This window comes from Pipistrellus kuhlii, unplaced genomic scaffold, assembly GCF_014108245.1.
Source record: "Pipistrellus kuhlii isolate mPipKuh1 unplaced genomic scaffold, mPipKuh1.p scaffold_m20_p_7, whole genome shotgun sequence".
Taxonomy (NCBI): domain Eukaryota; kingdom Metazoa; phylum Chordata; class Mammalia; order Chiroptera; family Vespertilionidae; genus Pipistrellus; species Pipistrellus kuhlii.
In genome coordinates, this window is record NW_023425573.1 from 10,690,962 (window position 1) to 10,807,841 (window position 116,880).

At 41.7% G+C, this 116,880-nt stretch overlaps 3 protein-coding genes and 1 non-coding gene across 18 annotated transcripts; all 4 read left to right on the forward strand.

The window, feature by feature from the left end:
- Positions 1-13,636: 13,636 nt before the first annotated feature.
- Positions 13,637-66,281, forward strand: ALS2 (alsin Rho guanine nucleotide exchange factor ALS2). 10 transcript variants are annotated; one of them, XR_004984972.2, is made up of 34 exons: positions 13,638-13,723; positions 25,483-25,564; positions 26,243-26,397; positions 28,062-28,990; positions 30,996-31,353; positions 32,954-33,122; positions 34,043-34,139; positions 34,750-34,827; positions 35,089-35,271; positions 36,927-37,098; positions 38,841-39,021; positions 41,289-41,354; positions 43,511-43,673; positions 46,048-46,179; positions 46,589-46,717; positions 47,543-47,613; positions 48,014-48,080; positions 48,419-48,621; positions 48,736-48,801; positions 49,854-49,952; positions 50,425-50,589; positions 52,031-52,142; positions 52,340-52,417; positions 53,570-53,703; positions 54,626-54,793; positions 56,558-56,675; positions 56,822-56,979; positions 59,066-59,194; positions 59,652-59,828; positions 60,689-60,734; positions 60,941-61,002; positions 61,532-61,681; positions 61,864-62,015; positions 64,697-66,281. XR_004984972.2 is itself a non-coding variant. In XM_036421545.2 (34 exons), the coding sequence occupies exons 2-34, from the start codon at positions 25,545-25,547 to the stop codon at positions 64,733-64,735; spliced, it is 4,968 nt and encodes a 1,655-aa protein (XP_036277438.1). In that variant the 5' UTR covers positions 13,638-13,723; positions 25,483-25,544; the 3' UTR covers positions 64,736-66,281. The 10 variants fall into 10 exon arrangements, 9 of the variants coding, with proteins under 9 accessions (XP_036277440.1, XP_036277443.1, XP_036277444.1 ...); XM_036421545.2 differs by having other exon boundaries at positions 54,629-54,793; positions 61,919-62,015; XM_036421544.2 differs by having other exon boundaries at positions 13,640-13,723; positions 61,919-62,015.
- Positions 66,282-67,318: 1,037 nt separating this feature from the next.
- Positions 67,319-96,493, forward strand: MPP4 (MAGUK p55 scaffold protein 4). Of its 5 annotated transcripts, none has more exons than XM_036421554.2 (22): positions 67,319-68,092; positions 69,290-69,468; positions 70,289-70,410; positions 72,813-72,890; positions 73,106-73,186; positions 73,585-73,716; positions 74,448-74,547; positions 75,642-75,727; positions 76,071-76,142; positions 77,092-77,288; positions 78,984-79,048; positions 80,300-80,317; positions 82,431-82,469; positions 84,058-84,078; positions 85,406-85,420; positions 86,750-86,791; positions 88,371-88,517; positions 89,731-89,811; positions 91,262-91,355; positions 91,983-92,091; positions 93,707-93,841; positions 95,935-96,493. In XM_036421554.2, the coding sequence occupies exons 2-22, from the start codon at positions 69,390-69,392 to the stop codon at positions 96,124-96,126; spliced, it is 1,905 nt and encodes a 634-aa protein (XP_036277447.1). In that variant the 5' UTR covers positions 67,319-68,092; positions 69,290-69,389; the 3' UTR covers positions 96,127-96,493. The 5 variants fall into 5 exon arrangements, with proteins under 5 accessions (XP_036277447.1, XP_036277448.1, XP_036277449.1 ...); XM_036421555.2 differs by having other exon boundaries at positions 74,448-74,529; XM_036421556.2 differs by lacking the exon at positions 84,058-84,078.
- LOC118710057 lies at positions 94,110-94,209 on the forward strand. The gene has a single exon (XR_004985278.1). It is a non-coding gene; the product is annotated as a small nucleolar RNA U13 (small nucleolar RNA).
- Positions 96,494-97,595: 1,102 nt separating the features above from the next.
- On the forward strand, positions 97,596-111,866 carry TMEM237 (transmembrane protein 237). Of its 2 annotated transcripts, none has more exons than XM_036421577.2 (13): positions 97,596-97,976; positions 99,818-99,849; positions 100,476-100,486; positions 101,367-101,423; positions 102,187-102,309; positions 103,647-103,764; positions 104,830-104,987; positions 105,589-105,712; positions 105,923-106,111; positions 106,943-107,016; positions 107,664-107,757; positions 108,580-108,701; positions 111,244-111,866. In XM_036421577.2, exons 1-13 carry the CDS (start codon positions 97,938-97,940, stop codon positions 111,303-111,305), a joined length of 1,203 nt encoding a protein of 400 aa, XP_036277470.1. In that variant the 5' UTR covers positions 97,596-97,937; the 3' UTR covers positions 111,306-111,866. The 2 variants fall into 2 exon arrangements, with proteins under 2 accessions (XP_036277470.1, XP_045431385.1); XM_045575429.1 differs by lacking the exon at positions 97,596-97,976 and adding an exon at positions 98,665-98,718.
- Positions 111,867-116,880: the final 5,014 nt, after the last annotated feature.

A 116,880-nucleotide genomic window follows, 5' to 3' on the forward strand; every position in this document is an offset into this window, starting at 1 on the left:
AATGGGCTACTGAGAGAAATTGTAAAGGACCCTTCAATTTTTCAAAAATAAAATAATTCATGCTTTGTCTAAAGTCAGTTACTATTCTTTTAAAGTATATTTTTATTGATTTCAGAGAGGAAGAAGAGGGAGAGAGAGATGTAGAAACGTCAATGATGAGAGAGAATCATTGATTGGCTGTCCCCTGCACACCCCACACTTGGGATAGAACCCACAACCCAGGCATGTGCCCTGACTTGGAATCAAACTGTGACCTCCTGGTTGATAGGTTGGTGCTCAACTATTGAGTCATGCCAGCTGCGCAGGATATGTTTTTATTGAGAAAGAAAGGGCGAGAGCAAGAACTAGAGTGAGTAAGAGAGAGAGATCAATATGAGAGAGAAACATCGATTGGTTGCCTCCTGTAAGGGCGTAAGTGTCCTAACTGTAGATGAAACCCTAGTCTAGATACTAGTATGTGCCCTGGCTGGGAATTGAACCTACAACCTTTTGGTGCACAGGGTGGTGCTCCCAACTGAGCCATCCACCAGGACTGATGTAGTTTTGACTAAAGAAAAAAATTTTCATCTGAATCTAATGAAGTGCCTAGATCTCATACCAAATTACAAGAAATACAGAGGATAGAGAAGTTAAATAATACAAGAAAGCAAACATCGATATTAGAAAAAAATGAATAACCTGATTTATCTAACAGATCAATGACATAAAAAAAGAAGATAAATCAGAAATCTTAAGAGCTTCAACTAATGCAATATGTAGACCTTGTTTGAATCCTGATTAGAACAAATCAACTGTAAAACATCTCTCTCACCAATCAGCTTTAGTGAGGCATCATGGACAAATAATGTTGTATAGATTTAAGGCATACAAGATTATGTTTTGATATATATGATGTTCATTGTGAAATGTTTACCACAACCAAACTAATTAACATATCTGTCCCTGCACATAGTTAATTTTTTTTTTTGTTTGCAAGAACAATTAGGAGCAGTTATTTTAGCAAATTTCAAGTATGCAATACAGTATTGCTCATTATAATCACCCTGCTGAATATCTCCAGAATTGATTCAGCCTGCAAATCTGAATTTATATATAGATATCTTTGACCAATATTTCCCCATTTTCCCAATGCCCCAGCCCCTGGTAACCATGCCCTTTAAAATGACATTTCTGGGGCAAATATGAAAAATTAAATGTGGTATTAGATGATCTTAAGAATTATTTTTAATTTTGCATGGTAATTATGTTTTAAGACAATCGTACAGTTAAAAATACATGCTAAATAGCCAGGATCGTTTTGGCTCAGTGGATAGAGCTTCAGCCTGTGGACTGAAAGGTCCTGGGCTTGATTCCGGTCAAGGGCATGTACCTTGGTTGCAGGCACATCCCCCATAGGGGATGTGCAAGAGGCAGCTGGTCGATGTTTCTCTCTCATTGACGTTTCTAACTCTCTGTCCCTCTCAATTCCTCTCTGTGTAAAATCAATAAAATATATATATATTTTAAAAATGCATGCTAAATATTTATAGGCAGAATGATATAATTTCCTTGTTCCAGAAAAATAATGTTGGAAACAAAAATAACAAAATTGGTAAAAATGTTGATGAATGTTTAAGCTAGATGGTGGTTTAATGGTGATTCACTTTTGTGTATTTAAGAATTTTCTAAATAAGAAAGCGGAAAAAAATATTATTTTTTAAAAATATGTTTTTATTCATTTTTAGAGAGAGAAGAAGGGAGAGAGATAGAGTGATAGAAACATCACTGATCGGCTTCCTCCTATACACCCCTCCACCAGACACTGAGTCCAAAACCAGGGGTAATATGACCTGTCCAGGAATCCAACCTTGAACTCTTGGTTCTTGGGTCAACACACTGGCTGGGCAAAAGCAATATTCTTAAAAACCCATTTTCATGAAATCCATACATTTTGATTATTTATTTATCTCTTTATATTCATTTCTGCCTACTTCTAGTGTGTGTGTGTGTGTGTGTGTGTGTGTGTGTGTGTCTTCAGATAAAACTACAATAGTAGTTTGACCACCAAAGGGAGTCTTGCTCCCCTCTAGGTGGAAATCAGGAGATGAGGCAAAAAAAAAAAAAAAAAAAAAAAAAAAAAAAATCCAAAGGGTGGAGAGAAAGAAGAAAGGGAGTGAGCGTGGTGCACCGGGGAACATGGACTAACACCAGCGTGGCCCTCCACACTGCCGCTGGGTCAGGCTTATAAGCGCAGGGCTCTTCACGCAGGCGCAGAGGGAGCTCTTAGCTTTCCAGGTTCCCCCCATTGGCTGGTATCTACTGGAGCAGGTGCAGAGCGGAGCTCTGAAGAGAAACTTTAAACTTATCCAGGAGAGATTTGAAAACAAAACAAACAAACAAACACTAACCGAAGAACATTCCCATCTGCTTGGAGAGGCTCGGCCTATCTCAGTAGAACGATAGTAGTAGTGGTAATCACAGTAACAGCTTGCTCTGCGTCAGAGTCCTGCTGATCCTCCAGCTCCATGACAGTGAGTAAGCATCATTAGTATCCCCACTTCATCATGAGGCTCCTGAGTCGCAGAGAATTTATGTAACTTTCTCAAAGGCTACTAATCTAGCAAATAGTAATATATATATATATATATATATATATATATATATATATATATATATATATATCTGTAAAGACTACTGAATTTTCCAAATTTCATTTAATGAGGAGACACTGATCACTGAATTTGCACAAAAAGCAAAAATTCTCTGTTTGGTCTCATTTCTCATTAGGACTAGATTGAAATTAGTGATTCTATTTAAGGTGAACCAGTAACAGTCAAGTGACTCAAGTGACTCTCTTCACTAATCAAAACTCATGTGACATCATCTTTGGTTCAAATAACAGCTACAGAGTATGATTCTGAAATCTGTTACGTCTCTCGTCTTCCTGGAGTACTTTCAACTCTTGTTTCCCCTCAAAACGTTTGCAAGCGGGGAGTGCTGTCTGCTGACCGTAGCAGAACTGCAAGCACGTGGTGTCTGGGTCTCCTTTGTAACTACAGGCATCTGTGGTCCTTCTTTATGTCCGATTGTCACCGCGTGTCAGCGTGCTATTTGTGCACTTGTACTCAGTTTTCACGAGGAGGTCGATGGTAGAAGTTCCAGTGCTACCTTCCATCTCTGCTGCCTTGGAGAAAGACTAGGGTTCAAAACAAAGGAGTTAATGAGAAAGAAAAAAAAATATGTGGAGCAAGATGGCCATGTTTCCAAATGTCACAAGTTCTCACTGATTTAAGAAAACTCCTTACAGCCCTTGGAAATCTCTGCTCAGAAATGCCAAATGCCCCAGTTCCAGTTCTCGGGCCTTAAGCTGCGTGCTCCTGGCTGTAACACTAGATCCCGTCTCCCTCTCGGGCTCTCCCCACATCCTGGCCTTCACTTGGAAAGAGTAGTTAAACCTGCTGTGGATCAAAACTGTGAGCTACGGATGGAACGTTCACGCGTGCTGAGCGATTCCATATGTGGAGTCCACCCTCTGGAACTACTGGGAAGCAATGACAGGTTAAAAGAGACATTTCACAGGCAGGTACGGAAAGCTAATTGCAAGGTGTTCCTGTGACATTATGGGTTAGCTTGTGAAACAGCGCAATTAGACTGAGCACGACGACCAAAAAGGACCCTTTGTCTGAAACGACATGGGAATCTTCAGGAATCTGTGGATGCAGGGAAAGTGGGAGACTCCCTATTTGTAGGATAAAATAAAACTGTGCTTCTGCAGACCAGATGTTTTCTGTTGTTATTTGCATTTGTAGGATTGCTTTGTCCTCCTTTCTGGAGTCAAGCCATTGAGGGAAAATTCCAGACTTGAACTGAGGATCTGTGGCCCACGGAAACAGAGGACACCGATTTTATATTTCATCTCCCACTTTCAACATTCTGGCATGGTTTTTAAAAGAGAGGTTTAGCCAAAACTGGTTTGGCTCGGTGGATAGAGCGTCAGTCTGTGAACTGAAAGGTCCCAGGTTCGATTCCCGTCAAGGGCATGTACTTTGGTTGTGGGCACATCCCCAGTAGGGAGTGTGCAGGAGGCATCTGGTCGATGTTTCTAGCTCTCTATCCCTCTCCCTTCCTCTCTGTAAAAAAATCAATTATATATATATATATATATTTTTAAGAGTGATTTAATATTCCTTTAACAAAGAATAGATTTGTAAATGTAGGACAGTCAGGCGAGGCAACTCGCTACATATTTAGTGAAAGACTCCTGACTATCGGTAGGGGGGAAAGTGACTAATAATAAGGCAAACACATGGTTTACTTGTAATTTACTCATAACAATTCCGCCGTCAGACGCATTAAATAATTTGCCTAGGGCCACACAAGAAAGAAATGGTGAAACCAGGATTTGAGCTAAGGCAGAGCAGCTTCAAAGTCCATACTTTAAACCTACTTCACTTTCCTTCTTGAGACAAATTAAGAACTGGGAGATAATAAGTCACACCAGAGAGTTTCCACACCTGTTCTTGGTCCCCCCCTTCCTCTACTAGGCAGTTCCACCTGATGTGGCTACCATTTGATTTGATTTGTTCTAAGCAAGCACTTCATATACATCATCTCATTTAAATTCTGTGATATAGATATTTACCACCCCAATTTAATTTAATTTTTTATTTTAAAAAATATTTTTATTGATTTTTTTACAGAGAGGAAGGGAGAAGGGTAGAGAGTTAGAAACATCGATGCGAGAGAAACATCCATCAGCTGCCTTCTGCACTCACAACCAAGGTACATGCCCTTGACCAGAATCGAATCTGGGACCTTTCAGTCCAAGGCCGACGCTCTATCCACTGAGCCACACCAGTTAAGGCTACCATCCCAATTTTAGATGAAAAAAAAATGGGGATTGTCCAAAGTTTCTTAGAGTTTAAGTGTCAGGATTTAAACCCACTGGTATTGACTTTAGGATCTATGCTCTTCACCACACAGTGAGTACCCTTCTCCCTGAACCATAGCACCCAGGGTTTCTGTTTCTTGCTTCTCAGAATGGGATCCTAAACCCCATGGAAGAACTTCCTTTCGGCAGGAAACACGCCTCCATGACAGCAGAAGCTGAGGTACATGCCCTCCCTCTGCAGTTTTCACTCGGCGCCTCTCTTCCCACAGCCCCCGGGACAATGTACACTGGGACAGGCAGTTCACGGTAGAAGTGCTCTGACTAAAGAATAAGGACACCTGTGTACAATCTGTCATTGTGCGTTTCTATGAAATACATTAAATGCTTCCAGAACTTTCTTTAACATTGCCCTGAGGTTTCTTGCATCTTGCTGAAGAGTAGCACATTCCACAGTACTAGGCACAGTAGAACTTTAGTACTGATTGTTACTGTACTTTAAAATGTACATGTATTGTGGGTACATAAACACAAATAAACACAACTTACAGAAACCTAACTTGTAAATTTCTGATTCTCAAAGACTGTTACGGAGGACCCTCTGTGACCCTCTCCCCTTCTCCATCCCAGGATGCCTGGCGCCTGCTATCCCAGTTCCAGAAAGCAGCCAGCCTGTGCCAACAGCACCACTCGGTGGCCAGGATGGAGAACTGAACAAATCCACTTTCTTTTCCTCCAAACCCCAAATCTCTCCTCCCACCACAATTCACCTCAGTTGTTGTTGTTAATCCTCAGCTAAGGATACTCTGTCTGTCATCTATCTATCTATCTATCTATCTATCTATCTATCTATCTATCTATCTATCTATCTCCAGAGAGAGCGGAAGGCAGTGGGGGGCGGGGAAGGGGAGAGAGAAACCTTGATGTGAGAGAGACATATCAATCAGTTGCCTCCTGAAAGTAGGATTGAACCTGCAACCCAGGAACATGCCCCTGGCCAAGAATCAAACCCTTGACCCTTCAGTATGTGGGGCTGATGCTCTAACTACTGACTATACCACCCCACCCATGACTTCAGTTTTCTCTGTGCTTTGCCACTCACAGCCAAGGTGACTCCACCTCGGGCAAACGCGCAAAATTACACCTGTCCTTTTACAAGAATTTTTTTTCCTAACCCCACCCCGTTACTTCATAGGTTTATTCCTCCACCTGCCTTTATCGCACACTTAAACCTAGCAGTTACTAGGGCTGGACAAACCAGACATGGCCCCAAGTCTCTAAAGCTTAAAGGGTTTAACCAACTTTTTAAAAATCTGTGCAAACCGATTAGGCCTCTTCCCCCCAGGACTCCTGTGCCCGCCCCAGCCCCCAGCCCCCAGGATCCCCTACCAGGGGAGGGCCTTCAGTGACAGCCAGGGAAAGTGATGGACCCCGAGTAAGAAAGTCCATTAAAAAATTAACTAAGAGATAGGAAGCGGGGAGGGGAGGAGGAGCAAGAGGCAGAGAGAGGGAGAAGGGGGGAAGTGAAGAAAAAAGCAGGGGAAAAAGTTTAACCTGGGGCTTCCCACCAGTGCCTGGATTGGAATAAGGCAGAAAGGAATACACACACACACACACACACACACACACACACACACACACCTCGGTAATGAAGACAAAAATAATCTTAATGCAATATTTTTAAATGAAAATGAAAATGAAAGTAAAAAATCCATGGTGAACCAAGTACAGTAGCAGCATTTTAAATGAAAATGAGCTACTCCTGCTTGTTTTATGATCTTGCAAAGGGAACAGTCAGGGCTTTCCAATCAGCCATCGGTTCCACCCAGTGGCTGCAGGGGTTCCCCCACTTCCCACCTCTGACCCTGGCTGGGGGGGGGGGGGGGGGGGGCGCGGGGGGGGTTTGTGAGGGTTGACAATGGTGTGTGAGTAGATTGGCAACACGGGGTTTTACTTATAGATGTTTTTCCAAACTGTTAGGCTTTTATTAACTTTTCCCCATTGATTCCAAATATGAGAAGCTATTTTGATCCACGTATGCATAGGGCGCACATTTTTCTTGTTGCCTCAGGCTCCAGTGTGGCTGGATCAGCTGTTTCCCACTAACTACCCCTTCCCCTCTGCCTGCCAGAGCTCCACAACTTCCATCGAACGCTTCTTCCTTGTCCCTTAAAACCTGCTTTTCTTTAAGTGCCAGCATCTATGAAAAAGTACTTAGTACCAAGGGCTTCTCCTCTTTTTTAAATTGTAAAAATTGCAAAAGCATTGCTTCCTTTTTTTTTTTTCATTGCAAATGATCACTATGGAAATTCATGCACTGGAGGTGGGGGGTCCCTCAGCCTGGCCTGACCCCTCTCACAGTCCTGGAGCCCTCAGAAGTGGGAGGCAACCCAGCAATCAGGGGAAGGCAACACCCCCATCACACCTCTGCTGCTGCCACTGCTGTTAGCACAAGCCTCAGTCAACCCTGGTTACCTGAGCCTCGGGTGGCCCTGGGTGGCTGGGCAGCCGTCATCCAAGGCTTGCCTGTGCCTCGGGCCGGCCCTGGGCGGGTAGGAGGCTGAGGGGACTGAGGGGCCAGACCTGCCTGTGCGCCTGCCACCCAGGCAGGGCTGAGGGAACTGGGCACCACCATCTTGTGGCTGTGGGTGCTGCCATCTTTGAGGGTGTGGCATCATTAGCATATTCCCTCCTTATTGGCTGGGGCACCACCATCTTTGTGAGGGCATGATGGTCAATTAGCATATCTCCTCTTTATTAGATAGGATCATAAATCACATAACATTTGTAGATTAGTCCAGGAACAAATACAGTATTTACTTCACTGTTTCTATAGGAAAACATGTTCTAAGTTTCAAACTCACTTGCAAATAAATACTTGGGATGCTATTTTTTGAGGTTGGGCCTAAATGCCTTCTTTAAATGTTTACTACACTTTATATGTTATACACTGTAATACACACACACAAAAAGAGGCCCTTGGGCCTGAACTGTGTTCTTTATTTTTAGCACAGCACACACACACACACACACACACACACACACACACACAAAAAAAAAAAAGACTGTAATGCCCAGCTTGAGAAGTGTAACATTAAGCATATGTTACATTTGGGAGCCCCTTTCACGTCCCGCGTGGTTCAGGGTTCAGGTTCAGGGTTCGGGTTCTGGAGAAGGCTGCACACAAATGAAAGAGACTAGAGAAATATTAATTTGGGAATATTGGGGGCCACGTGGGAGCTCACCTCTAGTGGGAGGACTACCGTCTTGCTATCCCTTTTGTTGAGACTGGGATACACCCCTAGCCCTTAGGCAGGCAATTCCAGTAACAGGCAGAATACCTTATCAGTAAGGATTGACATGATTATTTGATGGGGAAGTTGCCTCAGTTACCATCGCCTCAATTAGATAGGGAGTGGTTGGCTCTGACCTTTCAGAGCTTCAAGGTTGACAAGCCTTCCACATCTTTCTATTAGTGAGACAATGATCGGTTTCCAGCAGTTACATAAAAGTAACTCAGATATAGAAGAATATGTAGATATTTACATTGTATTAAAATATACTTGCTTTAGTGGTTACTTATAAGTCATAATTCAAGATTTATGAACATGTGCCTCAACAATGCTCATACAGCTTCATGCTTCCATTCTAAAAATAAGTCATCATTTGCTTACCTACATCTGGTGATTAGTCATTCAATCCACTAATTACATTTGGTATGAGCTGAGTAGAAGCATCTCTATTTAAATCATTCCCCACCATTACAATATGCCACCAGCAGGTCTTTGCTCCTCATTTGGTTCATTATTTTCTTGCATGAAGTTCAGCCACATAGGAAAGTGCTCCCAGATGGCAGAGAGTTGGGCGCCCCTGTTCTAAAACCCCAACCACTCGGAATCTCAGCATCCAGTTTTGAAAACAAAGGTCTAAATTGCTTAAACTCCCCTTTTTAAGGTGGGATAGAGAAATGTAATCGAACTCAGTAAGAATAAAAAGTGTAACACACACATACACACAATCTCTATTTCAATGGTTAGATAGAATACAATAACAGGCTACAACTACACTTTAAAAGCCCAAAATATTTTCCTTTAAAACACCTTTTTGATAATTTCTGTTTAAATATCCTCAAAGGACACCCCCACCCCCACCCCCAACTCCCAATGGAATCCGTCTACATTCCTGGGCTTGGCTCTGACACCCTGACTATACCTTTCCCTGCCCATCACAATTCCCTAATCATCCACCTACCATCATGGCAGCGCGCCAGTAGCCTCACTGTCCAACGACCTTCCTTGCCGTTCTATTTCTCATCTGACACGCTCTTCCCTTGGCGGTCTCTGCCCCTCCTTCAAGGCCTAGCTGAGGTTCCATCTTTTCTCTGAACCTTTCCTTACCTCTCTGGTTCTCCCCTCCTCTACCCCATCTCCTGAGAGGCTGAGCTCCTGGATCTGATTGTCTGAACTGTGCTCCCTCAGGACTAATTTCACGGTTCTCCTTGCAAGTTAATAAATGCATTCTCTGAGAGTATGAAGTTTATCTATGCTCCTTTCAGACTCCTAACACATGGCTGTTAAAGTAAATAGTAGCATTTATATGTGTGTGAAGCAACCCCCATCCCACACATATACACACACACGGAGGATGGGGGCCTAGAACCAGTGTTTACTTCTTGTTTTTGTGACCCCACTTTGAGCACATCCCTGTCCACTGCCCTCCACAAGTCTTAGTTTCTAATACCAGCCTTTACTGAGCCTATTACTTCTGTTACTCTCTATCATCTCTTTTTTGAAGCCAACTTTTTAAAAAATATATATTTTATTGATTTTTTACAGATAGGAAGGGAGAGAGATAGTTAGAAACATCGATGAGAGTCATTGACCAGCTGCCTCTTGCACACCCCCTACTGGGGATATGCCCGCAACCAGGGTACATGCCCTTGACCAGAATCGAATCCGGGACCCTTCAGTCCCCAAGCTGACGCTCTATCCATTGAGCCAAACCGGTTTCAGCTGAACCTAACTTTTTATCTTAGCCCTAAATCCTCTATTCACCACCTTGATCCCGTGGGAGTACAAGTGTGTGTGTGTGTGTGTGTGTGTGTGTGTGTGTGTGGAGGGGGGTGTGGTGGAATGAGAATTTGGAGTTTGGAGATCTAGATTTGGAGACCTGGGTGTGGGTCCCTCTGCCACTTGTAGTTGGGTTAACCTGGAAAAGTCAGTGGGCTTCAGTTTGTTCGTGTGTATTTTAGGAATAATTATACTCATCATGAGTTGTTTTAAGGATAACATGCACATGTGAAGAATTTTGCAAATAATATATTGTATTGCAATATTATCTAAATTAGGCTATCATTGCCTTCCATAGGCTGCATGCCCCCCTCCACTCACACTCACTCAGACACACACACACACACACACACACACACACACACTCTCACACACTCACGCCTGGATTGTTCCAGGGCATCCAATCCTTTTGACCTTTGAGTCTAGGAGGATCCTTGTTATCTGACTTTTAAGAACAAAAAAGTGGGAGAATCACTTTTTAGTTCCTGCAGTGAGAAGACTGGAGCTAGCACCAGCATCAGGCAGGAATTCAGGCAGGTCCTGGTGAAGCTGTTCTGCACCACTTGGCATTCGCTGGTGCCAATCCTTCAGCTGCACTTGGCCAGGAACTGGGCTGACCTGGAAGGAACTTGAGGGCTTCACTTACATTCTGGCACCTGAATGCACTTCCAGGTGGCTTATCTCTACACGTTCTCTTACCAATCTGGGGTATTGCTGAAGCTTCTTTAGGGCGGCAGCTGGCTTCTCAGAGGGAGATCTCGAAGCTGCCAGTTTATTTAAGGAATTAATTCATTAGCCCCAGAACTTCATTTCTGCCACATTCCATTAGTTAAAAAACAACAATGACAAAAACCACAAGCCTAGGCCACGTTCAGGGGAAGAAGAAATAGATTCCATCACTGGCTGCCAAGAGTGGCGTTTGCATACATGAATGGAGGAACCGATGGCGCCATCTCTGGAGACTGTCGTCCACACCAGCAGAGTGCACATTCCATGAGAACAGGGACTCTTGCCTGTTCCTTTTCGTTATCATGTCTCCCTAGTGCCTAGAACAGTGCCCCGCACAGTGTAAGTGTGGATTAAATACTTATTTAATCTGAGAATTTTAGGGACAAGTGAAAGAGTCTAAAAGTGTAGGAGGAAAACCCAGGAGTGTGTCCCAGAAGTCTAGAACAATAAGAGAGAAAGGAAGATTAGACTACATAGTTTTTTCATGTTTCAAAAAATAAGTAAAAAGTATATTCAAACCATATTTGTAAAGTTACAAGTTCAAGCAGTGCAATATTGCATAGAATAAAAAGTGAGTTTTTCTTCCACTTTTGTTTCCAATTCTCCTTGGCATTAGTCACTTGGCATTAAAAGTGTGTGTTTTTAATGTTTTTAGAGAGAGAAACAGAAACATCAATTTTTAAAAATATATTTTTTATTGACTTCAGAGAGGAAGAAGGAGGGAGAGAGAGATAGAAACATCAATGATGAGAGATAATCATTGATTAATGCCTCCTGCACGCCCCTTACTGGGGATCGAGCCTACCACCTGGGCAGGTGCCCTTGACCAGAATATATCTTGGGACCCTTCAGTCTGCAGGCCGGTGCTTTATCCACTGAACCAAACTGGCTTGAGCGAGCAGAAAAGAACATCAATTTGTTATTCTATTTATTAATGCATTCATTGGTTGCCTCTTATATGTGCCCTGACCAGGGATCAAACTTACAATCCTGGTGTATCAGGAGCATGCTCTAACCAACTGAGCTGCCCAGCCATGGCTAGTCATGTTTTAATGTGTCCTTTCAGAGGACACATGTCTCTCTCTCTCTCTGTCTCTGTCTCTCTGTCTAAAAGTCACACATACACAATTACTGGAATACAATACACATGACTCAGTATCTCGTATTTTTTTCTCTTAACAATTTTAACTTCTAGATCATTCCATATCAATACAGATAGATTCATTCATCCATTTAAATAGCTGCATAAAATGTTTTGATTCTTAGACTGATTCATTAGATTCCAAAAGTAGGAGGTGACTACTGGTGACGGTAGACAAGAAAGTAAAGATTATAGAAAGGGATAGGAAAGAGTGGGAAAGAAAAGGAGGTTGCTAAAGAAATGAGGACAGAGCCCTAAGCGGTTTGGCTCAATGGATAGAGCCTCGACCTGTGGACTGAAAGATCCCAGGTTTGATTCAAGTACCTTGGTTGCAGGTACATTCCCAGTAGGGGGTGTGCAAGAGGAAGCCGATCAATGTTTCTAACTCTCTATCTCTTTCCCTTCCTCTTTGTAAAAAATCAATAAAATATATATTTTTTTAAAAAAGAAATGAGGTCAGAGGAAAAATATATTAAAAGATGGGTTAGGCAGGAACAGGCTCATATAGTGAAGAATAAGAGTAAGAGAGGTGGAGATTGAAATGCACAAAAGGAAGGGATAATATCAAAGTCTCTAAAGGGATTGGAAGGGATTTGGGGTTCAAGTGGCCAGATTCACCTTGAGAGGACAGAACACCTCTTCTCAGAAGGAAAGGAAGGGCTTCAGGTAGGTTTTGTAATAGTGGCTGGTGGGAGCTAAGGAAATTCTTTCACAGTGGTCTCATTTTCTTCAGAAACGTAGGAGACAGAGTGTTTCATTTTTACCAAAGGGCTGGGGTGGATAGAATTCAGTGAGAAGTTAGAAGAGTGAGGGTTGGGAATAGTCGGGGGCCGGGAATAGAAGAATATCTGAGTAGCAATTTGGAAAAGACTGTTTTAGGCTTAACAAGATTGCCCGGTCCCATGGAAGACCCGACTGAAGTTGGACACGCTGGTGTGCACGGATGCCAGTTTACTGGTTATGTGATTTCCAGCACTGGTGTAGAGTAGGCGAGGTCGGTTTAATTGCTACAGGTTCATGGGTTTGCAGGCGGGCGGAGGCTCAAGACCCCTGAGCTGAGGGTATCAGTGAACGTGACAGACCATTTCGGCCAGGAGCTCCGGACCCTGACTGCCCACCTGCCATCGGTGGCTCGGGTACAAGTTTGCAGCAGGTGCAGCCAAGGCACGCAGCCTCGCAGCAGAGGGAGCTTCCGCACGGCTCCCGGAAATCTTCATGCGGGGTCTCGGGTGCGATTTGAGTCCCAATGGGGCCGTGGCTGCGGAAAGCAAACAGGTTTTACTCTTATTGAATAGCGGGGTACCTTGTGGGAATAGCAGGAGAGGCCAATTCATTCCCTCCCTCCCACCCGCCTCCGTCCTTTGGGGTTGCAGCGAAGTAGTGAAAACCGCGGACAGCGGGGCCAACCCGCGCCTCGGGCGATGACGTCACTCGCGGGAGCGGAAGAGACCACCGTTAGGGTACAGCCCGAGGAAGCGCTTTGCAGAGATGTTAGCCTTTTCGCTGTAAAGAGCAGCAAACTGACCCTTCTGATTCCTGCAGTGTGAGGCGGTCACACAATGAATGCAGGTCCCAATTGCTCTGCTCCCAGGAGTTAGTTTCCACAGCACCAGCAACGGGGTAGTGAGGCCCCCCAAGTTACGTCATCGACCTCAGAACCGGGGGCCCCCCCGCCCCACGGTAAGGGAGAGGCAAACCTACTGAAATTCTATTCCGCAGTGCGCAACGCCTCTTGGATAATTTTGATCGCTACCAGGCACCGTCGGCCTCTGACCCCGCCCACTTCCCACTCGCTCGTCGCCTACTGGCCCGCGGCCGCCGAAGGCCCCGCCCCCCGTGAATCAGCTGATCTCGCGGTGTTGTTGGGTTACAGGCTCGCGGAGGATGCAGACCACGGCGCTGCTGGTGGAGCGTCAGGTGAGCCGGAGCGCGCCGCGGGGCGGCCTCGGCGCCTGAGGGCGGGCTGGCCCGGGCCTCCGGTGTGCGGGAGGCGGGGGTCCGGGTGGGAGGCGGAGGCGCAGGGCCCGCGATCGCGCTGCGGGGACCCACAAAGACAGCGCTCGCGCTTTCCCAAGCCGGCACCCGACCGACGGCGCCCCTTCGCCCGGGCCCCAGGTTCTTCCAAGTCTCCACCTTCTCTTCCTCCCCGGACGGGGCGTCCCTGCGGTGGTCTCAGCCGCGTGAAATGCCTTCACAACCCCCCTCTTCCCGGCCGCACCCACGCTCCTTCCCCCCATTCATTCATGAGGACCTATTGAATGCTCACGCCTAGCGCTGAGCTGAAAGTCCCGGGTCTCCGGCCGCGAACCTGGGAGAGGGTACCCGGCAGCTGTGCCCCGGGAAGCAGATCGCCGTGGAGAGGGGCGATCGAGGGTTTTGGTGGTTTGAAAAGGCGGTTTCGGACAAAGAAAAGTGACTTGGATGTGAAGAATTAGTAGATTAGCCAAGTTCTGTCGTATGTAAAATGATCTTCCCGAGGGCGCTAAGTTCTTTGGAGAAGCGACGACGGGACGTAAACAGGGGCTGTCTGAGGAAATAGCCCTGGCGCTGGGGTGGGTGCCCTGGCACTGGGGTGGGTGCCCTGGCGCTGGGGTGGGTGCCCTGGCGCTGGGGTGGGTGCTCGTCGGTGACAGGGCTGCTTTGGAGGCAGACAACTATGTGCTGGCAGGAGAGTTGTCCCAACTCCCGCGCAGGAGGCCTTGGATGCTGAGGAAGAGGGAAAGGGCTCTCCTATTCCGGGAACTGTGTTCTCGTTCCGGTTCAGGGTGGGAAAGGCTCACAAGCTTACCCTTCTGCCTTTCAGATTTGTGGGAGGCTGTGACTGCCTCATTTTCTTTATCTTTAAGTTGGAGGTCAAAGTACCTTCCTTCCTCAGAGTTGTATCTTTACATTTGATAGTTCATGTATCAATTTATTATAGTACCTGGCACCTGGTAGATAATCAATACATACTAGCTATTTTTATAATTATTAATTTCTTCTTTCACTATGTCATGACCCAAAATGACATCTTTATTTATTTATTTATTTATTTATTTTACTAAATGATGGGAAAGAGAACTAAATGTTTTTAGAAAAGAACTATAATTCACTTTTAAAAATCAAGGGATAGTTTCCAGATAATTTTATGGTACAAAGACTTATAGTTAGAGAAGATATGATTTCAGGATTATCTGTAGTAACTTTGGAATCCATAAGGGCATTTAAAGATGCTAATGGAATCTATACCTCGTTTAAACTTAATACTTGATTCTCAAACTGTGATTACTATTGATAGATTCAAGGCTTATAACTATACCAAAAAAGTTCAAAAGCTGTTTCACAATATTAATATTTAAAAAGATATGACGAAGAAAGTAAAGTACTAAACAGACTTTTTTTTTGAGGGGGGGGGGATTTGAGTGGCATTATATAAGCCTCTTAAAAAAAAAAAAGATTTAAGCAATGTTAACTGGAATCCCTTTTCTCCAAAGCTCAGCCTTTCACAATTTAGATTGTGATTTGAAACACTTTGAACAGTTTGACTGTTAAAGAAGCAAAGGGCTTACTGCTAGTAAGAACACTCCTGACACCCGATTTTAGTTTTTGTGTGGTTAGTTGGAAAGATAAGTATTAATTGTTTGTCTTTTCATGAAAAGACACGGGTTTAATGTAATATTGCCGGGTCTGTTTTAAAATTATTTCCAAAGAATATGACTGGCTTGTAAACACCTTCTATAATCTGTATGAATGTGAGACTAAGGTATGAGTGGTGGTTTTTGAGCTGGTGTTAAAGGCCTGCTTTGATGTAGTAGTGTGCGGTTGTGTCCCTTTCTCAGACACTCAGGAATGCTGTGAGGATTTTAATGACTTCTAAATCATTTAGTGGTTTTTATAACTTTATGGAATTAAATCTGCCACGTATTCCAACTGTACTAGGGACACACATTTTTCTGGTAGAAATTTTTTTAAAACATTTTTTTTCTTTTAACTCTTCTTTATTGATGATCAAACAGTTCAGTCATCAGTAATAAGAGAGTAGTAGGTTTTATAGGGTTTCAGTCCTTAAGAAAATGAATGGTAACCACAAATAAATTACAGTAAACTATGATTTGGAGCTGCTTAGTATTGCATTTATTTTCCTGTCCTCATCACCTGTTTATATATGTAATGGTGATGTCTTTATATTGTTTTTTGTGTGTGTTTTAAATCCTCGCCCTAGGGTATATTTATTGATTTTTAGAGAGAGAGGAAGTGGGAGAGAGAGAGAGAGAGAGAGAAAGAAAAAGAAAGCTTCAATGCCCCCTGACTGGGAATTGAACCCGCCTGCAACCTTTTGGTGTGTGGGATGATGCTCCGACCAAATGAGCCATGCCAGCCAGGGCTAGAGTTCCTTTTTCATTGTAGAGTTCTTTTGTGGAAAAAAAAAAGATAATTCTCTCACCTCCTATGGGGCTCTTTGTGAATTATGTATAGAGAGAAGATCAGCTTTAGTCTCATTAATTACACAAATTGATCGTCTCATGTTTCCCTTAATGATCACATTATTTAATTTTTTTTTTCTGAGTCATCATATACTTCACATGACCTCTATATTAGGAAGGTAGTGGTTATGATACGGTTATAATACCCTGGTTATTATTTAACAGGAAAGGAGTAAAGGGAAGACCAGATAATACAGGCATGCCATTTATACAGCTTTGTTAATTTAACACTCTCTAAGTCTTGATTGATGAGGGAAGGGATTGAACAAAGGCAAATTAGATACGTGCCCAATAAGGTCTGAGTGACATGGGAAAGTGCCCACCCGTCTGTCAATCACACCTGGGAACTGGTAATTGGCCAGAATAGGCGTGGCCACTGCAAGGGGGGTGTGTGTGAAACTTCCGAGCAAAGGGAATTCTCTCTTGGCTCTTGGTTCTCTCTCTCCTAGGCTGGGCTTCTGGCTTTCCTGTTGTAGGGGGTGTGCTCTCCTGCATTCACCCACGTGACACATAGCCATGTGGGCTCCACACATGGATTAATGGACTTTAATTAGCCCGATGCTGAACTTGACCCGGCTGCAATTTGGAAAGGAAGCTCTGGCTCTACTGGAACCCCAGCTGCACCTCTTTCAGGACTGGGTTAAGGGACATGGGACTTTGCAGCCCGAGAAACATAATTTCAGGCCAACAAAAGCCATTTATCCCCCCAGGCGAGTCTTAGGAACTTCTTTTCTAAAGATATATTGCAAGAGCCATCCCACTCTCACCAGTGATGGGGAAATTGGAGCCACTAACTTCTCTGGTAATATTAGTTAGACCTAATATTGGCATCTGAGTGAGCTTCCTTCCTTTCTAAACGTTAACTAAACTTGGGGCAACTGCCCAAATAAACATGTAGCAAAGATGATTATAGCAGCTCTTAAAATGGCAATAAAGTAGAACAATTCAGCTGTACTTCAGTAGGGAAATGTATAAACTATGGTTTATTTATACAATGGAATACTATCCCCTAGTAAGAATGAATGAACTAGATCTGTGTTCATCAACATGGATACATCGCATGTACATAATATTGAGTGGAAAAAAGATATAGTGTGATGTACTTATATAGAGCTTTAAAGTAATACATGATACATTGCTTGTTGATATACATGTATCTAATGAAAGTACATAAAATATAAGAACAAACAGAAATAAGGAATATTAACTCTGGCCAAGAAAGTTTTGTATGAGGCTCCTTCAGATCTCTAGAAGTTTTTCTTCTATTTTGAAGAACTGAAGCAAATATGAAAATATGTTAATATCTGTTAAAACTGAGCGACAGGTCTGGTACATGGATTTTTTTCTCTTACAGATTTATGTATGATTAAGAGAGTTTGTGAGCCTAGCACTTTAACATTTTTATTTATAATCAGGGCTCTCGCCCAGTAAGCTTTCTTTATTTTACTTCCTCGTCGGCTCTGGAAAAAGTTATTTTTCTCCTGCAATGTGTGCCTGTGAAAGCTTTTCTAAGAAGAGGCAGACCAATTATTTAGTCAATTTTATTTTGCTATTTGACTTGTGCTCCTGGGAAAATGCTTTTCTTAGGATATGAGAAATGATCTTTCTTAAAAGGCTGCATGGGAATTTAAATTTTAAAGACTCTTGGGAAATACAGGCATATACAGATCATGAACTCTTTAAAGTATTGCAGAGCAGATTGGCAGAGTGACTCAGAGACAAAATTACTACCTGGTCATTAACACTTAAAGTTTGAGTTGATGACATTTTGTATAATGTGGTAAGCCCAAGTTTATACTGTGAATGCAGGTGTCTTTGTTATTGCTCTAAGAAAATAATTCTCTCTTTACATGTATTAATAAGTGAACATGATGACAATATGTTAAGTGGTTGAGTAATGAATAGTAAATTTAATAGCCGATCCCTAATGTAGCCTCAGAATTTAAACTTGTGAGTTAAGCAGTATTTCCATTTCTAATCAAGAACACTGTTACTAGCATTTTAAAAATTAGTGAAACTTATAACTCCAGAGCAGTATTTTTTTGTTATGTATTCTTTCTATTCAATTACCTATGTGGCCCCTTGATGATCTTAAATTAAGCATTTGGATGTTACTGATTGGTTAAAATAAGCCAATATACTTTGAACTGTATTTCTGTAATATTGCCTTTAAAAACATTGGCCATTTTAATAAAAGAATAATAGCAAAATATTAAAGGGATAAACAATTTGTGTCATAAATTATACTGCAACATGTAATAACAGGGATAAATTATTGCAGTACCTGGGAATTTGAAATTCAGTATTATAATATCAAAATGTTTCATGGGGAATTTAGTAGTCTGAAAAATTTCATTTTTAAAAGATGCAGTAAGTACAAAAAGGAGCTAATGGGCATTGCTGGGCCTTTATCCCCACACCCCACCCTACCCCATTAACCTCCCCTCTGTGGTAATATCCATTTTAAAGTGTGCAGTTTTAATAATTTTCAAGGTGAAATTTAGCAGGCCATATAAGAGAGCCTAACATCCCTGATTGCACCAAAAACTGTCTCATGTACTAAAGAGAAAGAGACTGTAATTTCCTGGGTTGTCTGACATTTGTGAAGTGATAGGAAATATAAGTGATTTTCTTGTTAGAAAATACATTAGCAAATTATGTATGTTTCTACTAGGAAATGTCACTTCCCTTTTGTGTCTGATACTGACTTATTACAAACTCCAGAAATCTTCTGTATCATTTGGAAGTCTGTGGATTTGAACTTAAAATCAAGGACTGTCTTCCACTGACTCAGCTTGTACCTGGTGGTTGCTGTGGGTACAAGAATATACTGATGAGTAAGTCATAGTTTCTATCCTTTAGGAGTTTATAATATATTTTGAATCAATGACTTAGTAAGTGCATTATCTCATTAATAACAGCATTGTAAATAACAAGTACTTTTAGGCCACCTTACTGAGTTTGTTGAAGGCATACATTTACTGAATCCCTGAACTCTGGGTCAGGATTTAAGGGATTGGTCGGCTCCTACGGTGGAATCAGGCAGTGTGGCCACTGCATTAATTAAGGCTGAGAGGGCTGGAATTCAGAGAGGCCTTGACCTTTGGTAGTCGTTGGTTTGTCAAGATGTCACTGCAAGCTGAGTGTTGCTTGACCTTAGGTAGTGTTGGAGATGGCTTCTGTGGCAGGATATTCAGGAAGTAGCAGTTGCTAGTGTTTAGATTAGCTGTAAGTCAGGCGTTTGAGTCCAAAGTTGCCTTAATCTATGTGTAAACATAAGCAAACATTTATTAAGCATGTGCCATGTGTAGAGTACCAGAGAGTCTTAAATTGTTGTTTACCAAACTCACAGTATAAACTCTACATTGCAATGAAATGTAGTCATATTTTAAAAATAGAGTGTAAGTGACTGCATGAAATCTGTAGTTGTTTTATATTGGGTTTACTCTATGTCCAAATTCCTTTCAGGGTATTCTGATACAGTTTGCTTCTCTATTATTTTTATTGTCTTTCTTAATGTCTTCTTATTCTAAACACTAATATCATTACATTTATAACTACAATTATTGCTTTATTTTACTATTTTAACCAATACACCTATTTTAAACCAGTAAGTGATAGGAGAAGACAAGAAGGGGCCAACTTTGCTAGTGTAAGTTAGCTTTCTGTATGTTGAGGGTACTGTCTGCTTTACATAGTCATTCTTCTAGTGAGAAAGACAGAACACACCAGTACGTCAACTCCTTAACGGCGGGAACTTGTTTGTTTATTGGCCTAGACTGTCTATAGTTATTTATTGAGTATCTGTTACATATCAGGACTGAGTTAAGCAGCAGGGATGAAATAAGAGAATAAGATATTATTGGCTCTCATGGCAGTTCTAATCAACAAACCTGGAACATAGTAAGTGCAAAAAATGCACATGGTTTTATTTATTATTTTTTAATTTCTTTATTAATGCACATGGTTTTAGTTGTTGAAATTTAAGCATTTGAAAGTTAGTATATCCATGACTTACAAGTTTACCTTTCACTGCATTATTAAGGCAAAAGGACTTTATCTGGAGAATAAAGACTCCTGCATGATTTGATTTTCACTGTGAATTTGGGATTATAATCTACTGACACATTTCTGTTCTCATTTAAAAATTATTTATATTCTGCCTTGTTCCTAAAAATATTAAGGCACTTTACAAAAATGTGTAAATATGGCAAGATAAAATAAACAATGAATGGAGCCAGGAGTGAGGTTAGGACACATATCACACATACTGTGAAGTCCTAGTCACATTATATGGATTGTATCCTCCCACTACAAAATCTGTGATCCTGCCTATATCTTTAGCTGTGGTTTCCTTTTTAAAATGTAGATCCTTCCTTTGGTGAAAGATCAACCCACCACACATGTTCCTATTTCACTTTGTCCAGGACTTGGTTCTGTCAAGTTCTGTACTTTTGGATTTCCCACTTCAGAATTGTCTCTCTTTACTCTTCCTATTTCAGTAAACGGCATCACCAACATACAATTGTTCAAGGCAGAACCTAAAGATAATTTTTGATACTTCCTTCTCTCCTATCCCCCCCCCCCATGTCTAAAACATAATCAAGTCTTAGTTGCCCTATTCCTCTTCCTCCTTCTTCTCTCCCTCCCCCACTACCCTCTTTTTCTTCTTCAATAGCGCCCTTCAGCATTTCATGTAATACTAGTTTGGTGGTGATGAACTCCTTTAGCTTTTTCTTGTCTGTGAAGCTCTTTTTCTGACTTTCAATTCTAAATGTTAGCTTTGCTGGGTAATTTTGGTTGTAGGTCCTTGCTATTCATCCCTTTGAATATTTCTAGCCACTCCCTTCTGGTCTGCAACGTTTCTGTTAAAAATCCACTGACAGTCATATGGGTGCTCCCTTGTAGGTAACTAATTACTTTTCTTTTGCTACTTTTAAGATTCTCTCTTTGTCTTTAACCTTTGCCATTTTAACTATATGACTTGTCTTGGTGTGGGCCTCTTTGGCTTTATCTTGTTTGGGGCTCTGCACTCTGGACTTGTAAGTCAGTTTCTTTCACCAGGTTGGGGAAGTTTTCTGTCAGTATTTCTTCAAATAGATTTTCACTATCTTGCTCTCTCTTCTCCTTTTGGCACCCCCATGATGCAAATGTTGGTACACTTGAAGTTGACCCAGAGGCTCTTTATACTGTCTTCATAGTTTTGGATTCTTTTTTCCTTTTGCTCTTCTGATTGGGTGTTTTTGCTTCCTCATATTCCAAATTGCTGATTTGATTCTCTCACATCCTTTACTCTACTGTTTATTCCCTGTAAATTATTCTTTATTTCAGTGTATTCTTTATTTCTGACTGGTCCTTTTCCATGTCTTTGATGTTGTCATTAAGATCCTTGAAATTCTCACTAACTCCCTTGAAGTTCTCAGTAAGATCCTTGAGCATTCATATAACCATTGTTTTGAACTCTGTGTGTGATAGTGTGCTTGCTTCCATTTCATTTTGTTCTTTTTCTGGAGATTTACCCTGTTCTTTCATTTGTGACATGTTTCTTTGTCTCCGCATTTTGACTGCTTCCCTGTGTTTGTTTCTATGTATTAGAGCTGCTATGTCTCCTGGAATTGGTCTTACGTAGTAAGTGTCCTGAAGAGCCCAGTTGCTTAGCATCCCCAGTGACCTGAGCTGGGCACTCGTAAGTGCACTCCTTTGTGGGCTGTGTGCCCTGTGTTGTAGTTGAGCCTTGATTGCTGTTGGTGTCACTGGGAGGAATTGACCCCCAGGCCAGTTGGCTGTGAGGACCAGCTGTGACTAACAGCAGAAGAGCTGCTGTGCAGAAGAGACCCCTATGGAGCAGGACTTGCATCAGTGGGGCTTTGGTGCTCACTGAGTCTGCCCCTTGGGTGTGTCACTCATGGATGTGTAAGTTGTAATCTGGCATGGTCTAAAGCTGTCCACTGGGTGCACTGGCTCTGGGGCCTCCTGTGAGGTGCAAAGTCAGCCACTGTCTATGCCCTGCCTGGGACCACTTTGTGATATAAGTTTCCCATCATATTTAGCTGCAATATTCCTTTTAGATGTTTCTTTTGCAATTTTTTCTCTTTTTCTCATTGCTGTATTTGAGTTTCAGGCAGACATTTCTTGGAAGTCAAACATTAAACACAATTAAGACAAAATGAGATAGACCTGTAAAAACTGATACAGAAAGATATCTATGAGTAGTATGTTAGGTAACTTTCTGTTGCTACTGTAGCAAATTGCTACACGCTTAGTGGCTTGAAATAACACAGTTATTATCTTACATCTCTTTAGGTTAAAGTTCAACAATTCTCTCAGGGCTGAAACCAAGCTGTCAGCAGGGCTGCATTCAGTTCCGGAGGCTCTGGGAGACGACCTCCTTCCTTGCCTTTTAGCTTCCAGAGGGCACTGTTTATGTCCCGCCCAGTCTTTTTTTTTTTCTTTTTCTTTAAATGAATCTTTATTGTTCATATTATTACAAATGTTCCTCATTCCCCCCCTTCCCACCCTCCATTGCTCTCCTCCACCAGGTTCCCACCCCACCCTCTGCCCTTTCCCCACCCCCATTGTCCTCATCCATAGGTGTACAGTTTATATTCAGTCTCTTCCCATGCCCCCCTATCCCTTTTTTCCCTGAGAATCGTTAGTCCACTCCCCTACCATACCTCTGATTCTATTATATTCACCAGTTAATATTGTTCATCAGATTTTTTTTTTAATTCCCTTGGTTTTTAGATTCACTTGTTGATAGTTACGTATTTGTTGTTCATAGTTTTTATCTTTATTTACTTTCTCTTCTGAAAGAACCCCCTTCAGCAATTTATATAATTCTGGTTTGGTGGTGATGAACTCCTTTAGCTTTTTTTTATTAGTGAAGCTCTTTATCTGGCCTTCAGCCAAAAATAATATACTCAGCAAGGCTACCGTCCAGTCTTGAAAACCATCTACATAGCATCTCTCTCACCCTGCTGCCATCATCACATCTTTCTCTCTCTGCTTCTCCCTCCCTCTTCCATTTTTAAGGACTCTTGTAATTACATCGGGTCTGCCTGGATAACCGGATAGGCTCCCTGTCTTAAAGTCAGCTGACTAGCAACCTTGATTTCCTTTTGTCAAGTAACCTAACATATTCACAAGTTGTGGGTAATAGGACAAGGGCATCTTTGGGACCATTGTGCCTACCATGTATAGTCAGTAACAAAAGAAAGTTGTAACACAGTTTGTAGCGTTTTAATTTCATTTGGATTTGAAAAAATGAGTGAGTGGTGGTGAGAAACCATATGGTGTAAGGTGAAAACCCCTTTTAAAAGGCTCTGTATTTAAAAATAGAGCACTGAAAGAGAGTTTGCTGTTTTATTCACTTTACCAAAACATTCTCAACATTTTGAATGTCAGGCATTAGGACAAAATTCAGTTACATACAGATAATTAGTTGTAAAGTGTGCTCCTGTGCTTCCACACCCTCCCAGCGGTTTCTGCTGGGTATGGTTTAACTTTAATCAAGGGAACATTACCTCTCTTTTTTTTTTATATATATATATCTTTATTGTTGAAATTATTGCATATGTCCCCTTTTTCTCCCCATTGACCTCTTTTAACCTGCCTCCACCTCCGACTCCAGGCCTTTACCACCCTATTGTCTGTGTCCATGGGTTTTTATGCATATATGCATACAAGTTATTTGGTTGATTTCTTCCCATTCACCCACCACCCACCTCCGCCTTTCCTCTGAGATTCCGCAGTTGAACAGTTATTTCTTGAGCTCTGATAAGTAAGCACAAGTTAGATCTGGCTTCAGAATTTCTCTGTACACCATGAACTGCACATTTTACTTAAAGTTAATTACTATCACACCTAAAACTGTCACATAATGATCATATTTATCAAATTAATAGCATTTATTAAAATTATTCAGATATATCTTTTGTTCACATAGTACCCTTCATCCAAATTTGAATGATTCAAACTCTTTCTAAAATAAGCATTAGGAAGAGGGTAACTTCCTCCAGATATACAGATGGGAAACCATAAGAATTCACAGGCAACCTGGAGTAAACAGATGGCTCTTACATCATTCCTGCTGGTAAGGGCTGTTTCAGCACACAGTGGCCAGGTTACGTCTTTCTGCAGAAAAATCATAAATTTGGCCCCAGTGTTTTTATGGTTCACACAAATAAAACCTCATTGCCTTTATTTTCATGAGTTTTGGTGTCCTTAAAAATGTGAATTTTTAGTTGAAACGCATTGAGTATTATTGTCTGTCTGTTTATATTTCTATCTAGTTCTTTAAAAAAAAAAAAATTTTATTGATTTTTTACAGAGAGGAAGGGAGAGAGATAGAGAGCTAGAAACGTCGATGAGAGAGAAACATTGACCAGCTGCCTCTTGCACACCCTCTACCGGGGATGTGCCCACAACCAATGTACATGCCCTTGACCGGAATCGAATCTGGGACCTTTTAGTCCGCAGACCGATGCTGTACCACTGAGCCAAACCGGTTTCGACTCTATCTAGTTCTTAAACAGTAAGTTTCTGAACTCATAGGTCATGATATTTGTACCTTAATTTTCATATAGCTCTTTTCTATTCAGTGGTTGATTTTAAAACATTTTACTTTTCCCTTTGGATTCTGGCTTTGAATTTAGGTTGATTTTAGGAAAACACTGCTAGTTCCAATAAATGAAAAACTTTCTATTTTCATAATTAACTTTTGTGTGCATTACTGAAAAATGTAAATTAAAACTACTTGATACATTCCTGAAGAGATTTTAAGAATTCTTATTTAATTGGTACTTAAATGTTCGTTTGTTCCAGAGGCACTTAAAAAGTAACCTTAATGTTTTTGAAATGAACTTTGAGCTTTCAGATTGAACTACTTTCTTTACAATAAAACACAAACCAAATAAGTCCGTTGCATTGACAAAATACAGCTTAATTGTAGCTAGTCTTCCTTTGATATTACATTTTAGTCAACAGGCATTTTATATGGGCAGGCTGCATCTAGATAGTCCTCTTTGGCAGGCAAGATGTGAAATAGTTTAAATAGTTTCACTGTGTATTTATTGCCAAGTGAATGTGCACTTGTTAGAAGGCTGGTTTTTTTGTTGTTGTTTGTTTTGTTTTTTAATCTTTGGGATAAAATAGCAAAGCATAGTAAAGCATTCTTTCACTGCTCTCTGTGCTTACCAGTGCTTTGACATTTAGGTCTAATTTAGATGCTTTTACAAAGAGGAAATGATTTGGTGATGGAGTGCTCCCACTGACCGATGGACTCAAAGAAGGGAAGGTAAGAATCCATTTCTTCTTTCTCCTCTATCCTTGTAGAAAAACACAGAAAGCATGTCCACATATGTGTAGCTTCTTTTCACTTTAATTTTCTTGTTGATAGTTATTAAGTAGGAATAGTGAGTGACATTTGTATTGATTGGTAGAGAAAGATATAGAATTAAAGCTGATTAGGGATAAACTTTGTTGCTAGTTCCTTTACATTTGGTTATTAAGTTTTTAATGGCAATTCTAGAACTTAAATGCAATGTGTAGTGAAATATGGATCCCTATTCCTTCTATCTTCCTCATCAAATACTTTGTTACCACACTGAAAACAAAAACTTAAAAGAAAACTCCAACTTGGGGCATGTTATAACTTTAATACCTAAATAAGAAATTAATATATTGAGATGTTAGGATCTTGACATTTTATGCTATGAAATCATAAACCTTCAAAAAATAACCCAGGTTTTGTTTGCTTCTTAGATAAAGTAATTTGTGGGTTTAGATTATTTTTCACACCTTTTATATAGCTAGTTTTATCTCCACTCTTGTGCTAAAGCATAAAATAGGTGCTAGTTAAATAATCTGACCCAGTCTCCTATGTGCTGGTAAAAGGTCCCAATCTCATGACATAGTAGTAAGATACAACTCTGAATTGCAGGAACATGTAAGTGATTTTTCTTCATGTTTGTAGCTCACCAAAGGCAGAAGGATCCAAAGAAAGAGGCCTGGTCCATGTCTGGCAGGCGGGATCCTGCTCTGTAACCCCAGAGAGATTGCCCGGCTGGGGAGAAAGGACTGTTCTTCAGGCGGCCCTGGGAGTGAAGCATGGAGTTCTTCTGACGGAAGGTACTGAAAAGAATGGCTTAGCAATAGTAACTGAGAGTCTAACCAATGTCTGAGGGTGGAAGAGCAGGAAGAGTTATTGGATGCCAGGTGTTTTTAACGAACTTTGCTGGAGCCTGTATTTTTTTTTGTTTTCAAAATATGTTTTTATTCCCTTTATTAGAAATTGGATTAATTATTAAATTTAAGATATATACTTTATCAGAAAACAGATTAATTCTTATATATTTTTTTAAAATATATTTTTATTGATTTCAGAGAGGAAGGGAGAGAGAGAGAGAGATAGAAACATCGATTAGCTGCCTCCTGCGAGCCCCACACTGGGGGATCGAGCCCACAACCCATGCATGTTCCCTGATCAGGAGTCCAACCATGACCTCCTGGTTCATGGGTTGATTTTCAACCACTGAGCCATACTGGCAGAGCTAGCTAGTTCTTATATTTAAGATATACCATAACTGGAATAAAAGGGAGAATGATAGTTTTTCTCTAATTAATCTGACTTTTATTACAAGGCTGTTTCAGCCTAGAACCCAGAAGGATAGAGGGAAAATTATTTTTCCTCCCCTATAGAACAGTAGACTGTACCCTTTGCCCTATAGTTTAGATGTATAGTAAGTATACACCACCTAGATTTGTACAAGTATACTCTGTGATGTTCGCACCATGACTGAATCACTAAACAACACATTTATCAGAATGTATTCCTGTTGTTAAGCAGCACACACTATATTATATATATACTAGAGGCCCGGTGCATGAAAATTCATACACTGGAAGGGGGGGCAGTCCTTCAGCCTGGCCTGCACCCTCTCGTGGTCCGGGACCCCTCAGGGGATGTCTGACTGATGGGAGGAGACCAAGTGGGCTGATCAGGGGATGGAGCTGGCTGGCAAGTGGCCGGCCTGGGCCCGCCCCCCTCCATTGCCCTTCTGCCGCTGCTGGTCGCTGATCACCATCCCCTCCCTCTGCCCGCTGGCTCGTGCCTTGGCTGTCCTGGCACTGCATCCTCGCCAGCCTACCCCTCCCCCCTGCAAACCAGTTGTTCCACCGTTTGGTCAATTTGCATATTATGCTTTCATTATATAGGATAACATTTAAAATTTACACATCATGTGGCACATAACCTAAAGACAGCCACATCTTGTTAACACTAGTGCTCTCTGTGCAACCTGGAGGTATAAAGTTAATTTCTTATTTGGCCAAAATGAATCTGATGTTTTATGCCTCCTAAATTTTCTGCTGTTCTGACTTATTCAGTAGCTGTAGATATTAACAAGTGTGTCTTCTGCTTAACAAACCTTATGTTCTGCTTACTTTATTTTGTCACGATCATTTTGTCTTTGAACAGTGGGACTCTGCTTTTGTAATAGTCTTCGATGGTAACTGTTGGTAGTGGATCAATGCTAGAGTTTGTAGGATGAGGCTGAAGGAAACTGCAATACCCATCTTTTGAAGAAATACCCTGCAATTTGGAGAAATTCTCACTATATTTCAGAATATTAGAAATTGTCATTCATTTAAAGATGAATATATTTGGAATATCATATGCTTGAACCAAATCTCTACACTGTATTTTAGGGGGGAAAAATCCTCTTTTGTTAGATGTGGAGGGGATTAAAACTTCGCTGATGTCTAGTTAATTCACTCCCCTTTTGGACTTTCAGATGGGGCAGTGTACAGCTTCGGCGCCCTCCCCTGGCGAAGTGCCCCGGCAGAGGCCTGTCCCAGCAGCCCCGTCCTCGAACATGCCCTGGCTGGACAGTGTGTCGTCGCTGTGGCAGCGGGCAGTTTCCACAGCGGCGCGGTGACAGAGGGCGGCGTGGCGTACATGTGGGGGGAGAACTCCGCTGGCCAGTGCGCCGTCGCCAACCAGCCGCGGGTTCCGGAGCCCAGCGCCGTCAGCATTGCTGACTCCGAGACCAGTCCTTCGTTGGCAGTCAGGATTGTGCAGTTGGCATGTGGCGAGGAGCACACGCTGGCATTGTCGATCAGCAGAGAGATTTGGGCATGGGGTACCGGTTGTCAGTTGGGTCTCATGACCACTACCTTCCCAGTGACAAAGCCACAGAAGGTGGAGCACCTTGCCGGGCGTGTAGTGCTCCAGGTGGCCTGTGGCGCGTTCCACAGCTTAGCGCTCGTGCAGTGCCCCCCTTCTCAGAAGCCAGTCCCGGAACGATGCAACCAGTGCAGCCAGCTCTTGATCACTATGACTGACAAAGAAGACCACGTGATTATATCGGACAGTCACTGTTGCCCACTCGGTGTGACCTTGGCGGAATCCCAGGCAGAAAACCAGGCGAGCACTGCCATCAGCCCCTCCACGGAAACCCGGGACAGCCTGGGAGAGGTATTTGAGAGCACGGGTGTACAGCATGACCTGGCTGTCGCTAACAAACTGAATGTTGGCCATGTCCATACCACGAGTGGCAATGCCATTCCCTCCCCACCGGACATCATAGGAACAACAGAAACATCTGCTGGAAGCATACCCTCAGACCCTGCTGCTCCGGCAGGGAGTGAACTCGCGCAGAAACTGTCAGACCCCTCAACGAGAGAGAACTCGGAGAACCATGAAAAGCCAGTGCCATCCCAGGTACCTGCTACATTTTATAATTGAAAGCTGCTACTGGAGTTCAACCATCTTGAGTTTTTCTTAGAAACTTGAACATGCCTAAAGCTTGGTAGCACTTTTTAGTTTTTGAATTTGACTATAAATCGGTTTCATAATTAAGCCTAGATAAGGAAATACCTGGATTAACTCAAAATTACTCTTTATGTTCAAATTCTGGCCTTTTATGATGTTGGAAAATGTCATGCTGGGCTTGTTTTTTAAGTAGCAAATCTCCCCCCAACCCTCCCCCCTTTTTTTTTTCTTTTCTTAGTACTTCTCTCTCCACGCCCCCTTGGCTAAGGTACTGCATTTTGGCAGGCCCCTGAATAATTCAACAAAGATTCTGTTATATTCACAAAGATTCTATTACAGAACTGAAAGAGTTAGACCACCCAGCTCTAACAGAGCCAAACACAACGTGGAGAATGGCAGTGGAGAATATCGGCTGTTTTATGATGAACGCTGCCATCCAGGAGAGCAGGAAGCTAATACTCAAAAGCCCACACTCCCCGATGACACGTAGGTTACAGATTATATAAGGCACAATGACAGGACACTGTGGGTTGGGGGTTCAAGGTCGTGCTGATTGGTCCGAAGTGCAGTAAGGGCAGTAAATCATTTCTTCAGATCTTGAGTCCGGGTCTGAGATCTTTTCTGTCTGGTCTCGTGGGAAAGCAGCCAGGGGGCCATTCTACATTAGGGCTCAGGGCCGAAGCATAACTTAGCTCAAGATGTTCTCTTTAGCCTGCCAGTGTGGGTTACGGTCTGCTGCCTTAGGGGCTGCTGATTATCCAGGGAAAGGTGAGGTCGAGAGAGAGAGAGAGAGAGAGAGAGAGAGAGAGAGAGAGAGAAATATGATTTCTAGAGCTAGGTTTTAAAAATAATCAAAGTAATAAAGACCCTTGGTTTCAATGCCTCTTACTAGCATTTAATTCAACAAATGCATTGAATACCTACTACTTGTCCAGCACTGTTCTAGTTAACAGAAGTTACTTCCTTTAAGAAACTCAAAAGCCAATGTTAAAAAAAAATTTTTGGTTTGGTTTTTAGTTCAGGATAAATTAAGGAGTGTATATTACTCTGACCTTAAGGTAGCACAGGAAGCAAATTTTTAATTGTGACCTATTTTGATATGTCAAAAGCTTTCTGTGTGAGGTTAGTAGGTACATTTAATGACTTTCCTGCTTAGTAAGTAATGGTGCTTGACAGCTCACAACAAATTTCAACTGATTTTTCACTAAGGTATTAGAGAACTTGAGTTTGACTTTCTAATACAGCAATGAGTAACATGAAGAACATTAGTTCCAAATGTTTAATTATTAACCTCCCACATTCTCTATGGTAGCGAGAGCAAAGGTAATTCTTCAGTTTACCTAGCTTCTGGGCCATGGAAAATAACTCATTGGTGAGAAACTAGAAGGACTTGAACTTAGAGTATATGTTAGGGCCAGAACTGTAACATTTCCTCTCTCTATAAATTGTATATAAATTTCTATTTATAAAACATTTTAAGAAAAGCTTTGTTAAAAACAATTAATTGGGGGTTTTTTATATTTCTTAGTAGCATTCTATGTAAATTTTCCTAAAACTGATTGCTAAATAAAGCTTTCACCTTTTCAACCTTCTATCCAGGGCTGCCACAGTATACTTCATATTAAAGATGATGTTCATATTTTTTTCTTCTTTCCCTTTTTACTGTGTTTAATTTTATGAATGCAGTTGTGGCTTATTTGTAAATACCTATAGAAAAATTCAACACTCAAAAGGAAGTACTTTTGATGAGGAACTGTATATTTTGTGTACTGATTTCCATATAATACTGTTAAATCGATGTTCAAGAGGGCATATCTTTAATTTGGAGATAAAGAGACCTTTGTTTTACACTCTTATATTTGCAAATAGTGATAGATGTTAAACTTTTTTTTCTTGATTGCTATTATATAAGGACTTATATTTTTATATACTTCTTTATATGTATATATTTTAGCCCCTTGTAGAAGAAGCAGTTCCTAATCTTCACAGCCCACCAACCACAAGCACCTCAGCCCTAAACAGCCTCGTGGTCTCATGTGCATCTGCTGTTGGTGTGAGAGTAGCTGCTACCTATGAAGCTGGGGCCTTGTCTCTTAAGAAAGTTATGAACTTTTATAGTACAGCCCCGTGTGAGCCTGGAGCTCAGGCAGGCGGCAGTTCCATAGGCCCAGAAGGTTTGAAGGACAGCAGAGAAGAGCAGGTTAAACAGGAATCCATGCAAGGAAAGAAGAGTTCAAGTCTCGTGGATATCAGAGAAGAAGAATCAGAGGGAGGCAGCCGCAGGCTCTCCCTCCCTGGATTGTTGTCACAAGGTAAGGATATTGCCAGGTTTCGTGAGCTGACTTTTGCTGAATCCAAGATGCTCCTGACATCACAAGCTATATGATAATCAATTGGCTTTCCTAATTGTTAAGGCTGACAATTGTTAAGTGTCAAAATTTATTTAATTTTGGTTACCATAGGTGATTTTAAAAGAAAGTTACATATCTTAGTACATTACTTAGTAAGTAATGGTGCTTTCTGCTCTAGAAATAACTTTAGAAGGTAACTTTTTCATGATGTTTACTTCTGCTTGTGAGTTTTTTTATGAATCTCATTCTGTTGTTCTGGAATGCAGCGATGGCCTTATTTCCAAGTTGGGGCCTGTACTACCGAAAGATGGAGTAACAGATATGACCATTCGGTGCATGCGGAGTTACTGTACTTTGACCTGAAAATAGAGATAATTTTAAGTTTCAAAAAGAGAAAACTTCATTTTCCAAAACCATTAGCAATAAATTCTTAGAATGTTAAGAATATGACACAGTTGGCCCTTCTACATTTCTCGATCAGTTTAGGCATCTCAGGCATCTAGACTTCTGCTTCTCAAAGTGTGTCCTGCAGCCCAGCCATCTCAGCAGCACCTGGAATTCTGCTAGAAACCCAGGGGCTCAGGCTCCACTCCAAACCTGGTGCATGAGATATTCATTCTAACAAGATCCCAGGTGACCACCCGGATGCGCTCTAAAGTTTGAGAATTATTGGATTTGACCAGGAGTTGGCAAACGTTTTCTGTAAGAGCTAAAGAGAAATATTTTATGATTTGTTGGCCATATAGTCTCTGTTACAGCTACTTAACTTTGTTGTTTTTTGAAAGCAGCCAGATACGTGAATGGTCAAAGCTGTATTCCAGTAAGATTTTACAAAAACAAGCAGTGGGCTGTATTTGACCCGCTGGCTATCATCCACCACCCTCTTCTTTGTACCATTTTGTGCAAAGCTCTAAAGTTAGGAATCCTAGAATATATTCGCCTTTCCTGCCCTCCTGCTGTTCCCTACGCTTGCTCTTCTTGTTCATTAACCTTTCTTGGGCCATTGAGCACTTCTGTTATCTTGCCTCCTAATGCTCACTGCCACTGAATTTTCATCTGTGCAAGTAAAACCCTCAGTCCTGGCTAATTTTAGCGTGCGTATAAAGAAAGCCCATGAATCAATTGTATTAGGACTGAAGGAGAATTTTGTGCCAAATTTTTCTTATTCTTAAATGTCCTTTAGCACTTTATATTTGAGATCTCTTTAAATCACAGATGTGGAATATTGATTTTTGTTTTACAGAAAAGGGTTCTATGGGCAAATGTTTGGAAGGGGGCCAGAGCTAGACTGATTTAAGCAGGGCTTTTAATCACAGGACTTGTCAGCCCCCTTTCATGCTAATGTATGCGTGATAGGGCAGCAGTAGGACAGAATGTAGTAGGCAGCATTTGCCAAACTCATTTAACTATTAAATCCCCATTTTTGCAGAGCTTAGTGAATATGCGTCACACAAAACCATGTTAGTGTATTTCTTTGAAAATCAGCAGTTTATCAAAATGATATCTCTACCTTTCCCCATCCCCCCATCTACTCCCTAACCCCGTCTCTGGTTGTGTTCAGTGTCCCCCAGGCTGCTAAGAAAGGCTGCACGCGTGAAAACACGGACAGTGGTTCTGACCCCGACATACAGCGGAGAAGCAGACGCGCTCCTGCCTTCCCTGAGAACAGAGGTGTGGACCTGGGGCAAAGGGAAGGAAGGGCAGCTGGGGCATGGTGACGTCCTGCCCAGGTGAGTGCTGCCAGGGCGCGCTGTCAGAAGGGACTCCTGCGGGGGCTTCTCAATCTTTATTTCCCCGTCAAGGAAATTCGGTCTCTTCTACCTCAGACCATTAACTCTGAGCTAAAAAACAACTGTGGTCTTAATCTTGAATTTTTTCCCAACAATAAATGACTTAAGTATTCATGGCATACGTCTTCATCCCATCTTTGATGTATAGGGTAGGGCAAAGCAGGTTAACAGTTATTCGTATGGAAAATAATACAGTAATTAATAAATACAAGAATAAACTCTGTCTCGCATACTCACACTATAAACCTATTTTTGCCCGTCCCTGTATATACATCTTGGAACACAAAGGGCACATTTGGGATAAAGTTGTATTTCATAGGAACCCTTGCATGGTTCAAATTTTTAACTTATATTAAAAAAACACCCAGCAATTTTTTTAACCTGAAAGATGTTTCTCAACTGCCAGAATAACTATAGCTGCAATATTAAGCCATGTCTATCTACGTGCCTCAAGGAAAAACTTGTTTTAAGAGGAACTCCTATGATATTAACAAGTTAGCCATTTGTGAAGGTGTGTAACTGGAATGATTATCTAAAACAGTTAATGTTAATGTCTATTCCCTCTATGGTTGCATTGTGTCCTAAGTATCTCTTTACTGTATGAATCATTTAATAGTTTGATGATTCTTAACAAGTTCTGAATTATGGTGGTTAATTTGTGATTGATAGATAAAAATTAAGTTGAAACCATCCAAAATTACATTTAGGAGTAATTGAACATATGTCCATCATTTTAATTGCAATGTTTTCTTTTGAAATGTGTATTATTACCTGAAAGTACTTACTCTATAATTTGAGAAAAGTCATGATTCATGCTGAGAATACTTTTTTGAGTTTGTGTGTTTATGTTTTTCTTTAAGGCTTCAACCATTGTGTGTAAAATGTCTGGATGGTAAAGAGATAATTCACCTAGAGGCAGGTGGCTACCATTCCCTTGCACTTACTGCGAAATCCCAGGTAGGAGGCAAACTATTACAAGCTGATTTTAATTTCATGGAAGGCCAACGTGACAAGATTGGACCATTATTTCTTGAGTATCTGCTATGTGTCAAGCAACAATCTCATATCTTATTTGATCTTTCCAGTGTTTTACATTGCATTGCATTATTTCCATTTTACAGATGGGGAAGGGGGGTTTAGAGAAATTACATAACTTGTCTAAAGTCACACAGGTGATAGTAGAGTTTGGATTTAAGGTATACCTGTAAGAGAATCTTTCTATAATGTGCACTCATCTAAAAACAGAACTTGAAATTTTCCAGGGTATTCTAGGAGAATAAGCATAGGCAATGAGCCACATAAATTCTGAAAATGAACAGAAATATTAGCCACATAAAATATTGTAAAACTGTGCTGTCTGCCCGTTATCTCTGGTCTTTTTAAAATGAATTTCCGAGTAGAAAGACTAGTATCGATATAAGTAATTTGTGGGAAGGCTAGTATAAGTAATTTATGTGTAACTATTGGTATATATACAATATAGTATATATGTTATTTTAAAGACTCAGAATTGACATGCAAAGTTAGATTCACTACTCTTACCTACTTTCCTGTGATTTTCTAATAGGTTTACTCATGGGGCAGCAATACCTTTGGCCAACTTGGGCATTCCGATTTTCCAACAACTGTTCCTCGTCTTGCAAAGGTACTTTTGTGAACTTGATAAACTTCTGTAGTAACTTATTCCCGAATTCTACGTTATAAAAAACAATCCATTTCTAAATTTAAAACTAACAGAGGATTTCTTCTTTCCCCTGTTTTTTCTGCGTTTGATTGGGTACATTGCTGGGAAAATTTACCCTTTGCACCACACTTGTTTAAGTAAGCTAATATTTCAGTTCCTGTGGACCTGAAGTTCTGCCTCATTCCCTCATCTTGGACCGACAATATCTTGCTGTCGTTACAGGTAAAGAGTGACAATGGAGTCTGGAGTGTAGCTGCAGGCCAGGATTATTCCCTGTTTTTAGTGGATACAGAAGACTTCCAGCCTGGGTTATATTACAGTGGCCGGCAGGACCATACAGAAGGTGACAACCTTCCAGAGAATCCCAGTGGTACTAAGGCTCCAGTACTTCTCTCCTGTAGTAAGGTGAACAGGACTTGGATCCTAAGGCCCACATTCTGTAACACACGAGAAATACTTTGTTTTTGTCATTTGTGCATATGCCTGTTACTAAGTATCTTTGACTACTGTGTTACACTACTGTGCAAGCCCTTCCCATCCTCTCCTTCACTCCTTATCCCCCTTCCCTGACTTATATCCACAGTGCATATCACTAACACATTACATAACTTATTTGTCTATTGTCTGTCCTTATCTGTAAGATTCATAAAAGTCGAGATTTTAGGATTTCGTATGTACTGCTATATCCTCATAGTAAATACTTTATTTGTTGAATTAACATCTTCTTGTAGGAATATTAAAAAGTACGTTTTGCAGTGACGTTTCTTGACTGCATTTGTGGATCTCTCAGAGGTGAATTAGAATAGAAATAGAGATAAATTTTTAACTAAGTGGCAGTAAAAATCCCAAGGGCCACAGGCCACCACAGTGACCTGTTTGCCATCACTTCCCTGTTTCTCCTAGCTTTTCACTTTATGTACTACTGTTCATCCCTTTTTCATTTGTTGATCTGAATTTCTTTGCTTTCCTACTTTCTCATTCTTTTTCATAAACTTAAATCATTGGCCAGTTTCTAGTGTGTTTTCCCCTCTCCCCCCACTAAGGTAACTCACATCCTCTAAGCTCTGTGCCTTCAAGGAAATTAACCCTCCAAGCTAGTTCATTCTGGATTTCTTATTCTTACTGAATAATATATCCTATGGACTGTTTTTTATCCTTGGTGTTTTTCTGGCTAAATATGTGAGCTGTGAATGTACCCGGACAAGCTCTTCCATGCTGAAGGCAACACTGGCTGAGACTTGGCTCTTAAACTATATATAGCCTGATACTCCACACACACTAATTGGCCATGCCATATGCCTGCCACCCCAGTGGGTCTGAGGAGACTGGGCGGTCTTTGAGGGCATGACAGTCAATTAGCATATTCTCTTCTTATTGGCTGTGGGTGCCACCATCTTTGTGAGAGCATGACAGTCAATTAGCATATTCTCTCTTTATTTGATAGGATTGGGTCTGCAGCATATTCACATATGCCTATTAAACAGGCATATGTGAATAAAGGCATTGAATGTTTTTATTCAGTGGTGTCATAAATAAGTGAAAAAAGTACATTTTTAGATAAAATCCCTTTATGTTGTAAAGTACTTTTAAAAGACAAGATAACTCCAAGACCTCTGTTATTTTGGTTTATAACACAGCATCCTCTTTGCTCTCATTTGTCCTATTTTATGCAAAAAGGAATCCTATCTACATCATTTGGATCGTTGTATATTCAGAGTGTGTGTCTGTGGTACTGAGCACATATAATATGAAATAAAAGGTTTTTTGGCAACAAATAAAAGTATAGTGTATATAGTTAGTTATAGTTACAGATATAAATATATAATTCTGATGTACTGGTAAACCATCTCTAAAATTAACATCAAAACAAAGCCAAAAGCCCTGATCTGTAGTCTTTGCCCATTTTGTTTATGATTTTATTATTGCCAACTTAAGCTACCAGTAATTCCTGAATATTTGCCAGTTGGCTTCTCCCCAGCTGATATAAACCAGCTGCAGTGTCCAAATTGCTGCTAGTAAAGTATATCTTATCTTTAATCTTTTCTTGTCCTGTGTTTTAGCTTGGATATATAAGCAGAGTGGCAGCTGGAAAAGACAGCTATCTAGCCTTGGTGGACAAGAACATTATGGGGTATATTGCCAGTCTCCATGAGTTGGCTGCTACAGAAAGAAGGTTTTATTCAAAACTAAGTGACATCAAATCTCAGATTCTCAGGCCTCTTCTCAGTTTAGGTAAGTAGAACACTCTTGTTTTACCTGTTCTTCCTATATTTGCATAATGGTTTGCTGCTTGCTTTCCATTCTCTTCTTTTTGTACACAGGCAGCCAACACCTTGCAAACCATTCCCGCGTTTTCAGTGGCCCAGCTGCCGCTCTCCTATCCTACCACTTCCGGAGCTCCTTCCGCTGTAGAAGTAGAAAATGGAGCTTTTGGAATATTCATGGCAGAGAAGCAGAAATAGCTTTGGGACAGTTGATCCTAGGAGCTAGACTTCCAAACAAAACTCTGGCCCCACCAGCCCTAAGATGTATTACACACTGTCTTTGTTATAGTTCCTAGAATTAAGTAGAGATTGATTTGAATTTGTTGATAACTGTAAGAGTGCTAGGGTCTTATCCCACATTAGCATAAATTGATGAAATTAGATTCTTCTTTTTTTTTTTTAAATATATTTTTTATTGATTTTAGAGAGGAGGGGAGAGAGAAAGAAACATCAATGATGAGAAAGAATCATTGAAAGGTTACCTTCTGTATGCCCCACACTGGGGATTGAGCCCACAACCTGGGCATGTGCCCTGACTGGGAATAGAACGGTGACCTCCTGGTTCATAGGTCAATATTCAACCACTAAGCCACACTGGGCCTTATTTAAAAAATTTTCTAGGTTTGGCCCTGCACTCAGAAAATGGAGAGGAAGTTTTATTTCTTTCTATCTCCCGTACTCAATGGGCCCCTCTGAGGACTCACAATTCAGGCCAATATTCTAGTACTAAATTCTACCTCTTTAGTGCACCAGCTTTTCCACAGTGAAGCGACATTGGCTTGTATGGATCATTGTTCATTGTTTTCAGTGGGAAAACATCTACTTTTCAAACAACTAACTTAGTGTTTTCTTTGTATGTTAGAAACTCTGAATTAAAAAAAAGAAAAAAGGAAAAGGTATTTTGCTTTTTTGAATGTAGTAGAGTCCCCTGCTCTATAAATTCCCCTTCAGTGGGTGGACCCAATACCCTAGGACTTTGGCAAGGGGAGGAAGCAGTCCAAGCTATAGGCTTCCAGGAGTGCTCTGACAGGAAAGAAAATGCTGCTAGGTGAGGCCAGTTTCTGTGTTTGTCTCCCCTGGTCTGCTCGTCAGCCTTATGGCCGGAGAGAAGTCCTAGAAACTAGGACCTCTGGATCGGAAAAGAGCACATAGGCTCCTGATGCCCTCTGTACAGTTTAGAGCAACCTGGGAAGTGTAGGGTTTGGATTGCCCTCTCTGTGCTGAAGTGGTGGGCTTGTCCAAAGAATAAGTTGAGTAGAAGTACAAAAAGTTGAAAATGTTAACCAAACTGTAACTATAGAAGTGAGTTTAATTCCTGGCTGTCCCTCACCAGTTGTGTGAAATTAGGTACTTCCGTTCTCTTGGCTTCAGATTACTTATCTTCAAAATGGGAGGAGAGTTGGGTTGGCTCAGTGGCTCTCACATTTGGTGAACCTGCAGAATTACCTCAAAAACTTTTCTTTTTAACTTATCCATCTAACCCTGGCCTCTTGAGTCAGAATCTGTGGGGCCCCTGTGAGGGTTTCTTTAGCAAGTTCCTCAGTGACTTGATTCTGTGGCCTCTGAAGTTGCTTTCTTTAACTATGTGATTATTGGGGTTCCACAGTTGAGAATTCTTAAAGAAAAGGGAAATTCATAATCCTAATTGTAAGGAAGTATTCAGGAAATAAATCTTTAGGTTATGTCATCATCATCATCATTTTGTTACAGAAAATTTGGGCACCGCAAGTACTGTCCAGCTGTTGCAAGAAGTGGCAAGCCGATTCAGTAAGCTGTGTTACTTAATTGGGCAGCATGGAGCCTCACTGAGCAGCTTCCTTCAAGGGGTCAAGGAAGCCAGGAGCCTGGTCATTCTGAAGCATGCCAGTCTCTTCTTGGATAGTTACACAGAGCAAGTATCCAGTCCCGTGTCATGTTCAACCTCTGCAGGGTTTTTCTGCTAAGAACAGCTCCTTAATCAGAGGAGACTAGATTAGGGAGAGTGATATAAGGTAATAGAAATTGCAAAGCAGTATTTTAATCTTAGGACAACTATAGTTCTACATTGCTAAAATTGTACTGTTTTTCTAAGGGGGAAAAAAGCTTTAAAAATAATTCTCATATTTTCTATATCCTAGCATAAAGTATACTGTAATAAATATGAATATATAAACATTCCGTTTAAAGAACAAAGTTGTATACTTAAGTAAATTATACTAAACTTTGAGGAAATAAGTTATTAAATAAATTATTTCAAGACCGATTACTGATTGCAAATGTGGAGCTGTTTCAAGGGAATGGAGGGTTTAAAGACCAATCTCTCTTTGAAAATAAAGATGCTCTCTAAATAAAACCAAGGATAGTTATTTAAGGCTCTTTTCATGTTTTTCAAGTAAACTATCCCAAGTCTATTTGAAAATTTAAATATTTCTCACTTTTTCTTAATTTATAGTTTGACATTGTGATGTGAGATATAATTTAAGTGTTATTTTAATGTCTATTAATGTTTATTGTTCATCTGAAGTGTAGGTTTTCTCCTTTGACTGAATAGCAACTAAGTGCCGGGCTCTGTACACAGCTCCAGGACCTCGGCAGCACAGGGCAGAGCCAGGGAAGAGCACAGCGCAGGAGTCATGTGCTGTTGGTGTTCTGTGTGGGTTATTTAGACTATAAACAATGTTGGGTACTGACAGCTGTACAAGGCAAGCTAGTCAGTTTAGGGCGTCCATAATCCTCCCACCCAGAAATAAGCATTGTTCATAATCTTAGTGTATTTCCTTTGGACTTATCATATATGTGCAAATGGAGGTATGTGATTTTAATTCTCAGCAAAGTTTAATATACTTGAAGCTATTGTGTGAGTGGAAAAGACTCTGGTTGTAGTCTTTTAACTCATCATCTTTCAGACATGAAAATAACATAATTTGAAACCAATTTGCTTTTTTGAGCTAAATTTTGTTTGTGTGAAGGTTTCAGTTTTTAGTAGCATAATTTTTCTTTTTTTACTTATATTCAGTGCAGTCTGTTTCAATTCTTTTTCTTCTCTGATACTTCAGAATTTATGCTTGAAATGCTTTTTATTTTGATATAATGGGTTCTTTTTTAACATAATTTATTCATACAGATGAAACAAGTAAATTTTTAACTTTTAAATATGTTTTTATTGATTTCAGAGAAAGGAACGAATAGGGAGAGAGATAGAAACATCAGTCGGCTACCTCCTGCATGCCCCTCTACAGGGGGGTTAAGCACTTAACCCGGGTGCATGCCTTGACTGGGAATCAAACGATGACCTCCTGGTATATGGGATGATGCTCAACCAACTGATTTATACTGGCTGGGCTATTTATGAATTTTAAAAATTATTTTTAATTATGGTATAAAATATATGTAACATAAACTTTACCATTGTAACCATTTTTTTAATATGCTCTTACTGATTTTTTAAAATTTATTTTATTATTTATGTTTGTTTTTCAACATCATTTTTTTTAAATCCTCACCCGAGGGTATTTTCCATTGACTTTTAGAGAGAGGGAAAGACAGAGAGAAATATCGATGTAGAGGAACATTGGTTGCCTCTTGCACTTACCCTGGACCCTGCAACTGAGGAACGTGCCCTTAACCAGAATCAAACCCAGGACCCTTCAGTCTGTAGGCTGACACTCTATCCATTAAGTCAAACTGGTAGGGCTGATTTTTTTTTTTTTTTTTTTTTTTTTTTTTTTTTTTTTAGAGAAAGGGAAAAAAGAGAGAGAGAGATCCCTACCAGGGATCAAGCCTGCAACCAGGAGCATGTGCCCTGACTATGGGTGAACATGGTTCCATGTACCAAGAGGTCATGGAATCATGTTCAACCATGTTAATCATATTTTCTCAGATTTGTTAAGTTACTAAGTAAAATCTACCAGATACATTCTAACATCTTCTGCATAGCTTTAGGTGAGTGTTTTTTAAAATTTTTTATCATGTTAGCATCTTTACTAAGATGGCTTTTTTCCTTCCCCCAGATTTTGTGATTATCACATAACCTGCCCTTCTCTTCAGTCCTTTATAGTTCATGAATGTTGATATCATAAAAATGCTGAAACTTATTGGAGAGATGCTGGATGCTTGTTCAGAAACTCAGAACTAATATGCACTTGAACACTAATGTACATGTTTTCTTTTTTGCTGAAGGTATTGTACATCTATTACACATTTCCTGGTTATGGGAGGATTCCAGCTGCTCGCTAAGCCTGCCATGTAAGCAGATACCTTCCAGTTATCATTCATATCAAGTCAATATTTGAAATTATTTTAAAGTATTCATTTTAAAAGAGAGCAGTTTGAGAACCTCTAGAGCCCAGAACATAACTAGCGAGCCTACGTGGAAGTGTGGATCTTGGATAATAAGGCGCAGGCTCTCATCACTTAGCTGGTTTATCACTTAGCTGCTTACTTCAGGCTAGTCTGTTGGGTTCATCATTATATAGGGTTTATAATAATAATTGTTATTATTATAAAATATACATAACATAATATTTATCATTTTACCATTCCTAATTGTACCCTTCTCTGATGTTATAGGTAACACCATTACCTATAAACAAGACTAATTTAAATTATCCCCAACAAAAACTCAGTACCCATTAAACAATAAGTTACCTTTTCTCCCTTCCCACAGCCCCTGGTAACTTATATTCTATTTCCTGTCTATGAATTGCCTATTCTATAAGAAATCATACAGTATTTGTGCTTCTGTATATGACTTATTTCCCGAAGCATCATGTTTTCAGAGTACTTCCATGTTGTATATACCAAAATTTTATTCCATTGTATGGTTGAATAATATTCCATTGTATATATACAACACATTTTGTTTATTCATTCATCTGTTGATGGACGTTTGGGTTGTTTCTCTCTTTAATATAATTATTTTTTTGAGTAACAAGTATAAACCTAGCCATGTAAGGGAAGAGCAGTATTGTCACTATTAGATCAACAACACCTAAGAAAGAGAAGCTACGCAGTTTCTGGTTCAGATTTCCTGAGAGCATACGAGGGCCCCTCTTGGGAAAGTCTATAGGCAAGGAAATAAATCCTGAAAATTAATGGGGTTCACAAAAGTTGGAACATTTCTGTCTAGTGCTGGGCTTTCAGGAGAAACATGGTCAGAGTATGTGTTTGCCATGTAATATGCCCTTCTCTCAGGAGCAGGTCAAAGCAGAACACTTGTAAAGGCGTAAGCTAGTGTCCTCAAGGTATCTCAGCAGCACAACACAGAGGTGGAAGCAGAAACAGTCACACAAGCCAAGTACAAATAAAACTCTGGGCCAGTTCCCCAGGTCATTCTCTCTTAATTGCATTATAAAAGAATCCAGTTTGTGCCATTGAACTTTGGGGTTCCTGGAAGTTATTACACATTTTTTTCCATCTTTCCACAATAACATTTCATAGCTTCTGACTTAGCATTTCTTTTTTATTTCATAGTTCCCTGAGGGATTATAAAATGATTCATTCTTGCCTTATAGTCTTGTGTGGCATTGTCTTATTTGAGGCCTTGTAGCTTAGAATTGTAGCATAATGCTCGTAAAGCACTCAGGCCTGGCACATAATTGCTCATTAAGTGGCAGATAATTATTATTCTGTCACATGAATTCTTTCTTTTTTATAAAAGTATTTGGTCTAGTGAGTATAGTCCCAGTGGACATTAAAGTTTACAGTAAAATGTTAATTAATGAGTTTATATATAAAATTGAGTATGAAAATTAAATGTTGGCTGAAATTTGAAATGCTTTTGAAGATCTCAGCATTGAAATATTTGAATATAATTTGCTTTATTATTTCCTGTTCATTATAGTACTGGTACCTACAGCTCTATTACTCTCCTGTAGTAAACTCTTATTAGGTGACCAACACTTAATAAAAAGAAGAAATTAGACGTATTTTAACATTTCATGCCAATTTTAGTGGAGCAAAGAGTTTTGTTTTTTTTTTCCCCTCCAGTATTTCTGTTTATCACAACTGATTAGAGCAATTTTTTTGCTGTGACTTTTGGCTTAGAAATTAATAGATAATGATGTTAGCTGGTCTTCAAGTATTCCCTGAAATGGTGAGTTGCATGAGTTATTTCCTAGAACATGAGGCACAAATCTGAGATTAATCATCTCTGTTATGGAGTTACTTATTCCTACCTACCATTTGCTACTTTTCATATTTAAAAAAACCCCATCTTGTAGGCAGAGAAACTCTTTTAATTATATCTGGCTTATTTTATTTTATTGATTGTCTACTATTCCATAACACCTAGAGATGTGCATTCTGGGAAAGGTAGGATCTAGTGAAATATTTTTATTCAGTATCATGCATGTTGTCATTACCAAAATGATTAACTTAATCTCTTTTTGTTCCACCTCCAGTGATTTCCTAAATAAAAACCAAGAGCTGTTGCAAGATTTATCAGAAGTGACTGATGAAAACATGCAGTTGATAGAAATACTGAATACTTTGTTTTTCTTGCCAACTAGACGACTTCATAATTATGCAGAAGTTTTGCTAAAGCTTGCTACTTGTTTTGAAGTGGTAAGCCCCGTATGTATTTTCTTTGGACACTTGGGAAGCCAAGGGTCATAGTTAATTTGCTTGCTTGTTTGTTTGTTAGGATTATGCCACTCTACAACCTGGAATTCTACTAATTTAATATTTATATATATTTAATTAACTTTATTTTTCTTCAGGGAAGTTAAAGAAAAATGTATAGCTATAGGTAAATCTAGTTTTCTTGGCGGTGGATTCAGTTTCCTCTCAGAATATTATTGAGATAAGTTGTACTCATGTTATGAAACCGTGTATAAAGTTGAGAGCCAAGTATGAGTGCTAGTCATTCAATAAATGTTAAAGTTTACCAAGTGCACACTGAGTACAAGTTACACAGAGCTTTCAAACACAGGCTCTCTGTATAAACAACACACACCTGTAAGGCTGTGGAGTTGCCCTCGCCTGGACTCCTGGTAGATTAATACCAGGTATTTAGGTCACCATGGCATATGCTATGAGAAATCACAGTGTTACAGGATTTCATCATATGTTAGCTGGTCTACTTTCTGTATAAAATTAGTTAAGTGGAATCCTAGAAAATCAACACTGCTCTTAAGAAGTGGGTGTATGATAAAACTGGTCTTGAGATATTCGCCTTTGAAGTTGTACTGAAATGTGCAGTTTCGTTTCATTTCCTGTGTGAAGGGTTCTAGAGAAACCATGATGACTTCAGGGTTCCTTATAGTTTAGAATCTTATTAAACTTTGTTTCTTTATCTGGGTAGATTTCAGTCTCCAGAGTGACCCAAGAACTGATATAGGCTATCTACATTTGATCCTACTGGGGTCCTGTAGGTGATTTCTTTAGTTTAACCCAAACTGACTTAGTTTTAGCAATGAAGATTTTTGCTACACAAACAACCCAATGAGATACAGATATTACCTCAATATATCCTCAATTAATTAAAAACCTTCCCTCCTAGAAAACTTGGAATTGTGAAAAGAGTGATATTGTTCTATTTCTATGCCGGGACTGGTTTGGCTCAGTGGATAGAGCGTCGGCCTGGGAACTGAAGGGTCCCGGGTTCGATTCCGGTCAAGGGCATGTACCTTGGTTGCGGGTGCATCCCCAGTAGGGGGTGTGCAAGAGGCAGCTGATCGATGATTCTCTCTCATCGATGTTTCTAACTCTCTATCCCTCTCTCTTTCTCTCTGTGAAAAATCAATAAAATATATTAAAAAAAAAAAAAAAGAGTGATATTGTTCTATTTCTAGTCTCAAGGGTCCAAATTCTATGTAAAAAATACAGACTCCACAATCAGATACCTTTTTTGTTTCTTCTACCCTGTTTCAGAGAAGAATATCCACAATTATTTAAAATGACTATTGAAATACTCTTTTCTTTCCTAGCAATATATTTTTATAAAGCAAGATTTTCTTCTTATATTTCAACCCTAAAAGATTAAATGCAATAGCAGTTATCATTTTTTAAGCCAGATGATAAAGAGATTTGAAAAAATTGTAGAACAATGCCACTTTCTCACTAAAAAAAATTTTTTTGTTTAGGAAAATTTGTTATTTTTTATTTAAAATGTTATTGTATTGTTATTGATTGCTCAATTGTTGAGCATCAACCTGTGAACCAGGAGGTCATGGTTCAATTCCCACTCAGGGCACAGGTGTGCATGAGGCAGCTGATCAAAGATTCTGATGTTCCTATCTCTCTCTCCCTCTCCCTTCCTCTCTGGAATAAATAAAAATATATTATAAAAATAGAATGTTATTGTATTTGAAGTAAATTAAAAATAGTTTTATTTCTCAACTGTATCTTCTAATATGGTGAATATCAACATATATAACCCATATAAGCAAAATGGAGGGAACATGAGAACAAAACATTTGAAGTTCCCAGTCTATCCTAAGTTTTCTTTTATTTTTTTTCTCTTTTTTAATATATTTTATTGATTTTTTTACAGAGAGGAAGGGAGAGGGAGAGAGAGTTATAAATATCAATGAGAGAGAAACATCAATCAGCTGCCCCCTGCACACCCCTACTGGGGATTTGCCTGCAACCAAGCTATATGTGCTTGACCAGCATCGAACTTGGGACCCTTGAGTCTGCAAGCCAATGTTCTGTCCCCTGAGCCAAACCAGTTAGGGCTATCCTGAGTTTTCTACTGCTCTACTCACTAATAATTACCAGTGTTTGTTTCTTCCACCCTGGATTTATTTCTCTATTTCTTTTTTATCTATATGCTACAGAATTTTCTGGAACTATTCTGCTTTTTGCTCAGCTCCATTTAGTATATCAGCAGTATTTACTCCCTAAATTTAATACTAAGTATCTGAACCACACAGAGGCTACAGATTCTGGACAATTGTTTTATATTATTTTCCCCCTTTGATATATTGGCCTCTAGACATCTCCAGAATACCAGAAACTGCAGGATTCCAGTTCTTGTTATGAGTCTCTTGCTCTCCATCTCGGCAGGAAAAGGAAGGAAGCAGAATACACCCTGGGCTTCTGGAAGACCTTCCCTGGCAAAATGACGGTAAGTAGGCCATGCCAACTGCCATGACCTCAGCAAACAGCAGGCATATCCGTAACAACTGCCACCGTTTCCTTCATTCCTCACTCATTTGTGGTGAGAATGCTTTAATACCCATTGCCAAGGGTGGTCTAAGGACCACAGCCGTGGATGTTCTAAACATCTCCTTTCCTCATTCCTAGTAATCCTCTCCGAACATGTGTCTCACTTTCTTTTGTTTGTTTCAATCTTTTTCATCTCCTTTGGTTGCTAATTTTATGGTATATTTGGATTGCATTTAAATTTAGGTTTAACATCAAGCTAAGCTAGGACCAACAGGTTTCCTAAATGTATTATTGTATATTTTTTATTTTGCCCTTTGCATATTAAAATAATTCTGGTGATTTGATTTTATATTTATTTTTAATTCCAGGATTCCTTAAGGAAGCCAGAGCGCCGGCTGCTGTGTGAGAGCAGTAACCGAGCCTTATCTCTGCAGCATGCTGGGAGGTTCTCTGTGAACTGGTTCATTCTCTTTAATGATGCACTGGTCCATGCCCAGGTAGGCCGGATTCCTCACCTTAAAAAAACACTGGAGGGAAAGTGGAGTATTCTACTTATTTAATTAACTAGGGACACAGTGCAGGAATTCTTGCACCTTGAAAGGAACTGTGGGCCGTGAATCTGCATTAGGCACAGGGGCAGTTCTCAGCCCATCCTCCGAGACCCCACCCGAGCCCTCCCGCTGTGGCTCCCAGTTCCCTCTCTACCTATAGCCCTGCTCTTGCCATCACCACTCCCACTGCTGATGGCACCAGCATCCGTTGATGGTGTGAAATGATTAGGGCCAGCACCAGCAGCAGGTACAAGCAGGGCTGGCCCCTTTGGTGGGTGCAAGTGGCAGCAAAGAATTTTCAGTAACCACCAGAGGCTCACCCTGATGATGACAGCGACCAGTGCCCCGCCTTGGTCTGGCGCCCCTGCTCACATGCTCCATCATCCCATTGGAGCCAACACCCGCTATGATCCGCACATGCCCCCTGGTGGTCAGCACACATGATAGTGACCGATTGTTCAGTTCTGCTGTTCGGTCTATTTGTATTATATATTAGCCTTTTATTATATAGGCTTATACAATCAGTCTATGATTTGGCTGAAACCTGAATGACAGCAAATACTTAGCTTACATTTCTGGTATGGGTCAGATTTCAGGGAGCTTTTTTAGTTTACATCTTGAAAGTGAGTAACAGCCATGTGACAGGGTTCTTGCTATGTTATGGGGACTATTTGGCTGCGATAGTGACACCATATGGACTTAGCTATTTGAAACAGGTTATGCAGCACAGAACATGGCTTTCTCAGATGTGTCTCCATGTTTTTGTTTCAGTTCTCCACACACCATGTTTTCCCTTTGGCCACCATATGGGCAGAGCCACTTTCTGAAGAAGCAGGTGCTGTGTAAGTATGGCTCCTACCCCCACCTCTACCCTAATTCTCTCTTCTGTTACCCAGGTTACTAATCTTAGATGTGAAAAAAGGTTTAGGAGGCCTCTCCATTCTGCATAATGAGGCTTTCCCTCCCAGCATGGAGATAGTAAAGTGGCTGTTGTCATGACAGTCATGACAGATCATAAGTGATGGAAGGGCTTCTCTGTTGCTCACATCCCCATCATTCAACACAGAGCAAAGTAACTGTCCTTTCTTCTACCCTGGGAGGAACACCCAGCTCAGGGCTACGTTTACATTTAATTGACTTCTGCTCCTCTTGTAATAAACAAGTTGCTTTTCATGTGTGAGGATTCATATTGTAATGACAGGTTCTCATACCTACTGGTATTTATCCTTATGAATGTTTTAGGAATGGTTTGAAGATAACTACACCTGAGGAGCAGTTCACTCTCATTTCATCAACACCCCAGGAAAAGGTGAGTCCAGTATGCTATGTTATTTCCATCTTTAACTTCAATATTCCTGTCTCTTATGATAGTAAAGAAGAGATAAAAATTGTTCTCGCTTAGCTCATGATCTGTGATTATGTGATAAATCTTCATTAAACTAAGACTATAGACTTTTTTAATGTGTGTGACTTTATTTTAAACAAATAGCAGTGAATTCCAAGAACCAGTCAGCATTACTCAATATGAAAAGCACTAGAAAGGCATAAAAATTATTCACATCAAGAACAGCTAGCAGGACTCAACACAATGCATGATGAGTTACTGCCTTAAGCTCACTGGCACTTTTTTTTCCTTTTTTCTCCTAGACTAAGTGGCTACGGGCTCTCAGCCAGGCTGTGGATCAGGCCTTGAGAGGGGCATCTGAACATCCACCTTACGGAGGTGGCAGCAGCGTTCAGAGGCAGGAGCCGCCCATTTCACGCAGTGCTAAGTACACTTTCTATAAGGATCCTCGCCTGAAGGATGCCACCTATGATGGACGCTGGTTTTCAGGGAAGCCTCATGGAAGGTAAAAATGTTTAAGATTTATGCCCGGGGTGAGGGTGATAGTCTAATTACTGAGAAAGTAACGATTATCTGAGACCTTACTTGACATGTATTATTCTTTGTTTGTGCATTTCAGAGGGGTTTTGAAGTGGCCAGATGGAAAGATGTATTCTGGCATGTTCAGGAATGGCTTGGAAGATGGGTAAGAAAATTGTGTAAAACATGAGGATAAATTCATGAGGGTAACTTCAGTCACAAGTTATGTTATTTTGTGATCAGAGTCATTTTCAAAACAAGTAGTGGATTTTTTTGTTTTTCTTACTAGAAATACATACCATGTATTAAGGTCTGTAATGCAGATGTGTGAACACGGAAAGCTAGGAATCTAGGGTGCAGCCTTGGTTTACCTAGAGTGAATCAATGACCTTGACAGCGGGGTGGCCTCAGTTTACACAGCCAGCCTTGCACCTGTTAAAATGGGACTGTGTTTTCTATCCACTTCTCGATTGTGAAGACAGAACCTTGGGCGATGTAGATGGTGAGACTGTTGGAATGTTGCTGCCCCCTGTGTACAAAGGACATACAGAAATTTTTCTTTATGTGGTTTAAAATCATCTTAATTTCTGTGAGATGCTAAAGGGAAAATCTTATAAGTTCTATATTATCCTATTGATACTCAATGGCATTACTTTTTTATAAGCTTGTCATGCTTTCTAATTCTTAAATATATTTATATGATGAACTAATGGCAATGAATTATTTTGTATTATGATAGAGAAGTCATTATTTTACTAAATATTACTATATAGATTGGGTAGCTGATTTTGTGTATATGCGATAATATGTTTTTGTGATGTCTTTTAATTTCCTATTTGCTAGAACTTTAGGGATAAGAAGAGACTTTAAATAATCTGATTTACCCCCCCTTATTAAACAAGTGAGGGTTCGGGGTACCAGGACTTACCCAGGATGATGTGGCTACTAAGTGGCAGTGATAGACCTAGGACACAGGTTTTCTGTTTTGCTTTGGACCTGTGATAAAACATTTAATCTCTCTGCATAGTGGGGTTGATATCTCACTCCTTTGATATTTGCCCAGCAGCTTAGGTAATAGATACAGGGTAAATCAAGACTTCGTATACTCCTTTCCTCCTATTGGTAAATCTTCTCTCCTCATTAAAATGTTTACAAGTGTCTACATGCAAAAGTTGACTATGTCATACATGTATCTGCTCTTTTTCATTCTCCTGGCAGGTATGGAGAATACAGAATCCCAAACAAAGCACTGAGCAAAGAAGACCATTATGTGGGCCATTGGAAAGAAGGAAAGATGTGTGGTCAGGGAGTCTATAGGTAATAACTTTGGAAAGGTTGTAGGACTGGTGTTGCTTTTTCAAAGAACATTCAATTTAAATGTTTGTATAGCCAAAATTTCAAGGAGTAAATTTTCTTTGCTCTTATGTCTGAAACTAAAGTATTTTTTTTTTAAGTTCTATCACAAGATGAAAGTATTAGGTTTTTATTTAGTTCGTAACAAAACTACAAACTTTATAAACCCTTACTTTCACATAGGCTCTTCTAAATGTCTTGCCTATAAATTTATGTTTATTATATGACTCTAATATGGACAAATCTATCATTCTTTCAGAGATCACTCATTTCATTTTCCTATTGGAAATGAGATTTGATTGGCGAAAAATAATCATATAACTAATCATTATAATTACCAGTAAGACATGAATATACTTTTAAGTTTCCTAACTTTGCAAAAATAAGCATAAAAATTAAATGTGATGTGATGTTTATCCATCCCTTTTAACCACAGTTATGCCTCTGGTGAAGTGTTTGAAGGTTGTTTTCAAGATAACATGCGTCATGGTCACGGTCTCCTACGAAGTGGAAAACTGACTTCCTCTTCTCCCAGCATGTTCATTGGCCAGTGGGTAATGGATAAGAAATCAGGATATGGTGTCTTTGATGATATCACAAGGTACAGTATTCTGCTTCTAATCTCAAAGTATTTCTCCAAAAATAGTGATGATTCTATGAAGGCTAACTGTCTTTATTCGATAATGTTGAGAAAAATTTTAATAAGAAGACATGTCAGACATCATTTTATTCATTTATTTGTGAACCAAACTATAGGTTACTTCTTTATATTGTCAGGATCATTTAAAATTAAAATTGGTACTATTTTTCTTAAAGCTTCACACTTAAAAGTTTTTAGTGTTTCAAAGAGGCTACCAAATCATTAACTATTATGCAAAACAAAACAAAACAAAACAAAAAAACCTTGAAATTAATATAATAGATGAGAGTGGTAAAAGGTTAGAAGGAAATTACCTGTGGAAATTCCATATGCAGTCCTAGCATGGTATTTAAATATCTCTTGCTCAGGTCTTCCTCTCAGATCAGACACAGGAGGGGGGTATACAGTTGCTTTTTTCAAAGAATCATGTGAATTTAAATGTTTGTGTAGCCAAAATTTTCAGTGAGTAAATTTTCTTTGCTATTATGTCTGAAACTGTCTAACATCTTTTTTTATGCCATAATCCAGATATCAAGCTTAGTTAAATTCATGTAAACGTTGGGGAGGTGTGAAGTTCTTTTGAACCCATATTTGAGTTGGCCTGATTTGTCTTTGGACTTAATTATGTACTCTTTTCCCTTCGTGTTGTTGTCATAATGCGAAAAATTTGCTGTTGCCCTGGTTAGTTGCTCAGTGGTTGGAGCATCGGCCTGTGACCATTAGGTTGCAGGTTCAATTCCCAGTCAAAGGCATATGCCTGGGTTGTGGTTTTGATTCCCAATCCTAGTCAGGGCCCATGTGAGAGGCAACTAATTAATGTGCCTCTCCCACATCGATGTTTCTCTCTCTCTTCCCCCCCCCCCCCCCTTCCATGCTCTGAAAAAATCAGTGGGAAAAATAGCCTTGGATGAGGATTAACAAAAAAAAAAAAGTTTTATGTTATTACTAAAATCTATGCTTATTTAACAGAAGTTTGTGCTTATTTTGTCTTTTTAGTGGAGATGAGTAAAATTTCTTTTGTATGGTAAACCTTATTTCTTTTTTCTCTTTTTTTGGTAATAAAAACTTTTGAGTAATAAAAAATCTTCATAGGTTTTGAGTTTGCCTATCACATTTTGAATAGTTATATATTTTAGAGTTGTCATGGATATACATGGAGTAGAAGCAGATCTCTGTCGGTAGACTATAATATTTAATCCCTGAGAGAACATTGCTCTGAGGAAGACACCTTGTGCTGTCTTATGTTTCATGTTTGAAGCAATTGGATTAACCACTTGATCTAGAAAAATTTAAACACATACCAACCTAGGACGATGCTTGGTATCTTTCATGTGATGATTGTTTTTCCCCCACCTCATCTTCATCATCATTGATTTTTCATCTCTTTTCTCTTTCTATGAAGGGGGGAAAAGTATATGGGAATGTGGCAAGATGATGCATGTCAAGGGAATGGTGTGGTAGTTACCCAGTTTGGATTATACTATGAAGGCAACTTTCACCTTAATAAAATGATGGTGAGTGGAACATTTACACAGTTACTATTAATTTTTTAAAAACTCCTATGTCATTAACTTTTAAAATTATTTATTAATGTTCTACCTTCTTAGTACTATTTTTCTTGTCTTTAAAAGTAGTAAGGCTTTAGGGAATATGTACTCCCAAGTTGTCTGCATTTTATGTATTGTGATTTTTGTTTTGTTTTTTCGCCCAGGGAAATGGGGTTTTGCTTTCTGAAGATGATACTATCTATGAGGGAGAATTTTCGGATGACTGGACTCTTAGTGGAAAGGTTGGAAACTAACTTCTATCTCTCTCTAATACAGTGCTACTCATTTTCCTTGATTTTTTTAAAAAGCTAACTTCATAAAATTCACTTGTTTCAATGATTTTTAATAAGAGTTGTATAACCATCACTGCAATCCAATTTTGGAGCATTATTGTCATCATCTTCTGCCCATCTGAAGTCCGCCCTCATTTTTAACCCAGTCCCAGAGAACCTCTAGTGGACTTGATTACTCTCTAAGTTTGCTTGTATGATATATAAATGGAATCATACAGCTCATGGTCTCTTCTGTGTGGGTTCTTATTAGCACAGCGTTTTTGATGTCTTCCCTCAAACATTGATGTGACAGAGGCACATTAATCAGTTGCCTCCCACACATACTCCAACTGGGGTTGGAGATCCAACCCACAACCCAGGCACATGCAGTACTTCATTCCTTTTTATTGCTGAATAGTATTCCAAAAACACATTTTGTTTTATCTCTTCCTTCATCAGTTAATGGGTATTCTATTATTTCTAATTTTAGTATGTACATATGTTTTTATTTCTCTTGGGTAGATGCCTATGAGTGTAATTGCTGAGTTGTATGGAAAATTGATGATTAACATATTATGAAATTGCCAAATTGTTTTCCCAAGTGGCTACAGCATTTTGTATTCCCCCCATCATTGTATGAGGTTTCTAATTTCTCCATGTCTTTGCTAATATTTTTTAGTTTCTGCTTTTTCTTCCTTTTTTTTTTTTTTTGCCATTCTAGTGGATATGAAGTGTTATCTTGTGATTTTAATTTGCATTTCCCTTAAAACTAATGATGTTACATCTCTTTATAGCATATTTTCACATGCTATAAATTTACCTCTGGGCACTGTTTTGGCAGAACCCCATGCATTTGTATAAATTGTGTGTTCTTTTCATTTAGCTCAAAATATTTTATCAATTTTTTTCTGTGAGTATTGTGTGTGTGTTTTTTTTTTACAGGGTTTATTTTCACATACCCTTTCTGCACTTGCATATACACACAATTAAAAAAAAAGAATTGGGGGTTGGTAAAGAATAAGTTAAAAAGGGAAATGTTAACCATTTGGTGTTGTTTTTTCTCTTGGTTTTTTAAATTGAAAATACTTCTTCTAATTCCACATTTTCTCTAACTTTACCTAGGGAACACTGACTATGCCAAATGGAGATTACATTGAAGGTTATTTTAGTGGAGAATGGGGATCTGGCATAAAAATCACTGGAACCTACTTTAAGCCTAGTCTGTATGAGAGTGATAAAGACAAACCCAAAGTTTTGTGAGTAATTAATGTTAATTCTGGATTAATTATTGAATGTTTTGAGTTGTCTTGCTTTTATCAAAGCTGGTTAATATTTTAAGAGCAGAGCAAGTTTTTGAAGGCTTTTTTTTTTCTTTTTTCTTTTTTTTTTCTTTTTTTATCAAAGTATAACCTCCTTGAATTGTTAGCTAAATCTAAAGTCTTGGTTTAGATTAAAGCCCCTAGAGCACAGATGTTTAAAACAAAAGTTCTGTATGTAGAAATAATATTACTGTTAATGGTGCAGGTATCCAAGTTCATTAAAAAAGAGCATTCTTAAATGGAACCCTTACCTAATTTGATTTGAAAAATAAAGATCAGGCATGTATACATATAACTAGTGGAATAGTATACTCTTCACTCATGGAAAAGAAAGTTAAAATCTAAGTCTTTATGTTATGTTATGTTATGTTCTCTCAACAAGTTTTTGGATGTGTATTTTGGATGTGTATTTTCCCTTATTGATTTCAGCTTTAGCTTTGTTTTTTGATAGCATCTCAGATTCTTGGTTCTGATGGGAGCTTGATATATTTTTTATACCATGTATATTCTTAGAGTATTATTAGAACCCAGTATTCAATGTATTTCACAATTCCTATCATGAGTTGAGCAAAGCACAGAAAGTCCTTGTTTTAACAGGAATCAACTTTACAAAATCAACTCTGTGTAAATGGAGAAAGCAAAGGAATCCATTCTGTGTGCTTTGTACTTAACAATTCATAGACTTTAGTGTATGAATAGTAGTTAAAAACATCACTTAATAATTTTTATTCAGTGTTTTAAAAATAGATCCGACATCAGTGCTTCAGACACAGAAGCACTCCCGGTTGTTTATTAGTTTCTTTTTATGATTTTTGCACAAAAAAGGTGATTAATAAAAGTGTGGTATGACTTTTTATAGCAGGAAACTAGGAAATCTGGCTGTGCCGGCTGATGAGAAGTGGAAAGCAGTGTTTGATGAATGTTGGCGTCAGTTGGGCTGTGAAAGTCCAGGCCAAGGGGAAGTCTGGAAAGCATGGGACAACATTGCTGTGGCCCTGACTGCCAACCGGCGCCAACACAGAGACAGGTGGGTGAATGCCTGCCCAGCACAGAGCAGTGCGTGAGAGGAAGATGAAACTTAAAACCAACGAGTAGTCAAGGCACACTTAACTTAAAAATATAATTTAAGTCAATGGTGTACTTTTTTTTTTTCTGGGTAAGACTGATAAAACACCTCCCTCCCCACCTTCTCTTCTACTGAACTCGGCTATAAAACCACACCAAATACATGGACAGCTATTTGAACACTGAAAAGTAAATGCCAGCTAGTGTCCTGGGGAAGAACATCCGAATTTAAAGGACCATTGAACCAGTCATGAGTTAACTAGGTTTTTAAATTGAACTATCCCTCAGCCTGAGCGCAGTGTAACCTGGAACGTTGAAGCAGGCACTGTTACTGCAGATTGACAAGAGACCCAGAAAAAAACCTCTGCTTTGGCTCAAGATGCGAAAAAGACTCCTAAAGCTCAGATAGAGTGGGGGAGAAACACTGGGACTTCTTTCTCTCCTCCATTTTCTCATGCTCCGGCCTCCACTACTTCCATGAAGGGGCAATGCCAGCTGCTTGGGAAGCCATGACGGGAAGCTTGCAAGAGCTCAAACTCTTGAGGAAATTCTTTAAAAAAAAAATAAATAAAAAAAAATACATTTTTTATAGATTTCAGAGAGGAAGGGAGAGAAACATCAATGATGAGAGAGAATTATTAATTGGCTGCCTCCTACATGCCCCACACTAGGGATCGAGCCCTGACCTGGAATCAGCCATGACCTTTTGATTCATAGGTTGACACTCAACCACTGAGCCATACCAGCCGGGCTGTTTTTCTACTTTTTCTTATCCTTTTCTCCTGCTTTTCTTTTCCCCATCTGCCCTTTTTCATAGTCTTATTTTTTAACTTAGTAACTTTACAAACATTGCTAAGCATTTAAGTTTGGGTCTTCTTTTTTTTTTTTTCTTTCTGTATTTGGTATAAATGGGAATTGATTATAGTGTTTCATTCATGAAGTTCATGATTTTTACCCTCTACTCCATCAGTGGAAAAAATAGAAACTTCCAAAATTGACTAAAACTGAGCTTGCCCTTGTGTGTGCTGCGGATGGTCAGCCTTCACTTACAGAACCTGGATGAACTGTTGTTTAATGTTCCCAAGGAATGAGAATGCATGAACTTTTATATAAAACCATATCTTATTTGTATCTCTAAAATAGTGTAAAAATAATGATTGTGTATTGTTCCTAATTTCGGATTGGTAATAATCTAATGATAGCACGCCATTACCAAACATTTCTGCCGATTATAAGTCGTGTGTTTTGTCAGCCTCTTCGTCCAAAGCTTCCATTTACCCATTAATGTGCTTGCTTCACCACCTGCTGTAGCAACCTCATTATCTCCTTACTCCTTGAGCTCATTTTTATTTCTTCCTATGCCCTCTGATTTGATTTCTTTTTTCCTTCGCTCTTCCTTTCCATTTTATTCCATTTTTCTCTCATTACTGACAAATCTATCACCAGTTTTCTCTTCAGGCTGATATAGTAACTTCCAACACCATGGTTTATAGTGAGGTAAAATCTTTAATTTATTGTTGTTATGAAGTCACCTTAAATGATGCTTTGAATGACTGTTAGATAAACTTAATAGCAGGTCAGTAGCCATATATGTGCTCATTGGGGGCAAACGCTCTTCTAGATCCTCCATTTTATCCTTTCATTGTCAATTGTTTTATAAGCACATTACAATCATCTTGCTTTCTTGATGTGAAATTCATAAGAGGCTTTCTTTTCTCTTTTATAGTCCAGAGATACTAAGTCGTTCACAGACTCAGACACTAGAGAGTTTGGAGTTCATTCCTCAGCATGTTGGTGCCTTCTCAGTGGAGAAATATGATGACATCAAGAAATATTTAATAAAGGTAAAGCTAGAGTCAAAATTACTCTGGGCTTGTGGATCAATGATGCAAAACCACAACATATCATCCAAGTCTGCTCTCTGCTCATTTTTGTCATTTTCCTGGTTTTGCTTCTATGTATTTCTTTTGTTAATTCTCTCCCTGCTCAGGCCTGTGACACTCCTCTGCACCCCCTGGGCAGGCTCGTGGAGACACTGGTTGCCGTGTATAGAATGACATACGTGGGCGTGGGAGCCAACCGCCGGCTACTGCAGGAGGCTGTGAAGGAGATTAAGTCCTACCTTAAGCGGATTTTCCAACTGGTGAGGTAAGAGATCTTTCCATGAAAAGGTGGCAAGTTGTAGAATACTAGTTTATACTGTTTAGGTATCTTTGTCCTAAATCTAGAGATTATAACTTGGTGAAGAATCATTAATGTTTTCCTTTATCACAGAAACTATTCATCAAGAAAATGGTTTTGTGCCAGAGATCCTTAAATAGATTGAATCATAAAAGTACATCTTTAATTTATGTTTATGCTATAAATATAAAAAAAGAAGAACCTTAACCATTGTGAATTAATTTTCTTTATGTCTTTCTTTTTAAAAAATATATATTTTATTGATTTTTTTTTCAGAGAGGAAGAGAGAGGGATAGAGAGTCAGAAACATCGATGAGCCAAGACCCATTTGGCTCAGTGGATAGAGCATTGGTCTGCGGACTCAGGGGTCCCGGGTTCGATTCCGGTCAAGGGCATGTGCATTGGTTGTGGGCACATCCCCAGTGGGGGGTCTGCGGGAGGCAGCTGATCGGTGTTTCTCTCTCATCGATGTGTCTATCTCTCTATCCCTTTCCCTTCCTCTCTGTAAAAAATGAATAAAATGTATATTTAAAAAAAAAGAAAAAAAAAAAGAAACATCGATGAGAGAGAAACATCGATCAGCTGCCTCTTGTACACCCCCTACTGGGGATATGCCCGCAACCAAAGTTCATGCCCTTGACCGGAATCAAACCTGGCACCTTTTAGTCCGCAGGCCGACCCTCTATCCACTGAGCCAAACCGGTTTTGGCCTTTATGTCTTTCTTACTCATTAAGTATAACAGAAGGCTAAAATAGTATTATTTAACTGTAATTTTGGTATGAAATAGAATAGTCTTATTTGGATTTTATCTCTAGGTACCATCACAGAGAGGATAAAGTTTAATGTGAAGTTTTGTCCCTGAGTATTTATGTCCTGTTCCTTGACAACAGTATCATCTTTGTTCATTTACTCAACAAATATTTATCGGGTGCATCTCTATGTTAGTCACCATTCTAGCTCCTGGGGGAATTTATCAGAATAAAACAGCACACAAAACTTTTTTGAAATCTGTATCGTCCTGGAGCTTACATTGTAGTGGGAACAGAGTAGACAAAATATACAATATGAATGCGATCTGGAAAGAAGATGGGGCTGGAGTAAGATGCTGCTGTTTAATAGAAGGTCATGGAAGCCTGGCTAATAAGGTCATATCTGAACAGAGACTTGGAAGGAGGTTAGAAAGCAGGAAAGTAAGCATTTTTTGAAAGTTTTAAGGCAGTAAGCAAATCTGGAACTGGGTGTAAGCCAACAAAATATTATGTTGGAATAATTATGCAAAAGTTTATCATTTTGTCCCATAAAACTTTCTTAAATTTATGTGGAAATGTTTCAGCTTTTTAGGGCATTGTGACCTAAAAGACCCTGGGTTGTGAGTATTTCCACTCTGGCATTAGCAAGGGTATAATGAAGATAAGTTTCCTGACCTTCGTTAGCTTTACCAACTATGAAACTAGGGGGTAAGTCTACAAAAATAAAGAAGATTGCAGACTGTATTTAAACAGCAAGGGTCACAGTTAAAGTCTGTAAAAATAAAGAGGACAATAAACTTGTTCATGGTAAGACCTATCATTTGAGATTGGAGTTAAAATGTAGGGAAAATTCAGAGCCTAGAAGAAAATCCTCAACAATTTGGCAGTTTAATCACTTTAAGATTTTTTCCAGCAACTTGGCTTTTTATATAAACACTGATATTTTTTACTTGAAACCTATAATACTCTGAGAATAATGGTCTCTGCTCGAAGAGTTTATACAGATTGACATCCGATGGGATTATCCAGTAAAAGAAACAAAGATCAGAATTTTTCATTCTTAAATAACTAGACAGAAAAAAAGCCATAGCACATGAAGATTTTTAGTGGTATTATTCATTAGCAGCATTCTTAATTTTATTGTCAGAAGCATCAGTTAAGAAACTCAGACAACTAAAATATTTAGTTGATATAAAGTTTGATTTCATGGATCCTTAAATAGATTAGTTAATGGGAATGTGTTTTTACTCTTTCAGCCTCTCTTAACGTGTAATTCCTTAATTACGTGTTTTATTCTCCTTAGGTTTTTATTTCCCGAGCTTCCTGAAGAGGGCAGCACCATTCCTCTCTCGGCTCCCCTGCCCACAGAAAGGAAATCCTTCTGCACTGGGAAGTCAGATTCCAGATCCGAGTCCCCGGAGCCGGAGCCGGGGTAAATGGAGGTGGCGGAGATGTGAAGAAACGGGGTGGCGGCCAAGTGACCCCAGAAAAGTTGTTTTCTCTCCATCTCAGCTTCCTCTTTTCTAAAGTGATGTGGTTGGGCAGGTGATCTCTGAGGTTCATTTAGCTCTCAAGTTCATGAAAGTGCAGCCCCAAATGACTGGGCACAAAGGCTGCTGAGGAAAGCCTCCTTAGGCTGACCTAAAATAATCACCGAGAAATCATCTCACAAGTGGGTTTCCAGTTAGATTTTGAGTTATGAAAAGAGTTCACAGTTGGTCCAAGACAAACTCGGGGGCTAATTAGCTCCTCATGTGAACTCCATATGGAAAAGTAGAGTGATATTATAACTACTCCTTAACTCAATATTTCCCACCTCTACTTTCAACTTTGATTCTGCATTGAGTTTTAATATGAATGATTCTCCCTGTCACTTCACTGTTTTGTAGTTACGTGGTAACCAGTTCTGGGTTGCTGCTTCCTGTGCTCCTGCCTCGGCTCTACCCACCTCTGTTCATGCTCTACGCCCTGGAGAACGACCGTGAGGAGGACATTTACTGGGAGTGTGTTCTGCGACTAAACAAGCAGCCAGATATCGCCCTGCTGGGCTTCCTTGGGGTTCAGAGGTACATACAGCAGTTATGAGTGGAATCAAGTGGTTTTAATTTAAAATGTAAATAGCATTATCAGGAACTGAGTACTTTGATATCTAATTATGTATACAATTTGCAATTTATTCACTTATTTGCATATCTGTCTTATTTCACAAAATAGTGATATTTAACAATCTTTATTTTTGAAGATGAGTATGAACCCAATTATTCTTTAGAAAGTATATTTTATTTGTGTGTGTTCATGCTTTATATATATAATTTAAATTTGAGTTATGGTACTGATATTTTGCAGTTTTTAAAGCAAAATATATATACATTCATATTTTCAAAGAAAGCTAATTGTATTTAATCTTGGGTATGCTTCCTTCCCTTCTTGTTCCTCCTTCCCCATACAAGATTTCTAATTCAAAAGTTTTAGACGTGCTCTTTTGAAAGATATGGTTTCTTGTTATTCCAGGAGAATACTAAGTAATTATGCTTTCTTGTGCTAAGGCTGATCACCCCAATGCCCATTAATTATATATTTGTGCTAACAAAAAAAGGGAATAAACCTGAATTGGAAAGTAAATCTTTTCAGTGGGAAATAATTTAATAATAAAGATGAGATCAATAAAACTGAGTGAAGGTAAGATTTTGGCCATTATTAGGTCATATTTGTAATGTATAGGGATTTTGGAGTATAGAATAACAGATCCATAAGAGACATGATAGACTTTAAATTAATTCTGGAATGCTTATTAAAACTTGACCTGTCTGTGGTACAGGTATTTTAAATGGGGACAGGAAAGCCAGTATAGCCATCACCTGTTTTTATGGGGGTTAATTTACTATAAGTAACAACTTGTATTGACAAAGTATGGATTCCATTGCAGGAAGTTTTGGCCAGTGACCTTGTCAATCCTTGGAGAGACTAAAAAGGTACAGTAGATTTTAGTTTCCTTAGCAACTGTGCTTTCCTTTGGAACGGGGGATTTGAGATACTAGAAATTTCCATTTCACTTTGGTAGAATGGTACCCAAGCATGAGTTACTCACCAAAGACCCGCACTCTGCCATTGGTATTGTTTTATTATTAGAGTAAAAGATAGCTTTTCTCATTGAGCTTCATAAATACTCTTTTTGCAGGTTTTGCCAACCACAAAAGATGCTTGTTTTGCCTCAGCCGTAGAATGTCTACAGCAGATCAGGTAATCTCTTATTTGTTGGAAAAAAACACATAAATCAAACTAGTGGTTAGTCTATTAAGATATTAATGAGATCTTGTTTTTACTTAAGCTCTAAGCGCCCCTTCCCTCCTGGATGTTGTCAAACTCAGCCTGGAAATAAGAAAGGTTCTTTTGAGACGTGTTACCTTTCATGCTACAAAGCCCTTGTATTATCAAAAGTAGAGCGCCTACGCAGAAACTTACCTATCCAATCACATCTTTAGCCAAATGGAAATTAACTAAATTTCCTCAGAGAAGAGCCTGCAATAGGAAAATAAGATCCACTTGGTTAAAGGAGATGACATGTGATTTAGTGAATTCTTCCAGGTGAATCATAGATAGTTGGAAGTTTCTTTTCCCAGAGAACCATTGGGTTGCAGAGGTCAACACTTCAGCAACTCATGCCTGATGTACCTCAGGAGGGAATACTCTCAAAAAATTAGTAACAAATGGCTCTCTTAAGAAAATTAACAGGTATCTTTTTATCTTTCTCCTCCTTTCCCCCCAACAGCACAACATTTACCCCATCCGACAAACTGAAGGTCATCCAGCAGACTTTCGAGGAGATCTCTCAGGGCGTCCTGGCGTCTCTGCAGGAGGACTTCTTGTGGTCCATGGACGACCTGTTTCCTGTTTTCTTATATGTGGTGCTACGGGCCAGGTGACCAGTCTTTCTGACTTCAATGCTAGTGACCACTTATTTCAACATGTGTGCCTTCTGTTTTATTTGAACTGATGACAGGAATATGCTCCCCCAAACTAAAAAAATTCTATTTCTATTAAACCATTCCATTATGTCATTACCTCTTAGTTGAGCTATTTTTTTCTTTCCCCCTCAAATAGATTCAGAAGGAAGATGTACACATAAATGATTCAGTATCTTTTTCTCATTGGGCAGGATTAGGAATTTAGGCTCTGAGGTACATCTCATTGAGGATCTAATGGACCCATACCTTCAGCATGGGGAACAGGGCATCATGTTCACCACCTTGAAGGTAAGTATAGGTGTTATTTAATATTATCTTAAAATCTACCTTTCAGTTTCCATAGTATATATCTGACATTAGCCAGTTGTCTTCTTTATATAAGTTTAATGCAAACATTAAGTGCCTTTCGTGCACATATCCTATATAATAAAAGCCTAATATCGAACCAACTGGTTGCTATGATGTGCACTGACCACCAGGGAGCATGTCCAACACAGGAACTGCCTCCTGGTGGTCAGTGTGCTCCCACAGGGGGAGTGCCGCTCAGCCAGAAGCTGGGCTCCCAGCTAGTGAGCGCAGCAGTGGTGGCAGGATCCTCTCCTACCTCCGCTGCAGGCGAATCAGTAAGGAGTGAGGGGTCCTGGACTGTGAGAGGGCGCAGACCAAGCTGAAGGATTACCGCCCCACCCCCCCCCCCGGAAAAATCTCATGCACCAGGCCTCTAGTTGTTAATATTTTAAAATATGATATATTAAGGAAATTGACCTTCTAAAATATTAAAGCAAATTATTCACCACCCAATCTCCTTAGAAATTGATAATTCAAAGTTTTATAAATGCTTATAAATGTAGAGCATTTATATAAATATAATTCTGAAGAAAAACAAGGATTCAAAAACTTTCCAAGCTACTTAGTGGTACTAATGTAAAACACAGGAGGCAGTATGTAGAGAATGAATATAAATTGCATCTTCTTTCCCCCCATATATTACTGTAGCCAATAGGTACAAATGAGGTTCTCTGATCTGGGTTCTCTAGGGATTGTTGAAAGCTATTTTGCTTCCCCCACCTCAGTTTTTCTTGGACTATGGTAGAATCATTGTGAAGTTTATTGGAAGAACAACAGAAAGAAAATGACAAAAATACTTCTGAAAAAAAGAGGGAGAATAAACCCACTCTGCCAGTTAGTAAAATGGTATACAGTTACAATAATTAAGATAGTATATCAGCCGAAACTGGTTTGGCTCAGTGGATAGAGTATTGGCCTGCAGACTGATAAGTTCCCAGGTTCGATTCCAGACAAGAGCATGTACCTTGGTTCTGGGCACATCGCAGGTAGGGGGTGTGCAATAGGCAGCTGGTCGATATTTCTCTCATTGATGTTTCTAACTCTCTATCCCTCTCCCTTCCTCTTTGTAAAAAAAAAAAAAAAAAAAAAAAAAAAAAAAAAAAAAAAAAAAAAAATCAATAAAATATATATATTTTTTAAAAGATAGTATATCATTGTCACAGGAATAGACAACTAAGTGGAAGAGATAGCTCCCATGTAGGCTTTATAATGAAAACTTCACATATAAAAATGGAAACATCAGACACAGAAATGGAAACGAGAAGTCTTACTAAGTAAATGGTAAAGCAGTGGGATAACTCACTAAGAATTTTGGAAGGAGAGTGGAATCAGGTGGAATCACTGATATTGCAAATTACAGATGCTTTAGGGCAGTGGTCGCCAAACTCATTAGTCAACAGAGCCAAATATCAACAGTACAGCGATTGAAATTTCTTCTGAGAGTCAAATTTTTTAAACTAACGCACTTCTTCAGAATAGACTCGTCCAGGGGCCAAAGAGCCGCATGTGGCTCAAGAGTCACATGTGGCTCACGGGCCGCAGTTTGCTGACCACGGCTTTAGGGTTAAAGATAGAAAAGGGGAGAAAGAAGGAAAGGCAGACATTAAAATGAGGGGAAAAACTAAAATTTAATGTCAGATTTCTGCCTTGGTTAATTTTTTACTTTCCAACTGAAATACCATTTTTATTAAATAAACTGAAAAAGGGTGGTGGGAACTGGGGAAAATACTGACCACCAATGACTTACTTATTAACTACTTGTGTTATTGAAGAGCATCTCTAAACATATCACCGAGGAAGAAACTGAATTATTACACTTACATGTAGGAAAATGCTCACCCTTACTGAATATTGTAATACCACAGATTTAAACACCGTGTCATTTTGTGCCTGCTAAACTAGCAAAAATGTTTTAAAATATATACACTGCTGATGGGTATGGTGATATCAGTATTATTCCCAATATTGCTGATAATTGATTAAATAATAGTCACCCTTTTGGAAAACAGTTGTTATTAACATTGATGTCAACAACATCAAAAATGTTTGTGGAATTGGAGTAGTCCTACTCTTGGAGATTTATAATTAAAGAATGGGAAACATTACATATTATTTGGATGAGGTGTTGTTTGTAGTGTGAGTAACTCCCAGGCCAAGATACTTTTGGAATCACCGAGTGATGCTTTTTTAAAATGTTTCTAGAAATTCTGACTCAGTAGGTGTGGAATGATGCTTAATCTGCATGTTTACCAAACATGATGATTCTGATCATGGTTATTTGTGTATCTTATAATAAGCAGCATTCACTAAATGTCCAGTTAATAGTGCCTTAACAAATTATAGTATTACTTAGTGAAGAATATTATACAGCTTGTAAAAAGTTTTTTGTTTTGTTTTTTAACTAGAGGGAAATGCACAAAATTGTATTTCTATTAATTACAGCTAGACAATATAGACAGACATTGGATCGGAGTCTGGAAAAGAACAGGGAAAATGAAAGCAACTGATTTTATTGGGCCATCAGAATGAATAAGGAACTTCCTTTCTTTAGTCCCAGGTGCATTGCTTTGTTTATGTAATTTCTTTCAAAGTAAATTTGAAATTGTTTTGATTTTTTTCAGGCATGTTACTACCAGATCCAGCGTGAGAAGCTTAACTAGGTTGCGTAACAGCTAACAACTGGATTATCTCCACAGAGTGTTATAGCACCATCTGGCACCTTCCTGTAGTGGCAAAAAAGAATGGTCTTGAAATTAGGATGTTGTGTTATTTTGGTCATTTCTGAGCCTTACTAATGATCAGAGCTCTGAGCCCAGAGGAAGAGACTGTACAGTTTAAAGGGGAGATCGAAAAGGAGGCAGAATTCAGATTGGACCAGTCCCTGGTCTATGTTAAGTTCCCCAGCTCTCATCTACAACGGTTTGGACAAAGAAGACAAGCCTTCCGTCCCTTCCTCAGCGTAGGCTGTGCTGCTCCACACGTCAGGAAGCCCTCTGGAGCTTCCTGCGTTAAGGAAGTTGATGGATATTTTTGAGTCTCTGGTTTGCCTGCAGTTACCCCAGACCCTTTTGCAAGGAGCACATTGTTCTCGAAACGACGGTAACCACACTATGCCTTCCTGAGTTCCTTGCAAACCAGGGTGCATTCTGCTGCTTTGCTGAGTGAGACAGGGGCAAGAGGAACTTTTAAACTGCAGTTTTAACTTTTTCTAAGCTTTTCCACCAGGGTATTCATCATGGGAGAGAGGTTCAAAATAATGACCAACAAATTCCAACCCTAAGCAAGGACCGTGTCCAAACAGGAGTATTTGCCTCCTGAGTAAAAGAACACGGGAATTTTGTCCTTGGTTTCCTTCCAATGAGTGCCACAGAGTGAATACACTGGACTCCACACTGACTCTGAGCTGCTGCGGATCCTCCCCTGTCCGCAGGCAAAGGCTGAGCCCGAGGCCTGGGAATGAGGTGAAGACTTTTGCATGCAGGCTGCAGCGGAGCCAAGGCTGGGAGACAGGGAAGCGGAGACCTGCGTCCGTCCCTGACCTCGTGCTGTGCTTCCCTGCGCCTCCCATGGGACTCGCAGGGGAAGGAAAAGGAAACGAGCTCGGCTTTTCCCATCTGACACATATTGTGACACCTCAACGTCGTAGTGTTCTGCTTTTTTTTTTTTTTTATGTTGTAAGCGGTGGTTTATACTGTACAAGTAACACTAGTAGCTGTTTGGATAACATAGGTGCTCTTCCTCATCTCATCTGCACACGTGGGGAGCGTACGGAGTGTCCTCCTGATTTGTTAAACATCAGCAGATGCTAACTTAAAACAGGATCATGGTTTCTGCTCTACTTTATAATCAAGACGAGTGTTTATTAAAATATTGTTTTGGAATGTTGGCTGTAATGTAACAGCAATTTTCATAATAAAAGACATTCATCTCTATGAGGTTGTTTTGATTGCAGAGGAAATGACACAGGGCAGCCTGCAGTTATAAAAAGCCAGGCTCCGTGTTTTGGTGCCCACATTGTCATCCGTGCCTCAGGCTCCTCGAGGGTCCTAGACATCTCTCTCTCTAAAACAAACTAACTTAATTATAATTATGGCACCTTTAGTGACAAAGGTCAAATTATTAACCTTCTGATCCTATTAGCCTGAAGACAAGGGTCTTAAAACAAGTCTGTTATTTCTTTGAATAAAAGGCATATTTTGATAGTTACTGGGTTTTTATGTTTGTTTTGTTTTTTTCATTTTTGTTTTGTGGGTTTTTTTTTCTCTCTCTTCCTTAAACAGATGCAGGGAAAGGAGGAGTAAGGATTTAAAATCCTGGTTAGAAATGTTAGGCCTTAGCCAATCATCTCCTTGTTGTAATGTCTTCTCAAGAAGCCTGGTGCTTTCTGCCCAAATGGGCCTGAATGGGCCTGCTCGCTGCAGAGGACTACGGCACAGGAAGATCAGTGAATGTGAAACACTTTTCATTTCCATTAGGGAATGCTTTGGCTTTTAAGTAGACTTCGAATTCCACATTTGACTTATAAAGGCAATTGTACTGAATGCCTTTGACCCCCTAGGAGATAGAGATGGGGATAACTGTGAAAATAGAAAGACTTAAGACCCACTGAGTTCTAAAATGCTGGTAGGCCGTCTCAGTTCTCTCAAAAAAAAAAAAAATGTTACAAGTCATCCTTTTATTGGAGTCATGAATGAAACTACCCTGTTACTTTAATTTCTTCTTACTGTACTTATACTTTTCAAATAGCATATTAAAGTTATAAAATTCCAATTCTCTTGGGGGAAAAGCCCTAAAACTCCAGGCCAGTGTCTATAGCAATTTGCAAGGACCTCTCACCCTGATGATGCTCAGCAGCCCGGGAGGCAGGGTTCATCCCACAAATTCCACTTTGTAGACAAGTGGCTATCATTCACTTCCTGTTAGAGCTGAGCCTCGAACTTCCCAGTGCTCTTCCCTCCCACGGCTACAGAGATGTCATTTCATACAGGGCATGTATTAAAAGTTCAAAGTGAAAAGTGAATTGGAGATAAAACTTTTTTCTTAAATCCTCACCTGAGGATGTTTTTCCATTGATTTTTTTGAGAGTGGAAGAGAGGGAAAGACAGAAATAACGATTGAGAAACATCAATTGGTCGCCTCCTGCACACTCCCTGACTAGGGCTCCGGCCAGGGAGGAGCTTGCAGCCAAAGTATGTGCCCCCTGATCCGAATCAAACGCAGGACCCTTTGATCCACAAGCTTTTCATAAAACATTCACAAATGTATCCATTCCCAGCTTGGATTTTGATCTACAGTGGAGAGCAGGGGAAAGCCATATGTTGATTTAGGATAAAGGGGCTGGTAAACCTTATAATCGCTATTTGGTCTTGACCCTTGGCCTTGCTGTCAGCAGTACCCTTTCTCTTGTTTTGTTTTCTGTGATGCCTACTTTCAAAGCTCTTCCCCCCTCCTTGCAATATGAAATGTTCAGACAAAGAAGTAGCTACAATCCGAGACGGGATGGACAAACCATGCATTTCAGAGCAGTGGCTTGGTAGGGGGCCTTCCAGAAGGAACTGCTGTTGTCTTCCATCCTTTTCTCACCACAGCCTGAGAAAACTAGTAAGGTCAATAGGCTTACTCTCAGGTAGGTATCTCCACAGTTTTCCCTTCCGCTAACATAAAATGCTCTCCTCTGTTGTGGGTTGTCTGTGATCCTGAAATACTCAACACAAGCATGAATCTTTAACTATTAACAATGTGTTGACAATTTGAGAGAGGAAATATTAAAGGAAGGCTAAAAATAAAAGAAATTACACAGACTCTTCAGGGTAAGGATTACTTAAGAGTTGTGCCAGGGGAAGCTTGGGGGGTCATTGAATGGTTAGGCTGTGGATTAAATCAAAGAGGATGTGCAGAGATTTAATCTGGAACAGCGAGGTGACTGGCAGTTGATAGCAGCTAATTTCCCGATAAAGCTTTTCTCTCGAGACCAGCAACACTACACCCAGCAACACTATGCGCTTGCAGCCTCGCAGGTAAGACACCCTGCCGAGTGGTCCTCAGTACCAGCAATCCACCTGACTGCCCTTCTGTCCGTTTTCAATAGCTACAGGTACAGGCCTGGGCTTTCTGGTCTAAGTGGTTTAGTAGCATTTAGCAGCATTCTAGAAATTTCAGTGTGTATTAAAGCTGTGCAAAAGTACTTTGTAGGTAAAGAAAAATTGAAAAACTCTTGGGGCAATTATTGACTTGGTATAAAACAGGCCTTAAATAAATGCTTGTCTATTGATTACAAAAAAAAAAGAGAGGGGGGATTGAGTTCTGGGCTCAGCTAGTTCTAGAGGTTTTCTTCCAGCCATAGGCAAGTGCAGTGGGCATTTGAAGTTTTCCCAAGGGAGGGAAACTTCCTCAAAGAGCCGTGGGCCGGTTCCCCTGCCCTCATTTCCTCATGCCCCTTCCCCTGGCCTGCTGGCTGAACGACGTGATGGATGGCGCCCAGCCACCACCTGGAGCAGGAGGGTGAGGAGCACACTGCCTCCGGGGTGGGGGAGGGCTGAGTGGAGAGAACCCACTCTGAGAACTTCATGGAGCAAGGCTGCCCAACCAGCCCGGGGCTGTCTCCGCCTCTGGACGTTTACGTGAGCAAGATATAAACTTCTGTTAAGCCACTGTTGTTTTGGGTTTCTGTTTCTTGAAATTGAACCTACCCAAAGTAGCCCAGCCAGTTTAGCTCAGTGATTGAGCGTTGACCCGTGAGGTTCAATTCTGGTGAAGACATATGCCTGGGTTGTGGGCTGAATCCCCAGTAGGGGGCATGCAGGTGGCAGCCGATTCATGATTCTTTCTCATCCTTTATGCTTCTATCTTTCCCTCTCCCTCTCTCTGAAATCAATTAAAACATATTTTAAAAGATAAAGAAATAAACCTGCCTAAACCAATATAGAAAGTAAGCTCTAAGAGTGTGCCTCAGCAGTAACACACGACTCTGGTACAATGAGAGAACGGGACTCCTGAGTCAGTCAGGCCAGGGAAGCTTCTACGCTCTGGGTGATGCTAAAATCAACGAGGCAAAGCAGAGGGAGTGTTTTATGAAACAGCAGTTTTCTCTTTTGCACAACTAGCGATGATCACAGAGTAAGGACCACAGGGCAAGAATTCCTTGTCTGAGGAGGATCCCAGTGTGTAGCACAGTGCCTGGCTCGCCCAATAAGTGCGTGGAAAATACATTTCAGGGCCCCAAAAGCTGCATGGCCAGCGTGGTTGAGGGAGCGGTGTGCTGTCTATTGATCTGTTCCCCAGGCCTGGATTCTTTGTGGGAGCTCAGGCGGGAGGATGATACCCTCAGACAAAGGCGCAGACATGCCTGACACGGAGGACCTGAAGCGTTCTACACCGTCCAATCCCGAGAATGGTATGTGGCTCCTTTTTCTAAACTAAGATGGCCTGATACCGTCACTCTGGATGGGTGATCAAATACATGGGTAAAATTCTGGTAGATTTACTGCAATTCCTATAGGATCCTGTACACTTTTGAGTGTCCTACCACATGTATTGGTTATAAGTCTAAGTAATTTTGAAGGCGGAGAGGAAAGATATGGACCCAAGGTCTTACTTAAAACTAGAGCTTCATAACTGGTTCGCATTCAAAGGGTCGCTGCATCAAATAGAATCCCTATGAAAATGCTCCTAAAAATCCAAGCATTCACAAAAACCTGCCCAGACCCTTTAGTCAGTGGAATCCTGAGGTGTATATTAAAACCTTATTGGGAGTTAGAGTTTTTCAATAACACCTTCAATAAGCATTTTCAGAAAGTGTAAAGACAAATGACTCTACGTTTGAATTAGGGAAGGAGGACCCAGAATAGATAATTTGGAATAAGCCAAAGCTGGTAAGATTGGGGAGAATATAAACAATATTGCTCTCACCACATCTTCCACCTGTGTACTATGACCTCATATTTCACCAGGCGTTAGCAGCAGCCCTATGGGAGAGCCAGCATATTCTCTTCTTGCCACAGGCACCTGGATTCCAGGTAGCTGGCTGACTTTCTGAGCAAGTGACAGAATAGGGCCTGAAGGCAGATCTTCTGGGCTCAAACTCAGTGTCATCGCCACCCCTCAGTGCCATCTGTCCCTGTGGCACGTCTCAGCTGGCTTGTCCTTCTCGTGCACTCTGCTTTCCTTGCCTCCTCCACTTGCCTGCCACCCTGACTGCCCTCTGCCTTTCCCAGGTCTCTCTCAAACCCTGAGGCTTGTGCTGCAAGAGCTGAATCTGTTCTACAGCCGAGACGTGAGCGGACTGTGTCTCCTGTACGACCTCCTCCACTCCCCATGGCTGCAGGCTCTGCTCAAGGTGCACCTGACACTCAGAGGCCTTGGCCCCTCCTGGGGGCAAGAACCGCCTTCCCAGCCGGGCCGTGGCCCTGGCAGGAAATCCCAATGGGGAAAATGTTCTTTTCTAAATTTGTTAAGTGTATTTTTAAAAATATGTTTTATCGATTTTCTTTACAGAGAGGAAGGGAGAGGGAAAAAGAGCTAGAAACATAAATGAAAGAGAAACATCGATCAGCTGCCTCCTACATACCCCCTATTTGGGGATGTGCCTGCAACCAAAGTTCATGCCCCTGACTGGAATCGAACCTGGGAACCTCCAGTCTGCAGGCCGATGTTCTATCCACTGAGCCAAACCGGTTTTTGCCGTTAAGTGTACTGTATTTTCTGGCATATAAGACGACCCCCTAATTTTACAGTTAAAACACAGGTTTAGGCCTATATTCGCTGTATAAGACTACCCCCCACTTCCGAGGCAACACCAGTTCTTTTTTTAATAGACCGCCTCTCTGATGCTGGCCAATCTGAGCAGGCTTTTTATTAGAACACAGTGTAGCTTCGGGTACAGGACATGTACACTGTGTTCTAGTAAAAAGCCTGCTCAGATTGGCCAGCGTCAGAGAGGCGGTCTATTAAAAAAAGAACTGGTGTTGCCTCGGAAGTGGTGGGTAGTCTTATACAGCGAATATAGGCCTAAACCTGTGTTTTAACTGTAAAATTAGGGGGCCATCTTATACGCCGGAAAATACGGTATTTTTATTGATTCCAGAGAGGGAGGGACAGGAAAGGAGAGAAGCATCCATGATGAGAGAGAATCATCGATGGGCTGCCTCCTGCACGCCCCACACTGCGGATAGTGCCCTGACCAGGAATTGAACTAGGACCTCCTGGTTCATAGGTCGACACTCAACCACTGAGCCACGCTGGCCAGGCAGAATACGTTCTTAGAGGGCAGTTCTCAGAGAGAGCCAACACACCTCTCAGTTTAGGAAGGAGCTAAGTTAGGGGGTAGCGAGGATATGGCAGCTCCTTTCTTCTCTCCCCGAGGGCCCTGGGATCACGAAGCAGCCACGTTCGTATCTTAAACTCACACAGGGTTCTGCATCAATCACATCTCAGGGAAGTGGGGACCCCACCTGCTTTGTGTCAGGTGCTCTCCCTCCTGGAGAGCTCAGCCCGGGCTGGCTGGCGCGGACCTCGCTCACAGGACCTCGCTCACACCACTCACACCGCAGCGTCTGTGCTTTGCGCTACTCCTCCCGGGTCCCGGACACTGAGCGCCACCCTGAGGCCGAGCAGGGTGTGCGGCTCTCCAGCCAGCGGTCGGCAAACTCATTAGCCAACAGAGACAAATATCAACAGGACAACAACTGACATTTCTCTTGAGAGCCAAATTTGTTAAACTTAAACTTCTTCTAACGCCACTTCTTCAAAATAGACTCGCACAGGCCGTGGTATTTTGTGGAAGAGCCACACTCAAGGGGCCAAAGAGCCCCATGTGGCTCGCGAGTCGCAGTTTGCCGGCCACTGGACTAGGCTATGCTGGCCTCTTGGTCTTGGTTCTGCATCCGTAGGAGAAACGATGTTTCTAAAATGAGATGAAGGGCTGCACCGTGGAGACAGGCGGGCCTCGGTGTGCTCGGCCCTGGGGTGGGAGAAACTCCTAAGACTCAGCGGGGGTGACGTCAGAATTTTCACAAATGAACTCTTACTGGAGAATTAAGAAAGGGGGGGAACACAAACAAAAGGGAAGAGCGGAGTACAAAGAAGCAGGTGTGTGCCTGGCCTTCGGTTCACATTCTCCCGTGAACCCTGATCCTAGCTCTCACGTTCTGCCCAGCTGCCGGGCCCCGGGCCTCATGGGGGTCTGGCCCCAAGTGGCCATTGGCCTCAGTCCTAGAAACCCGCCTCTTTCTTGTTTTTTTTTTTTTTTTAAATATATATTTTTATTGATTTTTTACAGAGAGGAAGAAAGAGGGATAGAGAGTTAGAAACATCGATGAGAGAGAATCATCGATCAGCTGCCTCTTGCACACCCCCCACTGGGGATGTGCCCACAACAAGGGTCCGGAATCGAACCTGGGACCTTTCAGTCTGCAGGCCGACGCTCTATCCACTGAGCCAAACCAGTTTCAGCTTTCTTGTTGTTTTTTTTAACAAGAGAAAAGGTTGAGTCTTTCAGTGAAATCAGTTAGGGAAATCACTCTCCCATGGCAACCAGCGGGAGAGACTTTGGAGCATGAGAACCACCAGCTTGGCTTCATCTCTCCGTGGCAACCGGAGACCCCTGGCTAAAGGCCAACACGCTGCCCCGCTGCTTGTGCGGCTCCTGCTGCTCCTCCCCTTGGGGATGTTGGCCCCCAGGATGTCCGCGGTTCTGTGGTGGACACGCCCTTCTCGTTCTCGTTCCCCTGCCCTCTGCAGGTGTATGACAGCCTCCAGGAATTCAAAGGGAAGAAACTGCTTCCCGCCACCTCCCGGGCACAGGCGCTGTCCCACGAGGTGAGGTGGCTTTTAGTCCCCAGAGCAGCAGAGCTGGGAGGGGCTGCATTTCACTGCCGGGGCTTCTTAAAGAAACCAGCGGCGCTCATGGCAAAGGCTGGTGGATGATTATGCATCTGCTGAGGGTTTCTCATGGAGCTGTACTAGAAGGGGGGGAACTGGCCGCTGTCCCCCACATTAAACAATTTCACAACGTGTGCTTTCTCCCCGACCAGGTGGTGGAGGTGTTGCATGCAGCCCCTGGTTCCCCTGAGACCCAGGAGCTGAGACAGATCCTCCAGGCTCCGCACTTTGAGGCAAGCGCTTGCTAAATGAACAAGACGCCCCTGCCTGGCCCATAAGCAGAGGGAATGAACAAGACGCCCCTGCCTGGCCCATAAGCAGAGGGAATAAACAAGACGCCCCTGCCTGGCCCATAAGCAGAGGGAATGAACAAGACACCCCTGCCTGGCCCATAAGCAGAGGGAATGAACAAGACGCCCCTGCCTGGCCCATAAGAAAGGGAAGAAATGCCGGGGAAACGTGCTCTCGGAAGGCAGGTCCTACTGCTGTACACGGGGACCTGCTGTTTGTACCGAAGCATGCAGGAGCCGGATATGTCATTGTTGTGTCTTACACAGCATCAAGTCGCTGTTTACTAGACAGCTCTGTCCTACGTGTGCCGTTTGCTCACCTCGCCCTTCCCTGTCCCCAGGCCTTGCTCCGTGCCCATGACACTGTGGCTCAGAGAGACTTTGAGCCCCTTCTGCCCCCACTGCCGGACAACATCCCCGAGGGCGAGGAAGCAATGAGGATTGTTTGTTTGGTGAAGAACCAACAGCCCCTGGTAAGACAGCCGTTTTATAATTCCCGTTAGGATTATACCGGGGTTCACTGTGAACTAGATCATCTCTAGCGGCTTCCTGGCCATGCTCTTGCCTGCGGTCCCAGGCACAGTCTGAGGCACTCAGGACATGGGAGAGGCACTCAGTTCCAATGTATTTCACTCAATTCTAATGTATTTGCCCAGTTCTTCCCCCATCCCCGCCCCCATTAATGGGAAGCTAAGAAAGGCATTCTTTTGATTTTCTAAGAATAGCCCCTTGATTAGTTGTAATTCTGGGATGTTTCTTTATCTCTGGAAGGCTCTACATGTGGTTATGTCTGTGCGGTTAGAGAACTCAGGCAGCTGATGTTGAATGGCCTTTCCCTTTAAAAATATATATATATCTTTATTGATTTCAGAGAGGAGGAAGGGAAAGGGAGATAGAGATAGAAACATCCATGATGAGAGAGAATCATTGACTGGCTGCCTCCTATACTTCCCCTAATGGGGATCAAGCCCACAACCCAGGCATGTGCCCTTGACTGGAATCGAACGAACCTGGGACCCTTCAGTATGCAGGCTGACGCTCTATCCACTGAGCCACACCAGCTAAAGCAGCCTTTCCCTTTCGATGGCTTGGCATGGCCCTGCTCGGCAGGAATGCCTTCATCTGAAAGACCAGAGCTCTGCTGAGGGAAGCCAGCAGAATGGCCCCGAAGCTGAAAGAGGAACCCATTGTACTCTCTCCCCAGGGAGCCACCATCAAGCGCCACGAGATGACCGGGGACCTCCTGGTGGCCAGAGTGATCCGCGGCGGGCTGGCCGAGAGGAGCGGTAGGCCGGCGCCCCAGGGTGCAAGCGGGACGGGAAACTAGGCAACGCTCGGGCAGGAAAAGCCCTCTGTCCTAACCAAGGCTGGGGCTGTGATAAGTGCCGTTGCAGTGCTTGGTGACCAAGGAAAGAAGGGATACATATTCCAAAGGAATCCTGTCCCTCCTTCTCTGAGCTCCTCCGCCTGGGCTCCATCATCATGTTCCCTCTAAGTACTGTATTATCATGCCATTTTACAGAGGGGGAAACTGAGGCTCACGGTGATTAACGAACTTGCTCCATTTGAGTTGGGATTCAAGTCCCGGTGAGCCTCACTCTATCTTCCCAACTTTCACTCTTCACTCGGTCCCCCTGCTCTCAAAAGGCATAGCTCTTCCGCCTCCTGAAACGCCTCTCGCTGGCCCTTTCTTCCCGCCATGAACCTTCCACTCTGTGCTGCCGGAGCCAGCTGCTCTGTCCCTGCCGCCCCTGTCCTCACTGTCCATGGCCCCCAACCCAGGCACAGCCTTTTACCCCGACAGCCTTACAGTAACCCCCCAGGATCTCCTCGTTGCTAAGTCCTCTGGCCCTTCCTCCAGCCTCTCTGGCGCATGTGCTGTTGTTGACCTTGCCTTTCTGGAAACTGTCATCCTCCTTGGTTTCTGGCCAGTGACATCATCCTGCTTATTGTCTCCCCTTTCTCTCCGCCCCACTGTTCTGCTTCGTATTTCTCAAGGCTTGATCTTCACCCCCAGGTTTCTCCACGGGGTCTCTCTTGAGGTGTTCCCCCATTCCCTTTCCCCTTATCATTTCCTCAGGACCCTGACATCTTTACTTGTAGTGTTATCTTCTAAGCAGTGTTCCAGTTCCCATTTCACCACAACAGATTAGCAAAAATAAAGATGCTGCCATCAGTTAATACCCAGGGCTGGCTGGGAAGTGGAAAATGCAGTTCCCCTGCACTCCGGTGGTGGTGTAAATTAGAATAACTGCTTTGCTCTATTACTCTCAGCATTAGTATTTCACTGTCAGAGCCCGCCTGAGTGAGCGGCTTTGTCACAGAGCTTTGGGACAGCTGCCCCTGTCTTCGCCAATACCGTTGTCCCCTTCTCTGTTTTGTGTTCCCGGCTGCCTAGGTTTGCTTTATGCCGGAGACAAACTGGTGGAAGTGAATGGAGTTGCGGTTGAGGGACTGGACCCTGAGCAAGTGATCCACATTCTGGTAACCGTCTCCTCCTGGCCGTTGCGTGCCTCACGGAGATGCCAGGCTGAACGGGCCGTGCAGCCCCTGGTGTGTCCACCGAGTGCGAGGGCACTTCATCCCTCTCCACGCGTCCTCTCTCCAGGCCCCAGACCCTGTCTGTTTCTGTATGCCGGGCCCCCGCCCAGGACAGAGCAGAGCTGAACTTCTTCCTAATTTCCTATTTAGCTGTGACCCCTTGTGGAAGTTCCTGTGGAGAAACCACCGTTACACTCGAGCATTTGAGTTGGAGCTCCCTGTGCTGAGTCCCAGGAACTCCCCGAACTCGGCCATGTGTCATCCTTCCCCCTCTGGCATTTTCCAGGCCATGTCTCGCGGCACAATCATGTTCAAGGTGGTTCCAGTTTCTGACCCGCCCGGGAACAGCCAGAAGATGGTGAGAATGTACTGCGCCTTCCTGCTACTGTTTTCTAGGCCAGTGTTTTTCAACCTTTTTTGGGCAAAGGCACACTTGTTTCATGAAAAAAATCACGAGGCACACCACCATTAGAAAATGTTAAAAAATTTAACTCTGTGCCTATATTGACTATATATAAAGTAATTCTCTTGAATAGGAATCAAATAAACACAAAGAAAGTATTTTATAATTACTTTATTATGAAATATTAAGTAAACAAAATAGTGAAAAATTATAAAATTCTTGTCTTGTCTGCACCTACGGCACACCAGGCAACAAGTGTGCCGCGGAACAGCGGTTGAAAAACGCTGCTCTAGGCTGTTGTGCCCTTCTTCGATACTGTGTCTATTCTTCAATACTGATGACATGAGAGGCAAATGAATAAAGGAATACAATAAAAGGAGATGAGGCACCAAGAAGTTAAGAAGTCTTATAAAGAATGGCGAGCATGCCCTAGCTGGTTTGGCTCAGTGGATAGAGTGTCAGCCTGCAGACCACAGGGTTCCGGGTTCGATTCTGATCAAGGGCATGTACCTTGGCTGCAGGCTCCTCCCCAGCCTGGGCCCTGGTTGGGGCTCATGCAGGAGGCAACCAATGAATGTGTTTCTCTCACATTGATATTTCTCTCTGTCTTTCCCTCTCTCTAAAAATTAATGGAAAAATATCCTCAGGTGAGGATTGAAAAACAAGAAAAAAGAATGGTGAACATGTGAGCAAAACCTCTGAGAACTAAGATTATATTCCTAGAGTCACTTTTCCCATAGCTCTTAGACTCAGTTCGAGAGGCAAGCCCTCCTTTTCTGTGGGGATGGAGAGGAGAGATAGAACGGTCGATGGAAGAGTGGGAGAAAGTTCTGTCTGGGCGGCCCAGCCGTGCACGGGTTCTTCTGACAGGGCCATTATGCACCCCCCCCATCCTTCCCGTCAGGTGTACGTTCGAGCCATGACTGAGTACTGGCCCCAGGAGGACCCCACCATCCCCTGCACGGAGGCCGGGCTGCCTTTCCAGAAGGGGGACATCCTCCAGGTGGTGGACCAGACTGATGCGCTGTGGTGGCAGGCCCGGAAGATCTCAGACCCGGGCACCTGTGCAGGCCTCATCCCTTCCAGCCACCTTCTGACCAGGTGAGGCGCGGGCGGCTCCCGGACTCAGCGCTGAGCCACCGGGAAAGAGAGCGTTCCGCAGGCTCCGTTCCTGCAGTTCAGATGAGAAGAGAGAGACAGGCAGATGGACAAACTCACACACTGGCTTATAAATCCAAGTGCCGACGTATCCATATGCCCTCCGCTTATTAAATACCGAAGGATTCGAATAGTAATACCAGTTAGAAAAGAGGGAAAACACGTAGGAAACCAAATTAAACTTTAAGTGGTAGTTCCAACTCCTCTCTCAACCTTTCAAGGCTGAGTTGAAACCTCAGATACTGAAGCTCAACCCATCACCCTCGCTTCTGTGCTGCTGAGTCCAAGGGAGTAAAGACAAAAACAAAACAAAACAAAACAAAACAAAACAACGCTTTTACAAGGTGGAAGGCTCAGCCCATGTAAAGAAACCAGGAAGTTGAAAAGAAACTAGCAACGGATATTGAGAATAAATAATGAAGCAGGATGAAAATCAAAACAGTCTGGTGTTCTGATCCACTAGGTCAATTGCTGTTGAGCAGTCTGAGAACTGACTGTTGAATTTAGCAACATGGATGTTTTTGGGGGTCCCGATAAAAGTGATTTCTGGGGCAGAGGGTAGGGATGAGGGCAAAATGTTAGAAGAGGTATTTGTGTGCCTGACAGCATCTTCAGGAATTAGGGCAGACTGTGAGTGAGCAGGAATAATCTGAGGTCACCAGAAGGAGGGAGTAGGGGTGGGGATAATAGTCAGAGCTGGGGATTCTAGGAGGAGGGAGAACAATCTGGAGATTCTCTGACAAGCAAGGACACGGACCGAGCTCCAGGCATGAGTAATGATACGCTGGGCCCGCTGACAGCGGCTGTGTGCCCCTCTCTCAGTCATGCTCAGCGAAGTCAGGGAGGCAGCTGGAAGGAACAGAGACATCAGAGGAACTGGCAAAAGCTACATATCAAGGCTCCCCTGCCCCAGAGCTGCTGTGCCTGACACCACTGGGAGGGGGAGGGGCCAGGTTCCCCGGGAAAGGTGCAGGCACAGCTGGCCTCAGGGAGACCTGGGCTTTCTGAGAGCGAGGATTGAAGAGCTGGCTCACAGGTGGGGCTGGGTGTGTGTGAGAGGGCTCGGGAGGGGCCTGGTGGGCAATCCCCAGGGATTAGAGTGTAGGGGACAGGGGTGACCTGAGCTCTGGGGGCTCAGGACACAAACAGGGATAAAGGCCCAAAGAGATCCTTCTCCATGGTCTCCTGAGGGCAAATGTGGTGAGGAGGCTCTGGTGGGGTCCTGCACGGGGCACACAAAATGCCAGGGGTATTGGACGAGGAGCAATAGCAGGAACTGTCTCTAAGGAATGGTGGAGGGCAGGCAACCACAGCCAGAGGGAAACAGCACCTTCTAGAACATTCTAGTGAGACCAGCTGAGGAGGGGAGGGAACTGTAATGAGGCCTGTGGCCTGCGAACTGTGGACATGGGCACATTTTTACTCTGAGTCAGTGTGGCTCTAACAATATCCCATGAGGCAGGAGAAACGTGAGAAAGGCAGTGTGTTTAGAGAATTATTTGACAATACGTTTGGGAAAGAAATCTTTTTCCCTTGGGCAGAGACAGCAAGATTCTAGGAACATTCTGACCGGGATCTATGCCTCCTGGGTTGACCTGGGTTGATTTTTCTTCTCATAGTGCATTTCTTGTTTTGTAGGAAGCGACGAGAGTTCTGGTGGCCTCAGCCATACCAGCCCCACACCCACCTCAAATCACCCACCTGTGAGTGTGCTGACATCTCAATTCCAGCACGTGCACCGTGGCAAACTGGCTTCCTGCCCAAGACAGGATCTTTATTTTTATTTTTAAAATATATTTTTATTGATTTCAGAAAGGAAGGAAGAGAGAGAGAGATAGAAGCATCAATGATGAGAATCATTGATTGGCTGCCTCCTGCACGCCCCCCACTGGGAATCGAGCCTGCAACCCTCGCTGGTCGATGCTCCACCACTGAGCCACGCAGGCCAGCCTCCTTTGTGTTTTAACAAAGTTTGTTTATCAAGCCAGATTGAAACGCTCCTGTAATTCATTTTCCTATTTCATTTCTCAGAGACACGTGGGAATGCTGACAAAGCTTTTAATCAGTATCTGGAAACTAGTATGGCCTCTGGGTGACATGCAATTTGCTCATTTAGCCCAGGTGCAATTCGTATCAGCGTTTTTGAAAAGCTCACCCTGAAAACAGCTTGCAGACCCTATTAAATCCTCACAAATCCCTAAGGCCAGGGCTGGAGCCACTGACTCAAAGGGTCACCTCTTACAGGGATGTTTCTGATGGAGTGCGATCACTTTCTAAACTATTAGATCATTTCTTTTTCACTGTTGTAGATGATTCTACAGTAGATATCATTTTGCATCTTCCTGCTCTGCTTATATGTTACCTTAGGAAACAAAAATCCCAAGAGCAGTTTACTGAGTCAAGAGATTTGGGCATTTTTATTAATGAAGACTTACTGAAAAATTCCAGGCCTATGTTAGTTTGCAGATGGTTATCAAAAAGTTATTTACTGAAGATGCACTTATAGTTGTCATCCTTCTATTTTTCCCACTTTCTTTCCCTTTCCTCCCTCCCTCCCTTCCTGTCAAGATACAAGTTCCTAAAATATGCTGAACTGAGCATATTAATTTCAGAAGTGAGTAGAATGCAATCTTTTATTGGGATGAAAAGTAGGATTTGCCAGATAGAAGTAGATCACCAATTTTAATAAGGCTCATAACAATATTAGTTTCTATAGGCTATTCACTTATCATTTTGTTACTAAATCTTTACTAAATTTCTGAAGAATAAGCCCAGAATATTAATTACTATAATTTTGGCTCTTTGCTTTTCTACATTGTAAGTAAATTAATATGAGAAACTGAGTATAGACTAATGTGTGCCCCTCTCTCCCCACCTCTCTCTCTCTCTCTCTCTCTCTCTCTCTCTCTCTCTCTCTCTCTCTCTCTCTGCTTCAATCGTTTGGCTGTATCCAGCGATTTCTATGGAAGAAGGTAAAAAATAGTATTGGGGAAAACCCTCATCTCCAAAGTCTCCTAGAAATGTCCTGTAGTTCTCCTCATCAGCTCCATTGAGTTCAGCTGTTTATTAAGCTCTTCCTATGTACCTAGTGGTGTGCGAGTCACTAATGCCCCAATGTATGAACAGATGACAGTCAAAAGAACACACACAGTATATTGTCTTAACCTAAGAGGAATAAAAGAAAAGCGAACTAACATTTACAGTTTCCAGCCCCAAAGTTGAAGGCAGCCCACCATAAGAACTCAGAAGAAAAAAAAAGAAAGCTAGGAAACAGCTCCGCACTTTTGAATCAACTGCTTTACACATACTGTCTTCAAAATAGCAGCCACCCTAGCCAGCAGTGTGGACTGGCTGATTTCGAGAGAAAAAATCAGTAGCTTTATGAGATCCCAGAATGACAAGTTTAAAAGTCAGGGCTACTTGTGCTGTTACTATAGCTTTTGTTTGCCTTTAGAAAAACAAAAACAAACTATTATAGTTATGTCCTAGGAACTAGTGAATTCATTGTTGCTATAAACTACTAATGTAGAAAATAATCTCTAAATGAAGATAAGGCATTGAATAACACCGTTGAAAATCTCAGCTACACTACTTGTTTATCTGTGCCCCTTCTCTATAAAATAGAATTTATTTCATAAAATGTTTCATGTGAAATATTTTATTTAAAAACGTTGATTAATGCTGTGCCTTTTCAGGAGGTGATAAGTACTACTTTATGACATCATAGTCTATTATATAGAATATAATATGTACTTTTAAAACATATTTAACACATTTATTAAAACACCATTTATTGATCTCCAGGGAAGTCCTGGCCACTGGGCAAGGCACAGAGGTACAATGCTGAAATAAAGTATATTTTGATATTAAGAGGAAAATTCAACTCAGTTTAATAAATAATCCACGTACCTACTATGTGCAGGACGTTGTACAAAGACCTGGAAAGTATGCAGACATTAGTAAGACATTCTCGCTCTCAGGCGCAGTTTGGGCAGGTAAACACCCAGTGGTTACATTACAAGGTAGATAGATGTGCAGCTGCAGAGTTCCAGGAAGCAGGAAGAAAATGCCGTCCTGAAAACGGCAGGGATATTCATTTTGATCAGGTTTCACAGGGACCTTGAACATTATAGCAAAAGCAACAGCTTAAGCAGAGGCCCAGAGGAAGAGCCAGTGATGCCAGCTAACAGGAATGTAAGATCTGTGAGGGATGGCAGTGGACAGTGGCCTTTAAAGTTGGGTTGGGGTCATGTTGTAAAGCAGAGATTTGTCATTTCATGGCTCATAAACTAATTACTAAAATTCTGCGGCACACCAAAAAAAATTATTTTTTGCCAATCTGGCAAGTTTTATAATTTCGATTAATTTACAAAGTGACTTTTTAAAAAAGCAGTATATAAAAGTCCTTGAATATAAGGACTTCTGGTACCGCGAATTAACTAATCATATGCAACCTTATTATGCTACCTGACCAATAAGATGCAACTCTGTACACACAGGTCAATTCCGGGCATTCACACTGGACGGTTATTGTTGTGTTGGCTGTTGTCATTTTCTTATTTGACAACCTAAGGGAAAGAGGTCAGTGCCCCGGATAAACAGTCAGATGTTGATGATTGGAAAATTCTTGTGGCTCACTGGTTGAAAATCGCTGTTGTAAAGGGTTTTCAGGACTAGGATGAATGGCTTTAAAAGTTATATTCTTTTATTCTCTTATACATAACCAAGCTAAGGTAAAACTAGTTAACACTATTGAATGTTTGCCTCGTGCCTTTTCATCATCTTATTTATTCCTATCCTATATGGTTGGTGTTATTACTATTCCCATTTACAGAAAGAAACTTACACTTACAAGGCAAACTCCTCTATCCAGCTTCTGAAAGCCCATTCTTTAAAATTTGTAGCTGCCCATATCATACATCTTCATTTAACACAGTGGAGCCTTTTTTTTTAATCCCGTGAGTGAGCATTAGTTGTAAGAGTAGCATTCTTAAAGGTGGCCTGTGCTTTACTGACAGAAGCCTGCATATAGGGAGTTTTGTTTGTGATGCTAACACACTTAAGTTCTCCTCTTCCCTTGTATAGAAGACGACATGAAGATTGACGAGAAGTGTGTGGAAGCAGGTAACATTTCCTCTTGATAGATTTACCAGCAGCAGAAATATGGAGCACCTCAGAGCCAGAGTCTTTTAAGCAGAGCCAGCCAAAGGGGCCACAGGCCTTTCCTCTGATAGAAAGGTGTAAAATGAATCCTTTTTCTGTGGTTTTGACACTTGGAAGAGCAGTCCAGCTATGGGGATGTCTCCAGGTCTAACCAACCTTCTAGAAATCAGTACCTTGGAAATGATCCCATTAACACTGGGGTGTTACATTGAATAACATTCAGGTGGAACATAGAAAAACCATGAGAAATACTGTAAAATATTGAGGTATCACATTTTTAAAAAGCAAAATGTATATAATAGTTTGATATTGTCTGGTACCATCTTCTGATAGATTATAGTATAGATAAATAGTACAGGTTCCAAATTTGAGAAATATATGAGAACTTTTTACATTTCTATACTTAATTAATTAATTAATTGATTTAAAAATATATTTTATTGATTTTTTACAGAGAGAAAGAGAGAGGGATAGAGAGTTAGAAACATCAATGAGAGAGAACCATTGATCAGCTGCCTCTTGCACACCCCCTACTGGGGATGTGCCCACAACCAAGGTACATGCCTTTGACGGGAATCGAACCCGGGACCTTTCAGTCCGCAGGCCGAGGCTCTATCCACTGAGCCAAACCGGTTTTGGCTCAGTTTTATTTCTTGAGGCAATAAATGCCCCCAGGTTCTTCCATAATCCTTCCAGACACGTTCTGTGCATAGAAAGCAGGGATGTACATTTTTTCCTACTCTCTCTCACACTGATACTTACCTTAAACACACACACACACACACACACACACACACACACACACAAATAAAAATACCCTCAGATAAAACCCTACACAAACTGTTCTGTTCCTGGCTTTTTAACTTGGCATTACATATATCTTGGAGATGATTCCATCTTGGTACGTAAAAAGCCACCTCATATTTTTTAAACAGCTTATTTTTATTCTAAGCAATGCTGCAATGAATACGTTTGATGCAGCATTGCCTGATTCAAGGACGTGTCGATTGGTGATGTTGCTTTATATTTCAATAAAACCTAGCTCCTTAATCCTCAGTATCTCTTTCCAACACGAACAAGAACATTTTAACTGATGAGAAAGTCGGCTTCAAACCGTTCATATACTCATTCTCCTTACCACGCTTCCCTGGCTGAGGAGCCCCCAGTCTTCCGCAGGGCACACCCCTCCTGCATCTGGATGGCCCTCGAAGAGCGCAAATATCCAACCACCTATAGGAGCTCCCCCCGACATTCTGCCTGTCCCTCCTCTTTGAGCCTCGTTCTATTTATTCTCTCCTATGTCGTTTATTTTAAAGTCCTATTGTACCCTTCCTTGATATCATGGCCCAACTGCTCAACACCATCTCTCACTTAAGACTGATACGTGCCAAAGAGACACCACTGATTTTGTCCTGATTTGGGAACACATTTTACAGTTGGTGTGTGTGCAGAAGCACGGGGACAGGGGATTATGCTGTTAGACTACAGATTGAGTATGACCTGTAATATAATGACACTTTTGGTGTTTTGCCTCCATGGAAAACCGTAGACGAAGAAACGTTTGAATCTGGTAAGTGAAACATGAGTATGTGGTTCTGATTTTAAAATGTATACAGTGTTTCAGATTTCGGTGGAGTTTGAACACCTGTTTAGGGATAGGGCACAAGCGTTGTTTAAATTCATCAACAGTACAGTGGTGAGAGGTAAATTTCACCTTAACCATTAGGGCCATTTTGGAAGTGCGAGGGCATAGTTGGTGTCACCTTGGGGAGGGGCACCCCTGGCCTCTAACTGGTGGGAGTCGGGAAGGCTAGAAGGGGTGCCATCCATGACACCGCCCTGCACTATGCTCTGAATTACCTGCGGAACAAAACTCATTACAAATACGCGAGAAGTTCTTTGTACACAATGGCGAGGGAAACACGGAGAGCTGGTGGCTTATGAGACAGTCACCATGGAGAGAGACTTTGAACAGAAAAAAAGACACGGCCTTGCAACTGCTGAAAAATCAATCAATTCCACACACTGTGTATATAGCATGCTGATAGCAGATAACCTGGATAGTGAGCTGTGGGCACCGAATCCGTTATTTTCTTTAATGTGTGATTTGTTATTAATGATATCACCAAGTGTCTGTCCCTCAAAATAATGTTGGCATCATTAGCAACAGAGAGCCCTCAGAATATCTTTAGAAAACTGGCCATCTTCTGGGGCCTGTTAGCATTACTCACCCTCCTGCAAGTGTGTGCTTCCTCGTTTTCTCCTTTCGTCACCTATAACTGCTCGGGCATATTACCCCTAGTTCACGTAAGGCAAGTTCTCTTCCTCTGACCGTATTCAAGGAAATGTTTGTGCTCAGCTTCGCCCTTCTGCAAGGGGCCAGCTGGAGATGGGAGGGAGCGTGGGTAAGGGTAAGGAAGGAGGCCGCTCAGGCTCCCTCTGGCAGCTCCTGCCCCAGGCCCGGAACCAGGCCCCTGCCCCCTTCCTCCACTTCCTGGCTTCCCAGGCTGCAGCCCAGGGGCCTCTGGGGGAGCAGGACAGCGGAGGCTTAAACGAGTTGCCTTTCTATAATTTCTCTCTTTCAAGCCTCATTCCATGCCAAGGAGAGAGGAGTTTTCATGGCTAAAAAGCCTTCAGGGAGAGTCCAGAGAAGCAACTTGCAGAAAAGGCTACTGTTCCCCCAGCAGCAGGGTCATGCCAATGGCTCTGGGTCCGGGGGCTAGGATGAAGGGGGCTGTTGTTCACTCTGCCAGGACTCCCAGGACTCCCAGCTTCTCTCAGGGGGACGTGACTGCCTCGCTTTGTCATTGTTTTTATTTGATGGCTGCTTGATCTCAAAGGCTTAACTTTTTCATGTTTACTTATTTATTTATTTTTACACTTCCTCAAATGCCCAGAGGAACTTTCAGAAGGTAACTGTTTTTATTTCTTGGGTAAACCAAATAAAGCTATGTTTAAGGTCATTCAGTGCCTCAAAGTGAATACCTGACAGAATACATTTTAAGATAGATACATGATATTTTAAGGCTGAACTATTCAATTTCATAGAAAATATTTAAAAATAAAGAAATTCAGCTTGATGAATATATCCCTAAGTAAACATTTCCTTTTAAACTTACCGACATATTTCAGTTAGAAAAATCTGCTTACTTACCAGAGATGGAGTCGATATTGGAGTGTTTTCCTTATATTTTAAAATGTATGTTTTTTTGTTTGTTTGTTTTTTAAGAAAATGAAGGTTAAGAGAAAAAACTTGTATGTGTCAGTTCATTCTATGAACAAATGCTCTTTATGTATTTTTTTCAATGATCAGAACAGGGTTGTGTAAGTGACGAGAAACAGATGTTAGTAAAAAGTAACTGGAAATGACATTTCTGTAATATTTCTTTCTGGAGTTTATAACAAGTTTACTGAGACTCCAGAGGAAGCAGAGGCAGGAGTTTCAGGGCCGCTGGATAGTATTCCTCCCTTTTTGCCTTTACCATTCTTGAATAGTCAAAAGTAATGGGCAACTGTAGAGCAAATACTACCTATATAGAATGAGTCATTTAATAATCCTATATAATAAAAGGCTAATATGCAAATTGTCTCCTGGGGAGTTCGACCAGGAGTTTGATCGCTCACTGTGACATGTGCTGACCACTAGAGGGTGGCATGGAACATGGCAGGCAGCCAGCAGCAGTGGGGTGCTGAGGGAGTGAGGGAAGGAGGAGGTGGGGAGGCCAGGAGGCAGAGAACTTGATCAGCCCTGATGGCTGGCCAGGCCTAGGAACCCTACCCGTGCACGAATTTTGTGCACTGGGCCTCTGGTGGAGAAGATAAAAACCCATCGCTAACAGAGAGCTTACTTACAGGACCTGCAGAAATCAATAACTACAAGTTAAAGCCAGAGCCAGTTACCTCTCTCTGTGTTTTTAATCAGTTTAAGGATATATATACCCAATTTTTACATGTTTTTACAATGGTTCACTATCTTCCTTATAACTTCACATAAGCCTAAAATTGGTTCCTGTTCCCAATCATATGAGACAGATTATATGAAGTGTACTGCTAAAATTCTGAAGGTGTCTCCATGTAGTTTGGTACACGCGATTGGATGGTACACTCAAGGCTAAGACAGCGGTGCTGCCATCAACTGAAATAGCGTCCCTGAAGGTTTGGAGAGAATTGCATGACTCCGTTCTAAGTAAACTTCTCCTCCTTCCCCATGTATTCCGCTCCTGCCGCTCTCTGTGTACCAGACAAGGAGGAGTTTGTTGGCTATGGTCAGAAGTTCTTTATCGGTAGGTTTGGCTGAATCAGAGGTGGGTCTTTGCCACTTCCTAAGTTATTTTCGTACCTGACAATCCTCTGATAGCTTGTTTTGCTGATGGACATTTCAAACCTTGTTCCTTGTTCTGATTTTTCTCTATCTTGTGTGTGTGTGTGTGTGTGTGTGTGTCTGTATGTGTGAGTGTCTATATTCTGATATGTTGATCCTTCATTGTTATTCATCTGGTTTCCAGTGGATATTTCTAATTATTTACCCAGTATAAATATTTTGTATTCTGCCAGACTGCCTCACAAGTGCTCTTAAGTGATACAATAGGTAAATGTACTGAGGATAATAAGAGCTGTTTTTCTTTGTTAGAGAAAGGAGTTACACATGTGGAAGGATTGGCGGGGGGACAGGCATGCTAAGATAAATCTTGTAGTGCTGAATTGGCCTTGAAGGTATTGGTGTGAACTCATGCTTTTCAATATATATAGATGCAAATATGGATGTGTGTGTGTGTGTGTGTGTGTGTGTGTGTGTGTGTGAGAGAGAGAGAGAGAGAGAGAGAGAGAGAGAGAGAGAGAGATAATCCCCAGCTCTACCTACTGAGAGGGCCTGGGGGCAGCTTTGGCACTTCCAGAAAGCTCTGAGGTTCAGTGGGCAGATTAGGTAGGATTCCAGGAGTTTGCAAATCACGACTGAAATGTCCAACTCTGCCACTGAACACACAATTATGAGCAGCCTCTGGTCCTGTCTGTGTCTTAGTGCTTCCATCTGGAGGATGTGAGTAATAAGCCTGCTCCACTGTTTCTACCCTGGCCCGAGCCACCAGCCCCCTCATCTGGGAGTAGCCCCTGAACTGCTGGCCCCTGACCCTCTGCCTCCTGGGCCTACAGTTTACATCCGGCCTTCAGCAACCAGAGGAGTTCTTCCGACATAAACCAAATCATGTCACACCCCCCTCTTGACCACCCAGTGACTTCCCACCCCACTTTGACCACAATCCAACATGGGACCCCTTGTGTGGCCTCCCAGCTTCCTCTCCAGCCCACTTCCTACCACTGTCCCTCCTGCTCACTGCCCACGGCTACACAAGCTCCATGCTCTTCCTCAAGCGCTTCAAGCTCGCTCCTTCCTCTGCTCCTTTGCAGTGTTCTCTCAGCCGGTCTGCTCTTCCCCCAGACGCCTCCTCAGCTGGCTCCGTTACTTCATCCAGACACCTGATCGGTGTCCACGCTTCGGACACTGGACTGTACCACCTGCCTGCAGAAGCACTTTGTCAGCTCTCTACCCACCCATCCTCCACCTGAGCACTCACTTTTGTTGATTTTTGTCTCTCCTCCTCCCTAACGTGTACATTGTATGAGTTTCGTTGGCTATTATCTGACCAGCACCTGGCACAGAGTGGGCGCTGGGTGGGTGCCACTTCGAGGTAACGTCTGGGCATCTTGTTATTTTGCCTTCTATCCCTTCCTCTCTCCTACCGCCAGGCAGGCATGGCTCTGCTCGTTAGCACGTTAGATCGCAGTCACTGCGTGTCCACCAGGGTGGACGCTGGAAGGAGGCTCTCCTGCCTGGGTCTCACGTTCTGTGCTTTCCCCGCCCAGCCGGCTTCCGCCGCAGCATGCGCCTCTGCCGCAGGAAGTCTCTCCTGCCCGCCCTGGGCCCCGGCCGCGGCCCCAGGGCCCCCTACGAGGAGGTGGTGAGGCACCAGCGGCGCCCCTCGGACACGCACCGCCTCATCGTGCTCGTGGGTACGTCCCCTCTGTCCCATCCCCATCCGGGCAGGCAGCCTCTGCTCCTCAGTGAGGTCCCCTTCTCCGCTCGGTGGCCTCGCTGGGCGCAGTGGGAAAGCACAACTCTTTAGTCTAGGGGCTGCCATGGGGACAGCGTGAAAAATAAAGCCCGTTTTATGTGCGCGTGTTTATAGATAAACCCTTCATGCCTCGTGCTTTTATTGTCTATAGTTGAATGTCACATGCTGTCTTGTATTTGAACTTGGAGAAGAACAGGTTGTATAGTGGTAAGACCATAACTGAGATTTTATTTTATTTTATTTTATTGATATTTTATTTTATTTTATTAATTAATTTATTTTCTTTTTTTCCTGATTAGAATTTGTTCTCTAAGCATAAATGACTGTTCTCCCAGACTGGATCATTAGTCTGTGTAAGGAAAAAATCCTTAAGATCCATTTTAAAAGAAATTTGTCACCACCTCCTTTAAGGGACAAAAACTCCTGGACGGTATCCTTGGTGCTAAGCAACAAGGCACATGAGTGCGGATGGGCCTTTTGTGACCCAGACCTCCACCAGGCTGTCCCTGCAGCGGCAGTCACCTCATCTTACTGCCCCCTCCTCTGTGATCAGGGCAGGTCCCTGTGGGGCAAACGGCATGGCTTACAGCCGGGCCCAGCTGCCCAGTGTGCAGCGCACAGTGCAAAAGGGGACTGCAAGGCCCCTCGTTCCAAAGTTACCAGGGATTTACCGCAGCAAACGAAGAGCATTTAACCCAGGACAGTCCCCGAAGCACCAGCCCTGCATAGCACAGGGCTCTGTGCCCCAGGTCCGCCCCGCCTCCGGGCGCGCGAGGGGTGCTGACTCACCTGCCTGTGGGGAAAGCGCCCTGACTTCTGTCAGTCACAGCACCGCTCACTGTGGAGCCTGGCTTCTGGGTGGTGAGTCGGCAGAAACCTCATTTGCAGAGGACAGGCCGAGGCTCTGAGATGAGGTAGAGCATTCGCACCAGGCCCAACCTTAGACGGGGTTTGCTGGGCTCACAGTTTCCGCAACTCCCCGCCTCATTTCTGCGTGGTAAGATGTGGACTCCTCTGCGGCGGCTCCAGTTCCTGGGAGCTGTCCCCCTGAGAACATTTGCTCCCAGGTTTCTCAGGGGAAGGCTGACATGTGATTCACCACGTCCCTGTACTTGCCACATCTGATGAGTTCTGTCTGTGACTTCGTGTAGGGCCTTCTGGCGTTGGAGTGAATGAACTGAGAAGACAACTCATTGAAGTTAATCCTGACCGTTTTCAGAGCGCTGTGCCGCGTACGTTTCGTTTCTCTTTTATCGCAGTTCATGTTCTGGTAAAAATTTATTTGCGTCTGCAGATGTACCAGACTCACTTAGTTATGTCTTACCCTCTTTGTTGTAAAAATATAAGACATGAGGAATAGTTCTTAAAATTTGTAACTGTACTTATTTTAACAGAGGAAAATGAATTACTAACTAGGTTTTTAAAAGTGACTGTCCTTTTTCCATTTCTTAGCAGTCATATAAATACCTTCCTGGCACTGCGCTTGACTCTTATTTGCTTTTTTATTAAAATGTATAATATTTGCACATATAATGCCATGTAACTGTAAGTGTGATTATACCATACATTGTGGGAGGAGCTTGTGGGTGCTTCTCCTTCACCCCAACGCAAGACAGAGGAACTTAGGGAACCATTTAAAGAGCTTAATATGGGTTTCCTGCAATTTAGGTGTCAAACTGAACCTAAAACTAAAGGATAGAGCTTGGAGGACGTGACCAATGGCTGTGGTTTTGGAAGTGGCTGCCCTGTGAGAGTCTGTCACAGTAAAAAGTGCTGTGATGTTTCCCAAGGACCAGCTGAGGGCGACCCCTGTGCTGTCTTAGCTTTGCCAAAGAGGAAGTCTCAGTAGAAAGAGGCCGAAGGGGACCCCAGATACTTCTGGGTGTGGAAGAAATCACAAATGACTAGCTGGCACAGAGGTGGATTTGAGGTACTCAGTACACGTTAGTTGAATACATGGATAAGCAGACAATGAATCACTTTTAGGTAGTCAGTGGATTCTTATGTTTCATACCAGATGCTCTTTAAGCTGAAGATATCAAAGTGCTCATATCAACCAATCAGATTGAATTCAGACCCCCTGACCTCTCCCTTCTGGAGATCCCTAATCATCATTCCCCACAGACTGCAGACTGTCCTTGGCTTTCTCCATTTTAAATCTCAGACACTCTGATGTAGTAGAAAAGATTAGTTTAGGAGGAGTCAGAACACCTGGGTACTTGTTCTCAACTTTGCTTTTCAGTAGTCTATGTATGTGAGCAAGTTAGTTACTCTCTAAAATCTTCAGTTAGCTATGGTAATAGCATCTCACCTGTCTAGAAGTGTGAGGGGTGACATGAGATCTGTGAAGTACACTATATAAACAACATATTGCTGATATTGCTACCTGGGAGGCACATTAGGGATCATACATAATTCACTGGTGCTTATTTAGAAGTTATATCAGGTGTTCCCTGGGTATCCCTATCCTGGCTTAAAACCTAATATATTCTTGTCCACACCATGAGCATTAAATAAAGGCTTACAGATTAAATAATTTTGATATCAGAACTACTTTCTTATCACCAAGTCAGACTTCTTTTTGGTTCTAGCATTTTGTCTACATACTTATATATACATTCACTTGTTTTGTAATGAATCAAAAAATTTTGAAGACTCTAAAATCTTTAAAATTTCTGACAGACACTACTCGTTCCAAAAAGAGTTATGAAGTAGATGGACGTGAGTATCACTATGTGTCAAAGGAAGCATTTGAAAGCCTCGTGTGTAGTCACAGGTAAGCTAGATGTTCAGAATTCGATCCTCACTTCTGCTTGTTTTACATTCCAACTAGAGTCTCTATTTTATGCACTGCTCAAAGCTTCTGAGGAAATTGATTTTTGTTTCATTCAAGAATGTACATTGCTATACTAGTAAACCAGTCACTGGGCTCTGAGAGGGAGCAGAATAGAAGTGCAAATTTTATTTTATTTTATTTTAAAATATATTTATTTTTATTTTTTAAAAATATATTTTATTGACTTTTTTAGAAAGGAAGAGAGAGGGATAGAGAGTTAGAAACATCTATCAGCTGCCTCTTGCACACCCCCTACTGGGGATGTGCCCACAACCAAGGTACATGCCCTTGAGCAGAATCGAACCCGGGACCTTTCAGCCCACTGGCTGATGCTCTATCCACTGAGCCAAACAGGTTTCAGCAGAAGTGCAAATTTTAGAGAATTTGGAGAATTCATTAAGTCCTAGATCTCCAAATATTTTTTTTTCCTGTCAAATGTCCACTAATAGTTTTTGTGCTAGCAAAGTTCCGTATTTTATTCCATCCTGTTGGAGTTTATCTCCATGTTACTACTAATAATATCTTACCCATAGAAAGAGTTCTTGTTTTCTTTGTCCCACCTTGCAGGATGCTCGAGTATGGAGAGTACAAAGGCCACTTCTATGGCACCAGCATGGATGCTGTTCAAGCCGTCCTCAATGAAGGGAAGATCTGTGTCATGGACTTAGAGCCTCAGGTGGGTATGTGTGGAATGTTTCCCATCTTCTCATAGTAATGAATGCATGCCATTCATTTTGGGCACCTGCTATATAGGTTTTATTCTGTTACTGTTGACCTTTTAAGGATAAGACTACTTCCCATATATAAGGGTCAGGATCTTACAAAAAAAATCAATTGTCACCCTAGCTGGTTTGGCTCATTGGATAGGATCCCGGATTCAATTGCAGGCAAGGGCACATGCCTCAGTGGTGAGCTCGATCCCCGGTAGGGGGCATGCAAGAGGCAGCTGATCAATGATTCTCTCTCATCATCAATGTTCCTATCTCTCTCCCCCTCTCCCTTCCTCTCTAAAATCAATAAAAAAATATTTTAAAAAACCCAAAACTGCCAGTAGCTTATGAATAGTTGGGAAATAAATTTACTTTCTCAGATACAAAGCCAGAACTTAAGAGGTGGCCATAAAGAAAACTTAGAATCTTGCTTTGACCTTAATCACAAAGGCATCAAGGTTACTTTGTAGAAGGAATAAGATTTTGCTCTACACAAGGAGGTGAGGTTCCTATGTTGTTTTAGCTATAGCTACCTCCTCAAGACTATATGTGGAATGGAGCAGGAGAGAGCAAGTTAGGGTAAGATAAAGAACATACAATGTGTAGGCCCAATTTTTTATGATACTTGTCTTTTCTTTCCCTTTTCTGTTGTCATTTAAAAGTATACCTGTGTGCTAAAGAGATTCAGGGGACAATAGATTTGTTGGTGATCAGGGTGATGTCAGTAGTACCAAAGGCAAGAGGAAAGAGCAATGAGGAAGAAACAGAGCTGATCCTCTGGAGAGTTTCTGTCTTTGTCTTTGTCTCATGAGATCATGTATAGAATCCTATTCTTGACTTTCAGTAAGATGTCATGGCTAGTGAGAGGAAGAGTCGGAATTTAAAGTAAATTTTTATTCTAGAATCCTATCTCTTGATTATTGTTTTGTGTTGTTGTTTTTTTTAGGTTTTTTTTTTTATTGATTTCAGAGAGGAAGGGAAAGGGATCCAGAGATAGAAACATCAATGATAAGAGAGAATCACTGATTGGTTACCTCCTGCACGCCCCGTATTGGGGGCAGTGATCGAGACCACAACCTGGGCATGTGCCCTTGGCTAGAATTGAACCTGGGACGCTTCATTCCTCAGGCCAACACTATTCATTGAGCAAAACCACCTAGGGCTCTCTTGATTATTAAAATGTTTGTAGAGTTGAGAAGTTGGGGGCACATGAGAATATACTCTGGCTAAAAAAAATTGCTAATTTCTGGTCTGAGAAATTTTGAGAACATTCATGTTGACTCTAGGAAATTAGGACTTGTGTGTGTGTTTTAATCCTCACCCAAGACTATGTTTTTTATTGAAGAGAGATAAAGATGAGAGAGAGAGAGAGAGAGAGAGAGAGAGAGAGAGAGAGAGAGAGAGAGAGAGAGAAGCATTGATTGGTTGCTCTGATCAGGGATTGACCGCCAACCTGAGTATGTGCCCTGATGAGGAATGGAACCTGCCACCTTCTAGTTATAAGATGAAACTCCAACCAACTGGGCCACACTGACTAGGGTAGGACTTCTGTTTTTAAATGTGCACTTAATTTCTGTGTAGGGCATTCAAGTGGCTCGAACCCATGAACTGAAGCCCTATGTCATATTTATAAAGCCTTCTAACCTGAGTTCTATGAAGCAATCTCGAAAAAATGCCAAGATCATTACAGACTACTTTGTGGACATGAAATTCAAGGTAAAAGCCTCCTTATGTTAAGGAATATAACTTTTGTTTCTAATGAATAATGCCATATGATTTATCTTTCTTGGACATCATTTATAAATATTAAAGTTTAATAACTGTTATAATGCTACTCTTGTTTTTTTATTTTTATTTTTTGGAGGGAGGGTGTCTAGCTTAACCCTTCAAACCACAGTTTGCAAAGCCACATAGAAACTGGGTGTGCACAAGTCTGATATTTGTATTTAAAACGAATTACATATTTTATAAAAACATTTGGGAGATCCTTTTGGAGTTCATAAGCATGATAATTGGGTGTTCAAGCAGCTGTGTGAGGTGTGCCGCCCATTAACCTTGTTACGCCTTTGGCACATGACGTGAAAAAAAAAAACAAAAACATTTGGGAGTTTACTTCTTAAATGCTTTAGTGAATATATCTCATCTGTAATGAGGCATCTTTATACATATTTCTAAACATGAAAATTTTTATTAATGAAGATGGTAATAATAGAGGGGCCAAGCCAGGTGGGATTAATCAGTGAACTTTTCCTAGGATTGCTGATTTCCCCTCACAACTCCAGTTTTTAAAAGTAAATCTACTTTAAATATTTTAAGTCATGGCATATATTCAGCAAGGTATATAAGTCTTAGGTATAAGCTCAATGAATTTTTTTTAAATATATTTTATTGAGTTTTCACAGAGAGGGAGAGAGATAGAGAGATAGAAACATTGATGAGAGAGATATATCGACCAGCTGCCTCCTGCACACCCCCCACCAGGGACATGCCCGCAACCAATGTACATGCCCTTGACTGCAATCAAACCCGGGACCTTTCAGTCCGCAGGCTGACACTCTATCCACTGAGCCAAACCGGTTTCTGCCTCAATGAATTTTTACATGTCTATGCACCCAGATGGCCATCGTCTCAATCAAGATATTACTTCTTCCACTTATTTTTGTGTGTGTGGAAACAAACAAACAAAACAAAACATGTAACATGAAACACAAAACTTACCATCTCAACTGTTTTAAGGGTATAGTTCAGTAGTGTTAAGTTTATTCACATTGTGAAAAAGATCTCTAGAACTTTTTTGTCTTGCAAAACTGAAATGATACATGAAATACATCATGAATTTGAATGCCATCCTTTACATAGGGACCATAAGAATGTCTGTATTATTTTAATTATAGTGTATATGTTGCCTAAGTGAGCACAGGTGTCTTTATATTATCCTTTATCTCTCATTATTTTTATCTTTTATTTCAATGACTTCTGCATGCAAGTCTGATTCTCCAGTTTGCATTTCAGACAGTGGAGTCCATGGATATAGTCCCTGAGTCTCATTTTTATGACAGTGTAGACAAATTAACAAAATTATTTCTGGATCATGTGTGTGGTCACCTTGTAAAGGAGTACTGCCACAAAATCTCAGTGTCTGCATTTATATTTGTGTTTATGGTTGTATAGACAACAAGTTGTACTATTTTAATTGTTGTGGACAAATTAGAAAACAGAAATGAACTTAATGCATTAGTGTTGAGTGAAGGCCAAATAACCTTCACTGAATGAACATTTCACAATAGTAGGAACAGACAATATTACCGGTGAATTAAGTCATCATGAAGCAAAGTGTAATTTAGGAATGCCTATTCAATAGAACCATCTTACCATCCTCATGTTAAAAGTGATCATTTTGTATCTACAAAATAACACCATTCTTATTAGATTGTTTATTTAAAATTTATGTTTAAGTTTTATTTATATTTAATTGGTAAACATTTTTTTAATTTTTTTTTGGTTTTATGTTGTATATGGATTGAGCGATCCAGATGTTTAGAGAATAGGATAATTTAAGTCTTAATGAGAACTTGAGAGGATTGGTCTGTCTACAAACCATCATTCAATTTTGGAAAACCTTGACCAGGGAAACATTAGTAAGACTAAAGAAAGAATCATATGTTTTTTGGTTTAAAATAGAGGACACTTATTTGACCTAATTTTTTAAAAATAGTTCACATCTGAATGTAACAGCATAACAAACTGCTATCATCTCTAATCCTCTCATTGAGTTTGTTCTATCCGCATTCTTTTCACTTCCCCTAAAGGATGAAGACCTACAAGAGATGGAGGAATTAGCCCAAAAAATGGAGACTCAGTTTGGCCAGTTTTTTGATCACGTGATTGTGAATGACATCTTGCAAGATGCATGTGCCCATTTGGTGTCTGCAGTTCAGAAGGCTCAGGAGGAGCCTCAGTGGGTACCAGCAACGTGGGTTTCCTCTGAGACCGGGTCCTAAGGGCCTCTGCTTTGCGCTGGAGTTTTAACAGCATTGTCTATTTCAGCTCTGGAGTAACAGCTGCTATCTGAAGCAGCAGTGTTTGCCCCGTTTTAATATGTGCAACTTTTAAAGTCCTGCAGTTTGTTAATTAACCTAACTTGAAAAAAAAAAAATGTTTGCATTGCATGGTTATGTGGTTACCTGTTTGGCTTTTAGAAAAGAAAAAAAAAAAACTTGTTTGCTTTTACCTTCTATACAGCAGTTGGTAGGGATTTTAACAAAGTCGAGTGACTGAGTAGGAGAACCTTTTATAGTTTTCATATGGTCATTGTACAGTTAAGATAAAAAGAGCTTTCCTAAATAAAACAAGTAGTGTTTAATTTCAGAAACTGCTTTTAAACCTTATGAAACTTGTTTTTGGAAAACAAGTTTTATAAATTTTACAAAAAATGCCTACTTGGCGAACTTCAGCAAGAAAGATGGGCGATACACACATTTCACACCTAACATCAAAACCTACAAAACTGCACTGCCCTCATTTTACACGAGACAAGGAAAAAAATATTCTTCTGATCAGAGCTGTAATAATATTAAGTTTCCTAAAAACCAATATTTACATTTATGCTTAAACTAGTGGCCTGGTGCACGGATTCACGCACATTGAAAGGATTAACTAGAAGGTGGCCGGCGGGGACTGGGAGAGATGGCTGGACACACCCTGGAGCCAACCTCCCCTGCCTGGCTGCACCTGAGGCAATTCTATGGCGCTCTAAGGGCCTCTGAGGTCACCGCAGCTGGGCAGTAAACCAGATTAGGGGCTGACAGTGCCCCAGCAACAAGGTAAACCATTGGGAATCGGGCTCCCTCCTCTCTGGTTCTGGGGTGCCTCACCTGAGAACAGAGAACCACCGCTGCCAAGTCATTGCAGCTTGGCAGCTCCTGCATAGAGTGTCTGCCCCCTGGTGGTCAGTGCCCATCATACCTACTGGCCGGGCAGATGGTCAGTCACTTAGTCTTTTTTCTCTTTTTAAAAATATATTTTATTGATTTCTTTTTTTACAGAAAGGGAGGGGGACAGAGAGTTAGAAACATCGATGAGAGAGAAACATCCATCAGTTGCCTCCTGCACACCTCCTACTGGGGATGTGCCCGCAACCAAGGTACATGCCCTTGACCAGAATCGAACCTGGGACCTTTCAGTCCGCAGGCCGACGCTCTATCCACCGAGCCACACAGGACAGGTCATAGTCTTTTATGTAGGCAGAATTTTAGTACGAGACCAGTATCTGGGAAAGAAGGGAACATTATTCCAAGAAGTCCAGATTTCCTGTCTTCCTCAGGCCTGAGCCTCCAGCCGCCCTTCCAGCCCGTGTCCACCTTCTGCAGCCTCTCCCCGCGTCCCGCCCCGCCCCTCTCCTGACCACCGAACGGAGGGCCGCTTCCACGTAGTTGTAGTTTGTTGTTTAAAGTAAACAGTGTTTTTCTAAAGATCCCAACCCCGCAAAGCGAAAGTTGCCCTTTTTAAGGACCCTCAGGGCGAGCCCGGGTTTGCCTCTCTGCTGTTCGTCTCGGAGAAAAGGTTTCCCCACTCGGTTTACCGGGTTTGCGGGACGGAGGGGCGGCCGCGGAGGATCCGGGACCGTCATTGTCTGGATCCGCCCCGCGCCGCCCGGAACGGGGCGGAGCGGGCCTGGGCGGCGGCCTCGCCCGCACCCCGCCTCCCTCGCCGGCCGCCCGCCTCCCGCGGGTGCCGAGGCCGCGGCGGCGGCGCGGGGACCGAGCTCGGGCCGCGGCGGTTGCGCCTGGGAGCCCCGCGGAGAGCGAGCGCCATGAGGGCCGACCCGGGGCCGCCGCCGGAGGGCCGCCCGGTGAGCGGCTAGGGGCGCCGCCTGGCCCGCGGCCCGGAGGGAGGGCACCGGGGGGGACGCGCACCGGCGCCCGCGGGACGGGACGGAGCGGGGCGGGGCGGGCAGTCCTCTCCCCGCCGGGACCGAACCCGGGCCGGCGGCAGGTTCCCGGGCCCGGCGGGCGTGTTGCCTTGACAACGCCTCACTGCCCGGTCGCCCCGGCTCGGCCCGCGGGTGGGAATGCCGGCCGCTCCCGGGAAGGGACCGGTTTTTGCCGGTGGAGACTGTTCATCGTGGGCATCTCTCCCGCGTCTCCAACAAGCAAGTCACTTGGGAACCCCCAGGGGGCCCGTGATTGCACCCACGCCCGCTGGCGTCTCCTCCGGGGCGGGTCAGCCACCCCTGAGCGCCCCGCGCCAGCGGCGGTGTAGGCGAGGCCCGGCCGCATCCCGGCGTCTCCCTCGCTCCCCGCGGGGAGGGGGCTGCGCGCCGGGCGCACTGCGCCTGCGCACGGCCGACCCGAGCCGGGAGGCGGGGGATGCGGGGCCGCCGGGAGCGGGGATGCGGGGCCGCCGGGAGTGGGGGATGCGGGGCCGCCGGGGGGCGGGGGATGCGGGGCCGCCGGGAGGGAGGATGCGGGGCCGCCGGGAGTGGGGGATGCCGGGCCGCCGGGAGCGGGGATGCGGGACGGAGGACAGCTGGCGGCCTTGGGACGTTAGGAAGAATGGGGAAGAAGCAGGTTGGGAGCGAGCCTCCGCTACTTGTGAGTTGCGGATTTTTGCATTCAGCTGAACTGTCCTACCTTGGAGAGGCGTGCACGTTGGGGATTTCGGATGGGTGACATGTGGTTTTTGCGGGACTTTTGAAACGTGGAATTGTGAGAACCGGCCTTGGAATCGCTCCGCGCAGCATCCTTAGGACAAAAGCGCTTTCGCGGGACCGTGGTACCTTCCCCTGGGAACGCTGAGTGCTGGGCCGGGTGAAGGCATCTTGCCTTGCCTGCACCTGGCAGCATTTACAGGAACACGCAGTTTCACGGCTGCAGAATGAACTGTAACAGCCTGAATGTCCACCCCTTTGAAGCGATGTTCTCTGCAAGCAGCGCGGGGTACTTGGCCCAGTGAACTGCTGCAGGCGTTTCTGTTAGTATTTTGTTTGGAAAGATCCCATTCTTTACTATCATCTCTCTGGACTACAAATACAGCTCTTCTTATTCATGAAAAGCAGCGTTTCTAAGTGCTCCCCTCCAGTCTTTCAGTCCTAAAATGCATCCTTCATCCTGTGTGCAGAGGGATCTTTTTAAAAAGTCTGTGACTGTGTGGCCTAAAACCTCCATCGGCTTCCTGTTAATGAATTAAAACAACATCTAGCTCCCTTCCCTCCAGCTTCAGGACCCTGGTTAGTCTGGCCTCTGTCCACCTCACCTACAGTGGTCACTGCCGTAGCCTTCCTGGCCCTTTACCTGGGACCCTCCTCAAGCCTGTCTCCCCCAGGGCCTGGGACCCCCCACCCCCAATCCCGTCTCCCCCAGGACTTTTGTGTTTGCTTCCCTTTGTCAAAAATGCAGGCTCCTTTCCCAGTCAGTCTTCGCTCAGGTATCTGAGGGATATCTGAATGTCCTGAAAGCAGGATCTCCTCCTTTCGTTCATAAATGCATTCTTGGTGCTTAGAACAGGGCCTGGCCGTAGGTAACAAGGTACATAGAAAGGAAGGCATTTTATATGAAATTTAAATATTGCCCATTTGGTTCTCATCAGAACCGCCTGGCTTTCCCTGGTGAACAGCAATCAATAGGTTTGAAATATGGGCAGTAAAGCTGCTCTAGGCTTTTACTGACAAGTAATTTTCTTCTTTTCCCCTAGCGTCCTCCACGAGCCCTCCCACCTGTGCCAAGGTAAAGCACAGAGGTTTTACTATGGGGTTCTAAACGTGCACAATGAACAAAGTGAAAAATTGACCACCATTTGCAAATCCATCATAATTCAGAAAAGGTTTCTTGATATTTTTAAGAAAAGGCTTCTTAACAGTTTAAAGGTGAACAATCCCTGAATCATTGGGATAACGGTTACAATGAAGTGTTCTGTTTCAAAGCCTGACTTCGAACATGGGAGGATAATGGATCTCTTCTGAATGTTTTAGGTTTTTGTGTAGTAGAATCCTGGCTGCATTCTGTTTGCTAGAATTGTTTCCTCAGAGTTTAAGCTGATTTTAATCAGTGACTGGGACTTTAGGAAGAATAAGAGTTCTTAATCTGTCTAATCCACTTTATTAATAGATAGAAGGGAGAGTGTATATGTAGATTAAGAAAATATTGGGGTTATTTTATTAGCAGGTTTACTGGCTTGTTATTTGTAAATAAGCTAGTTTGTAAATGAGCAAACTGTGTGTGAAAACATTCTATTTTAAATTTGTAATGATTTAAGTCGGTTTTCAGTTTGACAATGTTGTAGATTTCTAATTAATGGAGTTTCTTTTTTTTTTGTCTTTGTCTTGATTAAATTTGGTCGGTGTCATGTAAAGTAATATTCAAGGTGAGTTCACTGTTAATGTAAAATTTTCTAAATATGGTATTAAATATTCAGAAGTTTAATTTATTGATGTTTCTCTTAAAGTTGAATCTGGGTGGTATAATTTATAATAATACAGCATCTTTATCATAATAATCTATGGCTGCCATTTTTAAATGATGGTTGAGAAATAACACTAGTAATATGGTTGATACTTGACCTTACAAACATAAAAGCATTCATTCCTGTATCGAGTCACCCGGATCAAAACCCTTGGCTAGTTATCATTCTGTATTAGGGACTGCATCTTACTGTGTCTCATTTAGTCAGGGTAGACTGGGCTATGCCACACAACCCCAAAATCTCAATGACTTAATATCATATAAGGTTATATCTGGTTAACGCAAAGTCTGTTGTGGCAATGATTCAGGGCATTTGCCTCTCATCTCCTCTTCGCTAGTGAGGCAGTGAGGCAGTGATGCAGGCCACTTCCATCCTGTGGCTTTGCCATCTCAATGTGAGGTCTCCTCGGTTGTCAGGGGAGGAGAGAGGTGGAGGGCTTCTCACTGGCTCTTTCCGTGTTCTGGCCTCCAGATGACACAGATCACTTCTCTCATAGCCTATGCTCCAGAACCAAGCACAGGCCCAGGGTGGGGATCACATGGATATTTGGTGAGCACACTTCCTGTGTCACTGTGTCTGCCATCACTGACCAGCAGTGAGCTCTTAGTGCCGCACCGTGGGCTCTCTTTGACTTTGTTAATGTCTTACCTTCTTTCCCTTCCTGTGTAGGTGTAGGCTGGAAGAGAGGGAAAGGCCTTCCCTATTAAAAGTTCCCTTTTGAAAACACTGTCCCCTGCACAGAATTTTAGGCAGCCTTTCCTTTTTTTTGTTTGTGTTACAGATGATGTTCCCCTTAGTCATCCCAAGAAAAAGAAGCCGAGGACAAAAACGGTGCTAGGTAAGAAGTTGCTCTCTCAGGTTTTCCCAGGCCTCGGGCATGAGAAACATCGGATCAGGGAGAGACAAGGTCCCAGCAGTGCCAAGCCACTGCTGTGTGCGGGATGGAACCACGGCCACCTGGAAGCGGCGGACTCCTGGTGGCAGGGAGGGACGGGCAGTGAGCAGCCTGAAAGGTGCCTCGGAGGGTTCCTAAAAGAAAGGGTTGTGCCACCAACACTCTTACTTCCACCACATTCTTGGACTCTTGGGGGTCTTTTATCCCCATGACAACATGAGTTATCTTAAGCTATAATTGGTTCCAGACCCTTGAATAGGTTACTGGGTTTAGAGACATAGGATTCTTGGATCTCTCCTTTTAAATACTTAAAAATATTTATTTGTTTGTTTGTTTATTTATTTATTTATTTCAGTGAGGTAGGGAGAAGGGGAGAGAGATGGAAACATCAATGATGAGAGAGAATCATTGATTGGCTGCCTCCTGCATGCCCCCAATTGGGGATTGAGCCTACAACCCGGGCATGTGCCCTGGACTGGAGTCGAACCCAGGACTTTTCAGTCCACAGGCCGATGCCCTATCCACTGAGCCAAACTTAAAATTCGAAGTTACAAGTGAGGAGAAAGGAAATCAAGATTGATTCTGTAGGAGAAGGGGTAATTACATCGGAAACATTCCAGTTCCCTCTTTTCTCATCTTTTTACGACTCCGTGGTCTCTATTCAAGTTATCCCATTTTTATTTTTTTTTTTACTCTATTTCTGTAGCAAGTGCTTCTTTGGAAGGTCTTGTTCATAGGTCACCTGAGAGCAGCGAGTCACCAACTAAAGAACTGACAGAGCATCCAGAAGCTCCTGTTCAAAGAAGACAGAAGACAAGGGTACCTCTTGGTATGTAAGAGCAGCCAGGTTAGATGGTGATTTTGATAGAGAGTTAGAAACATTGATGAGAGAGAAACATTGATCAGCTGCCTCCTGGACACCCCCTAGTGGGGATGTGCTTGCAACCAAGGTACATGCCCTTGACTGGAATTGAACCTGGGACCTTTTGGTCCGCAGGCCGACACTCTATCCACTGAGCCAAACCAGTTAGGGCCATTAATTGAGTTTTGCTGTGTCTCAGGGACTGTTCACAAGGTAGACAAGATGATATAATTTATTTTGCCTATCGAGTTGGCAATGCTTTTAAAAATTTATAAAATACGAAAGTGTTGATGAGAAAAGGGTACACCCATACACTGCTGATATGAGTGTAAAATGGTATAACCTGTTCAAATATATGAGTACAAGTAACTACAACAGCTACAGTAATTAAAGAAGGTCAACTGAAATATTATGTATAAGAGCAGAAACTGGTAATATCAAATATTTAACAATGTGTTAAAAGCCAGATAGAACATGTTACCCATTTGATAGAAACCAAGTACTCATTAACAGGATTGTTTTGGTGATATTGTGATGTGAAAAACCGCCAGTAATATATTGTTGAGTCAAAAAGCAAAGGTTGTAAAATAGGATGTATCAGAGGATCCCATTATGTAAAATATGTTGTATTAATTTTTAGGACTGCCTTCCAGATTGCTACAAACTGAGTGACTTGAAATTTAGTCCCAGACAGACCAGGAGACTAGAAGCTCAGGAGCGAAGTGTGCGCGGGGCCACGCCCCCTCCGCAGGCTCTAGGAAAGAGCCTTTCCTCTTCTCGCTTCTGGTGGTCTTAGCCGTCCTTGGCTTATGACAGCGTAATGTCATTCTCCGCCTGTCTTCACATTCCTCTGTGTGTGTCTCTGCTGGGTTACATCATTTCCCCCATATTTTTGGCATTGCAACGTCAAACATTTTGTTGTGTTTAGAGATATAAAAATTTTATTTTAAAATATATTTTATTGAATTTTTACAGAGTGGAAGGGAGAGAGATAGAGAGCTAGAAACGTCGATGAGAGAGAAACATTGACCAGCCGCCTCTTGCACACCCCCTACCGGGGATGTGCCCGCAACCAATGTACATGCCCTTGACCGGAATCGAACCCGGGACCTTTCAGTCCGCAGACCGACGCTCTACCACTGAGCCAAACCGGCTTCGGCTATAAAATTTTTTTAATCAAATGCAAAACAGTGTTACCCAATTAAAAATTTTAAGGTGCTCTTGTATTACAAAAGTCTTGTACATTACTTTTCTTTTTACATTATAGTAATTAAAATTTTTAATCTTTTTCTTTTCCCCCCCAGAATTGGAGACTGCTTTCACCCAGAAGACATCTAGTCCACCTTTATTACGGAATGAAAATGGTATCGATGTGGTGCCAGCTGAGGAGCCCATTATTAAAAAACCTCGAAAGAAGACAAAGTAAGAATTTATTTGTTCTTCTAAATATTCTTCAGGGACACTCTGGTGCTTAATTTGGAACTTCCAAGTGATAGCTTCTGATGAAGTCTGATAAATACTAGTATATCTCTAGGATAAGTAGTATTACAAAGATATCAGTTAAACCAATCTAATGACAAATTTGAAAAGTGTAGACCACTGAGAAAAGTAAAGTACTGTACTTGAATAAAAATTCTTAGGAGCTGTCTCTAAAAAAGAAACACAAGTAGAAGATTTTATATAAGTAACAAAAAATTACGTATTCAAGATATTAAAAATGAAAGGTAATATTAATAAAATAGGCTATTATAATTTATTTTCTCATTTTATCAAAATCCAAATGATCATTACTTCAGCAATAAATAATAATGTGTAATTTAGCATAGAATTCAGTGTTAGATAAAATAGAAAGACATACTTTAAAGAAGTACCCTGAAGTTATATAACACTATTATTTGTATTTAGACATGACCCTTTAAATAGTAATCAATCCTATATAATTAAAGGGTAATGTACAAATTGACCCTAATGGCAGAATGACCAGAACGGCTAATGGACCAGTCACTGTGACGTGTACTGACCACCTCTTGGTCCCTTTCCCCGAGCTGGTGAGCGGGCAGGAACGGCCAACTACTCAGTTCCTTCCCCTGGCCGTCAGGCACCGGTCACCAGATGGCGAATGGGGAACCGGGGGTGGGTGGTGATGGGGGCGGGGCCAGCTGTGGGCAGCTGAGGAAGATGGCCCTGATCACAGGGCAGGCCTAGGGACATACTCAGGCACAAACTTCATGCTTGGGCCTCTAGTGTCTCTATAAGACAATATAATTTTAAGTCTGGAAAGACCCTTACAACTTAGTTCAGCCACTTCCTTGTCCAGAGGATAAAACTGAGGCCTACATAGCAGTTAATAACTGATCTGTTTGAGTAAAATCCAAATTTCTCTGCTCAAAGTCCAGGGTTCTTTTCATTCTACTCACAGGTGCGTCCTTGTGTGGGTCTTTAAAAATTCAGTAAGCACCCGGTTTCTTCCTTTCTCCCTGACTCCAGGAAGGCCCGGCCAGCGGAACTGCAGTATGCCAATGAGCTCGGCGTGGAAGACGAAGACATAATTACTGACGAGCAAAGGAGTCCAGAACAACAGTCCGTATTCACTGCGCCCACCGGCATTAGCCAGCCTGTAGACAAAGTGTTTGTGGAAAAAAGCCGTAAGTAGTTCCTTGTTCTGGAATATTTCTTTTCTGTCATCACAGAGCATGTGCCATGCTACATACCCTGGGGTCTTTCCCTAAGAAATGTAAAGGGTTTTCAAATATCGGCGTACCTTTATAGTGTTGACATTTAAAGGTTAGTACTTCTAAAATCTCTAAATTAGAATATATTAGACGTTGTCATCTTAAAGGTTTCTAGACTTTTTTCTTAGTTAGAAGCTCCTTATTGTATTTTACTAAACACTAGAGGCCCGATGCACAAAGATTCGTGCAGGAACAGGCCTTCCTTCCCCTGGCTGCTGGCACTGCCTTTGCTCCGGCCAGAGCCACCTTTCCGCCTCTCGCTTTGTCGCGTCAATTTGCATATTCTCTCCTTATTGGCTGTGGGCGCTGCCATCTTTGTCACAGAGTTATGGTTAATTTGCATATTCCAATCTTTGTTAGATAGGATAGTCAATTTCCCAAACTGTTACGTCAGCATCTATTTTGGTTTGAGAAGGAAGCACATGGACACACTCCTTCTACGGGTCTTTAAGGGAGGAATAATTTTTTTAAAAAACTCAGCAGGTTCTTGGATAATTGTGTAATGTGTTCTTAGGGCGATTCCAGGCCACCGACCGCTCAGAGCTGATAAAGACCACAGAGAACATAGACGTGTCGATGGACACGAAGCCCTACTGGACGACCAGGGACGTCGCCCTTTCAGTGCACCGGAGTTTTAGGTGGCTGCCTTTGTTGGATTTTTCTTAACACAAATATTCTATTTTTTTTTTTTTTAGTGTCAGTTGTTCAACACTGTTAAATAAGAAAATGCTTGATTTTACTTTCTATGAAATGTTGAATTTTATTCTTGTATATGAGTAGGTTTTAAAAATACATTAGCCTTTCACTTTAGTAATTCATGTATAATAATTAAGCCCTTTTCCATTCAGGATGGTGGGCCTGTTTTCTCATGGCTTCTTGGCTGGCTGTGCTGTGTGGAATATTATTGTGATATATGTTCTAGCAGATCAGCTTTCTAACCTCTCGAACCTTCTGCAACAATACAAGACGTTAGCATATCCATTCCAGAGTCTTCTCTACTTGCTTTTGGCTCTCAGTACAGTTTCAGCTTTTGACAGGTAAGGCTGTTGTGACTATAAATCCTTCTAACTTTTCTTCAGGGGGAAATGTTGAGCAAAACGTATCACTGACTGTGACAATCTTCAAAATAGAATTGTTTTGACTTTTTTTTTAGGCCAGTCTGTTTTTGTTATTTGTGGGAGGGAGTTAGAGGTGGGAATACTGTGGCGGGGTGAAGCAGAAGGGGGGAGAAACAATACCCAAAATTCTTAACTCATTTCAGCATCACTCTAAGTCAAACACTTCTTTCAAATATAATCATTTCAAAAAAGTGCAAAATATAATCTTCCAAATACTTTTAATCAGATATAGAAGAGAGTCTGGATATTTTATCAGTATACTGGGGTTACTGTAGCAAAGTACAGCAAACTGGGTGGCTTAAAAGAACAGGAATTGATTCTCTCACAGTTCTGGAAGCTAGGAGTCTGAACTCAAAGTGTCAGCAAGGTTGGCCCATTTTGGCGGGCTCCAAGAGAGCCTGTTCCATGCCTCTTCTAGCTTCCGGTGTTGCTGGCCTCCTGGGGCTCAGTGGCTTGTAGACTCAGCACTGCAGTCTCTGCCTCTGTTGTCACATGGCAGTCTTCCTGAGTGTCTCTGTGCCTGTATCTCTTCTTTTAAGGTCACTAGTCACATTGGATTCCGGTCCATTCTAATGGCCTCATCTTAACTTGATCATGGCTGCAAAGGCCCTCTTTCCAAATAAGCTGTGACTACTTCAGGCTTAATAAGAGACAATAAATGTGGCAGCATTCAAACAGAGAGGGAAAAACGCTAGTCATGTTTTGTAAGGTTATGGTTGCCCTGTGACAAGAGACCTCTGTATTTTCTAGGATTGACTTTGCCAAAATATCAGTAGCAATTCGAAATTTTCTTGCCCTGGATCCAACAGCTTTTGCATCTTTCTGTGAGTAAATAGTTTAATTTGATAACTGTGTAATGCTTGAGTGACATTGTAATTGTGAACAAGGAAAAGTTTAATTTTATTTTTTGAAACATGTTATATTATTGCTAGCTATAAGCATTACTTATAGATGTTTAGTAGAATTTGTAATTAAAAAAACATGGTAACCATAATTTTGATAATACTATTTTTCATTAGAAGTTGAGCTTAGTAACTTTTAAGAGTTTATTTTGTTTTTATTAAGTATTATCTAACTTTTGTATTTCTACTTGACATTAAACAGATTGAGCTGGCATAGCATTTCAGTAACAAATAATATTTTTTATCTTTGGATAATTTGGGATACATTTTGTTCTGTTAAGAAAATATTAATGAAACTAGTCTTAGGACCTTGAGTCAGTCATTTAATTTATTAAAAGATCTTCTAAAAAAAAAAATCTAGATTCTAGTCATTTCTAAAGATGAAATAGTGAGCATGGCAAAAGTACCTGTGTTCTTGAAAAATAATCCAGCCTGTTGAAATTGATCAAATGACTTTCTTTTATATTGTCATTCCCTAAAGTAGAGATTACTTTTGACCTTAAAATAATTTATAAATTAAAAATAAACTTGACTGTTAAAAACACAAACTTCATTTATCTTTTCCCCAGTGTACGTCGCTGCTCTTACCCTCTCTCTGAGCCAGCAAATGACAAGTGACAGGATCCACCTTTACACACCTTCTTCTGTTAACGGGAGCCTCTGGTAAGGTTCATACAGTATTAGCAGTTGTTGACAGCAACAATGGGAATAACGGCACTATTCTAATCCTTCCACACTTTCATGTGTTTTTATCTATTAATGAAGGCCCTGTTTTTATCTTCCAAATTGTGGCAAGAAAATGCCTATTAAATTTTTTAATGGGTAATTATTGTTATAAACACCTGCATTTTTTAATGAAATGTCCTCTTTTTATGATCTGTTTTAAATCTCTTAAGTTATGGTTTTAAAATATGTCATTACATGATGAACTGGAAGAGCCTGGCACCCTCACCCCCAATCTGAGCCTAATACGTCAGAATAGTGACGGGAGGGAGAGCGGGGACTGAGTGGGAAAACCAAGCCGTGGGGAGGTAGAGCAGGCTACGGCGCGCCACCCTCCTCGGGGCTGGGGCTAACTCTGGAGCTCACAGGACAGCTGAGATTTTAGTTCACAAAACTTAGAGTGGGGGGGTCTTTTTTGAGAGAGTGGCTAGAGGCATGAGGTAAAGCGAGAAAGGAAGGACATCTCATGAAGAGTGAGTAACACCACGGTATCTGGAAGGGAAACTTAGAAAAAAATTTGGCAACACTGAATTTCCATTTCTATCACTGTACAAAACAGGTGTGTTTAGAATTCAATAACCTTTGTACATTTGTTTACATGATACATATTTATGAGATCTATATATATGGTTGTATTTTATAGGGTATCATGTTTTATTTCACGCTTTCCTTGCTATTCCTGCAGATGAGGAATAAAAAAGATATATTTAGATACATGAACAAAAATGAAGACATTAATAATGAGTATTTCTGTATCTTTAGGGCAGCAGGAAATGAGAAACAGGTTCTCCAACCATGGATCCTGGTGAATCTGGTGTTGGCCATTCTGGTTGGACTGTCTTGGCTTTTCCTGTCGTATAGGCCAGGCATGGATCTTAGTGAAGGTATTAAAGAGCAAATAGTATATACATATCATGGAATCTTCTATAATGATCTTAGAAATCTCTTTTGGCTATAGCTTATGATAACTGTGGTAACAAAGATATTTAAAGTACAGTAACATAAGAAGAGTGACAATAAAGTGGTGGAACAATACTAAGAGAAGCAGAAAGGAGCGTCTAGGAGAGCTGGGGTCTGGAAGTGCTGAATGAGGCCCTCTGTGCCCTGGTGCATATTTAGAGGGTTTTTGGTGTTTTTAACCCTTCAAGTGTTTTATAGAAAGTCTCTGCTCTTCTTTTCTCCTACTCTCCTTACAATCAAAGTATCTCTTTATTTTTATTACAGTTTTATTAATATTATTTTATCAATATTACTTCAGTATTATTTTGTATTAGTTGCAGGCATACAGCCCAGTGGTCAGACAGTCATACACTTTACAAGGTCAAAATATCTCTTAAATAGGAAATAAATCACGCTTCGTCTATGCAGCCTCTGTCAGATGCAAATTAAAGTGAATTATTCTTACCTCTTCCTCTGTGTTGAACAAATTCTTAACCTTTCATTGTCTAACACAGTGTTGACTAATCTGACCCTTGTGTGCCCCGTGGGAAGCGAGATTTACTCATCTTTAGTTCTCAGACCCCTTTGGGACCCCTGGAGGAGAGGAGTCTTATTGACAAACTGCTGGTCCTCTGGCACTCATTTACATGTTTGTAGTGTAAGGTGTATTTCATCACTCTTGAACCTCTGTGATATTTTCTGGACTTTGCTTATTATTATATTCTTGATTGTTGAACATCTTGAGCATTTAGCTGCAATTTGGTCAACTGATTACAAACTGTCTCAGAAGTGTTAAAATTGAGAACCTTCCCAACATTCCCATTTATAAAAACCAAGTCAAAAAATGTAATCTTGTGTATTTTCATTGATGAATGTTCCTTTTTGTATCATCATTCTTATATGGCTTTAGTAAATATCCTGTTGCTTTATTTCTTTTGATATATGTAAAGTATTTTTTAAAAAAATTTTCTAAGGCAGTGGTCGGCAAACTCATTAGTCAACAGAGCCAAATATCAACAGTACAACGATTGAAATTTCTTTTGAGAGCCAAATCTTTTAAACTTAAACTATATAGGTAGGTACATTGTTATTAACTTAATTAGCGTACTCCTAAGCTGGCCTTTGCTAAAAACGCAAGGGGCCAAAGAGCCACATGTGGCTCGCAAGCCTCAGTTTGCCGACCACTGTTCTAAGGGTTTATATATTTTGCTATTTTCTTTCACTCAGTATAGTTTTTAAATAAGTAGATGGGTGGATAAAAACAGCTATGGTACATTTACACAATGGAACACTAATCAGCCATAAGAAGGAAGAAAAATTTATCCTTTAAAACACATGGACCTGGAGAGCATTATGCTAAGGGAAATAACCCAGTCAGAAAAAGACAAGTACCATATGATTTCACTCATTTGTGGAATTTAATGAACAGACTTACTTAAAAAGCAAAATCAAGACAGACCTACAGATAGAGAGCAGGCAGACAACTCTAATGTGGGGGAGGGGTGGGTTGGGGAGTGGTGGTGGAGGGATAGAGCAAAAAAGAAAGAAGAGAAAAAAACTCAGGGGCACAGGTGGTAGAAGGGAAGAAGTGGAAGAAGGTAAATGTGGTAGGGTGTAAATGGTGATGGGAAAAAACCCTCACTCATTTTTACTAGACGTTATAATTCAAATAAAGTAATCTGAGGAAAAAAAGATTTTTTTTTCATATAATACTTACATCAGAAGACTGTATTCTAAATATTTCTTGTTATTTTAATAAATCACATATTCAGTATATGCTAAGTAATAGTTGCAGTGTAGAAAAGTCAACTAATATATTTCTACACTGTAGTTGGGATTGAAGTTACATCTAGCAAGCTTGTGCAGTATTCAAACTAAATAGCAAAGTGTGTTTCTAAATATTTGCAGAATCCTGCTCTGTCTTAGGGTCATGTGAATTATGTAACATTTTTATCATGTGGATAAAAAAAAAATCACTATAAAATAGGGATGATAACATTTCACTTACAGAGTTACTATGGTAACTATCGATAAATGGGATAGCACATTTAAGATATCCTGGCAAGCACCTCGTATTAGTTCCAGGCCCGTTCTCTACTTCTGCTCCCAACATTTTAGGTCATGATCACTTACAGAATTAGACATTTCAGTTGTTTAATGATCCTGGGTTCCCCAGGTGACTTACATTTCCTGGTGAGCATTATTATATTATCTCCATTTTAGATGTTTTATTTTTCAGGGGCTAGCAATATATTTAAAACTTGGAAATTTTTACCTTTTGGAAAATTTTAAATGCAAAACTTTTACCCTTGTCATTAGCTCATCTTTTAAATCAGATTTCACTATCAAGAATTCTTCTTGTACTTGAAGGCTTTCTGTTGTTTATTTTATGTCTATACGTAAAAGGGTTGTTTAAAACTAAACTGAAAAACTTGCTGAGGTCCTGGGAAATCATTTTGAGTATGTTCTGTTCGCTTTCCCTCCCAGAGTTGATGTTCTCCTCTGAGGTGGAAGAATATCCTGATAAAGGAATCAACGCTTCTTCCTAATGCCTGCTCACCTTCAGAGGAAAACGGCCCAGTGCTTAGAAGTCTTCCCATCCTTGTTTTTAAATGTATTTTTATAAGATATGCACAGGTGTATTTAGAAATGATTTTTTTGATTATGTAATACTGAAAAAAATCTCAAGATTATGGAAATTGTTAAAATTGTACCTGCAATTTATACCCAATCGTCATTATCTTAATGACAAAAAGGAGGTGATAAGCTAGAAACAAGTAGGTAAAAGTGTTTAGTTCCCATTCTGTCAAATTGGTGGCATTTATAATCATTATCTTAAAGAGCACGAGTAACTTCACTGTTACAAAAGCTATATCAGGTTTAAACATAAATTTAGGGAATGGGCAAGAAGGGAAATAAAGACCTTCATTATTTATTTTTGATATCTCCTTCCTGGGTTCATTGAAATATGAAATTTGTCTTTTTTTTTTTAAAGTGACTTAGTGACTGTTATCATGTAATAAGTATAATGTAATGTAATTTAGCTTGAAAGATGTTTTACTTCATGACTAATAAAAAGAAAATATATCTTTTTTGTTTGAAAAATTTTATAACTGAAAAAGTTTACTTCTTTTTAAAACTGATATCAGTGGTTCCCAGAGCTGGTTGCACATCAAAATCATTTAGGAAGCTTTAAAAAATAATTAGGAAGAAAAAAAAAAAAAGATGTAGCAAAAGAGAAGCAGAGTAGGCAAAGCACTCCGGGGAAATAAAGCAGAGGCCAGTGAGCTTGCTGAGCTAACACTCAATTGACTTTTGCAAAACCCTTTCCGCTGCCTCTGTTTTGGCATGATGAGAAGAATGAGTAGAAAGTCACTGAATCTATTCTCGAGGGATTTTTGGCTCTCGAAATCCTACTCCTGAGGTGGCCTGCACTGGAACAGGTCTCTTCAGAGCTGTGTCCAATGGCGCCTCAACTGGTGTGAAACCCTGGATAAGGCTCCATGGGGCAAGGTGTCGCAAAGCCTCTGGGGCACAGCAGCAAAACGAGTGGGCCAGCCCTCCTTAGCAAACAGCTGAATGTTGTAGAACAGAAGAGGATTGATCAATTGATAATAGAAGTGGATGCTCCTAGAATAGGTCTAAATGTGGTGTAGGCATCATAATAGGAGTGGTTTGCTGTCTCTGAGGCTGGAGTTGCTGAAAAGGGATTCCCCCTTTTCACAGAACTGAATGCGCTGGCATCCTGCCAGTCCCAGCTTTCACTGCCAGCAAACTTCAGGGAAGCCACGCTCATTCGAGCTGAGGCTCACCACATCTGAACAATGAATATTATGAAGGATAAGTATGAGAAAACCAATGTGGGGGATTGTGCCCTGGCTGGGAATGGAACTGGTGACCTCTTGGTTCCTGGATCAACACTCAACCACTTGAAGCACACTGGCCAGATCTATTTCTTTTTAAATTAACAATTAGTTGCAATAGGGTGAATCCACTAATGAGCTATATCGAGTGGCAACTTGGAAACAGCTGTTAATTCTGCATTTGGGGTATGTGTATGGGGTCTTATGACTTACCTGGAAGCTGAACTTTGAATTGGTCCTTGAATAAGAGAAAAATAGGTTCCAAATAGAATAACAATTAAGGATTCTGGAGGCTCTTGGTTTTCGCATTAAATAATTCCAATTTACCGTAGCCCCAGTTGGTTTGGATCAGTGGATAGAACATCAGCCTGTGGACTGAAGAGTCTCAGGTTCAAGTCCTGTCAAGTGCACATGCCCAGGCTGATCCCCAGTGGGGGGCATGCAGGAGGCAGTCAATGACTTTTTCCCTCATCATTAATCTATTTCTCTCTCCCTCTCCCTTCCTTTCTGAAATCAATAAAAATGTATTTTTTAAAATTCCAATTTATGGCCAATAAAGAAGCTCTGGCGTTCCTGATTTTGTTGGTTTAAAAAGCAGACTGTATTTTTTTTAAAATATATTTTATTGATTTTGTACAGAGAGGAAGGGAGAGAGATAGAGAGTTAGAAACATCGATGAGAGAGAGTCATCGATCAGCTGCCTCTTGCACACCCCCCACTGGGGATATGCCCGCAACCAAGGTACATGCCCTTGACCGGAATTGAACCGAACCCGGGACCCTTCAGTCCCCAAGCCGAAGCTCTATCCATTGAGCCAAACCGGTCCCGGCAAAAAGCAGACTGTATTTTTAAGTGTTAAAGGTGAAATCGTGGGAAGGATGGATGACAGCGGGCTGGGAGACCCATGCATACACCATGGTGGTTGTGTGAGATGCCTACACTAGGTGCCATAAAGGGGAGGAATAGGCTTCAAATATTTAAGGTTAGAATTCAAACGTGTTTGGCGTTTTAAGCCTTTGTGGGGAGAACACTACCAGGTTCAAATGAGATTGGGATACACAGGAGGCCTGGGAGGGAAGATGCACATTAACGCGCTGTGCTATGTCCGTGGGGCAAACTGACTGTCAAGCCACATGCGGCTCTTTGGCCCCTTGAGTGTGGCTCTTCCACAAAATACCAGGGCCTGGGCGAGTCTATTTTGAAGAAGCTTCCATCTGAATTTGCCGGCCAGTGGTCTAGGCTGTTGGAAATAGCGCATCTGGAACGTAGGGTAAGGCCGTGATGGACGCTAAGTCTCCGGGAAGGACCCTTGCAGGGAGGAGGGCTTCGGGGAGGATAGGGGCAGACGGGACGCACTCTGGTGTCGGACACCGGTCACGTGCCAAGGAGCCTGCTGCCCGCCGCATGGTGAGCTCCTTCTCAGGGCACCCACCGGGCATGGCCTGTCCCTCCAGGCTCACAAGGCTGCGGGCCCCCAAAGCCAGCCCCGGGCGGGGCCCGCCTAAACGTGCGGCCGCGCAGTGTTGTACGCGTGTGCGCCTGCGCGTGAGCGGGCGGAAAGCGCGGGAAAAGCGGCGGGAGGGCTGCGCCTGCGCAGTAGCAGGCAGTCGGTTAGGCACAGACCCGCCCTGGGAGGATGGACGGATGGATTTCCCCAACAGATGCCTGAGGTTTCCAACGCAGCCAGCCGCAGCCGAGAACCACGCGGGCGGGTCCACTCCCTGTTCAGAGCCCCTGTGCTTCAGAGGAGCCCCCAAACTCCCTGGAAAGGCGCCCATCAGAGGGTCTGGGTGTTCCCCAGGCCGTCACTTCCAGGAGTAAGGCAAGACCATTAATCTCTCCAAGGACCAGGCCAAGAGGGCCCTGGGCACCGGCAGGCCAACGTGAGTGTCTCTCCCGCCTCTCCGACCCCCGCTCCCAGCCCCCCTCCCAACACCCCCCCAACCTCGACCCCTCCCCCCGCCCCCCGCGGAGCCTGCCCCTACCCGACCACCCCGAGGGCAAGGAAGGCAAAGGGACCAGGGCCTGCAGCTGGGAGGGAGGGAGACCGGCCCCAAATGGAAGGCGGTCCTACCTGAGAAAGAGTTTACTTGTTGGGTCCTGGCAGTTACTTCACCTGTCAGAGCCTCGTTTGATTACTGTTCACGGAATACACGGATGACACCTGCCTCGCTTACCGGGCTGTCTGAGCAGCCACAGGAGGTAAGGATATAAAGGGCGTAACAGGGCAGAGCACAACGCAGAGTCGTCAACGTTAGCCTTGTCCTCCTCCTCATTGGGATTTCATGTAGGTGGTTAAAGGGCTAGACTGAGATATGTCCATGTTCAGGTCTGTCATACTAATGTTATTTATTAATGTTGTCATTTATATATAGAGAACCAAAGAGCTTTTTCAAGCACCCACGTCTGTAAAGTATTTTTAAATAAAGTTTCTTTTGTTGTAGTTGAAAAAAGAAATAAAGGGCTAGACTGCAGAAACTTTAGTTACCCTTGTTTTCAATTCTCGAGGTTCTTTTCTTTTTCCAAATAAATGTCCTAACATCATTTATTTAAAACAACAACAACACATATTTGCCCTTAGGACTGGAGATGTTACCTTTAGACTATGTTACCATATGTACTAGTATTTGGGTCCCCCTTCCCCCAGAATTTCTATTCTATTCCACCACTCTCTTTGTCAACTTCTGTATATTACATCAATATAACAATATATATAATATAAAGTATGCCTTGCTTCTTTATGCTTTTACACTTGTTTATTCTATCTAGGCTCATCTCCCTCTAGGTCTTTTTTTTTTTTAATATATTTTATTGATATTTTACAGAGAGGAGGAAGGGAGAGAGATAGGGAGCTAGAAACGTCGATGAGAGAAACATCGACCAGTTGCCTCTTGCACACCCCACACCAGGGATGTGCCCGCAACCAATGTACATGCCCTTGACTGGAATCGAACCTGGGACCTTTCAGTCCGCAGACCGACGCTCTACCACTGAGCCAAACCAGTTTCGGCTCCCTCTAGTTCTTACTTTTTTGTTTCTTCAAATCCACTTGAAGTATCATAATCTCCTTTCTGAATAACCTCTCCCCACCCCACTTATTTGCCCTGAGTTTCTGGGATAGTTTGTAGGCATTCTGAATAGGGCTTAGTACTGGAATCTGACCCTCGCCAACTCTTGTTATTACTTGACTTGTTTAATTGGGAATGAAGGAAGTAAAAGTGTCACTTTTTATAGATGACACAATCCTTTATATAGAAAACTCTAAAGACTCCACCAACCATTAGAAACAATAAACAAATACAGTAAAGTTGCAGAATACAAAATCAATGTACTAAAATCTGCATTTCTATACTAACAGTAAAATTTCAGAAAAAGAAATGGAAAAAAATTCCTTTTGCAATTACAGCAAAAATAAAATAAAATAAAATGAAATAAAATAAAATAAAATAAAATACCTAGGAATAAACTTAGCTAAGGATGTGAAGGACCTATATAATGGAAACTACAAAACAGTATTAAAAGAGATTGAAAAGACACAATAAAATGGAAAGATATTCCATGTTCATGGATTGGAAGAATCAAAATAGTTAAATGTCCATATTACCAAAAGTAATATATAGACAATGCAATCCCCATCAAAATTTCAATGACATGTATATAAGCAAATAATTTTTGACAAAGGCGCCGAAAACATACACTGGAGCTGAGAAAGCCTCTTCAATAAATGGTGCTGGGAAAACTGGAAAACCACATGCAAAAGAATGACACTAGACTACTGTTTGCCCTCGTGTACATAAGTTAATCCAAAATGGATCAAAGACTTAAATATAAGATCTGAAAGAATAAATCACATAGAAGAAAACATAAGTACTAAACTTATGGACCTTGGTGTTAGAGAAGATTTTATTAATTTGATCCCAAAGCCAATGGAGGTAAAGGCAAAAATAAATGATTGGACTATATCAAACTAAAAATCTGCACAGCATAAGAAACCAATAAAACAAAAGGCAACCAACCAATATTTGTAAACAGCAGTTTCGACAAGGGCTTAATATCCAAAATATATAAAGAACTCATACAACTCACCACCAAACAATCCAATTAAAAAATGGGAACAGACACTTCTTGAGAATTTAAAAAAAACCACCACTGCAATGAGGTATCAGCTCACAACTGTTAACATGATATAACTTTATGCTTGCCAACTTTTAAAAATGCTTTGCCATGACATTTTTTAAAGGTCAGTTTTCATCTATTTGTA

Excerpts from the sequence above, each read along its gene's own strand:
- ALS2 (XM_036421544.2), top strand. The coding sequence starts at position 25,545 with ATGGACTCAAAGAAGGGAAG. Across the intron at positions 46,718-47,542 it reads ATGCACTGGTCCATGCCCAG|TTCTCCACACACCATGTTTT; the intron begins GTAGGCCGGATT and ends TTTTTGTTTCAG. Across the intron at positions 60,735-60,940 it reads TCCTTGGAGAGACTAAAAAG|GTTTTGCCAACCACAAAAGA; the intron begins GTACAGTAGATT and ends CTCTTTTTGCAG.
- TMEM237 (XM_036421577.2), top strand. The coding sequence starts at position 97,938 with ATGAGGGCCGACCCGGGGCCGCCGCCGGAGGGCCGCCCG. Across the intron at positions 101,424-102,186 it reads GAGGACAAAAACGGTGCTAG|CAAGTGCTTCTTTGGAAGGT; the intron begins GTAAGAAGTTGC and ends CTATTTCTGTAG. Across the intron at positions 104,988-105,588 it reads AGTGTTTGTGGAAAAAAGCC|GGCGATTCCAGGCCACCGAC; the intron begins GTAAGTAGTTCC and ends ATGTGTTCTTAG.
- MPP4 (XM_036421554.2), top strand. The coding sequence starts at position 69,390 with ATGATACCCTCAGACAAAGGCGCAGACATGCCTGACACGGAGGACCTG. Across the intron at positions 73,187-73,584 it reads TCCAGGCTCCGCACTTTGAG|GCCTTGCTCCGTGCCCATGA; the intron begins GCAAGCGCTTGC and ends CCCTGTCCCCAG. Across the intron at positions 86,792-88,370 it reads TGGTCAGAAGTTCTTTATCG|CCGGCTTCCGCCGCAGCATG; the intron begins GTAGGTTTGGCT and ends TTCCCCGCCCAG.